Source organism: Oncorhynchus mykiss, chromosome 3 (assembly GCF_057628025.1).
Source record: "Oncorhynchus mykiss isolate SJ-2025 chromosome 3, ASM5762802v1, whole genome shotgun sequence".
Classification (NCBI taxonomy): Eukaryota; Metazoa; Chordata; class Actinopteri; order Salmoniformes; family Salmonidae; genus Oncorhynchus; species Oncorhynchus mykiss.
The window spans coordinates 45,549,953-45,694,131 of NC_143024.1; the positions used below are offsets into that span (position 1 = coordinate 45,549,953).

General features: G+C 45.3%; 4 protein-coding genes across 4 annotated transcripts in view; all 4 read right to left on the reverse strand.

Annotated features, from left to right (window-relative positions):
- Positions 1–15,447: 15,447 nt before the first annotated feature.
- On the reverse strand, positions 15,448–19,775 carry pou3f2b (POU class 3 homeobox 2b). The gene has a single exon (XM_021596405.3). It carries the CDS (start codon positions 19,048–19,050, stop codon positions 17,728–17,730), a length of 1,323 nt encoding a protein of 440 aa, XP_021452080.3. The 5' UTR covers positions 19,051–19,775; the 3' UTR covers positions 15,448–17,727.
- Positions 19,776–26,382: 6,607 nt separating this feature from the next.
- Positions 26,383–91,458, reverse strand: LOC110504035 (neuroendocrine convertase 1). The gene is made up of 10 exons (XM_036964818.2): positions 91,251–91,458; positions 88,575–88,678; positions 75,149–75,262; positions 47,899–48,009; positions 47,541–47,634; positions 46,902–47,087; positions 35,709–35,832; positions 32,598–32,767; positions 27,157–27,327; positions 26,383–26,990 (listed from the first exon to the last, which is right to left on the reverse strand). Exons 1-10 carry the CDS (start codon positions 91,338–91,340, stop codon positions 26,727–26,729), a joined length of 1,428 nt encoding a protein of 475 aa, XP_036820713.2. The 5' UTR covers positions 91,341–91,458; the 3' UTR covers positions 26,383–26,726.
- LOC149984559 (PC3-like endoprotease variant B) lies at positions 91,409–93,401 on the reverse strand. The gene is made up of 3 exons (XM_090230581.1): positions 92,981–93,401; positions 91,688–91,860; positions 91,409–91,450 (listed from the first exon to the last, which is right to left on the reverse strand). Exons 1-3 carry the CDS (start codon positions 93,036–93,038, stop codon positions 91,409–91,411), a joined length of 273 nt encoding a protein of 90 aa, XP_090086707.1. The 5' UTR covers positions 93,039–93,401.
- A 42,468-nt stretch (positions 93,402–135,869) lies between these two features.
- Positions 135,870–144,179, reverse strand: part of LOC149984560 (neuroendocrine convertase 1-like) — a 44,396-nt gene continuing 36,086 nt past the window's right edge. Inside the window, exon 7 of the mRNA XM_090230582.1 lies at positions 135,870–136,012. Coding sequence (XP_090086708.1) covers positions 135,870–136,012 — 143 coding nt within the window. The remainder of the gene's footprint in view (positions 136,013–144,179) is intronic.

Here is a 144,179-nt window from a genome sequence, read left to right on the forward strand (position 1 = left end):
TTGGCCTTAATGAGTCGATGATAAGACGTTGGAAACAGCAGCGTGAGGAACTGACTCAGTGCAAAAAGACAACAAAAGCTTTCAGAGGGAAGAAAAGCAGATGGCCCAAAGTATTTGCAGCAACTCGACATCAGTGTAAATCGTGCATTTAAGGTGGCGCTCCTTGTTCAGTGGGAGGCTTGGATGACAAGTGGGGAGAAATCCTTCAATAAAACATGCGAAGAGCAACTTATGGTCAAGTCTGCCAGTGGGTCCTGACAGCGTGGAGCATTGTCAAAAAATCCACTATCATCAACGGGTTTCGAAAGGCTGGACTGCTGCGTGTTGAAGGGGCAGCATGAGCTCAGCGGGGTATTTGCCTCCGGATGAAAGTGACGAGAGCGACAATGAAAACGATCCAACATCTGATGAAGCAATTCTGAGGCTATTCAACTCCGACACCGAAGTAGATGACTTCAGTGGTTTCAGTGCACAGGAGGAGGAAGATAGTGACCAAGTTCATTTGTTTCAATGTACCGGTAGGCACCTGCGGCTTATATGTGCGGCTTATTTATGTACAAAATACATATTTTTTAATAATTCAGTGGGTGCGGTTTATATTCAGGTGCGCTTAATAGTCCAGCAATTACGGTACATCTGATCAAATTATGAAAGACAAGGTTTGTACTTTTGAATTCCGTAAAGTCAGTGTGGGAGAGGTGAAAAAATTGTCTATTAACATTGACAAGCTACCGGGGTCTGACAATCTGAGGATAATAGGAGACGATATTGCCGCTCCTTTTTGCCACATCTTCAATTTAAGCCTACTAGAGAGCGTGTGACCTCAAGCCTGGAGGGAAGCTAAAGTCATTCCGTTATCCAAGAATAGTAAAGTCCCCTTTGCTGGCTCAAATAGCCGACCAATCAGCCTGTTACCAACCCTTAGTAAACTTCTGGGAAAAATCGTGTTTGACCAGAAACAATGCTTTTTCACAGTATACAAATTGACAACAGAATTTCAGCATGCTTATAAGGAAGGACATTCAACAAGCACAGCATTTACACAAATGATTGATAATTGGCTGAGAGAAATTGATGATAAAATGATTGTGGGGGCTGTCTTGTTAGACGTCAGTGCAGCTTTTGACATTATTGATCATAGTCTGCTGCTGGAAAAACTTGTGTTATAGCTTTACACCCCCTGCTATATTGTGGATAAAGAGTTACTTGTCTAACATAACACAGAGGGTGTTCTTCAATGGAAGCCTATCAAATATAATCCAGTCAGAATCAGGAATTCCCCAGGGTAGCTGTTTAGGCCCCCTGCTTTTAAAATGTTTTTTTTACTAATGACATGACACTGACTGAGTAAAGCCACAGTTTCTATGTATGTGGATGACTCAACACTCTACATGTCAGTTGCTACAGCGACTGAAATGACTGCAACACTCAACAAAGAGCTGCAGTTAGTTTCAGAGTGGGTGGCAAGGAATAAGTTAGCCCTAAATATTTCTAAAACTAAAAGCATTGTATTTGGAACAAAACACTCACTAAACCCTAAACCTCAACTAAATCTTGAAATAAATAATGTGGAAATTGAGCAATTTGAGATGACTAAACTGCTTGGAGTAACACTAGATTGTAAACTGTCATGGTCAAAACATATTGACGCAGTAGTAGCTAAGATGGCGAGAAGTCTGTCCATAATAAAGCAATGCTCTGTCTTCTTAATACTGTTAACAAGGGAGGTCCTACAGGCCCTAGTTTTGTCGCACCTTGACTACTGTTCAGTCGTGTGGTCAGGTACCAGAAAAAAGGACTCCGGAAAGTTGCAATTGGCTCAGAACAAGGCAGCACGGCTGGCCCTTGGATGTACACAGGCTCAAAGTGGAGGAGAGATTGACTTCATCACTGCTTGTATTTATGAGAGGCATTGACATGTTGAATGCACCGAGCTGTCTGTCTAAACTACTGGCACACAGCTCGGACACCCATGCATACCCACAAGACATGCCACAAGAGGTCTCTTCACAGTCCCCAAGTCCAGAACAGACTATGGGAGGCACACAGTATAACATAGAGCCATGACTACATGGAACTCTATTTCACATCAAGTAACTGACGCAAGCAACAAAATTTGATTTAAAAAACAGATAAAAACACCTTATGGAACAGCGGGGACTGTGAAGCAGCACAAACATTGACACACACACACACATGGATTTAGTACTGTAGATATGTGGTAGGGGCCTGGGGACCCACAGTGTTATGTGAAATCTGTGAATGTATTGTAATGTTGAAAAATTGTATAAACTGCCTTAATTTTCCTGGACCCCAGGAAAAGTAGCCGCTGCTCTGGCAGCAGCTAATGTGGATTCATAATAAATACAAATGCTGCGATGGCGGTCCGCTTGCGCCTTCTGGTGGCAGACGGCACATTGGAACCTCACCTGGGCAGGGTTCCCAAACCTCATCTGTTTGTCAGAACTACTTGTCCACCCAGGGGCTTTGATCTGGCTCAGAGTCCATGGAACAAGGGCCGATATCCCAAGATGCACTGGAAAGGGGCGACGACGTGAGTTCTGGGTATACTCTGCCCAGGGAAGGAACCTCCCCAGCTCCTGGTTGGTCCTCTCCACCTGCCCGTGGGACTGAGGCCAGATCATATCACTTATACCTTACCTGCCACCCTAGACCCACTTCAGTTTGCATACCTCCCCAACAGGGCCACAGACGATGCAATTGCTATCACACTGCACACTTCCCTATCCCATCTGGACAATATGAATACCTATGTAAGAATGCTGATCATTGACTACAGCTCAGCCTTCAACACCATAGTACCCTCCAAGCTCATCATTAAGCTTATGGCCCTGGGTCTCAACACCACCGTGTGCAATTGGGTGCTGGACTTTCTGACCGGCCGCCCCCTAGGTGGTGAAGGTAGGAAACACATCTCCACTTCGCTGATCCTCAACACTGGGGCCCCACAAGGGTGCATGCTCAGCCCCCTCCTGTACTCCCTGTTCACCCATGACTGCGTGGTCATGCACACCTCCAACTCAAATCATCAAGTTTGTGGACGACACAACAGTATTGGGCTTGATTATCAACAACAACGAGACAGCCTACAGGGAGGAGGTTAGGTCACTCGGAGTGTGGTGTCAGGAAAATAACCTTTCACTCAACGTCAACAAAACAAAGGAGATGATCATGGACTTCAGAAAACAGCAGAGGGAGCACATTGATGTGACAGTGGAGAAGGTGAAGTTCCTCGGCATACACATCACGGACAAACTGAAATGGTCCACCCCCGCAACAGCACCTCTTTAAGCACCTCTCACTCAAATCATTGGCCTCTTTAATAAATGGATCACTAGTCACTTTAAGTAATGCCACTTTAATAATGTTTACATATCTAACATTACTCATCTCATATGTATATAGTGTATTTTATACCATCTATTGCATCTTGCCTATGCCGCTCGGCCATCGCTCATCCATATATTTATATGTACATATTCCTATTCCATCCCTTTACATTTGTGTGTATAAGGTATTTGTTGTGGAACTGTTAGATTACTTATTAGATATTACTGCACTGTTGGAACTAGAAGAACAAGCATTTCGCTACACTCGCATTAACATCTGCTAACCATATGTATCTGACCAATAAAATTGATTTGATACCTGTATGTGAGGCTGGCCGTGGCCCCAAACTTCTTCACGAAGGCTCTCCATACCCGCGATGTGAATTGGGGGCCACGGTCGGAGACGATGTCCTCCAGAAGGTCATAGTACCCGGAAGACCTGCTGGAACAGTGCATTAATGACCTGGAGAGCGGTAGGGAGACCAAAGAGAGGAATAAAATGGCAGGATTTGGTGAAACTTTCAGATGGAGGAAGTATCGAAATCTATGGACACATGGGACCAAGGCCGCTGAGGCACGGGAAGGGGAAGGAGTTTCCCTGCTGGAGTGTGCTGGGGAGATTTGGTTTGGGCACACACGGAGCAGGAGTTGACATAATGGGCGATGTCCTGCGCAAAAGTGGGCCACCAGTATTTCGCAGAAATGGATTGAATGGTGCAGGTGATAACTGGGTGTCTAGTGGCAAGGGATGTGGGCTTCCAGGTCAACAGCTGATCCCTTACCTCTGTGGGGACGCAGGTGCGCTCTGGAGGGCTGGTAGTAGGCACAGGTTCCCTCTCCAGAGCCTGGTGGATGTCCACGTCTGTGTCCCAAAGCACGGGGGCAACGTTTCGGGAGGGCGGAATGATGGGCGCACTCAGGACAGGAACCTCTCCCGAATCGTAGAGACGGGACAGGGAATCGGCTTTGATGGCCTTTGAACATAGGATATATGACAGGGTGAATTGGAATCTAGTGAAGAAAAGGGCTCACCTTGCTTGGCATGGGTTCAGCCGCCTAGCTATCCGTATGTACTCCAGGTTCCGATGGTCGGTGAGGATAAGAAATGGGTCTTTGGTCACCTCCAGCTAGTGTTTCCACTCCTCTAATGCCAACTTTACTGCCTGGAGCTCGGAGACGGCGATCTGATGGAACTGGCACTTCTCCGCTTTGACTTACAGGCAGGCGGTTCTCCAGGAGGCATCCTAGGACTATCCGGACGTGGACGATGCTATGCTCCAAGGTGGCCGAGTAGACCACGATGTCGTCAATATACATGACCACCTAGCGCCCGAGCATGTCCCGGAACACTTCATTCACGAATGACTGGAACACAGACGGCGCTGGAACACAGATTAGCTAATCCACAAGGCATCACCAAGTTCTTGTAGTGCCCAGATATCGTACTGAAGGCCGTTTTCTATTCATTCCCCTCCTGCATGCGGATCAGATTGATCAGTTTAGTAAAGAAAACTGGCCCCGCAGAGCTCCTCTATGGCCTTGGTTTCAAACCACCAACAAATGGTAGATGCGGCTGTGTGGAAGCGCAGAGTCTGCAAGCAGGTCGATGGTACTGTCCCAGGGGTGATGAAGAGGGAGACAGGGGGCTCGGGTCTTGTAGAAAAACCCCTGGAGATCCTGGTAAGCCTCTGGGAGGTCGGGTAAGGGAAAGCAGGTCTTCCGACATCCTCAACCAGGAGATGGAAGGATCATGACATTGGGGCCACGGGAGGCCCAGGATGACTTTGTGTACTGGTGTGTTGATGATGAGGAAGGGAAGGCTTTCTTGGTGCTGGGGTCCCACGGTGAGGGTGAGTGGTGCTGTGATGTGCATGATTGTGCCGGATCCCAACAGTCAATTATCCAAGGCTTGGACAGGAAAAGGAGAGGAGCGCGGGTGCGAGGTGGTGTTCAGGGAGGAGGTGAGGGCCTCCTGGAGCTATAGCGACAACACATGAGAAACAGCCAGCCAGTAAAATGGAAACCAGGCAGGATTTGGTGGAAAGCAATGATGATGAAATATTCACGCCTACCCCAGGAGACGGATGATCACGGGACCGCCCATCTCTCCCTGTGGACCGCGGGTTGGGAGGTACCGGACACCGCTGAAGCTGGTGCCCATTCTGGCCGCAATAGGAACATAGCCCCAGCTGTCTCCTGCGACGCCACTCTGCCGCGGAGAGGTGTGTGGCCCCTACCTCCATGGGTTCAGGCTCTGCCTCAGGACGGCCAAAGGAGGAGGGCGAGGGGATGTCCAGACAGATGGCCATCGCAATGAGCACATCCAACAAAAGGTTGTCATCCTGACATGCCAACTCCATCTGGACCTCCTTGCTGAGTCCACTTTGGAATATGGTGCGGAGCGCCAGCTCATTCCATCCGCTGGAGGCTGCCATGGAAGGTGAGAGCATATTCAGTCTGGGCACCCTGCCGGAGTACAATTAGTCGCTCACCTCCCTCTCTGCCCTCCAATGGATGGTCGAAGAACGCCCTGAACAGAGCTATGAACTTCGTGGGAACCCAGCTCTTCCGCTCCTGTCTCCCAGACGGCTGTTAGCCCACTCCAACGCCCACCCGGTCAGCAGGGAAATGACCGCGACAATCTTGGACCTCGGTGGTAGGGGCTCCCATCTGATGGGTGAAATAGAGGGAGCACTGAAGTAGGAAGCCACGGTATTTGGATAGAGTCCCATCATACTAGCATCGCTGACCTGGATGGATTGCTGGGTAGGCTGGGATGACTCGTGGTAGGAGGCCCTCCACTAGTTGGAGGTGAATCCTCTCGGGTGGTGTCGAGGTGGTGGAGGACGAAGAGGACCTCATCAATAGCCGCACCCAGTTGCACCAGCTGATCATGGTGTTGGCGGGGTAGGTGTCCCTGTTCGTCGACCGTCTGGGAGATGTCCTTTTCTTCTGCTGCTACCAGATGGTGTGGCAGTATTCTGTAACGTATACGTTTGGAGTCAGGAAGCAGGTGTAGAAGGTGAGTTTAATGATAAGAAAGGCAGATAAACAAACCAGGGACCTGTCCGTTCCAAATGAAATGTTGATTCCCCATACCTGCTTCTCATCTCCAGCGTTGGTTCTTACACTGCCTGACTACTAAGGGAAAGTAATCAAGGTGATGATGAGGTTCAGGTTTGCGTAATGATGAAGCCAGAACCCGTGGTTAGTAGACCGAGCGCTGGAGAGGGTGTAGGCGTGACAGGATGGCAGCATTTTATTAAATTGACCACACTGGTTGACTGACAGGCAACCCTGTCCCTTCCCTTTGTATCATAAAATGTAACAATTATTTCACCTATCTGCTGGACTAACACAGATTCAACCACAAAGACCAGGAGGTTTTCCAAGGCTGCGCTGAGGGCAGCTATTGTTAAAAGTCACCTTGTCCAAGAGAGATTTACAAGGTTATCAAAACATCACGCCAGGGTAAGCCTACATGAGGCAAAGCCCTTATGTGCGTTTCTAAAATCCCCCATGGGAAAAATGAATGGTGGAAAAATTATAGGAACCATTTCCCTGTTTGACTGCTAGGTCTTATGGATATTATCACTCATACTGTGGTACTCTATAGTGTGTAGGCCAGTGACACAAAATCACAGTTTACTCAATTTAAAATTTAGGCTGTAACACAACAAAATGTGGAAAAAGTTGAGGGGTGTGAATACTTTCTGAAGGCACTGCATGTCTTTTGCCACAATGTAACAAGCTGTATATATTGGAGTGCATGCAGCCTTCCCAAATGTAGGCAACTGGTAACTGTCAAAATAAAGGAAACACTTGACTAAATTAAGGATGTAAATAATATGTCATGGTGTGGGGTGAATTTTCCTGGCATGGTTTAGGTCCACTTGCAGTATTTATGTCAAAGATCATTTAAGCTGTTCTGGCAGCTCGTGGTGGCCAAACACTCTTTAAGACACTATGTTGGTGTTTCCTTTATTTTGGCAGTTACCTATATGTGCTTGTGATAAAATTGAATCCACAGTTATGTTTAAGAACCTATTGATCCTCTGTGGCTAAATTACTCTCTGGTGTATTTTGAACATTGAGAGCGGGCTCCTGTGGTTGGCAAAAATATATACAGTACCAATCAAATGTTTGGACACACCTACTCATTCAAGCGTTTTTCTTTATTTTCACTATTTTCTATATTGTAGAATAATAGTGAAGACATCAAAACTATGAAATAACACATGGAATCATGTAGTAACCAAAAAAGTGTTAAACAGAGGCCACTATAAAATGTGCAGTTTTGTCACACAACACAATGTCTCAGATGTCTCAAGTTTTGAGGGAGCGTGCAATTGGCATGCTGACTGCAGGAATGTCCACCAGAGCTGATCCCAGAGAATCGAATGTTCATGTTCATTTCTCTACCATAAGCTGCCTTCAACGTTGGTTTAGAGAATTTGGCAGTACGTCCAACCGCCCTCACAAACACAGACCACATGTAACCACGCCAGCCCAGGACCTCCACATCTGGGTTCTTCACCTGCGGGATCATCTGAGATCCAGCAGGTGTTGGGGGGAGGGTGGGGGGGGGGTCATTGATTAATTGTTCAGCAGTCTTATGGCTTGGGGGTTGAAGCTGTTAAGGAGCCTTTTGGACCTAGACTTGACAATCAGGTACCGCTTGCCGTGAGGTAGCAAAGAGAACATTCTATGACTTGGGTGACTGGAGTCTTTGAGAATTTTTGGGGCCTTCCTCTGACACCACCTAGTATATACAGTGCCTTGCGAAAGTATTCGGCCCCCTTGAACTTTGCGACCTTTTGCCACATTTCAGGCTTCAAACATAAAGATATAAAACTGTATTTTTTTGTGAAGAATCAACAACAAGTGGGACACAATCATGAAGTGGAACGACATTTATTGGATATTTCAAACTTTTTTAACAAATCAAAAACTGAAAAATTGGGCGTGCAAAATTATTCAGCCCCCTTAAGTTAATACTTTGTAGCGCCACCTTTTGCTGCGATTACAGCTGTAAGTCACTTGGGGTATGTCTCTATCAGTTTTGCACATCGAGAGACTGACATTTTTTCCCATTCCTCCTTGCAAAACAGCTCGAGCTCAGTGAGGTTGGATGGAGAGCATTTGTGAACAGCAGTTTTCAGTTCTTTCCACAGATTCTCGATTGGATTCAGGTCTGGACTTTGACTTCGCCATTCTAACACCTGGATATGTTTATTTTTGAACCATTCCATTGTAGATTTTGCTTTATGTTTTGGATCATTGTCTTGTTGGAAGACAAATCTCCGTCCCAGTCTCAGGTCTTTTGCAGACTCCATCAGGTTTTCTTCTAGAATGGTCCTGTATTTGGCTCCATCCATCTTCCCATCAATTTTAACCATCTTCCCTGTCCCTGCTGAAGAAAAGCAGGCCCAAACCATGATGCTGCCACCACCATGTTTGACAGTGGGGATGGTGTGTTCAGGGTGATGAGCTGTGTTGCTTTTACGCCAAACATAACATTTTGCATTGTTGCCAAAAAGTTCAATTTTGGTTTCATCTGACCAGAGCACCTTCTTCCACATGTTTGGTGTGTCTCCCAGGTGGCTTGTGGCAAACTTTAAACAACACTTTTTATGGATATCTTTAAGAAATGGCTTTCTTCTTGCCACTCTGCCATAAAGGCCAGATTTGTGCAATATACGACTGATTGTTGTCCTATGGACAGAGTCTCCCACCTCAGCTGTAGATCTCTGCAGTTCATCCAGAGTGATCATGGGCCTCTTTGCTGCATCTCTGATCAGTCTTCTCCTTGTATGAGCTGAAAGTTTAGAGGGACGGCCAGGTCTTGGTAGATTTGCAGTGGTCTGATACTCCTTCCATTTCAATATTATCGCTTGCACAGTGCTCCTTGGGATGTTTAAAGCCGGCTTTAAACTTTGCTGCACTGAAAGTAAAGGGGTTGAATAATTTTGCACGCCCAATTTTTCAGTTTTTGATTTGTTAAAAAAGTTTGAAATATCCAATAAATGTCGTTCAACTTCATGATTGTGTCCCACTTGTTGTTGATTCTTCACAAACAAATACAGTTTTATATCTTTATGTTTGAAGCCTGAAATGTGGCAAAAGGTCGCAAAGTTCAAGGGGGCCGAATACTTTCGCAAGGCACTGTAGGTCCTGGATGGCAGGAAGCTGGGCCCCAGTGATGTACTGGGCCGTAGGCACTACCCTCTGTAGCGCCTTACTGTCAGATGCTGAGCAGTTGCCATACCAGGCGGTGATGCAACCAGTCAGGTTCGTGCAGCTGTAGAACTTTTTGAGGATCTGGGGACCTATACCAAATCTTTTCAGTCTCCTGAAGGGGAAAATGGGTTGTTGTGACTTAAAAACTGTCTTGTTGTGTTTGGAACTTGAAACTCGACCCACTCCACTACAGCCCTGTTGATGTTAATGGGGCCTGTTTGGCCCTCCTCTTCCTGTAGTCCACGAACAGCTCCTTTGTCTTGCTCATGTTGAGGGAGAGGTTGATGCCCTGGCACCACACTGCCAGGTCTCTGACCTCCTCCCTATAGGCTGCCTCATCGTTGTTGGTGATCAGGCCTACCTATCACTGTTGTGTCGTCAGCAAACTTAATGATGGTGTTGGAGTCCTGCTTGGCCATGCGGTCGTGGGTGGACAGGGAGTACAGGAGGGGACTAAGCACTCACCCCTGAGGGATTAGCGTGACATATGTGTTGTTGCCTATCCTTACCACCTGAGGGCAGCTAGTCAGGAAGTCCAGGATACAGTTGTAGAAGGAGGTGTTTAGTCCCAGGGTCCTTAGCTTAGTGATGAGCTTTGTGGGCACTACGGTGTTTGTGGGCTTTGTGGGCACTACGATGAACAGCATTCTCACATACAGTTGAAGTCAGAAGTTTACATACACTTAGGTTGGAGTCATTGAAACTCGTTTTTCAACCACACCACAAATTTCTTGTTAACAACCTATAGTTTTGGCAAGTCGGTTAGAACATCTACATTGTGCATGACACAAGTAATTTGTCCAACAATTGTTTACAGACAGATTATTTCACTTATGATTCACTGTATCACAATTCCAGTGGGTCAGAAGTTTACATACACTAAGTTGACTGTCCCTTTAAACAGCTTGGAAAATTCCAGAAAATGATGTCATGGCCTTAGAAGCTTCTGAAAGGCTAACTGACATAATTTGAGTCAATTGGGGGTTTACCTGTGGATGTATTTCAAGGACTACCTTCAAACTCAGTGCCTCTTTGCTTGACATCATGGGAAAAAATATATATTGTAGACCTCCAAGCCTGCTTCATCATTGGGAGCAATTTCCAAACGCCTGAAGGTACCACTGTCATCTGTACAAACCCCATGGGACCACACAGCCATCATACCGCTGAGGAAGGAGATGCGTTCTGTCTCCTAGAGATTAACGTACTTTGGTAGAGGGAGGCTTGCAAGCTGAAAACACCATCCCAACAGTGAAGCACGGGGGTGGCAGCATCATGTTGTGGGGGTGCTTTGCTGCAGGAGGGACTGGTGCACTTCACAAAATAGATGGAATCATGAGGGAGGAGAACTAGGTGGATATATTGAAGCAACATCTCAAGACATCGGTCAGGAAGTTAAAGCTTGGTTGCAAATGAGGCTTCCAAATGGACAATGACCCCAAGCATACTTCCAAAGTTGAGACAAATTGGCTTAAGTTACAACAAAGTCAAGGTATTGGAGTGGCCATCACAAAGACCTGACCTCATTGCTATAGAAACTGTGGGCAGACATGAAAAAAGCGTGAATACTTATTTTCCACCATAATTTGCAAATAAATTTATAAAAAATCCTACAATGTGATTTTCTGGATTTTTTTTCTAATTTTGTCTGTCATAGTTGAAGTGTACCTATGATGAAAATTACAGGCCTCTCTCATCTTTTTAAGTGGGAGAACTTGCACAATTGGTGGCTGACTAAATATTTTTTTGCCCCACTGTATGTATGTATGTATGTATGTATGTATGTATGTATGTATTTATATAATATCCTATTGCTAAATATGAAAATACATCTGCTCAGTGTTACTTTTCATTTGCTATTCTATTTTTGGTGGCAGTGGTAAGTAATCACATACAATTTAAAGTGTGTTTAACTTACGGCCTAGAATCAATCAGATCAAGCACTAACCAGCAATAGCCAACACACACATAGCTGATGTTTTGGAGGTGTCTGAGATACAACTGCGTTGGAGCTGTCAATTTGGTGAGCAGTTGCTCTTGATCATTTTCATGAAGCCACACCTGTCCCACACCGCCAAAACAACCTCTATGCCGATGTCAGCTAAAGCAGGTATGATTAAATAGAGCACTAAGATTGCTTAATTAGATTATTATTATGAGGCCTATAATACATTATAAATCGGCCTAGGCTACATAATGAATGTTAAGTGGCCTACTGAATAGGATCCCACCACGAAAGACCAGCTATGTTAGCCTGATGAGAAGGTGCCTTAAACTGTTGAGTTTGTCAATTGACCAATGATTGGAAATTATGAAAGCATGTCTTAAGAATGAAATGAGCAGTAGGCAAGCTGTAAACCCATGTCCTTATCAATTTAAGAAGTTCTAAGAAAGAATGTGTTCCGTGTGTCGGCCTAGGCTACACTAAGCCCCCTCTTTTATGCTATTATTCAGCCAAGGACTCGCTAGATGGCACCAGAGGATTGACGTTGTGCAACTTGAGCTGCGTGTAGCGGATAAGCACCAAGCAGAACCGTGTACCGCGCGAGCCTAATGGGAAATTTCAAGCAAACTAAATAAAGAGGAAGGTGTAATTAACATGTCGCAGTATTAATTGCATCTGCAAGTGAACGAATGAAGTAAATTTAGTTATATATATATATATATATATATATATATAATTAGGCGTTGCTTCTGTAAGGGTCGAGATAGATCAGAGGCCGGTGCATTTTATGCAAAACATTGAAATGGCATTTTGGGCTCCTGCACACTTTCCTTTGGAATATTTAGTTTTGTTCAAATATAACATGTTACTGGTATATGCAAACAAACCAAGGCTATGTAAACAATTTATAACAATTCAAAAAGAATGACACTCTGCAATAACAGTAAATGTTCATAGGCCTACAAATGTGTCACGTAGGCTAGGACATGCAATTTCCACAAGTTCCCAAAAGAAAGCCCCTATGGAAGAAGGCATGTTAGACCAAGCTCTGCAGTTCTCATATTGATATGCCTTCTTTCGTAGGGAGTCTTTGAGGTAGCCTGCAGCCAAGTCCATGCAAATGTATCAATCAGGTGTTAATGGTAGATTGGCACTAAGGAGTCATCTAACCATAAAGGTATTAGGATATACAGCATCGCCGTACAGGCGAAGGAGGAAAGCTATGCTTCTTCGCCTTAAATAAACGCTCTTTGCTGTTGAACGCATATATTTGCTTTACCATGTCATTACAGTTAGTAGCCTAGGCCTACCTATCGATATCAAGACTAATGAAATTCCATTAGATCCGGTCACATTAACACTTTCAAACCATCGATAATATGCCTTCCACCCTTTCACATCAAAACGTTATTGAACTTTTGAAGCATCGAGTGTTTGTGTAGGTAGAAAGGCTGATAAGTATGATTGGCTCAGATTATCATATCATCGTATGTAAACAAAATGGAAAAAATAAGGGACATCCACGTGTATTCAATGTTTCTAAATTATGCAATACAATATGGCATTTTGCTTTGAATTATTGGGCTCCCGAGTAGTGGTCTAAGACACTGCATCTCAGTGCAAGAGGCGTCACTGCAGTACCTGGTTCGAATCCAGGCTGCATTTACATCCGGCCGTGATTGGGAGTCCCATTGCGGGGCGCATATTTGGCCCAGTGTCGTCCGGGTTTGGCCCGGGGTAGGCCGTCATTGTAAATAAGAATTTGTTCTTAAATGACTTGCCTAGTTAAATAAAGGTTAAAAAATGTTGGGATTATATTATCCCCCAAAATGTTTCAAGATAAACATGATGTTGTGATGTAACTTAAGTACTACGATCATACCAGATGCATTGTTATTTACTTTTTCCCAAACAAGCACGTAGAGTAGTTCGTCGTCAGAACATTTGTGTCGAAAGAGAAGCAACGCCCCACTGGGCATACTGGTTGAATAAACGTTGTTTCCACGTCATGGAACCACGGTGGAATAGACGTTGAATTGACGACTGTGCTCAGTGGGGCTGCTCTCTGATCAACTTTCAAATATTACTATAGCACTATAATGAATCTACAATACTGACGATGGATTAGCTCCTATAGATATTACCAGCTTTGGCTGCAAATATTGAAGCGATTTACTCTAAATGCTTAGGCCTACCCTATAATAATGCACTAAATCAAGATTTGGCGCATCATTCCGCACATGTTGTTCGATATCGTGAAATATATTGAGGCAAGAAGTACAGACAATAGCCTAGAATTAGCCAAATATAATTCAATTGAATGAACATCAAATTGATTTCAATGTGATTTAAATATAGGCCCACGAAGCCTATAATGCAGTTCTATTTTGCAGTCATCTCGGTTTTCATTTGAAGCACGCATCGTTTTATTATTCGTTTGTTTGTAACAAATGCAAAGACACAAGCAACATAGGCTAGCCTATTTGTAGTCGACTGCGTTCTGAACTTATCCGCAGTCCCAGACAGACCGACGAACCTCTTGATTAAGTGTTAAACGGAGATTTTCTGCGTATAAAGTGACTGCAAAAAAGCATCTAACGACTCCCTTAGATGTTCTACGAGTGGTCTGAGGCCGTCAATAAATAACGAGCGTTATTTTGTGCAACTTGAGTAACGATGGTTTTGGGAAAAGCTCGGCTACTATACATCATAAGATTATTCTAAAGAGGATCTTAACGCTACAAAGGCTCGGAGAGCCATGCCCTTGTCTGGGTTGTGACCACAGAGTTAAATAGAGGTCTCTCAAATCTAGATTATATTTTGTTAATTCTAGGCTACTGCCTGTACTTTTTGCCTCAATATATTTCATGATATGCGGAATGATTTGCCAAATATATTTAAGTCCATTATTATAGGGTAGGCCTAAGCATTTAAAATAAGCCGCCCCTATAGGGCCTGATCCATCATCAGTTGTGGAATAAGAGCTTGTTTTAGCACGTAAAGCGCCAATGAGGACTTTCACCATTTTGAAGTAGTCAACGTGATTCTATCCTGGTCATCAGGAGGAATAAGCCAATGAATTATAGTAATGAGCTAACATTGGCAGTAAATCACCAACCTTGGCTTCATACATGTTCAAACAACACACTACAGATGGCAGTATGCCCCCTTCCAGTTTGTTTGCCAGGACATAAAAGTAGTAGAAGAAGAAAATGGACTACTTCAAAATGGAGGAGTCCTCAATGGGCTGCCAATAACGCTGCCCATGCGCTCACGGACGCCATAATAAGGACGGATACAATGATGCCATGTCTATCTAAGTCTATGGTCGTGATCGATAGAGGGCAGTTGTTGGCCCTATTCTTTTGAACCCATGTTCGAATGGATTCATTGACACTAATCGACACGTCCACAGGGCTCAATGGTGTTGTGGTCCATTTGACCTGTGGAATGTAGGCCTACATTTAGCCTACAAAAGACCGCACGCTGTTGAGAGAGCAGAAACGAAATAGGCCTTTTGCCTATATTTTCCCTATAGCCGAGGCTCACCACCCATTTGCTCATATTAAATCGTTTTGTCTAGTCAGTAAATATGAACGAATGCACAGAAATGGCATAGCTGTCGTGAAACGGTAACTTGCATTAATCTGGTTTTAGCATTTGGTTGGCATAATACAATGCGCCATGGCCATGAACTGATAAACATTTCAATCTTGTTATTGTTCTAAATTTCAAAATGGTATTAACCAATTCGATGCCTCTCTTCTTATGCAAAACTCAAAATGAACCAAATTCGTCATCATGACGTGATTACCACGAAAATAACTTTGATGAGAATACAATAAAAAAAAAGATGGTGGGAAATAGCCAGAAAGACCATGTTCCATGCAGCTTTAAATAAAAATACATTAGATCTCGACATTGAAAAAAGCTTTTTAATATCAACCCCATTATTTAAAAATGTGCAAGTCTTTGTTCATGTGATATCAAGTGATGAAATATTACCTACACATCACCATCTGCGTGTATAACCCCCAGGTTTATCCACATCAATTAAAAGTGAATGTGACAAACGCGGGGAGGAAAAAAAACAATAAACAAAACCAAAACAAAACATCGAATTTGTACATCCCACAGTTTGATTATCAGAGAATTGTATGATTGGTCGATTAATTCAAGCTACAGAAGAAATACGATCAATACCATTAACTTTTTTCTTAAAAAAAAACAAAAGTAAATGAGAAGAACACAAGTCCCTGGATATAATTTGCATAAAATGAAACAAAGCTACGGAGAACAAGCCATATGGTTATCATAAAACATGTATATACACGTAGCATTGACGGTATAGGCTATGGCAATCCCCCTGAAATAAAAAATACTATCTCTCCCCCTTTCTGACTAGCCTATATTCCATAAGCCTTTTCGATGCCATTTATATATCTATTGTACTTTGTCATCTATAAAAGTAATTATAGAATAAATTACAATCTCAATAACAAAATTATAAAATTAACGTATTTGATCATTATTCCCATATCGCAATGATACCAAAACAAAAGAAAGGTGGCAAGGATAAAATAAAATCCTCACCCTATGATAAATAATAAAATAATAATAATATATTATTCTTATTATTATTTTCATGATATGTGATGTCAGGTGACTTGTTTTTGACAAAGGGTCCACGTTGTTTTTAAAAGTTGATATAAAATGTAGAACACTTAAATATCTATTTCCTTTTGTAAAGGAATTATACATCTTTTAAATAAAATATATTTCAGCGAGCATATCGCCTTCTTTTGCCAATCTGTGGGCTGATTAATTATTTAGTTGCCAATCAATTAGACCATAATTACTTAAAGCATATATTTGATTCAAAAATATAATGTCAGGTGGACATTATTGAAAGCCAATGTCAGGACAACATGTGAAGTCAATTCTGCCAATCCAATTGAACTCACATCAATGAAATCCCTCTGAATTGAACATAAAATGCTTCTCAAACACATTACACTGCAAACAACAAGCATAATTTCAGCTACAAATAACTTTAAATAAAAATACAAGGTAGGCTATTGAAACCTAAAAATTGTGTCAAAACCATTTGGAATAAAAAAATAAACAGCTAAAACCTGTTTTTGTTTTGAAAACACCGAAAGAAAAAAAGTGCCCCAGTGAGAAGGAACTAAGCCGTGACTGTTTAGTTATACAATATTTACAAAATTGATCACAATGTTCTGTGAAACTTGGTGATATATCTTGCTCTAGAAAAGTGCCAGGTTTCCATCGCCACGTAGCCCTTCCGTGACCTGACTGCTAGCTGCTGGCCGCGTGGCGTGGAGCGGAGCTCAGTGTTGGCAGCCTTTTGTGTTTGATCCACACGTGCTGATATCATTGAGAGAACGAGGAGGATGATGTGCTCCTGTGTGCGTCCAAACGAAATATTAAAACCATACGATTTATGTGGTATCAATTATTCAAGGAGCTCCTTCGAACTGCTCTTGACAACAACAACAACAATAATAATAATAATAGGGATATAACAGGTAACAGGCTAAAATAATAAAGCTTTCCCACATAATCATTTGCCTAAACGCCTCAATGTAATGTTGAATGTCAAAACTAACTGGAAAAAGATGACTGACGGATGATCAACCCTCACACATTGCTCAGCCGATGCTCAACCCCCAGCTGCTTGTCTGGGACAGAGAAATGGCGTTTAGGCTATGTTTTGTCGAATGCAGCTCTCATGACTTTTCTTGTCGGACCCACACGTCCAGAACAAAACCATGATGATTACGCAGCGCCGTTGTGTTGAATACACCACAAAAGGCGAGAATGTAAACCATTTTAGCTATGAATCCCGAGGCTAGTTTTTAACGATAATTTCCTTTACGACAAATATTTTTCACAATAGGGCTACACCTTGAAACTGCGTTGAGTCACAGTGCTAGGCATATCCTCGAACATGTGTTCGCTTAGCTCTTGAAGAAAACAATTTCCACTCCATCGCTAATGATATTCGGGTTTTGAATGGTATTCAATGCAGATATTGTGTAAGTAGCCTACTCATGCCATAGGCTAGGCTATTATACATAAAACACCCACTATCGCTCATAGTCCAGTGAATTATATATAATTTTCAAGACAAACAAAATCAGGAAAAGTCTAATAGTGGTCCGTTATTGTTCATTGAACCGGTGTTTGGACTCCATGATGTGGCGGTGTGTCCCCATACACATCCTCGGTTCCAGGAAGCGGTCCACCGGGAGGAGTCATCCGTTTCTCTTTCTGTCTCCTGTTACAAAACCAAACCCTCACCACCTCTTTCTCCAGCTGTAGACCGTCCGCCAGGGAAGTAATTTCCGCCGCTGCGGGTTTAGGACACTTCAAGAAATGGGTCTCCAACGCCCCTTTTACGCTTACCTCGATAGAGGTCCGTTTTTTCCTTTTCCTCCCTTGTGCGGCGATTTTGTCCAAGCTGGTTGGGCTGCCCGAGGTGGAATCCGCTTCTTCCAACCACTTGTTCAACAAAGGCTTGAGTTTACACATGTTTTTGAAGCTGAGCTGCAGGGCCTCGAACCTGCAAATAGTGGTTTGGGAAAACACATTTCCATACAGCGTTCCCAAGGCGAGTCCGACGTCAGCTTGAGTGAAGCCCAGCTTGATCCTCCGCTGCTTAAACTGCTTGGCGAACTGCTCCAAGTCGTCGGAGGTCGGTGTATCCTCGTCCGAATGGTCGTGGTGACTCTGTTGCTGGTGCTGGGACGCCTGGTGGCCGTGGTCGCTGAGATGCGGGCTGTGGTGGTCTTCGTGTGCATCTCTTAGGTTGTGGTGGTGCATTCCCTGTCCGCTGCCTGGAATCAGGCCGTTGACGCCGAATCCGGGCTGTGAATAAATAAGGCTCTGGCCATTGGATGTTGCCATGCTGGGTATGTGGGCTGCGGTAGTTCTCCACGCTCGGGCGTCGTGGTGGTTCCCATGTGACTGGTGCACCAGGTGGGGCGGTCGCGGCTGGTGCTGGTGCTGCAGGTTATTGGAACTGTGCATCTCGTCTCTGGTGCCCTGCACCGCGGGTTTGATGTCCTGCTCGCCGAGCGGACTGGTTGACCACGGAGCTCCCTCTCCGTGCGACAGTGCCGTTATCCACTGGTGCGCGTGGCTGAGCGGGTGACTGTTGCTCTGCAATGAGTAGTCACTCTGCAACAGGGTCTGCGCGTCCCTGTACGCCGATGCTTGCTGCATGCTCCCGGGCTCCGAGTGCACAATGGATGCGCTGGAGGTGAGGATATTGTAATGATTAGACGCTGTGGTCGCCATGACTCTCGGAGCCGGACTGATCGCTCTTATTAAAGGAACCTTGCATTTGACAGTTACTGTTTTGCCACAGGCGTCTCCCAGGCACTCTGCCAAGTGGACACAGCGGCGCGCACCTGCACTCCGCCTCGTCCCGCTGTTCATTGGACAGAAATGGCTGATGGACGTGGTTGCTACTGGCAACAGCCCACTCATTGGACGTTAGAGAGTCTCAACAAACACTACCTCTTTCTAGAGAACTGCGAGTTCTGCTGCGGTACCTCTGAAACGTGAGAGACCGAGTGCGGCATGGAAAACGGAGAGAGGGGATAGGCACTGGCCGAGATTTCAAATGGAACTGTAAGGAATTTACTCAAATTAATACGATAATGTTTTAAACCAATGTAGGAATATCGTGATTGCAGATCATTCGAGTGATGCATGCTTCAAAAGCTTTTGTGAAATGTCCATTTGAGTACGGTTAAAGATCTTCTCCTATTTATTTGGAGTAAATTGTGTTTGTATTTATTGTATCACTTTTTTTTTCAGACATGAAATGTTATTAATACTTATAATAACTGTGTGGGCATTTTCATATTTTGGTCGTTCAGTGATTGTGGCGAAAACTTTTTTTTCTTCAAGGATAAAGTTTTGTTTGAGGTAGTAGGCGGATAGTTGCAGTTACATGTGTTATGTATTTATTGTGTTACTAGGCTTATACTATGAGATAGGATATGGATTCCTTGATATTGAATAGCCGAATGAGAGTAACTGAGACTTATTGCGAGGATCAGTGCTGGTTGCATGATATAAATTATTGTAGTGCTTAATTCTTTTTGTATGGCCAAAAATGCAGGGAATGAAAACATGTTTTACTGTGAATCTGTATAGATACGTGCTTTGTGCCACTGACAGTACTTTGCGTGTGCATGTGTTACGTGATCTGTTTGTATACAATGTCGGTGATGTAATGACATTTCCCTCTGCATTACACGTGCTCTACAATACTGGGATTTAATTGTATGACAATACAAATATAAGGCTAAGTACAATAAACATTTAGAATCAAACTAGTCTTGAAGCCATATGAAGGTGTAAACCGTAAAATAAAAACGTTCAGTAATAGGTTACTTATGACTCAAATTGTTTACATCAGAAGCTAGACATAGCAGTCTTGTATTAAACGCCATTGGTGATAATAGACTGTTTAATAGTTGGAGTATGCATTTAAAACCGGAGTGCATAATGTACAACTATGGGCACGCTGTTCATTGGCTATGATGTCATTGTTGTTTAGGACGTGTGTGTGTGTGTGTGTGTGTGTGTGTGTGTGTGTGTGTGCGTGTGTGTGTGTGTGTGCGTGTGCGTGCGTGTGTGTGTGTGTGTGTGTGAAACGCTTCCACCTCAGACCTATGAAAATCGGGTCTGAAATGGTACGAGTTTTCAGATATTCGTTTGGGCACTATTTTATTTGGTTTAGGTTTAGTAGAACAACTCGTTGATGTAATTTGTAAATACCAAGTTAAACATGTTTGGATTATGGAGAACTACACGAATATAAAACGTCTACAATAAAACAAAAAAGTTGGACCACCACAACAATGTCAAACAATGACGTTAAGAGATTATAAAAGTTGTGCGTGACAAGGCAGATACATAAAAGGCCTGTGGAACAGAGACACAACATTTCAAATATTTAAATAAGCATGGCATATGCTTAGGTGTTTCCAGCTGTAGGCCTAACTAACTAACTAACTATAGCCAAAGTTTGCATACCATGATTAAATTGCGCCTACTCAACAAACGTCCCACAGTGGCTTAGAAGTGAACGTAACGCGTTAAGCACAGTGCTGAATTCGGTTATGTAGGCAAGACTAGTGTTGTGTTGCCTAAGTATACTTTTCAAATCGAACCCATTAAAAGTATGATCTTTGGACAATTAGCTTTCAATATGCTACTTAATTGATTAAAATATAGGGGAAAATAAGTTATAAATACATTATATAATAGTACAAGGAAATCAATATTTTATGTCTGAAGTAGGCCTATACACATATTGTCTATACAGGGTTGGGGAGTATCTGATTACATGGAGCCTAATCATGTAATCTGATTACAAAAAACTAACTGTAATCAGTTATGTTAACAGCAAAAATATTGTAATCAGATTACAGATACTTTAAAAAAAGCTATTACTTACTGTGTTTTTTTTAAAGTAGAAGGGATGTTTGCGAAAAAATACCTTATGACACATTGCTGTTTTCCAATGACATTCAATTTATCTTCGAAAAAAGGCGCAAGTTTAAGTTTGTTCCACCTGAGCGAGCTCTGACCACAATTCAGAGACTACGATGATGACACACCAAATGCTTTCGATGGGAAAGGGAAAGTAACTGTAAGTAATCCGATTGTTACTGAGTTTGGGTAATCCAAAAGTTATATTACTGGATTACAATTTTGGACAGGTAACTGTAATGGATTACATTTAGAAAGTAACCTACCCAACCCTGTGTCTATAGGCCTAGTCATAGCCTCCATTTATGATTTGAGATTGTAGGCCTATAGGCGTAGCAGGCCTAGTAGTCTACAACAGGGCTCTCCAAACCTGTTCCTGGAGAGGTTTACAATTCAACTCCAGATATACTCCAGATATAAATAACCTGATCCAGTTTATCAACCAGCTAATTACTAGTCAGTAATACAAAAAAATGACTTTTTTTTCTCTCGCTTAGGCCAATATAAGGCTAAAATGTTTCTTAGAGTGGGTGTCGACTGGCTGATGTTTAGTCAGTGAAGCATCAAGGACAGAAGTGCATACAAGCGGCTTAGTGAGATCATGCCTCGATCCGTGGCGTGGTGCGCAGGTGTCAAACCCGCCACAGCTGCCGTCCTCTCTCTCTCCTCCTCTCTGTGCGGCTCAGGGATAGGATAGGACATTGTCCAAAGAGAGACATTCTTGTCGAACCACTGCTGGTTGCCATAGAGAGGAGTAAATGAAACAACAGAGCTCACGTCACTGCTACTTTCGCCCCTCTTCTTGAATATCTAAAGGCCTATTTAAAGGGGCCCTCTGGCGGGACAAAGGCTGGAGGGAGAAAAGGAGGGAGTGGGTGTTAGTGGGAACGTTGAAGGAGAAGGGAGGGAGGGAGGGAGGGAGGAGTGAGAGAGTTTCTGTGTATGCCTGGTAGAGTAGTTATGATAGGCTTACAAACGACATAAGGGGTTAAAACTGGCCCCACTTCTCCATTCTCAAACTTTTGTGCATCATTCAAGCAAATTTTCCGTCACAAATATTAGGCCAAACTACCCGCTTGAGTCTTCTTTAATAGTAGACTAACCTATCAGTCTAGTGTGCAGGCCAAATAGAATAGCCCTCTGAAATATCCCCAGTAAATATGTTCATATTTTGGAGCATGGAATTGACCGCCAGAACAAATAGGCCTACAACGTGTTCAAAAACAGTATGAATATTTTTTTTGCGGGGGGGGAACTAAAATAGATTGAAATCTAATATGAATTCAATCGAATATTTAAAAAAGCTAACGATCAAAAGGTAGCCTATACAAGCTCAACAAACCGTCAATGCACATCATAAAGGCATATAGGCCTATTAAAATAGGTACCATTATTGGATAATCGAAACAATCTTTCATTTAGCGTGGAACAGTTTACTGGTAATCAATTTTCTGATTAGTTCAATACACAAAAAAAGGTTCTGGATAAATCCAAAAAGGGTTATTTATATCGCTTGCTTCATATATGGCACACCTGAAGGTTCTAGATTCTAAGGTTCTTCTTCACTGAACCAAACTTGGTTCCATATAGGGTTCTATATGGAACCAATTTCGGTTATATATAGAACCTTAAGGGATGCCATATATGATGCAAGCATAGAACCCTTTCCGGTTTTATCCAGAACTTTTTTTTCATAAGAGTGTAGATTAACAATCCGGGTTGACTGAATGGCATTATCCACAGATTTGTGCATCCATCCATTATACCAATAGTTTGACCTGAGTATTCTCTTGACATGTCGCAGCAAATAATCCTTATTAATATATGAATATAAACATAATCAAATAGACTGTGCATATCACACAGTGCAAATATGAAAGGATTAAAGTCCAAGCACAAAAGTTTCAAGGCATGGTTCAGTAATTAATTTGTTTTATATCATCATTGTGGCGTAACACTGAAACCATCCAAATCAAAAGAACATTTGTGGTAATTAGGGCTGTAATTCAAGGAATTACCACATCGCCACACAGGCTTAAATAGTCGTGTTGGGAGAAATGCAAAGCACATTATTTTAATGGTGTAATATGCAAACTATGGGTCGTTCAATTACATGGCTTAACAACGCATAAATGATGCGAGTCTTGTTATTTGGACTGCGGGGTCCGTGGTAATTCATTCGGAGGGGGCAGTGTGCTTTCCCATACAGTAGAATATATTCCTGTGCTCCAAGAGCTGCTGCCAAACATTTAAGGGAATAAAAATTAACGATGGAGAATCTGAGCGTTAAATTAACAGTAATTATATGACCCGCATGCTGTAAAGTTTCAATTTTTAACGGTCTAATTAGGTAACTGTCTCCCCATACATCAACTCGTATCCCTCTGCGAATTTTTCACAAGAACTCGTTTGTGTTCAAATGCTGTGGGGGAAAATAATTACATTTCATAAATTGTTCATGTAATGAAAAATCTAATAATGAGTTAGTTAAATATATGATGTTTTTAAAATCTTCAATTGTTCCATACACACTCCATTGATTCACGTTTAGAGAGTAGGCCTATTAACGTACACAACCGCTCTTTAAACCAGGAAGATCCATAATCTCACTTGATCTAGCCTACTATCTCACTCTTTCAGCAAGCAATCTTACAAATGGTCATCCGGGGGGAAAAAAACGTATTGGTAGGTATTCTTTTTTTTGTGTCACTGGAAAACCCTAATTTATAATAATTAGGATGACGACAGACCTGTTGGCCTCATAGACGAATCCCTCACTTTTCATTATGTAGATGTGATGTTACCATATTAACATTCAGGACATGCCTGTGACCACTTCCTGCCCCCTCCTCCAATTGTACTGAACTGGAGGAAATACAATGCTTATAATTCTCATGCCATAGGTTAGAAATGAATAGAAAGGATTTCGACTTAGACACAGTCATAATTTAACATGGAGGTAACAGGTAGTCTGATATGTAAAACCAATGAAACATGTCCTTGAAAACCTTAGCTATATCCAGACCAATATCCCACTGCATTGGACCGTTGCTACCTTTCAGTGGTCAGGTTATGTCACCATACAGAGATGAATTAACTGCATTACTTGCTAGCTTTTTGCAAGGTAATTACATACCGGTACATTATTCAACTAGTAGTACAGGCTACTTGTGTAAGGATTGGTGTGTGTTAAGTTGACCCATTTTTTCCCCCTACAGCTCTTACATATAGTCCATGCTGTAATTGGTGTATGTATCAAAGGAAATTGGATTGACAGGTTGCGTGAGAATTAATAGTGCGTGTGTGTGTGTGCGCATACGAGTGAGAGATCGAGAGGGAGAGAACGAAAGAAAGAAAGGAGTGACGAAAAGAGAAAGAGCGGTAGAGTAGGGAGAGGGAGAGCATGGAGAGTATTAATTGTGTGTATTGTGAAGGGTTTGGCAAAGTATGGCTCTGGAGGTGCTGGGGAGCGAGCCCTCCACATGTCGGTGTGATCAGAGCCAAGCTCTCAGGCTCCTGTATTCCAATGCAATTAGGCCCCTCAAAGGCCTGCTTAAAGCTGCACCCCTCAGCAAGCAGAGCCCCAGTGGTTCAACTCTATTGTGGTGGGAGGTGTATTCTGTCCCTCTTTAAACCTGGATGAGACCACCCCAGTGAAGAGAAAAGGGAGGATTACCCAATGTATACTTCTCTGGAAGTCCACTGATGAGCTGATCTTTAGACTAACCACCCCCGACAATAAGATGGGTTGGTCCTAGAGCTATGGATGTAGTTTTCGGTTAGTGCCATTGGCGATCTTGTTCATTTCAACTTTTAAAACGGAGGTATTTTTAGCATTGGTTGTAAAAAAAAAACATGTTAGTAGGTATTGTTAGTTGGCAAATTGTTAGATCGTAGCCTAGTAGTTCAGAAGTTGTAGTTTCCTCCTACCATAACTGTCAAGTAAGTCAACAAGTGGTGTATATGCCTACATTATCCTCCTCCACATTGGCAGCGGTATTACAACTATCTCAACAGCATGCTGTTTTAAAATAAAGCGTGCCACGCTTCCAGTGAGATCTCTTGGCTCCATTTCATCATGTCTTATTCCCCAGAAAGCATTTAACGCAGATTTACAACCTAACACTTCTCCCGAAAATACACACACAAAAAATCTGGCACATAAACACCTGCATCGCTCCTCAAAAGCATCAACAGATTAGGGAGGTAATCCACACGACCATGTCTTTGATTCTAGGGTTGGCAGACAGTAATGCCAAGCATAATGCCCTGAATTATTTCATACCCTCCCAGCACGCCAACCTGGCACAAAGCATTTCCTTTTCAAATCTTTTTGTCGGATGCGCTTTTGAAGAATTCTCCACACACATCTGGTATGATTCTCTCTTCCCTGTCAATGCATTATTACCCTGTTAGGTGATCCTATCAAAACGAAAAGGGAGAGATGGAATCAGAGGTTGTCCCTATAGGGTGTCTGAACTCGAGGGTGAGGAGCCTCCCTTCGGTTCCCTCCCTTCTTTCTCTGCAAGGACACGTGTGTGTGAGACAGACCGAGTGTGTCTATGTATCCATGTATGTGTGAGAGAGTGATGGTATATCTTTGTACGTGTGTGTGCGTGCATGCGTGTGTGCGAGATCTCGCGGTCCCATCGCTCATGTGCGGCTCGATTAGCCCCACGTGCCTCGTTCGTCAGACGTGGAGTCGGAGCAGATGGTTGGTGATGCTGTGTTACCATGCTGCTGCGCTATGTAACGCTATTCTAATTGAAACATCAATATAGCCGTGTCAATACGGTAGAGGTACTTCACAGCGGTACCATGGTCATCTGGGAGAAAGATCTTATGTTCACAAACCACATCTTGGGAAATAAACTTTTTGATCATGTTGTTTTGTTTTGATAAATGTTTTGAGACTCTTGTTAAAATCAAACGGGCTAGGCCTACCTACCATGTTACTGTTATCAAGTGTGTAGATGGTTGTGTTAGACCTCGCCTTAATAAAACAATGTATCTCACTCCTCTATGCCCAATGTGTGATTGTATTGTCTTATACGAGTACTTATAAAACCGTGTCCCTCCATTACAAGTGGAAATTTGGGTCCTGAAAACATTGAGGACATGAGCCAACCAATTATTTGTTTCTTTGTCAGTGCGCATTTTAAGAAAATGTATTGATAAAAGGCAGAGAGCGTTCAAATTGCTATTATCTGGATTATCATGTGGTTATTTGAGATCAGTGGAGGACAGGGATAAATTAGACAGCTGAAATGTCATTTGTTGTTTGTCCAACCCAATGAGGAATGACACAGTCAGTTAATGAGAATGTAATTCATTTCCTGAGCTGAATTCACACTTCCATGAAGTAAAAACAAAAACACAAATGTAGCTTTCATAAACCTTTACAACTTTGGCAGCACGAGTCAAAACAGAAGGTGGTTATTGAGAATTGTGCAGAATTATTTATTTTCTAAACAAAAACGTTTTTGTGAGAATGTATTTTATTCACAAACCTCATCCTCTTTATTAAGGCTATGTAGAAAATGTCTTTCTCTCGCTCTCACATTTAGGCAAATGTAAACACACAGATCCCATAGTTCTCTTTACAGTCTCTGTTGGACCAGGGCTGAGAGATGCTTTTTCAACTCTACCCCTTGCCCTCACTGGCCGGTGCCCCTGCTCTGCCCCTGCCCACGGTCTGCCCTGCGTGCCGTTGCTCTGCTGGTTCGGAGAAGATCCGTAAGGGGCATCTCTCGGACGTCCACGGCGACATCATGCAATAGCCGTGTCCTTTTTGGAGGTGGTGAGGACCTGGTGACTCCACCCACACTGTCACGGCGTTTATGCATCATCCCAGGAGGCTCCACCCCCACCACTGGTCCTGCCCCCAGGAAGTTCTGCAGGGCAATGTCTGCCCATCTTAACTGGAAGAGACAAACAAACAGCAAACTCAAGCATGATGGCAGAAATAACACACAGAAAACACAATGAGCTGTATTGAGGATCATTAACCCAGCCCATGCAGACAACTAACAAATAGAAGACAGCGCACGCAGAATAAATACTGTATTGTCTCTGGTAGTCAGTCACCTGTGGAGACTGATTCCCTGTAATGGACTTATAGAGAAACCAGTTGGTCTTCACTTTATCCCTGAGAGTGTTCCACATGAGCTTTAGGTGGGAGTGGAGGTCTGCTCCGTCAGTATCATCCAGATCCAGAACATTGAAGGACTGCACCGGATGATGAACCAGTTCGGAATTCTAAAAGAGAAAAAAATAGACACATCCCAAACATGAGACATGGTGGTAAATAAATGAAAGAAATTCAGAATCCAGGGAGATCTTACTGATACGCTTCGATAGAATGAAGTGTTCTTCAAACACTCACATAAACTCTAAGTGCACTGAAGCATTTCAGTTCCTTCTAATGTAATTTGTGAAAATAAAAGCCCAGGGGGGTATGAACAACTGCAAAACTATAAAAATCACAGAGAGCGAATAACCTAGAGAACTACAGTAAATGCCATCATACCTTGTTTTTGGAATAGTAGAAAATAATATACAGTGGTGTAAAGAACTTAAGTAAAAATACTTTAAAGTGCTACTTAAGTAGTTTTTTGGGGGGCATCTGTACTTTACTTTACAGTGTATATTTTTGACAACTTTTACTTCACTACATTCCTAAAGAAAATGATGTACTTATTACTCCATACATTTTTCCTGACACCCAAAAGTACTCGTTACATTTTGAATGCCGGTGCAGGACAGAAAAATGGTCCAATTCACACACTTATCAAGAGAACATCCCTGGTCATCCTTACTGCCTCTGATCTGGTGGACTCACTAAACACATGTTTCGTTTGTAAATGATTTCAGAGTGTTGGAGTGTGCAACTGGCTATCTGTAAATAAATAAATAACTAGAAAATGGTGCTGTCTGCTTTGCTTAATATAAGGAATTTTAAATGATTTATACTTGTACTTTTGATACTCAAGCATATTTGAGCAATTACATTTACTTTGATACTTAAGTATATTTAAAACCAAATACTCTTAGACTTTTACTCAAGTAGCATGTTACTGGGTGACTTTCACTTGAGTCATTTTCTATTACGGAATCTTGTACTTTTACTCAAGTATGACAACTAGGTACTTTTCCACCACTGCCAAAATAGTCTATATAGACTGCGTGAGCACAGGGGGGAAATCGGACTGAACATAAAATCACAGGAACGTTTGAACTTAAGTCAAGCACATCACTCCCATCTGAAATATTTGTTTAAAGATCATCTCTTCTGATTTAAAAATGAATATCTGTCGGCAAAGGTTGGTGAATGTGATATTTGGGTAAAACAAATATGTTGTCGAGGTGGAGGATTTGAACCGGAAAGTTCATAGTGGGTCTGTAGTGGGGAGGCACTGAATCTGCGGATTCCGCTGGTTCACATGTAGCCAAATATGTTCATTCAACTAGAAATGGTTATTTTTTACCTAAACAAAACACAGTGGAGCTAGTTACACACAGTGCTTTAAACATGCAATGTTTTCAACATACATATTTGAAATACATACATTGTGCATTTATACAATAATTATTTATTATTCAACATGTTCTCACCTGGAATTTGAACTCACAACCTCATGGCTCATGGAATGCTGTGAACCAAGAGGTGGGGAGTTCAAATCCCAGGTGAGGACATGTTGAATACTAGTTACTGTATAAATGAACATGCACAATGCAATTGTTGTATGTAAGTTGAAAACATTGTACGTTAAAAGCACTGTGTGTGCCTCCCGAGTGGCGCAGTGGTCTAAGGCACTGACTTGCCACTAGAGGTCCAGGCTCTGTTGCAGTCGGCTGCAACTGGGAGATCCATGTAGCGGCGCACAATTGTCCGGGTTAGGGGAGGGTTTGGCTGGCAGGAATGTCCTTGTTCCATTGCGCTCTAGCGATTCCTGTGTGCAGTGCATGCTGACACGGTCAACAGGTGTACAGTGTTTCCTCCGACACATTGGTGCTTCTGGGTTAAGCGGGCATTGTGTCAAGAAGCAGTGCGGCTTGGCTGGGTTGTGTTTTCGGAGGATGCACGGCTCTCGACCTTCGCCTCTCCTGAGTCTGTGAGGGAATTGCAGTGATGGGACAAGACTGTAACTACCAATATTAATACCATGAAATTGGGGTGAATAAGGGGTAAAAAAGATAGGTAAAAAAGCACTGTGTGTAACTAACTGTACTGAACTAAATTATAAATGCAACATGTAAAGTTGTAAAGTGTTGGTTTCATGAGCTGAAATAGAAGATCCAAATGCACAAAAATCTTATTTCTCTAAAATGTTGTGCACAATTTTGCTTACATCCCTGTTAGTGCAAACAAAATACCACAGAAGTCTCAAGTTTTGAGGAAGCGTGTTGACTACAGGAATGTCCACCAGAGCTGTTGCCAGAGAATGTAATGTCAATTTCTCTACCATAAGCCACTTCCAACATCGTTTTAAAGAATTTGGCAGTATGTCCAGCTGGCCTCACAACCTCAGACCACGCACAACCACGCCAGCTCAGGACTTCCACATCCGGCTTCTTCACCTGCAGGATTGTCTGAGACCAGTCACCCGGACAGCTGATGAAATTGTGGGTTTGCAGAACCGATACATTTCTGGCATGCTGGAGAAGAGTGTTCTTCACAGATGAATCCCAGTTTCAACTGTCCGGGCAGATGGCAGACAGCGTAGCACGTATGGCGTCGTGTCAGCAAGCAGTTTGTTGATGTCAACATTGTGAAGAGAGTGCCCCATGGTGGCAGTGGGGTTATGGTATGGGCAGGCATAAGCTACAGACAACAAACACAATTGCATTTGATCAATGGCAATTTGAATGCACAGAGACACTGTGACGAGATCCTGAGGCCCATTGTCGTGCCATTCATCCGCCGCCATCACCTAATGTCTCAGCATCTGCATCTCAAGGATCTGTACACAATTCCTGGAAGCTGAAAACGTCCCAGTTCTTCCATGGCCTGCATACTCACCAGACATGTCACCCATTGAGCATGTTGGGGATGCTCTGGAACGACCTGTACGACAGCGTGTTCCAGTTCCCACCAATATCCAGCAACTTCACACAGCCATTGAAGAGGAGTGGGACAACATTCCACAGGCCACAATCAACAGCCTGATCAACTTCATGCTAAGGAGATGTGTCGCACTGAATTAGGTAAATGGTGGTAACACCAGATACGGACTTGTTTTCTGATCCATGCCCCTACCTTTTTTTAAAGGTATCTGTGACCAACAGATGCATACAGTATCTGTATTCCCAGTCATGTGAAATCCATAGATTAGGGCCTAATTAATTTATTTCCTTATGTAAACTGTAACTTAGTAAAATCTTTGAAATTGATGCATGTTGCATTGATATTTTTGTTCAGTTTAGTTCCACAGGCATTTTTTGGTAAAATTCCACACAAACAAACATCTAGTTGGATGAACATTAGAGAGAAATTGAGTAAACACATAATTTTATGTTGGCAGACATTTTGCCAAAGTTTTCTCATGTTGAAGCTAAGTTTGGGCCAACCAAAACTTAATGCTCACTTAAATTCATGTAAGTTAATAATATTTAGTTGAAACAACTAGATTTTACCTTTGACTGGGTTTTCAAGATAAGTAAGGCTCCAAAAAAACCTCTACATACTTTCTTTCACTCTCCCTTCAAATCTCCCCCCACCCCCCTTCCATTAGAGGAAGCTGACAGAGATGTTTCTTAGAACCGTCCCTCCCCCACTGTCACCATGGGACAGTAAAGGTCCCCTCCCTAACGGATCAAACAAAGGACATCATTTGTAGGCCAAGTCCTTTTCTGAGCCCCCTCTCCTCAGCTCCGCATACCAATCCAATACAGCCCAAGGAGAAAACGTCAACGCTAGCGTTTGGGCCGGGGGTTAGAAGGTCTGTTTACTCTCCGTCAAGCATCGATTTATCCTTTTCTCCAATTTATTTCTCCTCCACGCCTCTGCGATCCATTCAGTTCTGCCTCTGGGGGGGAATAACCCCAGGAAATACATTGTCTTCCCAAGTGAACAGGCCCACAACGTAGCCGAACACTGACACAGCTCATCTAGAACACAGATAGACAACATGGGCCATCTACACTGACTGACTATCTACGACGTACACTACCATTCAAAAGTTTGGGGTCACTTAGAAATGTCCTTGTTTCTGAAAGAAAAGCACATTATTTGTCCACTAAAATAACATCAAATTAATCAGAAATACAGTGTAGACATTGTTAATGTTGTAAATGACGATTGTAGCTGGAAACTCCACATTTTTTAAAATGGAATATCTACATAGGAGTACAGAGGCCCATTATCAGCAACCATCACTCCTGTGTTCCAATGGCACATTGTGTTAGCTAATCCAAGTTTATAATTTTAAAAAGGCTAATTGATCATTAGAAAACCCTTTTGCAATCATGTTGGCACAGCTGAAAACTGTTGTTCTGATTAAAGAAGCAATGAAACTGGCCTTCTTTAGACTAGTTGAGTATCTGGAGCATCAAGTTCGATTACAGGCTCAAAATAGCTTTCTTCTGAAACTCGTCAGTCTATACTTGTTCTGAGAAATGAAGGCTATTCCACGCGAGAAATTGCCTAGAAACCAAAGATCTCGTACAACACTGTGTACTACTCCCATCACAGAACAGCGCAAACTGACTTTAACCAGAAAAGAAAGAGGAGTGGGAGGCCCCGGTGCAAGAGGACAAGTACATTCGATTGTCTAGTTTGAGAAACAGACGCCTCACAAGCCCTCGACTGGCAGCTTCATTAAATAGTAGGTGAAAAACACTAATCTCAACATCAACGGTGAAGAGTTGACTTAAACTTAAGGTTGTCTCCCACTGTGACGACCTCCCTACAGAAAGGCATGAAAGCGGTAAAGACACCTGGTAAAGCGTTGGGCCGGTAACTGAAAAGTTGCTGGTTTTGAATCCCTCAAGGGCCCTCGAGCAAGGCAGTTAACCCCCAACAACAACTGCTCCCTGGGCGCTGATGACGTCGATTAAGGCAATTCCCCGCACCTCTGATTCAGAGGGGTTCAGTTGAATGCATTAAATTGTACAACTGACTAGGTATCCCCTTTCAAGTACATTGCCTTTGAATTTTCATTGAAAAATAAACAGTGCAATCAACTGGCCTAATACTATAATGTATATTTAGTAAATTATGGTAATCATGAACCACCAACACACAAAACAACATTCAAAGTGAGGTCACACACACACACACACACACACACACACACACACCTGAAGTTGATCAATGCAGATTTGTCCAGGGGAAATTGAAATCCATAGGAAATTAGGTGACGCCAGTGATTTATTGTAATAGTAAATCAATATGTGTGATGTGTGTGTGTATAGTTAACACACTTGTAGAACAGGGTGCACAAGTGTATGTGTGTGTGTGCGAGAGGGATTGTGTGTATTTGCCAGTGTGTGCAAATGTGTGTGTGTGTGCCCGTGGTGCAGTATACCTTGCGTTGGCGCGGGACGGGGATGTCATCAGTGCCCACCTTCCTGTCTCTCTCTAGCTCAAAGGCCCTCTGGATCAGGTCCTGAGGTGGGTACCTGTCCCGAACATACAACCCCGCTCGAGGGACATGGTGGTATGCCCCCATGGACAAAAAACTCTGCAGGGGCTCTTCTAAGAGAGCGGGGGGGGAAAGAACATCATTATGTTATATGTGTGCTTATATTTGTGTGTGAGTGTGTGAGTGAGTGAGTGAGTGAGTGAGTGAGTGAGTGAGAGAGATAGTATGTTTGTGTGCGTGCCTATAAAATAAACACACAAACATACATAGGTGCAAGAATGTAAGACTTATAGGGTACAGGGTATGAGACTGATTGTCTGTATGCATATGAACGCGACAGACGCTAGAGATTGTGTGAACTCAGTTAAAGATTCGGCCCTTGCTGTTCTCAGGTGCACCGTTTTATCCTGGCTTGTTTGTCCAGATGTAATTGTTTTTTGTTTTTATTGGGGGGAAAAAAGAAGACAACAAGGCGTTCCGACACAGCGGAGGCAGCGTCTAATGGAGAGAGTGTAACTGTGAATGGAGACATTCATCTGCAGACGTGGCCCATGAATCGCTCTGCACAATGCCCAGCGCCAGGATGCTCAGATCACCATTGCTCACACACACACACACACACATGCACGCATTCACACAAACGCGCACACACAAGCGCGCACGCAGGCAGACAGACGCACGCCTGACGCAGTGCACACATGGATGCTCAGATCACCACTGTTCGGGGGAGGAGGGTAATCACACCTCCACAGAGACAGAGAGAGCAGGGAGAGGAGAGGGGGAGGAGGAGAAGACAGACAGAGACAGGAGGAGGAGGAGAGGAGCTGGAGGGAAGGAGAAGAGGAAGGCAGACTAGAAGAGGAGGAGGAGGGGGAGAAGGAGAGAAAAGGCTTGAGAGACAGGGGAGGATTAGATAAGAAGAGAGGGGAGAGTGGTGAAATTGATGTTTCCTACCATTTGATTTGGGTGAGAGAACCCAGGAGGCACATCAGATAGAGAGCCAGTGCCTATACGAATACACACACACACACACACACACACACACACACACACACACACACACACACACACACACACACACACACACACACACACACACACACACACACACACACACACACACACACACACACACACACACACACACACACACAACCAAGAATAACATAACGGACTGAAGCCTTACAGACACACAAAAAAACCATACAGTAACCTATTTTACAAACAGGCAAAGAAGAACAAACATATTTAAACAGCTTACAAATGCAGTAAACCAACAAAGAGTAAAGCACCCCCCCCCCCCCTCCCCCACACACACACACACACACACTAGCGCAGATCTGCTACTATAGAGGAACATCAGGGACAAACAACTCAATTAAACACACCGTCCCTGTTCAATTACTGCCACATAATCACAGCAATTGACTTTCACTTACAGCACACAACATGCACACGAGTGAAACACACCAGAAACACACAGACAGCACAATCACAAAGACAGCACCTAGCTGGTTTCATCCTACACATTGATGTGCGCAGCAAAATACCTGTTGTCTTGATGCAGCAGCATACTGTGCAGAGGGAAAACACACACACAAAGTATATTGAGTGGCACTGACTAATAGTTAACTATACCTAATGATGGCTGTAATGATGACCTACTGTAGCATCTTCAACACCAGAAATCTCATTGAGATGGAAACCCCACAAATTCACTGCAAAATTGCAATTCTATGATATCGTTGGTGATGGGAATTGACCATATCTCCCTCCCTCCCTCCCTCCCTCCCTCCCTCCCTCCCTCCCTCCCTCCCTCCCTCCCTCCCTCCCTCCCTCCACTGGTTCATCTGAGATTGGATATCTGAGTATCTGTGCCTTTGTGTGTGTGTTCATAAAAGTGTGTTTTCAGTCTGCATGTGTTTTTGAGCAGGCAGATCGCTCAAGAGTCTATTCATGTCCTGGGGACGTCAGAAAATACCTTCAGAATCAGCCACTAGGGGCAACAGTGAGCGCTATTATCATCAAAGAGGCTTGGGTTTTGCTAGGGTATTGTGAATGAGGGTAGCGGATAGGCACAATCCCATGACTGGATTGGAAGGTTGCATGTTTGATCCCATTGCGGGACACTCGTTTTTATTTATTTTTTATTTAACCTTATCCCAAACCTTAACCCTTACCTTAACCATTCGGAATGACTGCCTAAACGTAACATTTTAACCCTATCAAAAACCTTAACCTTCTAAATTTGACGTTGGGAGCAACTTCGAAATTTGACGTTTTGAGAAACGTGGATAAATGTCTAATTCTGCAGTGAGACGGAGAGCTCGTTGTGTTTGCGTTCCCAGTTCAAAGTGTGTCTTCACACGGAGAGCAGATGGACTAACAGCGTGAACTACAACTAGATCCAGGAATGAAGAGCTGGATAGAGAGAGTGAGGAGGGAGGGAGGAAGGGAGAGAGGAGGAACCAAAGAGGAGGTGGGCTATGAAACGGATTACGTGTCTCTGTCACAGCACCAGCTCCTACCTCTTAAACATGGCCCCTGGCCTGCCCGACCTGGTGTGTGTGCCTGTACAGTATGTATGTGTGTGTATGTGTGTGTGTGTGTGTGTGTGTGTGTGTGTGTGTGTGTGTGTGTGTGTGTGAGAGGGCACAGGGGAGCTGACACACACTGAGGAGGGGGGCACCAGGGTTCTGCCGGGGTCACTCAGTAATTACACATCAGACTTCCCCTGGTCACCACCTGCCGCCGCTGCCAAGAGAAATGGCTGCAGTTATCATAGAGGGGAGGAGGGAGGGGAGAGGTTGAAGAGACGAATAAGCGGGACAGAGACATACTGTAGAACTGACTTCACTACAGTTACTGTACAGCAGTGGGGAAATGGGAGTGGACTCACAGTTGGTACGAGGAGAGGGAGACTTTCCTGATGGGTGATATAGAGAGGAGACAGACGGACGGAAGAAAGAACAAACAGAAAAATGGACAGACGGACGGACAGACAGAGTGACGCACACACACACACACACACACACAAACACAGATGCCTCGTACCGTGCAGGCTCCTGTGTGGGTTGTAGGTGCCGTAGAGGAGAAGTGTGACACTGAGGATGGCCCCCGCTGCCTCCTCTGAGCTAACCCTGACACAGCGGCCCACTGTCCCCTTGTTGTCTGTCACCTGGGGGCCCGGGACACAGCACTGTTACACACACACACACCCTGACTGTATACAGTCAAACTAATAGCAACACTTTACACACAGTTAATACAGAATTTATACAGAATGTATACTGAACACAGATATAACATGCAACAATGTCAAAGATTTTACTGAGTTACAGTTCATTGAAGGAAATCAGCTAATTGAAATAAATAAATTAGCCTCTAATCTATGGATTTTACATGATTGGGCACGGGCACAGCCATGGGTGGGCCTGGGAGGACATAGGCCCACCCACTGGGGAGCCAGGCCAAGCCAATTATAATTAGTTTTTCATCACAAATGGGCTTTATTACAGACAGAAATACTCCTCAAAACTTCACATTTTAGAGTTGCCTTTTATTGTCAAGGTGCACCTGTTTAATGATCATGCTGTTTAATCAGCTTCTTGATATGCCACACCTGTCAAGTGGATGGATTATCTTGGCAAAGGAGAAAAACTCACTTACATGGATGTCAACAAATTTGTGCGCAACATTTAAGAGAAAGAAGGTTTGTGTCCAACTGGACAAATGTGGGGATATTTATTCCGGCTCATGAATCATGGGACCAACAATTTACATGTTGTGCTTATATTTTAGTTTACTTTAGTTTAAGTCAGAAGTTTACATACATCTTAGCCAAATACATTTCAACTCAGTTTTTCACAATTCCTGACATTTAATCCTAGTAAAGATTCCCTGTCTAAGGTCAGTTAGGATCACCACTTTATTTTGAGAATGTGAAATGTCAGAATAATAGTAGAGAGAATGCTAATTTCGGCTTTTATTGCTTTCATCACATTTTCAGTGGGTCAGAAGTTTACATGCACTCAATTAGTATTTGGTAGCATTGCCTTAAAATAGTTTAACTTGGGTCTAAAGTTTCAGGTAGCCTTCCACAAGCTTCCCACAATAAGTTGGGTGAATTCTGGTCCATTCCTCCTGACAGAGCTGGTGTAACTGAGTCAGGTTTGTAAGGCCTCATTGCTCGCACACGCTTTTTCAGTTCTGCCCACACATTTTCTATAGGATTGAGGTCAGGGCTTTGTGATGGCCACTCCAATACCTTGACTTTGTTGTCCTTAAGCCATTTTGCCACAACTTTGGAAGTATGCTTGGGGGTCAATGTTCATTTGGAAGACCCATTTGCGACCAAGCTTTAATTTCCTGACTGATGTCTTGAGATGTTGCTTCAATATATAACCACCTAATTTCCCTCCCGCATGATTCCATCTATTTTGTGAAGTGCACCAGTCCCTCCTGCAGCAAAGCATCCCCACAGCATGATGCTGCCACCCTCGTGCTTCACGGTTGGGATGGTGTTCTTCGGCTTGCAAGCCTCCCCCTTTTTCCTCCAAACATAACGATGGTCATTATGGCAAAACAGTTCTATTTTTAAGACCAGAGGACATTTCTCCAAAAAGTACGATCTTTGTCCCCATGTGCAGTTGCAAACTATAGTCTGTTTTTTTTAATGGCGGTTTTGGAGCAGTGGCTTCTTCCTTGCTGAGTGGCCTTTCAGGTCATGTCGATATAGGACTCATTTTACTGTGGATATAGATACTTTTGTACCTGCTTCCTCCAGCATCTTCACAAGGTCCTTTGCTGTTGTTCTGGGACTGATTTGCACTTTTCGCACCAAAGTACGTTCATCTCAGGTAGACAGAACGCACCTCCTTCCTGAGCGGTATGACAGCTGCGTGGTCCCATGGTGTTTATACTTGCATACTGTTGTTTGTAAAGATGAATGTGGTACCTTCAGGCGTTTGGAAATTGCTCCCAAGGATGAACCAGACTTATGGAGGTCTACAATTTATTTCATTTTTTCCTGAGGTCTTGGTTGATTTCTTTTGATTTTCCCATGATGTCAAGCAAAGAGGCACTGATTTTGAAGGTAGACCTTGAAATACATCCACAGGTGCACCTCCAAATTATTAAATTATGTCAATTGGCCTATCAGAAGCTTCTAAAGCCATGACATAATTTTCCGGAATTTTCCAAGCTGTTTAAAAGGCACAGTCAACTTAGTGTATGTAAACTTCTGACCCACTGGAATTGTGATACAGTGAATTATAAGTGAAATAATCTGTCTGTAAACAATTGTTGGAAAAATTACTTGTGTCATGCACAAAGTAGATGTCCTAACCAACTTGCCAAAACGATAGTTTGTTAACAAGACATTTATGGCGTGGTTGAAAAACTAGTTTTAATGACTCCAACTTTAGTGTATATAAACTTCCGACTTCAACTGTAGCATTTCTTTACAGTATTTTGTTTGATCTAAATCTTAATAGACCTTGTTATCTACACCGTAACACTCTGTCAATGTGTGTATAGAATACACGTGTAATGTCAGGTACTACGCTCTAGGGCAACAATAAGTCAAACACTCAAACAGTCCAACACAGTATAGCCCAGTCCATTTGAGTGGCATTGGCCACACTGGCCGTGTGTTTGAATGTTGACACTGTGTGTGTGCTTGTTGAGTGAGTATGTGAGTGGAACAGAGACCATTCCCAGCAGCCCCCAGCTGAGCGCAGCATTGATTTGTTGTTGGTAAACAAACAGTGTGATGCCACAGGTGGGTCGATAGCCGGCCGTCCATGGCTGAGAGGAGAGAGAGGAGGCCATGCTCTAATGTAGAGCTGGATCGCAATCTGACACCAATAGTCTCACAGGTGAAATGGAATCCCGAATTCCAATCAGGTCAATTACATTTCAATTTGAATTACATTAAATTCTATTCAATTCACTTTAATTTCGTTGACGGGGCACTTCATGTGTGACTTTATGCGAAAACATACTGTCACATCACAATCATAGATCGTGCGTATATGGAACTATGATTTGATGATTTATAGGCGATGATCAAGTATATCTGATTGGTTTTATTTGTTTGTCTGTCTGTGTCTAATGAGAGATTCTTTGTTGGATTTACTTTAAATACCAATTGTCATAATCCCCTGTTGTCCGGACAAATGTAATGGGACTAGTATTTCTACTTAATATATATATATATTTTTTAAAGTGAAATTGCACTTTGAGTTGTATATGTAAGAGATTAAAACAACGGAAAGGGAGAGGCAATAGAAGTGACTGATACTTTGAGACAATACAGAGTGAGAAACAGATGGGCTATATTATAAGAAACAAAGGCACCTAGGGCCAGATTTCCGCCTTTCTTACACATGTCTTTCCTACACACTTCTCAGAAGTTGTTATTCAGACTTACCTTCTGAAGGTGCGTAATGGCCTTTGCAGGCGTGGTTCCCTTCTGCGCTGAATAAATGTAATTCAACCGCTGAAAACCCTCCCACCTGCTGAATTTTCTCATGTTGCATAGCTATTTTCACGGCTCTTCAGAGGATGTTTTATCGGGTTCAAGTCCGGGCTCTGGCTGGGCACTCAAGGACATTCAGAGACTTGTCCCGAAGCCACTCTTGCGTTGTCTTGGCTGTGTGCTTTGGGTCGTTGTCCTGTTGGAAGGTGAACCTCCGCCCCAGTCTGAGGTCCTGAGCGCTCTGGAGCAAGTTTTCATCAAGGATCTCTCTGTACTTTGCTCTGTTCATCTTTCCCTCGATCCTGACTAGTCTCCCAGTCCCTGCCGCTGAAAAACATCCCCAAGGCATGATGCTGCCACCACAATGCTTCACCGTAGGGGTGGTGCAAGTTTTCCTCCAGACGTGACGCTTAACATTAAGGCCAAGGAGTTCAATCTTGGTTTCATCAGACCCGAGAATCTTGATTCTCATGGTCTGAGAGTTCTTTAGTTGCCTTTTGGCAAACTCCAAGCTGGTTGTCTTGTGCCTTTTACCGAGGAGTGGCTTCCGTCTGGCCACTCTATCATAAAGTTCTGATTGGTGGAACGCTGCAGAGATGTTTGTCCTTCTGGAAGGTTGTCCCATCTCCACAGAGGAACTCTGGAGCTCTGTAAGCGTGGCCATCGGGTTCTTGGTCATCTTCCTGACCAAGGCCCTTCTCCACCTATTGCTCAGTTTGGCCTGGCAATCAGCTCTAGGAAGAGTTTTGGTGGTTCCAAACTTCTTCCATTTAAGAATGATTGAGGGCTCTGTGTTCTTGGGACCTTCAATGCTGCATAAATGTTTTGGTACCCTTCCCCACATCTGTGCCTCGACACAATCCTGTCTCGGAGCTCTACGGACAACTCCTTCGTCCTCATGGCTTTTTCCCTCATGGTCAGCTGTGGGACCTTATATAGAATTTACCACAGGTGTGGGACCTTCAATTGAATTTACCACAGGAGGACTCCAATCAAGTTGTAGAAACATCTCAAGGATGATCAATGGAAACAGGATGCACCTGAGCTCAATTTCGTGTCTCATAGCAAAGGGTCTGGTTACTTACGTAAATAAGGTATTTCAGATTATTATTTTTAATAAACGGGCAAAAATATCTAAAAAACAGTTTTTGCTTTGTTTATAGCTTGATGAGGAAAACATAAAATTTGATCCATTTTAGAATGAGGCTGTAAAGTAACAAAATGTGGAAAAAGTGAAGGGTTCTGAATCTTAAGCCATCCCTTTAAATACAATGTTTTATCGACAGACTCAAACAAATATATCGAGAGAACGGGGTTCAGAATATTAGGGAAAGAAATCTAAATATATGCATATTTGGTGAGGAAAGTATATGTGAATCATGAAAATCATTAAAAAAAACAGGTTTGACGAGGTTTGACGAGCCTTAATGCACGAAGGAACGAAACAGTGGCTTGATTCATTTTGAATATTGCCACATTCAGTTCTCCCATGGTAACGTTGGAAGATTAGTGTACATAGAATTAAAATAGGGAGAATAGTGTGCAATAGTAGGCAATACCCTCGTCTACTGCCTGCATCAACCATGGAACAGTGTAATAACACAGCCAAGTATTGTGCCATGCGTCGGGTTCCAACTGTTGTGGCTTGATCTGCGCTTCACTCCAAAACTATTAAATTAGCTTACATGTCTTTCTTTATATCATCAACTGCTACTAATGATCCTCAGCAACAAGCACATGGCCGTGAAGGCTTGTGCAGAGGAAACAACTGCAGGTAAACGAAACAATGTAATTAAATGGAACGATAATGTAGGCTATACCAGCTAAAGGGAACTAGCAGTGAATTGGCAGTTGAATATGCGTTCTTATTAGGCCTACTGAAGGTCGATACTGATAGTGGCTAATACTGTGTTTAACATGATAACAGCAGGATGGCACAGCATTTCAGAAACGTTACCGTGGGAAAGTTGATATGTTGATATGTTGATATGCTTCAGTTTGATGCATATGACTTCCTGATTTCAGATTTCAGTTCTTCCTTGCTGAGCGGCCTTTCAGGATAACTCATCCTTGAGATGTTTCTACAACTTGATTGGAGTCCACCTGTGGTAAATTCAATTGAAGGTCCCACACCTGGACTCGTTTTACAGTGGATATAGATCCTTTTTTTTATTTTTTATTTATTAAATTTTTTATCCCTTTTTCTCCCCAATTTCGTGGTATCCAATTGTTGTAGTAGCTACTATCTTGTCTCATCGCTACAACTCCCGTACGGGCTCGGGAGAGACGAAGGTTGAAAGTCATGCGTCCTCCGATACACAACCCAACCAGCCGCACTGCTTCTTAACACAGTGCGCATCCAACCCGGAAGCCAGCCGCACCAATGTGTCGGAGGCTACACCGTGCACCTGGCAACCTTGGTTAGCGCGCACTGCGCCCGGCCCGCCACAGAAGTCGCTGGTGCGCGATGAGACAAGGACATCCCCACCGACCAAGCCCTCCCTAACCCGGACGACGCTAGGCCAATGTTGCGTCGCCCCACGGACCTCCCGGTCGCGGCCGGTTACGACAGAGCCTGGGCGCGAACCCAGGGACTCTGATGGCACAGCTGGCGCTGCAGTACAGCGCCCTTAACCACTGCGCCACCCGGGAGGCGGATATAGATACTTTTGTTTTCCTCCAGCATCTTCACAACGTCCTTTGCTGTTGTTCTGGGATTGATTTGCACTTTTGCACCAAAGTACATTCATCTCTAGGAGACAGAACGCGTCTCCTTCCTGAGCTGTATGGCGGCTGCGTGGTCCCATGGTGTTTATATTTGCATACTGTTGTTTGTACAGATGAACGTGGTACCTTCAGGCGTTTGGAAATTGCTCCCAAGGATGAACCAGACTTGTGGAGGGCTACAATTATTTTTCTGAGGTCTTGACTGATTTCTTTTGATTTTCCCATGATGTCAAGCAAAGAGGCACTGAGTTTGAAGGTAGGCCTTGAAATAGATCCACAGGTACATCTCCAATTGACTCAAATTATGTCAATTAGCCTATCAGAAGCTTCTAAAGCCATGACATCATTTTTTGGAATTTTCCAAGCTGTTTAAAGGGACAGTCAACTTAGTATATGTAAACTTCTGACCCACTGGAATTCTGATATAATGAATTATAAGTGAAATAATCTGTCTGTAAACAATTGTTGGAAAAATGTATTGTGTCATGCACAAAGTAGATGTCCTAACCAACTTGCCAAAACTATAGTTTGTTAACAAGAAATTTGTGGAGTGGTTGAGAAACAAGTTTTAAATGACTCCAACCTAAGTGTATGTAAACTTCCAACTTCCAACTGCATATACAGAGAAAGTGTGTGATTGAGTAAAAGAGAGAGAGGGAGAGAGGGGGAGGAGAGAGAGAGAGTGCTGTGGAAGATGCCAGCAGAAGTCTTGCTGGGCTTACATATGTAAATCAACGGGGGCCCAGCAGTGTGTGAGACTGGAGGTTCTGGCTGAACCTGAGCTTCTCTTTGCTCCCTCTACTGCATCAATCATCCAAAACAGGGCCACGGTGGCCGCTCAGCAAGCTGGGAGCACCACGCACGCATGCATGAACGCACGCACACACAAACACACACACACACACACATGCATGTACGCACGCACGCACGCACACACACACACACAAACACACACACACACATGCATGTACGCACACACACACACACACACACACACAAACACACACACAAACACACACACACACACATGCATGTACGCAGGCACGCACGCAGACACGCACAAACACACACGCATGTATGCACGCACGCACGCACACACACACACACACACAAACACACAAACACATGCATGTACGCACGCACGCACACACAAACACACACACACACACAAACACACACACACACACACACACAACATAACAACAACACACATAGACATGCCACAAATGCATACACACAAATACACACGCAAGTGCGAGCACATATACACAAACACTCAGCGGTACCCTATGCCCACAGGGTGCCCTCGGCCCCAACCATCTGCGATGCGGTGCCAACACACACAGTGGGCGATATTCACATGGAGGGCCGCTCCCCCCTAAAAATAAATAGAAATGCCCACAAAGGGGCGGTTGGATCGCTTGATCTCCCCAAACTCATTATACATGCAAATGCATGCACCTTTAGAAATCCACCTTGGGCCAGAGTGAGTGTTTATGTGCTTGTGAAAATGAATGTGTATTTGAATGTATTTTGCAGTACATGTATCTACTTTCTAACTGTTTGTATGCCATGTGTGTTTACGTGGGAGTTCTCTGGGTTCTTTTGGGGGCATAGAAGGAGGGAATTCAGATGTGCCACCTGGGATTGTATTAGTATATTCAGTGCCTTAGGAAAGTATTCAGACCCCTTGACTTTTTCCACATTTTGTTATGTTACAGCCTTATTATAAAAATGTATACAATTGATTGTTTTCGTCATCAATCCACACACAATACCCCATAATGACAAAGCAATAACTGTTTTAGACAGTTTTGCACAATTATAAAAATCAAAACAGAAATACCTTATTTATTTAGCATTCAGACCCTTTGCTATGAGACTCGAAACTGAGCTCAGATGCATCCTGTTTCCATTCATCATCCTTGAGATGTTTCTACAACTTGATTGGAGTCCACCTGTGGTAAATTAAATTGATTGGACATGATTTTAAAAGGCACACACCTGTCTATACAAGGTCCCACTGTTGACAGAGCATGTCAGAGCAAAAACCAAGCCATGAGGTCAAAGGAATTGTCCGTAGAGCTCTGAGACAGGATTGTCTCGAGGCACAAATCTGGGGAAGGGTACCAAAAAATGTCTGCAGCATTGAAGGTCCTAAGAACACAGTGGCCTCCATCATTCTTAAATGCAAGAAGTTTGGAACCACCAAAACTCTTCCTACAGCTGGCTGAACCGGCCAAACTGAACAATCGGGGGAGAAGGGCCTTGGTCAGGGAGGTGACCAAGAACCCGATGGTCACGCTGACAGAGCTCTAAAGTTCCTCTGTGGTGATGGGAGAACCTTCCAGAAGGACAACCATCTCTGCAGCACTCCGCCAATCAGAACACTATTTTCTGGTCTGATGAAACCAAGATGGAACTCTTTGGCCTGAATACCAAGAGTCACATCTGGAGTAAATTTGGCACCATCCCTACGGTGGAACATGGTGGTGGCAGCATCATGCTGTGGGGATGTTTTTCAGTGGCAGGGACTGGGAGATGAAAACCTGCTCCAGAGCGCACAGGACCTCAGACTGGGGCCAAGGTTCACCTTCCAACAGGACAACGACCCTAAGCACACAGCCAAGACAATGCAGGAGTGACTTCGGGACAAGTCTCTGAATGTCTTTGAGTGGCCAGCCAGAGCCCGGACATGAACCCGATAAAACATCTCTGGAGAGACCTGAAAATAGCTGTGCAGTGACGCTTCCCATCCAACCTGACAGAGCTTGAGAGAATCTGCATAGAAGAATGGCAGAAACTCCCCAAATACAGGTGTACCAGGCTTGTAGCGTTATACCCAACAAGACTCGATGCTGTAATCGCTGCAAAGGTGCTTCAACAAAGTGCTGAGTAAAGTGTCTGAAAACGTCTGTAAATGTGATATTTCAGTTTGGCGTTTTTTATAAACGAGCAAAAATGTCTAAAAACCTGTTTTTGCTTTGTCATTACGGGGTATTGTGTGTAGATTGATGAGGGAAATCATCAATCTCCAAAAAAACAAGGCTGTAACGTAACAAAATGTGGAAAAAGTCCAGGGGTCTGAACACTTTCCGAAGGCACAGTACATCATCCGTCAGTCATGCCCGCCACACTGCTCTAGGCTAAACACACTATTTCTCCTGCAGTTAGTTCTCTATCCAGCTCTATCCAGTCTACTGGGAATAGGGATCTCTCCTCTAAAACCTCTAAAGCCGAGCCATAGTGCAATGATGCCATGCTACCATGCCATCCGTGTGGGCACCAGGGGCTGTGGTGTGCTGAGTGGGCAGAGAGGGGGCAGTTGTGAGCCAGAGGAGGTTGAGCAGTGGTGTGTGTGTGTGTGTGTACACACGTGTCTCTGTGCCTGTCTCCATGGGTACTACTCTTTATTGTCGTAGAAACCAACAATAAACAAAGCAATTGGGTCTAAATTGTCATACTGTACTTTTCATTTCCTATGTGATGTTACCTCAGTTTCACACTGCAGAAGGGCAACAGTGTTCTATTGAGCAGGGATATATTCATGTACACTAATATTCCCACTCCAGTGTAAACAAACCAGCCAGCTTCCTCTGCTTCCTCTGGGCTATTACAGAGGCGGGTTAGAGACTGGGCGGGTTGAGAGAGAGAGAGAGAGAGAGAGAGAGAGAGAGCGAGAGTGAGAGAGAGAGAGAGCGAGAGAGAGAGAGAGAGAGCAGAAAACGAGAGATACATTATAGAGTATATAGAGAGTGGAGACAGAAAAAGCGAGAGCTCAAAGAGAGAGTGAGGAGAGAGAGCGTGAGCTCAGAGAGAAAGAGAGCGAGAGTCTACCTTGTCTTACAGCGTTTACTGCCCTGCGGTGATATCCTTCAGCGTGCTGGAAGGTCACGGCGCAGAGCCTTCCTTTTTCTCTTTCAATTCCATCTGGCTCTTTCACCACCTTTGACAATTGTCATCATGACAAATCAATAAAGACTATCTCCAGTCCTGCCAGAAACACCCCTCCAGCCTCCTCCACCCCCTCCACTGTCCTTGAATAAAACACTGATACAGGAGATAGCTGTGTTAAGTCCTCTCTAAGTCTGTGTGGTAAGGCATCCCTCTCTCTGTGGCCAAGTGTGTAGTGCAAGGTTTGCATTGCATTCATATTTGTGTTCATGTTTACTGTAAATGTGTGTGCGTTGTTTGTGTGCTGAGTTAAGGTAAGTTGTTGCGTGTTGTGTGTGTGTGTATGCATACAAATAGTATGTGTTGTCTGTCGGCTGATTTACAGTAAGCTGCTGTACGTTAAGGGTTGTGTTGTGTGTGCTGATTAGCAGTGTGTTAAGCTGTGCCGAGCTGTGCCGAGCATCGACAGCTCCCAGTGTTAATGCGTGTTGAGCACACTCTAGCCCGTGTGTCACTCTGCTGTATTCTCTGTGTCTCCACAGCGTTCGGCCTGAGTAATTGGTCACAAAGGGGACAGTAAATCTGCAGGAGGACGTGTGTGTGTGCGTGTCTGTCTCTCTGTGTGTGTGTAGGGAGGGGGGAGGTCCCCTTCCTCTTGCCAGCTTTTTAGAAATCTATAAACCTCCAACTGTTTACAAGACCTGATTCCCATTTGACCTACACATGCACACACACACACACACACACACACAAACATGAACGCACGCACGCAAACACACACTTAATGACCTCACCCACTTTGTCTCATCGTTGTCTGCATCGCACGACAGTCCGTCTGAAGTCTAATGGGTCATTCAGTGGAATGGACCAGGGATTCTTAATTTCCTTTCCATTTAGTCCCTTCCTCAATATCAAACATCACTCAGTAAATCCATCAACGTATCGCAGAGAGAAAAAGAGAGAAGGCTATTGTCGGATGAGACTGGGATGAACTGAGTCTAGTCTCCAAAAGTGTTCATTTAGCTAGATTCAAATTTCTATGAGCTCTGTCGAAGTGATGAATGTAACCCACTGGTGAATTTGCTGTGTGAGGTGAATTTAAAGTTATTTTGTGGGTGTAAACATGGTAAAGGACCGTGGCTGACCTTGAGTGTCCAGACGCCGTGAGGGTGTTCCCCCCAGGACTGGACGCTCATCAGGGTCCAGTTCCTCAGGCCGGCGGCCGAGTCATCGTTGCTCCGCGTGGCCAGGAGCAGAGACACTGTGCCCGCCGGGGACGCTAGGGCTATGGAGAGGTCACCACGACACACACTGCTGAGACTCACCTTCACCTGGGGTTGTGTGTGTGTGTGAGTATGAGAGAGAAGGATACAGACAGAGAGAGAGGTGGGGGAGTATTAGTTTTAATATTAGATGAATGTCTTAAACAGATGAAGTGCACACCCACCCGCCCCCCCCCCCCCCCCCATTCATCTCACACAGCACATCTGGTGTGACAATGTCACATCTGAGAGTGAGATGCTGCCGAGCTTTAAAAGACTGACAGCCTGCTCCTGTTTACAGCACATTCCCATGGCAACACATCCATCAATCACACTTGCAGCGATGCCCTGACCAACGCTTTCTGCCAGGAGAAAGCAGCCAGAAACAAACCCCTTTTCAATTTGCATACTGACAGACACGCACGCACGCACACACATTCACATACACACACACTTCACTATTTCACACCCGGTTAGAGGGCGTGGTGTCTTGGTAATGACATTTGGACCTGTCTCTCTGACCTGCACATGCTCCAGTGTGTTGACCTCAGTGTCCGTCCCCAAGCAGCCTGCTGATTGGATGTTCACACTGACCTCTCCTCCAGAGGGCAGGATCCTTCAGAGAAACAAACACCATCACAACCATCCACACAGCTGTCAATCAAATGTCGACAACACACAAACCTGCTGCCAGAGACATCACCCGGCTGTTTTTAAATCATTTTGTTTTCTTTATTATTAAATTATTTTTAAATTTGTGTTGTCCCAAAGTACAGAAAACATCATCAAGTATATGTCCCATATATCAATTCTTAGCCTTCCTGCCCCTCCTCTGCACCAATATGTTTTTTAAATGGATGCTGGAGCATTGTGACAGCACCTGATGGGGTCAAGAGTGACTTCCTGTGTGCACTTCCTGTGAGGGGCGACAGCCTGGAACTGTAAGGCCTGCTGCACCATCAGCCCTGCATCCAGAACCCCAAACCCATACCTGAGACCAGGGAAAATACATTGTTAGACAAGGACCATCTGTATCATCTGGTATATCACTTATATATTGCTTTTGTGTGTCCATGTGTACAGACACCAGTCAGTCTTTGTCTGAGTAGATTTGATTCCAATGTGCTTTAATTGATGCAGCGTTATGTGGTGTATGTGGTGTGTGAATGTGCATGTTAAGGTGACTGTGAAAGCTTTTGCAGACGTGTGTGTCCTAAGTGCATTAGGAAATGCTCGTGGGTGTGGGTGCACCTGCTCTAATGGTTCCATACGAGGAGGCAACAAGTCATTTCCAGGAGGATGATGTTGTCCTCTGACACAATCACTTCCTATTCTGTCCGGGGAGAGAGAGGGCTGCTGTTGGCGCTCCTGGGATTGTGCTCGACGATTGATTCGGAACGATGTGCCGTTCATGGACTGTAATCAAGCCCCATTATTCAGTCTTTACCGTCACGATCAGACGGTCGCTACACAATGGCTTTCCCTTACACAGCGCTGCCTTATTCCCACCCACCTCTATCCCTCTGCCGCTCTCTCTCTCCTCCATTCCTCTTTACCTCTGTCCTCCGCCCATCTATCACTCTCTCCTACGCCCCTCTATCCTTCTCTCCCAGACTGCCTTCACACCAAACCCTCTCCCTCTGTCTCTCCTCCGTCTGTCTCTCCCCTGCTCGCTTCTCCATTCCTCTATCCTCCAACTCTCCATCCCTCTCTCCCAGAGACGAAGGCTATAATAATCATGGTTGTTAGGCCGAATGCTGCCCATAACGCTCCCACAACATTCCCAGTGGTAACCTCAGAGGGTGACAAAGAGCTCGTAGTGTAATTAACATCGCTCCATCATTAATCTGCAATAAGTGAAAGTCATTAGTCTGGATGACGGGCCTCTCTCTACCTCTCTCTCTACCTCTCTCTCTCTCTCTACCTCTCTCTCTCTTCCTCTCTCTCTACCTCTACCCCTCTCTCTCTCTACCTCTCTCTCTCTCTTTCTTTCTCCATGTTTCTCCCTTCTCTCCTGCTCGGTGAAGTCAGGGAGAAGGAGCTGATTTATAAGTCAATCCGCTCTCTCTCACCCTCTCTCTCCACCACCATTTCCGTCACTGCAAGAGACAACAGAGAATGAGGACTGGCAAGGGGGTCCGGAGGACTTACTGACTTGCGTAGCTGGTGGGCAAGGCGCTGTACACCCTCAGTTTCAACGTTAGACACATCAGGAGCTTAGTGGAAGTGAAGGGGCATCAGTGGCAGGGGGAAGTAGGGTCTGAGAGCATGGCAGGGCACAGGTGGAGGGTGCTCTATAAGCTCCCAGTGCCAAAAATGTCAGGGGACCTCTCCCTCTCTCTATGAGGAGGTCTCATTAGTGAGACAAAAAGTCAAAGTCTCTGAAAGTCACCTTCTATTGATCATTTACATTTTCCTAGATATTTCTCCTCGTATAAAGGGATGTGCGCTCTATCAGTTCATTGAGTGATTGGCCCAGTGACGGACGGTCATTTTGCTGCCCAATCTCCCCCTTCTCGCACTCTCTCAATTCAATAAATGCTTTATTGGCATGAATGGATGGGTTGCCACTGTTGCCAAAGCAATCGATATGAAGTATTTAATAAATTAACAATCTTTCTCTCTCTCTTTACCCCCACATCTCTCTCAGCTCTGTCTATCTATCAGAGGGGGGGGGGGGGGGGGGACCAGAGTTCCCCTTCTGTGTCTCCAAACAGCAACAACAGGATTTAATGGACAGAATCTAATCCCACACTATCACCAGCACTGAGTCACCAGCCACAACTCACCATTAGCCACGTAGAGATGCTACTGTTATAACGTGTGCGCTAAGAATCGGGAAGCAAGTACAGGGAGTGAATTGAATAAATCACGGGAACATAGAACAAAACAAGAAACACGAGCAGCGTACAGACATGAAACAGAGTCAGTAACGCAAAAAAAAAAAAGGGAGCGACAGATATAGGGGAAGTAATCATGAAGGGGATGGAGTCCAGGTGAGTCTCATGAAGCGCAGGTGCGCGTAACGATGGTGGCAGGTGTGAGTAATAATGAATAAACTGGCGATGTTGAGCTCCGGAGAGGGGGAGCGGGTAGAGACGTGACATCTGTAGTCGTCTGGGACAAGATCATTTGGGTTCACTTGAATACTGTGGGCAATATTTAGAAGATAGTTTAAGTTGAACTGTTTAAAAGTACTATCAGGTTTAATCTTTGATGTATGGCAAGTCAAATTCAAGATAAAAAAACCCCATTGATATCAAAGACCAATTGTGCTATTGTAGGCCTGTCTTCCATCCATCGTGTCCTAACACCACAGTGTATGACTGTGTGAGCCGTGCTCTGCTCCTCCTCATAAAACGGAAAGTGTTAGAGACTGGGGCTTGTCACCTCTCTCCTGTTTAGTGATTAAATATACCTTCCTCTCCCTTGCCCTGAACCGGGCGCTGTGCAGCTATTAAATCCCAAGCTTCAATAGATCGATCAGGGTTGGCCCCAACTCCACAACCATAAAACTGAGCAGACATATATCTGATAGAAAAAAGGCAGTAGGAAACAGGTTTACCCACTATAGAACATGATGAAAACGACATAGTTTATGTCCTGCCATGCCAATAAAATGCTACAGCTTGAACTGAGCTGAGTCTATTTCCAGAGAAACTCCCCACTCTGCCATCAGATGAGATCCCTCGACTAACAGGTGGGACATAGTACACGGCATCGGAAGAATCACCTGACTATAACATAAAACCTGAGTAAAATGTGTTTTTCTTACCCTACATTTTCACTTATGCCAAACTTTATATACAGTACATATATTTTCACCTTTCTGGAAATAACTGATTAATCAGCAACAACAGCGAAAAACATGTTCCTATTGTGTAACCGTTTGCAATTATTTCACAAGTCTGTTATGAAAGTGTATGAATGCAAAACAAAGATCCCAAGAGCTAACAATTCAACTAAACTTACAAAGTACAAAATGTATTTCAAAATCAACAGATATACCATATGCAGGCAAACTAGATATCCCTAGCCTCCAATAACAAAACAGGCATGTGACCCTGTGATTCTAATTGCGCTGTGTTCTAATCAACCATCTGGTTCCCCAGTCTGAGCCAAGATGACGAATGAGTGACAGGCCATCTTCTGTTTACCCAGCACGGGGAATGTAAAATCCGGACCCCCTCCAGAACCTCTCCAGACCATTCTGCAGCCTCAGATTCTCTGCATCTCCTTTCACTCACCAGTGGAAACTTCTGCCCTCTCACAACTCTTCTGTTCTTTTATCTATTAGGACTCAGGCTCCTCCCCTCACAGTCTCTCCATGGCCCCTCTTTGCAACTGTCGAGGGAACCCTTTCATTTTTTTGTTTGTTCCCCAGACAGTCCTACCCAGGACAGAACCAGTCTCTGTTGACATTCACACCATCTGGTTGGGCCGGGGGGAGGTAAGTCCACATGCAGAACGCGAACTCGTCGCGCACTTTGAGGTCTGACCCTCACTTTCCTCCTGCAGTCCGTGTCTAAGAAACATCGATACGGAAGCCTAACATAACTCCATCTATCATAACATGTAAAAATACAGAACTAATGACTGGTCGGGGACACAGTCCTCTTGGTCTCTTCCCCCTCTCTCTACAGCGGTACACGCCACTAAATCCCCAATAGAAGTGTCTCTAAAGAATCACTCAAGCTGGACTAAGCAGCTGCCTTTGAGTTAGGTCATTTTCCCAGGAGCGCGGGAGAGTGGGGCATTGGCAGGGCCTCAGAAAAAGGACACCCATCTGTTCTCCCAGTGAAAAGGTTGGTGACACCTTCTGTGGTACCAACAACCTCTAATTAAGTGGCCAGGAACGCGCCAGCGGCAGACTATGTGATTGGGTGGGTTCGCCCCCCTGCTTATCGCCGCGGTGACACGGCGAGCCCCCACTCCTCACCCCACCTCCTCACCCTCCTCTCGCCCCCTCTCCTCCACACATCTGTCTATGTATGGCAGGTAACAATGACAAAACACCGGCAGTATTATAGGCTTGAACCGACTGCCTGCACAGACTCTTTCAGATGTGGTTTACAAGATTATTTAAAAATATTTTTCAATATATTTTTCTATCCGTATGTATCATGATTAACAGCAGTGTGTTTTTAATGCAGGATTGGAGGTCCGGACAAATCCCACTGGAATCAAACATCTCCCCGAGCCGTGCTACACACACATACGTTGATTTGATTAACATTGGACTTAAATGAAATAACAAATGGACTTACTCAAATTCCACCGATTTCCATCTCACTTACAGCCAACTACCCCTCTCCAGAAATGTTCCTAATTAGGCTTATTAAGTAATTAAGACAAGAGGTCTTAATTAAATCGGTGCCACTGGGACCTACACAGCGCAAGGCCTTGCCATAAAACACTTTCCTCCTTTTGTTGGTTTAAAATGTTAATTGTAAGACACACAATGCTATTTATTGGGATGAAATATTGATGGTTTTCACAGGCTTTGTTCACATAGGTCCATAGCAGTATTTGAGACAAGAAAAGCTTTAAAAACACTAATCAAGCCAGCATTTGACACTCCCTTTGGGTTTCCTTTAAATGGCTTTTGGAGATTTATTAGACAAGTGTCCATCTGACAGTCAATTGCAGAGGCAACAATAAGTAGTGCTAAAACCCTCCTCCTGAAATGTCAAGTCAATTACCTTGCAAAGAGTTAAACGTTTAATGAAATATCTGTCAGGAGAAAATGAGGCGTTTGTCACAGGCACGGTACGGTCACTTCAAAGAGAGGGAGAGAGGGAGAGAGAGAGAGAGAAAGAGAGAGAGAGAGAAAGAGAGAGAGAGAGAGAGAGAGAGAGAGAGAGAGAGAGAGAGAGCGGCGGTCCATCACTGGGCCTATCACTCAAAGAAGCGAGCGTGTAAACATCCCTTTATACAAGGAGACTTCTCTAGGAACATTTTAAGGATCAATAGCAGGTGACCTCATTCTTAGCATCCAACATATTTTGATTTGTCGCCTGAGTGCTATTCAAACACAAATTCAAAGTGGGTTTGAAGATGAAATTCTGGGGGACGCTGTTGTTGGCCCCCGGTCCCTCTGAAGGATAGTGCCCTTGTGAGTGAGCATAGTGCTAAAAGCTTGGCGGAAGATTCTATTCAAAGTCCCAAGTGTTTTTCTTCTTCTTCTTCTTCTTTTTTTTGCTGAGCAAAGTAACAAGTTTTTGATACCATAGATTAGAACCCATCTGCCATCTATAGTGTAGTACATGAGCATCAAACATAGTTGAATCTCTCTTTAGTTTGTTAAAGCATCTGATACCCACAGTCATTGGTCTGATATGGAGTTGTGTGGGTTTTGTTTTTACCATGGGGCATTTGGGGTTCATTAGTCCATATAGAGATTCATATACTCTTGTTAGCAACTCTCTCCATCAGGCACTTTTTGGGAATTGAAACACTCGGGACAAAGTTATTGGGTGAATTTTTCTCCCTTGGTTATTACTGGTGCAACTCTAGGGCAGCCATATATCCTCAGATTCCTTTCGACTAATTGTGTGGTATCGCAAATGAACTCTGGATTGGGGAAAAAAACAGGCAACCTTATTTGGAAATTTCTTGTATTTTTCTCTCCCCCTAGCAAAACATCAAAATTGCTACTTAGCATGAATTATACATTAGTGGGGGTGGAGGGCACGGGGACCCTCTCGCCCGCGGCGCTGTGGGAGTGGGGTAGGGGTGCAGACGGCCATCCGCACGCCCGCTGCACACCCCCGCCGAGAGAGAGCTCCCCCCCCCCCCCCCCCCCCCACAGGAAGTACAGCGCTCCACTTCCCCTGTCCCTCTGGGCACAGCTGTGTGTCACACACAAATCAAAACCAAATCAAAGTCTATTGGTCGAGTACACAGTTTAGCAGATGTTATAGCAGGTGCAGCAAAATGCTTATGTTGCTAGCTTTTAACAATGCACTAAAATGTCAAACAAGTACACAAATAATAAAACAATTGAACATTTTAAATAATAATGTATGTAAAATAATAATGTAAGAATGCATCCAATCAACAACCCAAATAGCACTGTAACAGTAATCCAAATGCAATCTTCAGTATATGTATATACTTTACACCGGATGAATTTACACAAGATATACTAAGAATGATATGTACAGCTGTCACGATCGTTATAAGGAGTGGACCAAGATGCAGTGTGGTATGTTTCCATCCTTTATTTTGGAATAGAAAACTTTAAACAACAAAACGAACAAACGAAACGTGACGCTAATATAATGCTCACAGGCATACATAGACAAGATCCCACAAAGCACAACGGGAAAATGGCTACCTAAATATGATCCCCAATCAGAGACAACGATAAACAGCTGCCTCTGATTGGGAACCATACTAGGCCAACATAGAAATATAATTCACCAAGATAACCCACCCTTAAATCACACCCGGACCTAACCAACATAGAGAATAAAAGCTCTCTATGGTCAGGGTGTGACAGTACACTCCCCCAAAAGTGTGGAAACCTGGCCGCAAAACCTGACTCAAAAGGGGAGGGTGAGGGTGGGCATCTACCATCGGGGGCGGCTCCGGTGTGGGGCGAAGTACCCACTCCGCTCGTGGACACGTCATCGGAGGAACCGGAACCGTGGCTCGTTGCCGGAAGAACCGGACCGTGTGTCAACACGAGAGGAACCGGACCGTGGATCGTCGCCGGGCCGTCGATTGTCGATGGAGGAACTGGACCGTAGATCATCGCCGGGGACTCCGGAATGTAGATCGTCGCCGGAGGCTCCGGACTGGGAACCCTCGCAGGAGGCCCCGGACTGAGAACCCTCACAGGAGGCTCCGGACTAAGAACCCCCGCTGGACTGTGGAGGCGCACTGGAGGCCTGATGCGTGGGACCGGTACAGGTGGCACCAGGCTGATGACACACACCTCAGGGCGAGTGCGGGGAGGAGGCACAGGACGTACTGAACTGTGGAGGCGCACTGGAGACACAGGACGTATGGCAGGCGCAGGATACACTGGGCCGTGGAGGCTCACTGGAGGTCTGGAGTGTAGAGCTGGCACAACGCGTCCTTTGCGTATCTCCGCAAAACATGGTCCCATGCTCCTCAAATTGACTGTCTTGCTCCAGACACCAAAACATCCACTCTACCTCATCACTCCCCTCAACTATCTCACAATACTCCTCGCTCAGTTTATCCCAATATTCCTCTATGCTCTCAGACTCGCCCCTCGGCCTCGCCAACCAATCCGTGTGCCTACCCCCCAAAAACTTTGGGGGCTGCCTCTCGGGCTTCCGTCGTGGTCGTGAACTTCGGAGTCGTCGTTCATCCTCCTGCGTCTGCTTCCATGGAAGGCTTTCGTCTCCTGCCATTATCTCCTCCCAAGTCCAGGATGTCTACTCCTCCTGGCCATGCTGCTTGGTCCGTTTGTGGTGGGATCTTCTGTCACGATCGTTATAAGGAGTGGACCAAGATGTAGCGTGTTATCTTTCCATCCTTTATTTTGGAATAGAAAACTTTAAAGAGCAAAACAACAAAATGAACAAATGAAACGTGAAGCTGCTGTAATGCTCACAGGCAACTATACAAATAGACAAGATCCCACAAAGCACAATGGGGAAATGGCTACCTAAATATGATCCCCAATGAGAGACAACGATAAACAGCTGCCTCTGATTGGGAACCATACTCGGCCAACATAGAAATATAATTCACCTAGATAACTCACCCTTAAATCACACCCCGACCTAACCAACATAGAGAATAAAAGCTCAGGGCGTGACAACAACAGTAGATATATTAGTGAGCTATGTCTATAGTGAGCTATAGTATATAAATGAATATGCAATGTGTATAAACAGTGTAACTAAAATGCTATGTACAGTAGTAGAAAGAGAACGAGTTAAATCAAGATTAAAGTATTTAAATACACACAGTATGTACAGCAGAAGTTATATTCGATGAGTAAACATTATTAAAGTGACCAGTGTTCAATGCCTCTATGTACATAGGGCAGCAGACTCTAAGGTGCAGGGTTGTGTACCGGGTGGTAGCCGGCTAGTGACAGTGTCTAACGTGCAGGGCAGGGTACTGGGTGGGGCCGGCTAGTGACAGTGTCTAACGTGCAGGGCAGGGTACTGGGTGGGGCCGGCTAGTGACAGTGTCTAACGTGCAGGGCAGGGTACTGGGTGAGGCCGGCTAGTGACAGTGTCTAACGTGCAGGGCAGGGTACTGGGTGGGGTCGGCTAGTGACAGTGTCTAACGTGCAGGGCAGGGTACTGGGTGGGGCCGGCTAGTGACAGTGTCTAACGTGCAGGGCAGGGTACTGGGTGGGGCCGGCTAGTGACAGTGTCTAACGTGCAGGGCAGGGTACTGGGTGGGGCCGGCTAGTGACAGTGTCTAACGTGCAGGGCAAGGTACTGGGTGGGGCCGGCTAGTGACAGTGTCTAACGTGCAGGGCAGGGTACTGGGTGGTAGCCGGCTAGTGACAGTGTCTAACGTGCAGGGCAGGGTACTGGGTGGGGCCGGCTAGTGACAGTGTCTAACGTGCAGGGCAGGGTACTGGGTGGGGCCGGCTAGTGACAGTGTCTAACGTGCAGGGCAGGGTACTGGGTGGGGCCGGCTAGTGACAGTGTCTAACGTGCAGGGCAGGGTACTGGGTGGTAGCCGGCTAGTGACAGTGTCTAACGTGCAGGGCAGGGTACTGGGTGGGGCCGGCTAGTGACAGTGTCTAACGTGCAGGGCAGGGTACTGGGTGGGGCCGGCTAGTGACAGTGTCTAACGTGCAGGGCAGGGTACTGGGTGGTAGCCGGCTAGTGACAGTGTCTAACGTGCAGGGCAGGGTACTGGGTGGGGCCGGCTAGTGACAGTGTCTAACGTGCAGGGCAGGGTACTGGGTGGGGCCGGCTAGTGACAGTGTCTAACGTGCAGGGCAGGGTACTGGGTGGGGCCGGCTAGTGACAGTGTCTAACGTGCAGGGCAGGGTACTGGGTGGGGCCGGCTAGTGACAGTGTCTAACGTGCAGGGCAGGGTACTGGGTGGGGCCGGCTAGTGACAGTGTCTAACGTGCAGGGCAGGGTACTGGGTGGGGCCGGCTAGTGACAGTGTCTAACGTGCAGGGCAGGGTACTGGGTGGGGCCGGCTAGTGACAGTGTCTAACGTGCAGGGCAGGGTACTGGGTGGTAGCCGGCTAGTGACAGTGTCTAACGTGCAGGGCAGGGTACTGGGTGGGGCCGGCTAGTGACAGTGTCTAACGTGCAGGGCAGGGTACTGGGTGGGGCCGGCTAGTGACAGTGTCTAACGTGCAGGGCAGTGTACTGGGTGGGGCCGGCTAGTGATGGCTGTTAAATCATTTTGGTCCCAGCTTTGATGCAACTGTACTGTCTCCACCTGCTAGATGGTAGCGGGGTGAGCAGGCTGTGAATCGGGTGGCTGAGATCCTTGATTATCTTCTTGGCCTTCCTGTGACACCGGGTGGGCAGGGCAGATAGTGTGCCCCCGATGATGCGTCGTGCTGACCGCAACCCCCCTCTGGAGAGGGTGCAGTCGGTGGGTGATACAGCCCGACAGAATGCTCTCGATGGTGCATCTGTAGATGTTTGTGAGGGTCTTAGGGGCCACGCCACATTCCTTGCACCTTCTTCACCAGGGTGTCGGTGTGGAGGGACAATTTCAGATCCTCATTTTTACCCTCTCCACTGTGGCCCTGTCAATGTGACACACGCACGCACTCACACACACACACACACACACACTCACTCACTCACTCACTCACTCACTCACTCACTCACTCACTCACTCACTCACTCACTCACTCACTCACTCACTCACTCACTCACTCACTCACTCACTCACTCACTCACTCACTCACTCACTCACTCACTCACTCACTCACTCACTCACTCACTCACTCACTCACTCACTCACTCACTCACTCACTCACTCACTCACTCACTCACTCACTCACTCACTCACTCACTCACTCACTCACTCACTCACTCACTCACTCACTCACTCACTCACTCACTCACTCACTCACTCACTCACTCACTCACTCACTCACTCACTCACTCTCTCTCACTCACTCACACACACACACACACACACATACAAATACACACACACTGATTCAGAGGGGCTAAGTGCTGAAGACACATTTTGGTTGAGTGCAACTGACTAGGTATCCCCTTTCCCTCTCCCTTTCACATTCTCTCACACACACCATGTATATTGAATATGATCAAACATATTGAATATATTTACACACATACACCCTGAGGTTTTATCTCACACACTCACACAATCCATCGCATCGACACAGCTACCGCTACCCACCGACACAAAACGGACATATTCTTTACTCTCTATGTCCAACTTTGGGTACACAAGCAAGAACATATATTTTCTCAGGTGCGAAGCTATATTTAGTCAGAGCCAATGTGAAGAAAGAAGACTAACTGATGAAGTTGACTGTAATAAGGATAGAAATTGGATCGTCTCTGTGTTTATCCAACACCGTCTAATTCAATATAAACAACCAATCAGGAATCAGGGTCAGAGGTCAATGTCACATCACCACACTGGCCCCCATTCTCATCCTCCTGCTGCTCATTAAGCCTCCTAATCAACAGGAAAGCCAGTATATCACACATATACATGCACACCCATGCATGCGCGCGCACACACACACACACACACACTCACACACACACACACACACACACACACACACACACACACACACACACACACACACACACACACACACACACACACACACACACACACACACGACTTCCTGTCTCCCTCACAAATATAATTTTTAATTCATAGGACATTCTATTATTTTGGATTCACTCATTTATTATCACATGAAACAAATGTTCTATTAAAAGTGGGATTGTTGCTCTGTGAATAAACCATATCTTTAATTACCTTGCCTCTCCGTCGTAAAACACATACAGTTCAGAGGCTCAGAGAACTTGGCTTAGAGAAGGTGTACAGAACGAAAGAAGAAAAAGGTCTCCATAATGAATACATCTATCCGGCTGGCCGTGAGAGTTAGCAGGGCACAGCCACCTCTGCCCTGAGACCATGGATTCTCCATATTCATCTGGATTTTATAGACCATACGGAGTTGTGGCGGTATCTATAAATCCTAGAGACTGTAGAGAGTGTAGCAGTGTTCGTGACCTTGTCTGTGTGGAGTCCTATAGGTGGGCTGCTTGCCTGTGTGTGTGTGTGTGTGTGTGTGTGTGTGTGTGTGTGTGTGTGTGTGTGTGTGTGTGTGTGTGTGTGTGTGTGTGTGTGTGTGTGTGTGTGTGTGTGTGTGTGTGTGTGTGTGTGTGTGTGTGTGTGTGTGTGTGTGTGTGAGTGACGCGATGACCAGTGGCCCTGATAATCTTTATGATAAATCATCCCAGTGCAGCCTGCCTCTACAGCCATGATGACTGACAGCTCTAAATACCTGGGAGGGTAGCAGGGTGGTTTAAAGGCCTCACGGTTAAAGCATTCACGGCTTCGGCTCGGGACCCCAGTTTCCCTGTGTAAAAGAGCAGCAACATCCAAAGCCCGCAGTCTCAAATTGTCATTCTAGCTCAGTCTCAAGGCACCATTCTGGCTCGATCACACGTCACCGTTCTGGCAGTGGTTCAAACCTCACATTGGCTCCCATTCAGGCTTCATACTGGCTGGGTTTCAAGGCCCACACTGGGCTGTGCTTCAGCCTCCATTGTGGTTCTATGTGGCTCTGTTTCAGGCAGGGCCCCTTCAGTTTCAGCACCCTGGGTTGCTGGCCTCATGCCCATGCGTATCAGTGGGAGATCTCAGCAGAGCCCTTTGTTTGGGGAGGCATTTTGCCTTTTTTCTCCCACTCGGCCTGTAACCTAAACACCTAAAGCATCTCACGCTCAACAAATCGGCCCAGCAGACGATGGAGTGGCACAAGACAAATGGCTGGAGGCGGTTCAAACCTCTGGGACTGATGGCATCTGACCGGGCCTGACCTCCCAAAGGTTAAAGACACGTTCACTTACAAAGCAATCAATTATCGGGGCTGCGTGGTCCCTTTTAACAAATGCTCCCCTCCCTCGCAATGACAGCCACACTTTTAAAACAGCAAGGCTTATTAATGAGTATCACTACTGTGGAGACACCCCCCTCCCCCCCCACCCCCAATCTACAGTAGACTGTGTGTTACAGTTTCACAATTACAACACAACTCTTAAACAAGCTACTTTTTTGCCTTCCCTCTCCTGTGTATCTGTATCTGCCTTTCGCTTGTTCTACACTCTTTGTTTTCCTCCCTGGGCTCTGTCTCTCCATCGGTATCTTTCTCTTTCTCTGTTTCTCTCTCTCCTCCGCATTTCTGTCTGTGCCTGTGTTTTTTTCTTTCCCTCTGTTTTCATCACGGGCTCTCTCTCTCTCCATGTCTCTCGTATCTTTCTCTTTCCCTCTGTTTTCATCACGGGCTCTCTCTCTCCATGTCTCTCGTATCTTTCTCTTTCCCTCTGTTTTCATCACGGGCTCTCTCTCTCCATGTCTCTCGTATCTTTCTCTTTCCCTCTCTGTTCTCTCTCCCTGATCTTCCTCTCTCTCTCTCTGTCTGTAGTCTCTCCTGGTTTGTGTCGCAGGTTTGTCCTGCTAGCTGAGCTTGGCGGGCCCCTCAGCTGTTCGGCTGTGTTAGTAATTACCATTTCATTAAGAATGACAGTTTCGGGGGTTGAGGCACCATTTCATCGGGGTCTCGTGGGAAAGGCGCCTGCCAAATTTTGTGCGTGAACGGCAATTATCTCTCTATGTCTGCAATTCACTATTTTGTACTCGGTTGCTTGACGACAGCGATGAAATTCGAAGCAAAAATGTGTCTAGGATGGATAGGCATACAGCAGAGGCCATTCCTGGTTAGCGCAATAGATTCGAGGTATTAGACTAGAGATGGAAGAGCTGACTGAAGAATGGCAGAGGGTGCATCATATTGAGCAAACAGAAAGGGCGTGCACCCACAGCAGTAGGTATGTATAATCTCTGGTCACACAGCTAGAACTGCATTATGCTTGAATGCAGTAGCGCAGTAAGGGATGCTTGTCTTTGTATGTGTGTGTTTTTAGCATGCGAATAAGGGTGATAAGTTTCCGTTTACGTCATCTGTGTGTGTCAGTGTGTGTGTGTGTGTGTGTGTGTGTGTTTTGTGCGTATGTGCGTGTTTGTTTGCGTACCCACGTACACGTGTGTGTGTGTGTGTGTGTGCGTGTGCCACTCGCTGAGAACCAGGGAGGAAAGAGCTGGGTGTGAGTTATAGCGACAGGACTCAGAGCTTGTCTGCTGGAAACCGGTTGAGCTCTTCTACTTCTACTCTGAATGATGGCACACTTCCTTCTTACACATTCCACACAATTGCGCTCCACTAACACGGGACCAGGAAGGAGAGGCAGGTTCCGGGGCCATATGGAGAGGGACGCGGGGCCCAGTGAATAAATGGGATATCCCCAGCTCATCCCTAGATCCAGTCAGGGCGATGAAACAGCAGCACTAACGAAACACCAACTGCATGTACCATAAGATGGATAGCTATATGTGTGTATATCTGCCGGTAAGCCAGAGGAGCTGTAGGGAGCCTGCTTATTGACGTGACCCAGGAACCTCCAACCCTACCCTCAGCTCCATCCTCCATCCCCAGCCCCACCGGTAAGCAGCAGGGAAGGCAGACAAGTGCAGCCCTGCTCTGCTAATGCATTCACCAGCCAGCCCTCATCCAAGCAGGCAAAGCACTTAATTACTTAAATTGATCATTATTAGCTTCAATTAGAGAGGGACACTGGGGGGAAAACAAGGTCCTGATTCCTGCAGACAGATCACAAGCAGAGGTGAAGGCAGAGGTGGCTCAACTAGCCTCTAACACACACACCCTAAGCCCTAAGCCCTAAGCAGGGGTGGAAGATTGGCAGGATACTAGATATGCATCCTCAGTGGAGCTGCAGTAGGGAGTAGGGATAGGAGAAGGACCCCCCTCTCCCGTCCCTCTACGGTGCCTGTGTTTGTGTTTCTAGGGCGCTGGGTGACCTTTGACCTCGGGCTAATGAGAGCGATAACGAGGATTAAAAGGGGGCGACTGGAAGGTGTCTGCGAGGGGGTTTTAAACAATTACACTCGGCTGCCAACATGTCTTTTCCTCATGACTCAGGAAATGACAGTCTCTCTCTCCTTTTTCTGGCCAACACAAAAGAAAAAGGCTTATGGAAAATACTACATTATCCTGGGCCACATTAACTTGGATGTAAATCGCTGGGCAATTATGTTTTAATAGGCCTTTAAGAGAATGAGTAATTGGGGGTGACGCTGGTGAGGTTGATCATGGTTACCCATCTCTCTCCCTCTGTGCCCAGCAGAACAGGCCCTGGGCATTGTGTATCGGTCGATTGGAAGTGTGCGTATGTGTGTGCGTCCATGCAGGTGTCTATTAATATGGGGTTGGAACCCAAATTATTTTCCAATAGTTCCGTTCTGAATAGAACCCCTATTTTTTCCCCCCGTTCCGTTACAGTGTTCCCACCAGCATTATAAAGTTCTGAATAGAACCCCTATTTTCCCCTGTTCTGTTACAGTGTTCCCACCAGCATTATAAAGTTCTGAATAGAACCACCCCTATTTTTCCCCCGTTCCGTTACAGTGTTCCCACCAGCATTATAAAGTTCTGAATAGAACCCCTATTTTTCCCCCGTTCCGTTACAGTGTTCCCACCAGCATTATAAAGTTCTGAATAGAACCCCTATTTTCCCCCGTTCCGTTACAGTGTTCCCACCAGCATTATAAAGTTCTGAATAGAACCACCCCTATTTTTCCCCCGTTCCGTTACAGTGTTCCCACCAGCATTATAAAGTTCTGAATAGAACCCCTATTTTTCCCCCGTTCCGTTACAGTGTTCCCACCAGCATTTTAAAGTTCTGAATAGAACCCCTATTTTTCCCCCGTTCAGTTACAGTGTTCCCACCAGCATTATAAAGTTCTGAATAGAACCCCTATTTCCCCCCGTTCAGTTACAGTGTTCCCACCAGCATTATAAAGTTCTGAATAGAACCCCTATTTTTCCCCCGTTCCGTTACAGTGTTCCCACCAGCATTATAAAGTTCTGAATTGAACCCCTATTTTTCCCCCGTTCCGTTATAGTGTTCCCACCAGCATTATAAAGTTCTGAATAGAACCCCTATTTTCCCCCGTTCAGTTACAGTGTTCCCACCAGCATTATAAAGTTCTGAATAGAACCCCTATTTTCCCCCGTTCAGTTACAGTGTTCCCACCAGCATTATAAAGTTCTGAATAGAACCCCTATTTTCCCCCGTTCAGTTACAGTGTTCCCACCAGCATTATAAAGTTCTGAATAGAACCCCTATTTTCCCCCGTTCAGTTACAGTGTTCCCACCAGCATTATAAAGTTCTGAACCAGTTTGAACCATAAGAAAAGAAACGGTTCATGCAGTTCCTCTTCAGATTATTATTTTTTAACAAGCGGAATCAACATCGTTTTTACATTTAGCTCATTCATCTACTCCACCAATTAGCACGGATAGAGCAGCTTGATATGGAACGGGTAAGCTATTGTTTATATGTTTGATTGGTCAAATAGGTGCTGGAGCAGGCCTCCCGGTTGGCGCAGTGGTCAAGGGCGCCGTACTGCAGCGCCAGCTGTGCCACCAGAGACTATGGGTTCGCGCCCAGGCTTTGCCGTAACCGGCCGCGAACGGGAGGTCTGTGGGGCGACGCACAATTGGCCTAGCGTCGTCCGGGTTAGGGAGGGTTTGGCCGGTAGGGATATCCTTGTCTCATTGTGCACCAGCAGCAGGCTGGGCAGGAGTCGCTGGTTGCCAGGTGCACTGTGTTTCCTCCGACACATTGGTGCGGCTGGCTTCCGGGTTGGATGCGCGCTGTGTTAAGAAGCAGTACGGCTTGGTTGGGTTGTGTATCGGAGGACGCATGACTTTCAACCTTCGTCTCTCCCGAGCCCGTACGGGAGTTGTAGCGATGAGACAAGATAGTAGCTACTAACAATTGGACACCACAAAATTGGGGAGAAAAAGGGGTAAAAATGCAATTTTTTTAAAAATAAAAATAGAGCGAGATACAACTGAAATTTCAGTGGGGTGGGGAGAGAGCGAGAGAGAGGGGTGGACATGTAGAGGGATTGGCCTGAAGCGTTGAACATTATGACATGACCTGAACTGGAATGTGTTTAAGAACTTCAATGAATTACATAATTATACACTAGATATTAGGAATATATACAAATACGGTTCCGGGAAACACTATTTCTGTTTCCATTCCTCTAAAAATGTTGCTATTTTCCGGCTTTCAGTTCTATTCCCTAAATCGGTTCCAACCCCTGGTATGTACAGTACGTGTGTTTTTGTTAGTATGTGTGTGTGATTCAATTGTCCCCCCTCCCCTCTCTTGCTACAAAATATTGATGAGCCTGGAAAGCTGAACGTGAGTCTACACAGTGCCCTCTGACCTCTAACCCCTATCCCTAAACAGTGACCTGTGAAATATCAATGTGTGTGTTGGCCATGCAGGGCTGCTGCTGGGTGTAGAGCAATCAGGATCAATGTGAGGAGAGATCACTACAGACAGACCCACCTAGTGGAACACTAACTAATGAGACTGGCCAAGAACACTCACACAGCAGGCCCGGACAGCAGGGAGGACAGAGAGCAGAATAGAGAACAGAGAGCGGGGAGGGAGGGAGGGAGGGAGGGAGAGGAGGGAGGGAGGTGAGAGGGAATTTAATTGTTTCCTTCAAAGAACAAGCTAGTCTGGTACAGAGGAGTCCCCGAAAATCTCATATGCAGTCTGCATCTATAGTAAACTGTACTAGCAAAGTGATGCAGTGGCACACATTTATATTAAGCCAATACACACAAGGCATATCAAATACCATCAAACCTGATCATCTGAAATTGTTCCAAATTGTGGATGTAATTGTATAAATGTTTGCATGATTTCACATTAAAGCTTCACATTTCCTAATTGTCATTATTTTAGATACTCCCCTTCAAAGGAATGTTTTCAGAATCACTTTTATCTCCCACTCACAATTATATCAATGCCGCATGTTTTTCTTTACACTACAGGAAACGGTCAAGCAAACCCAAATGTTTCAGGATGTACTGTCTCTGTCTAATCACCTCAACATAATTCACAACAAAACAAGACCATATGCACATCCGTTCCACTCGGGGACCCACCAGTCACAGAGATGTGAATTCTGATGAGTCATTTATCAATCTGCTCACTTTCATCCATTACTGTCAACACTGTGAAGGCACTTAAAGGACTACTTTACTACAACGCCTGTGAGTATGCAAATTTAGTAGAGTATATTTCAGTACTTAAAGACCTCTCCGTGTTTAGTTTTCAACCAAGCTTCTCATATAATTCTCTTAGGTTTTCTGAGGCAGGCAATTTGCGCAAACATCAGGAGTTTCGTTTTAAAATAACCAAGCTAGCAAGAAGGCAACCTCCCAGCCCGTAACCCCCCTAAAAGTGTGTCCAAATGACTTGAGTGTCAGTTGTACACAAGCCCCTTGCAATACAGGCCCAGACCAACCCACACAAACAATTTAACATTATTCTCAGATTTAATTTGAAGAGACTTGATGTTCAAAGTACCGTTTCAATAAATCAACACACAGTATAAGACACAGCTTGAACGTTTTATTCTCATGTTCAAACTGTTAATGGGAGAAAAGTATTGGATGCCATATACTCTACTTACTATTGACATAGCTTATCAGTTTTGTCGGCAGCATCCTCTTCACATTGTGTGTTCTACTCTTTGAGATCCCTAACAGTGTTTCTGTGGTCTGCATCCTGTCCTCTATCCTAGATATTCCTGATCTGGTGTCTCCATGGTTCTTCTGTCTGTGTGAGGGTCTTTTATAGCTTTCCCCGCTTTCCCTCCCCTGTCCCCCTCCAGCTGCTCTGTCACCCATGTCGCCAAGGGGACAAGGAGAACGTGGCGTTTCCCTGGATAAAAAATTTACGAGCAATTAAAAGACGGGCGATGTGGAGCATCCATCAGCCGGTGCCTCTGCCAGTGTGGGTGAAGGGGCCGCAGTAAACCACACGCTATATACTTTTATATCTGTTTTCTCTCCAAAGAGGGAAGGTTATGGCAAAATGATGTTTTACGGTCCACAGTTCGGCAGGGATGTAGACATCTTTCATGAGACGCTGGCTTGGAGGTCACAGCCCGAGGGAGGAAAGACAGAGAGGAGTGTGCGCGCTGTGCTGTGTTGTGCTGTGTGTGTCTTGTATTGATGTGCATGTTTAGTTGCAAGATACAAAACGAGGAGGCTCTTAGTGTGTGTGTGTAAGGGATATGTACCATCCTATGGTCCATTAGTTACTACTGTAAGAGTGACCTGATTACTTTGATGTTGTTTAAGAGGACACAATTCAATCGTGCTCCTCTTCACTCAAAGACACACACGCACACACACACACGCACGCACACGCAGACGCACACACACACACACACACACACACACACACACACACACACACACACACACACACACACACACGCATTAGTATACAGAGACAAATGCACACACACACACACAAATGCACGCACACATGTAAAAGCACACATAAAAATGCACAAACAAACAAATGCACACACACATTGACACGCAAAGGTACATTACCACTAATACACAAAAAATGCACACCGACTCTTATGCATCACCACGTTCTCTCTCTATTTCTTTCTCTCACTTTTTCTGGCTCTATGCGACAGGCCTAGACTCATTTGCATCCTTAATTGCATTGTAATGTACTTTTAATTTGAAAACGGAGGCAATTAATTATTTTGATATGGAACAAAATGCCGCAAATGTAAACATTCTAATAGTTCTCCATTTTTCAAAAAGGGGGATTGGAATCTTATCTCATTTGTATACCATTTCGCTGTTCATTCTCCTTGATATTCACTTTGTCTTTACAGGGACGGCACCATTTCTTTGATATGTTCTCTCAATTATTTTCCATCCAATCTTCCACGGTATAATTACAATAGTTTCACCTATTCTATCCAAAGAGATGAAACGAAATGAAGCCTGTTTGGACGTGCCGTGCTCTGGACTGTATCCTCCCCCAGTGCTGACACACCCAACTTGCTATTTCTGGGTCAGACACTTCAAGTGAAGATACTAACCAGAGATACATTTTTCCACTGTCAACCACGTGATCAATAGGTGTCAGTGTTCAAAGGAATACAAAGCTGTATGAGGGGGTGCCAGAGCAGCTTCATTTGTGTGGAACTGAGATTGCACTGGCACTGTTCCTCTGTCAACCTGATACCAATGAAATAGGATGGACGCATGTTATTTTTTTGCTCTTTTTCTCCAGCTCCATCACTCTCTCTATTTCTCCCCCCTCCCTTCTTTCAATCTCTGCCCCCTTCTCTCTCTGCGCCTCCTTCCGCCTCTTTCACTCTGCGCCTCCTTTTCCGCTTCCTCTCTCTCTCCCTCTCTCTCTTTCGCTCTCTTGCTCCAGAAAGGGCAGGCAACTCACTGACATCCCAGCAGGCCTAGCAACAGCCAATAAATTATGAGTGACAAGCCTTTAGACCAATAAAAACTCTGCCATATTTCATGCACAGTAAATCTGATTGCAGATTGCGCTGGCGTGTGGCGGCTGACATGTTTATTGTCGCCATGGCGATGGGAGCTGGGGGTCGGTCTACGACATCAGTGTTTCTAAAGCCCCATAGTCTGTATGGAGGTCACACAGATCGAATTCTGGGTATACACTCGCCCCCCTTTCTCCTCTACATCAACCTCCTGTGAAAGAACTATTCTATCGCACCCCTAGAGGCCTTGCAGTTGCTCCTATAACAACAGCCATCTGTCCTCAATACAGTACACACATGTCCCCAATGAAACCTTTAGCCTACCATGTTAAACGAAACCACAAACTACACAAACACCACACGTACACAACACATACACATCATTCATGCACAGAAATACTTCTCCCAACACAGCTATAACTCAGTTATAACCCCACTATAACTCTGTCCAGGCCCAAAGACAATCGTTCCTGAAAAGTGAGCCGATCCTCAGAGAACCAGAGGAAAAAACCCATCCCAGATCCCACTCCCTACCCAACGGACTTCTTTAAACGCTTTGTGAAGACTCATAAATTTCCCCTCTTTAATGTGTCGTTTCTGTTAACCATGTTTTTCAATCATCTTTCATACACTTTACCATCGTAGAACAGAACTGTTCTTGACCCGAAGAATAGCTAGCATCATCACACTCTCCCGTAATTTCTACTGCACACAATATCTCCTCTTAGCCTAATCTTAACCTAAGATATGTTGCATTTAATCACCATCTCCTAACAACTGTACCCATTTTAAGTGACCCTAAACCCATGCACTGCTCTGACGGTCTTTATCCACACAATGAACCATTAGTTGTAATTACTGAGGGCAGTGCAACAGTATGATCAGGGCATTACCCGTCCTCAGTCACATCACCTACATTGATGTATTTCAACAACAACTGCATTGTGATGAATCATTATAATCTAATTAATCTATTCTTCTCAGAGAAACAGACGGGTTATAATCTGTTTTATTACATATCGCCGAGAGAGAGAGAGAGAGAGAGAGAGAGAGAGAGAGAGAGAGAGAGAGAGAGAGAGAGAGAGAGAGAGAGAGAGAGAGAGAGAGAGAGAGAGAGACAGAGAGAGAGAGAGAGAGAGAAGGATTCAACCAAAAGAAAGAGAGACGAGGAAGGAGAGAGAGAAATAAATACGGTATAAAGATGGAGACAACAAAAGACAGATTTTTTAAAAAAAGAAGAGGAGGAAGTGACTGATAAAGATGCAGCGAGAGTAGGGAGAGAGATAAAGAAGACAGGGGAGAAGGAGGAGAGAGTAGGGAGAGAGATAAAGAAGACAGGGGAGAAGGGGGAGAGAGAGAGAGAGAGAGAGAGAGAAAACACATTACAACTCTGAGACTGATCACTGCGATGCCGTTGCTCGACTGACATTGTAAAGGCGTTGTAAACGCGATGTAGAAGCATTTATACGACGTGTGGAGGAGCCTGGCGCTTAAAGCATCTCTCACTCTGATTCTCGCCTCGCACATTAGGAGAGAGTGCTTTCATTTTCCTGAGCCCTGCTCGGTGCAGTAAATCAGAGCATCGATCCACGCTCAGACACACTCGTCAGGCACATGCATGGTGACACTAACAATGCTACTTCTCCCCTGCCAAAATCATTTATTCCCAAGTCATAAAAGAGTGTATTTTTTACAATGTGGGTGTGATATCAGTAGTATGGTGTAGTATCTGTCTGAATATGCTGTCTGAAGTGTAAATCAAATCAAATCAAATGTTATTAGTCACATACGCCGAATACAACAGGTGAAACGCTGACTTACGAGCCCCTAACCAACAATGCGTTTAAAAAAGAAATATGGATAAGAATAAGAAATAAAAGTAATAAGTAATTAAAGAGCAGCAGTAAAATAACAATAGCGAGGCCATATACAGGGGGGTACCGGTACAGAGTCAATGTGCAGGGGCACCGGTTAGTTGAGGTAATATGTACATGTAGGTAGAGTTATTAAAGTGACTATGCATAACAACAGAGAGTAGCAGCGATTTATAAAGGGAGGGGGGGCAATGCAAATAGTCTAGGTAGCCATTTGATTAGATGTTCAGGAGTCTTATGGCTCGGGGGCAGAAGCTGTTTAGAAGCCTCTTGGACCTAGACTTGGCACTCCGGTACCACTTGCCGTGCGGTAGCAAAGAGAACAGTCTATGACTTGGGTGGCTGGAGTCTGTCACAATTTTTAGGGCCTTCCTCTGACACCACCTGGTATAGAGGTCCTGGATGACAGGAAGCTGGGCCCAAGTGATGTACTGGGCCGTACGCACTACTCTCTGTAGTGCCTTGCAGTCAGAGGTCAAGCAGTTGCCGTACCAGGCAGTGATGCAACCATGCTCTCAATGGTGGAGCTGTAGAACCTTTTGGGGATCTGAGGACCCATGTCAAATATTTTCAGTCTTCTGAGGGGGAATAGGTTTTTTCGTGCCCTCTTCACGACTGTCTTGGTGTGTTTGGACCATGTTAGTTTGTTGGTGATGTGGACACCAAGGAACTTGAAGCTCTCAACCTGCTCCACTGCAGCCCCGTCAATGAAGATGGGGGCGTGCTCGGTCCTCTTTTTCCTGTAGTCCACATTCATCTCCTTTGTCTTGATCACATTGAGGGAGTGGTTGTTGTCCTGCCACCACATGACAAGGTCTCTGACCTCCTCCCTATAGGCTGTCTCATTGTTGTCGGTCACTGTTGTGTCATCGACAAACTTAATGATGGTTTTGGAGTCGTGCTTGGCCATGCAGTCATGAGTGAACAGGGAGTACAGGAGGAGACTGAGCACGCACCCCTGAGGGGCTCCTGTATTGAGGATCAGCATGGCGGATGTGTTGTTCCCTACCCTTACCACCTGGGGTGGCCTGTCAAGAAGTCCAGGATCCAGTTGCAGATGGAGGTGTTTAGTTCCAGGATTCTTAGCTTATTGATGAGCTTTGAGGGCGCTATGGTGTTGAACGATAAGCTGTAGTCAATGAATATAATTCTCACATAGGTGTTCCTTTTGTCCAGATGGGAAAGGGCAGGGTGGAGTGCAATAAAGATTGCATCATCTGTGTATCTGTTGGGACGGTATGCAAATTGGAGTGGGTCTAGGGTTTCTGGGATAATGGTGTTGATGTGAGACATGACCAGCATTTCAAAGCACTTCATGGCTACAGACGTGAGTGCTACGGGTTGGTAGTTGTTTAGGCAGGTTTTCTTAGTGTTGGTACATGTTGGTATTACAGACTCGGACAGGGAGAGGTTGAAAATGTCAGTGAAGGGGCCTCCCGGGTGGCGCAGTGATCTAGGGCACTGCAGTGCTAGCTGTGCCACCAGAGACTCTGGGTTCGCGCCCAGGCTCTGTCGCAGCAGGCCGTGACCGGGAGGTCTGAGGGGCGACGCACAATTGGCCTAGCGTTGTCCGGGTTAGGGAGGGTTTGGCCGGTAGGGATATCATTGTCTCATCGCGCACTAGCGACTTCTGTGGCGGGCCGGGCGCAGTGCACGCTAGCCAGGTCGCCAGGAGTACACACCCTGGTAAACCGTCTGGCCCCGCGGCCTTGTGAATATTGACCTGTTTAAAGGTCTTACTCACATCGGCTGCGGAGAGCGTGATCACATAGTTTTCCAGAACAGCTGGTGTGTTGTGTAGGATACACATGTTGTCTGTGGGACTGTTTGGCTGTAGTATGTGTTTTTCATAGGTGTGTGGTGTCCGTATCATGTTCCTAGTTTGTATGTGTGTGTGTTTCTGTATGTCAGTGCATGAGTCTATGTGTCCTGTTCATGATATGTCAATGGCTGTTGTATGTGTGTTGTTTGTAGGCTACGTGTTACAATAGTAACATGTTACATAATCAGATTACTTTTATGAGTAAACGAGTAAAGTAGCATTCTTTTTCAAATTGGGTAATATTATTACAGTTACTTTGTCTACTAATGCTAACTTTACTTTCAGAACCATATCTCTGCCTGGCGCGTTTCCATGATCTGATCTCGACTTAATTTAGATCTCGAGCGAGCGGAAAAAAGCTGTTCGGAGAAATGTCATGACCGCTACCCCCATAAAACATGTATAGAGGGTAAACCTCTGATCTTCGCCATTAATTGCTTCTGTGGTAGTGTCAAGTGTGTCATCTATATGTCTCTATAGGTCCGTGTACGTGTGGTCTATAACCAGAACTGGCGGCTCGAGAGAAAGATTTTGAATGAAAGTATAATAAATCTGTACAGATCTTTGGCTTACAGTATATATGGCTAATTAAGCAGCACTTGAGAAGCACAGGAAAGCAGTGCCACAAATGAAAGGAGACACTAGTGATCAAACCTGAGTTAGTAAGTAGCTCGCCTTACTCCCCCCGGTAGTTGAACAAACCCCAGGGGTACGCGCAATGCCACTGGGGGTACGCCAAATAAAAATGTTATTCACATTTAATTATTTATTTTTTTAACGTTTTTTTTTTTCTTCACATTTTCAAACAGTCCATTTGTATTTTCCAAAGGGGCTATATACAGTGGGGCAAAAAAGTCTTTAGTCAGCCACCAATTGTGCAAGTTCTCCCAATTTAAAAGATGAGAGAGGCCTGTCATTTTCATCATAGGTACACTTCAAGTATGACAGACAAAATGAGAAAAGGATTTTTAATGAATTTATTTGCAAATTATGGTGGAAAATAAGTATTTGGTCACCTACAAACAAGCAAGATTTCTGGCTCTCACAGACCTGTAACTTCTTCTTTAAGAGGCTCCTCTGTCCTCCACTCATTACCTGTATTAATGGCACCTGTTTGAACTTGTTATCAGTATAAAAGACCCCTGTCCACAACCTCAAACAGTCACACTCCAAACTCCACTATGGCCAAGACCAAAGAGCTGTCAAAGGACACCATAAACAAAATTGTAGACCTGCACCAGGCTGGGAAGACTGAATCTGCAATAGGTAAGCAGCTTGGTTTGAAGAAATCAACTGTGGGAGCAATTATTAGGAAATGGAAGACATACAAGACCACTGATAATCTCCCTCGATCTGGGGCTCCACGCAAGATCTCACCCCGTGGGGTCAAAATGATAACAAGAACGGTGAGCAAAAATCCCAGAACCACACGGGGGGACCTAGTGAATGACCTGCAGAGAGCTGGGGCCAAAGTAACAAAGCCTGCCATCAGTAACACACTACGTCGCCAGGGACTCAAATCCCCCTGCTTAAGTCAGTACATGTCCAGGCCCGTCTGAAGTTTGCTAGAGAGCATTTGGATGATCCAGAAGAAGATTGGGAGAATGGCATATGGTCAGATGAAACCAAAATATAACTTTTTGGTAAAAACTCAACTCGTCGTGTTTGGAGGACAAAGAATGCTGAGTTGCAGCCAAAGAACACCATACCTACTGTGAAGCATGGGGGTGGACACATCATGCTTTGGGGCTGTTTTTCTGCAAAGGGACCAGGACGACTGATCCGTGTACAGGAAAGAATGAATGGAGCCATGTATCGTGAGATTTTGAGTGAAAACCTCCATCAACCTTCCATCAGCAAAGGCATTGAAGATGAAACGTGGCTGGGTATTTCAGCATGACAATGATCCCAAACACACCACCACGGGCAACGAAGGAGTGGCTTCGTAAGAAGCATTTCAAGGTCCCGGAGTGGCCTAGCCAGTTTCCAGATCTCAACCCCATAGACTTACAGAAAACGTTTGACCTCTGTCATTGCCAACAAAGGGTATATAACAAAGTATTGAGATAAACTTTTGTTATTGACCAAATACTTATTTTCCACCATAATTTGCAAATAAATTCATAAAAAATCCCACAATGTGATTTTCTGGATTTGTTTTTCTCATTCTGTCTGTCATAGTTGAAGTGTACCTATGATGACAATTACAGGCCTCTCTCATCTTTTTAAGTCGGAGAACTTGCACAATATTGGTGGCTGACTAAATACTTTTTTGCCCCACTGTATTTGAGTGATTTTTTTCTCTCTTGCCTGAGTAGCCTTGTTTCACTGCCAAAAATAAAATTAAACCATCTAGTGTTCAGTGAAATAACAACACAATGTCAAATGCAGGTAGTCATGGCAAGGAGTCATGACAGGGAGACATAGTGGAGTGGTAACACGTGTGCAAGCACTTGCTCCCGACGCCACTTAGGTACACTGCAGCCTCCACCGCGAGGCTCTTGCTGCAAAGGAAAGGCCTGACAGCTTGAAAGACGTTTTGGACACTACAGTGAAAATGGTTAACTTTGTTAAAGCAAGGCCCCTGAACTCTCACGTATTTTCTGCACTATGCAATGATATGGGCAGCGACCATGTAACACTTTTACAACATAGGGAAAGAAGTGTGCTGGTTATCAAGGGGCAAAGTATTGACAGGTTTTTTTAAAAATAGAGAGACAAGCTGAAAGTTTTCTTACTGACCATAATTTTCACTTGCTTGACCGCTTCAATGATGATGAGTTTCTCACACGACTGGTCTATCTGGGTGATGTTTTTCTCACCTGAATGAATCTAGGATTAACAGGGACCTTCCGCAACTATATTCAATGTGCGGGACAAAATTGAGGCTATGATTAAGAAGTTGGAGCTCTTCTCTGTCTGCATTAACAAGGACAACACACAGGTCTTTCCACCATTGTATGATTTTTTTGTGTGTAAATTAACTCAAGCTTACGGACAATTGTCAAATGTGATTTAGCGAAGCCCCTGAGTGAGTTGGGTGCACAATTACGCAGGCACTTTCCCGAAACGGATGACACAAACAACTGGATTCGTTATCCCTTTCATGCCCTGCCTCCAGTCTACTTACCAATATATGAACAAGAGAGCCTTATCAAAATTGCAACAAGCGGTTCTGTGAAAATTGAATTGAATCAAAAGCCACTGACAGATTTCTGGATTGGGCTGCGCTCGAGTTTCTTGATTTGGCAAATCGCTCTGTTAAGACACTGATGCCCTTTGCAACCATCGTACCTATGTGAGAGTGGATTCTCGGCCCTCACTGACATGAAAGCTAAATACAGGCACAGACTGTGTGTGGAAAATAATTTAAGACTAAGACTCTCCAATACAACCCAACATTGCAGCACACCCTTCTCATTAACCTGTGGTAAGTTATTCACCATGTTCAATGAACACATACGGTTTCATGTGTAAGATGGATAAAGAAAGAGCAAAATTATGGATTATGATTATATTATTATTTGTGCCCTGTTCCTATAAGAGCTTCCCACGAGCCGGGTTGTGACAAAAACTCACACGCATTCTTATGTTTAACAAATGTATCGTATAGTGTGTGTGTGTGGCAGGCTTACAATGATGGCAAAAAACAACATTTGAGAGTGCGCTGACCCTGGTGCTAGAGGGGGTACTCAGCTGGAGGTTGAATGTTTGAAGGGATACGGGACTATAAAAGGTTTGGGAACCACACATGATGTGTGTGGTGTGTTTACACTGTGTGTGGAACTAGTACCTATCGTGGACGTGGTACCCTGCTCCGTTGACACTCCATCCTGGCTCTTTGGGGTTGGGGACCTTGGCCGTCATGGCGATCAGATGCTGCACATCCCTCCATGTCAAGTCAGGACTGGGAAGATAAAGACGAATATCATCATGAATGTACAATACATTAATGTACAATATGTGTATTGTACACTCCATCAAACCACAGCAAGAAGCATTCATTCCTTTATGATACTCCTGATACTCCCTTATGACGAAATCTAGAAGGAGTTGAACATGTGAGACATACACAGAAACACATGTAGGCTATACACGATTTGCTATGAAACACGTGTATATTTTGCTGAGCAGAGAAAGTGGACACACGTGAAGATGTGGGCCTGCCATTGTGCCCATTACTGCACCTCTTCTACAAGTGAAATCATCTGTTTAAGTCATTTCAAGCTTAATAACATTGGCGAAAACTACGAATTCAACAAAGTATATTGGAGACGTAACAAAGGGGCTGGCGGAAAGAATGAATGGAGGAGACTTTTAATCTCAAGCAGGGTATTCTAATACAGCAGACTCAAGTGTCATGTCAAGCAATATACTAATGGAATCCAATTAAGACCTTTAAACTGCACAGAGAGCTAGAGGATATTAGCTCCGTTTTCTCGAACAAAAGACCAAAGGGTCGTCAAGGAGAGCCTTCCCAGGATATAAAAAAGCATAAAGGAAATTGGGTTTTCTCCCTTTATCCACTCATTATTGCTGGCTAAGAAAATAGACTTGAATGGAACTTAAAAACGGCGTTGACCACCCATTTCTAACATTAAGTTCCCGGACTAAGTAGCACCGGTGTCGGCGTCGACAGCCGCAGAGAAGCTGTCATGTCTGCTCACGCAAAGGCACAACAAAGTTGATTAAAGGCGGTTGATCTGGTTGTGGCGACGCCGTGTCAAGCTCACGTACTGTACACGTTGGTTGTCCTTTACACCACACAATCTGCTTGTAGCCAAACTGCACTGTGCCCATCTACAATGTCCCGGTGTTTCGGTTTCAAAATAGTGGCTTTTCAACAAATCCCATTGAGACAATAAAGCATGTGTTTAAATTGTGGAGTGGGGGATCTACATGCTCAATACAACTGTCATTTTACATCTACATTTATGTTAGCAAACACTCTTATCCAGAGCAACATACGCACAGCACAGTCATATGACAATCCCAAGGCCATGGTTAATGCAGGAACATCCGTAATGCCACAACCCATTGGTTGTGCTGGAAGACGTAATCTACGGGTAGGAAATATCAGACAGTCCAACCGAGCCATTCCAGTCACATATAGGGGGGAAATGCGTTCAAAAAGCTTTACAATGGAAAACAAAACAAACAACAAAAACTGGCAACCAGCAAGTTCAACCGGCGACTGCTAAACAGAACACCACAGGAGGAATACCACTAATAATAGAAAAGATCAAAAATAAAACAAAAGGAGAGCACGGCACACTCAATTATTTTAAGCTTTGATTTCAAAGGGCTCCAGAGTGGGGAGCTGGGCTTTCTACTTCTGAACTGTTGCTCACAGTGTGTGTGTGTGCCGTATTAAATATAGGCAGTGCTGTGGCGTGATTCGGGTTGGCGTGCACTCCCCCCCCCCCCCCCCCCCTCCTACGCCCCCTCCACCTCCCCTCCTCCATCCCCCACCCCTCCGGTGAAATCAGAGAAGTCCCCCCCCCCCCCCCCCCGGCCCCGGCTGGTTTGCATAAAGCAAACGAAATTAAATTTGCTTTGCTAAATCAAAGCTTGTATGGTATTCCAAGCTGCTCTCTCTGGGACAAATTACTTCAAACGGCCTCCTTTGTATCATAACAGAATAAAAAAAATCAGCCCAATCAGCGCCTCTCCAAAACCCTCGACTCAGGAATTAATTATTGAACCCTGGCGCGGATTTCTCTGTCTCTTAGCACACAGTGACACAGATCTATTTATTTGGAAAAGAGCATTTTGCCCTTAAAAACACACTATTGGCTGGGAACCTGATGTAATTTATCTGTATATTTGTAGGTGGGTGTTCTTCCTCTTGTTCCCTCTTTCTTTTCTCTCTCTCTCTCTCTCTCTCTCTCTCTCTCTCTCTCTCTCTCTCTCTCATTCTCTCTTTCTCTCTGTCTCTCTCTCTCTCTCATTCTCTCTTTCTCTCTGTCTTGGCACCACATCTCTGTTTCCCCCCCTACAGGCATGAGCAGGGTTTGGGCCACAGCAGAAAGCAGGGTTTGGGCCTCAGAAAGCCCAGAATATCTCCTGGCATTTTACCCAGGACAGCCAGAGACAGAACTACTAAATATGCCCCAAAACCCCCCATAGCAGCCACCCTCTGTCCACTTGCCAAGCCCCACAAACCCTCCCAAACCCTGGGCAGACGTCTGAGTGAGTGAACACACAACTGTTTACAAATCCCCAGTTAATAGGATCACTCCTCATTGACTGCTCTGATGCGTTTGATGTAATCTATTAGCTGTATGATAGTCAGTGTGCTGGGCAGATCAATAACCCTGGCCTTCTTATTACTCCACTGTTTACTGTTACTCCTCTTTACTGCTGCTGGTTAGGAATAGCATGCATGTTTAACGGTGTAGGGTGTGTGTGTGTGTGTGTGTGTGTGTGTGTGTGTGTGTGTGTGTGTGTGTGTATGCCCGCGGATGCTCGTGTGTTTTATGTGTGTGTGCATCTGTGCATGCTGGCGAGTACAGGAGCTGTGAGTGTCTGATATCTGTAAGAGTTATTTCCAAGTGAATGCTCTGTGTTTATTTTTTGCCCCCTAATAAGGGAAAATGTTTCGTGTGAATCTGTGTGTGCATGCTGGAGTATATTGCTGGTGCTGTGTATAGCTGTGCGTATGCATATGTGCGTGTGTGTGTGTATATGTTTTCGAGTGTGTCTCTAGCTTGATGGTATAACTGTGTTTCCAATTAAGTTGAACCACAGGCCGGATCAATGCGGCCCCTCTGTGTGTAGGAATGAGCAGCCCTGGGCCCTCGGAGCATGCCCACAAATAATTTATCACACACACAGGGTCTGGGCAGGGGGAAGAGGATGGGGTGAGGAGGGGGAGAGCCACAAGGACAGAGTGTCCAGCCCACAGGAGGTATATATGGTGCAGAGAGAGAGAGAGAGAGAGAGAGAGAGATAGAGAGAGAGAGAGAGACAGAGAGAGACACACAGAGAGATAGATAAAGAGAGAGAGAGACAGATAGAGAGACACAGGGAGAGAGAGAGAAAGAGAGAGAAACACACAGATAGAGAGAGAGAGAGAGAGAGAGAGAGAGAGAGAGAGGGTCAGAACCTACAGGAATAACACTGTCCCTGTTTAATCATTTACATGAAGACAGAGCAAATCAACAATAAACAATTTATTTCTGCACTGGGGAGGCTACAGGGAGGAAAAGAGGAGAAGGGAAAAATAAAAACTAGGGTAAGTAAAAAGGTTGAGGAAAAGAAAGTGATAAAAGTGCTGATCTATATATATATATATTGTATATATATACAGTGCCTTGTGAAAGTATTCGGCCCCCTTGAACTTTGCGACCTTTTGCCACATTTCAGGCTTCAAACATAAAGATATAAAACTGTATTTTTTTGTGAAGAATCAACAACAAGTGGGACACAATCATGAAGTGGAACGACATTTATTGGATATTTCAAACTTTTTTAACAAATCAAAAACTGAAAAATTGGGCGTGCAAAATTATTCAGCCCCCTTAAGTTAATACTTTGTAGCGCCACCTTTTGCTGCGATTACAGCTGTAAGTCGCTTGGGGTATGTCTCTATCAGTTTTGCACATCGAGAGACTGACATTTTTTTCCCATTCCTCCTTGCAAAACAGCTCGAGCTCAGTGAGGTTGGATGGAGAGCATTTGTGAACAGCAGTTTTCAGTTCTTTCCACAGATTCTCGATTGGATTCAGGTCTGGACTTTGACTTGGCCATTCTAACACCTGGATATGTTTATTTTTGAACCATTCCATTGTAGATTTTGCTTTATGTTTTGGATCATTGTCTTGTTGGAAGACAAATCTCCGTCCCAGTCTCAGGTCTTTTGCAGACTCCATCAGGTTTTCTTCCAGAATGGTCCTGTATTTGGCTCCATCCATCTTCCCATCAATTTTAACCATCTTCCCTGTCCCTGCTGAAGAAAAGCAGGCCCAAACCATGATGCTGCCACCACCATGTTTGACAGTGGGGATGGTGTGTTCAGCTGTGTTGCTTTTACGCCAAACATAACATTTTGCATTGTTGCCATCTGACCAGAGCACCTTCTTCCACATGTTTGGTGTGTCTCCCAGGTGGCTTGTGGCAAACTTTAAACGACACTTTTTATGGATATCTTTAAGAAATGGCTTTCTTCTTGCCACTCTTCCATAAAGGCCAGATTTGTGCAATATACGACTGATTGTTGTCCTATGGACAGAGTCTCCCACCTCAGCTGTAGATCTCTGCAGTTCATCCAGAGTGATCATGGGCCTCTTGGCTGCATCTCTGATCAGTCTTCTCCTTGTATGAGCTGAAAGTTTAGAGGGACGGCCAGGTCTTGGTAGATTTGCAGATTTGCAGATTTGCACAGTGCTCCTTGGGATGTTTAAAGCTTGGGAAATCTTTTTGTATCCAAATCCGGCTTTAAACTTCTTCACAACAGTATCTCGGACCTGCCTGGTGTGTTCCTTGTTCTTCATGATGCTCTCTGCGCTTTTAACGGACCTCTGAGACTATCACAGTGCAGGTGCATTTATACAGAGACTTGATTACACACAGGTGGATTGTATTTATCATCATTAGTCATTTAGGTCAACATTGGATCATTCAGAGATCCTCACTGAACTTCTGGAGAGAGTTTGCTGCACTGAAAGTAAAGGGGCTGAATAATTTTGCACGCCCAATTTTTCAGTTTTTGATTTGTTAAAAAGTTTGAACTATCCAATAAATGTCGTTCCACTTCATGATTGTGTCCCACTTGTTGATTCTTCACAAAAAAAATACAGTTTTATATCTTTATGTTTGAAGCCTGAAATGTGGCAAAAGGTCGCAAAGTTCAAGGGGGCCGAATACTTTCGCAAGGCACTGTATATATATATATATATATATATATATATATATATATATATATATATATATATATATATACAGTTGAAGTCGGAAGTTTACATACACTCAGATTGGAGTCATTAAAACTAGTTTTTCAACCACTCCACAAACTTTAGTTTTGGCAAGTCAGTTAGGACATCTACTTTGTGCATGACACAAGTTATTTTTCCAACAATTTTTAACAGGCAGATTATTTCACTTATAACTCACTGTACCACAATTCCAGTGGGGCAGAATTTTACATACACTAAGTTGACTGTGCCTTTAAACAGCTTGGAAAATTCCAGAAAATGTCACGGCTTTAGAAGCTTCTGTTGGGATAATTGACATCATTTGAGTCAATTGGAGGTGTACCTGTGGATGTATTTCAAGGCCTACCTTCAAACTCAGTGCTTCTTTGCTTGACATCATGGGAAAATCAAAAGAAATTAGCCAAGACCTCAGAAATAGAATTGTAGAGCAAATTGGGAGCAATTTCCAAACGCCTGAAGGTACCACGTTCATCTGTAAAAACAACAGTATGCAAGTATAAACACCATGGGACCACGCAGCCGTCATACCACTCAGGAAGGAGACGCATTCTGTCTCCTAGAGATTAATGGACTTTGGTGCGAAAAGTGCAAATCAATCCCAGAACAACAGCAAAGGACCTTGTGAAGCATCTGGAGGAAACAGGTACAGAAGTATCTATATCCACAGGAAAACAAGTCCTATATCGACATAACCTGAAAGGTCTGCTCAGCAAGGAAGAAGCCACTGCTCCAAAACCGCCATAAAAAAGCCAGATTACGGTTTGCAACTGCACATGGGGACAAAGATGGTACTTTTTGGAGAAATGTCCTCTGGTCTGATGAAACAAAAATAGAACTGTTTGGCCATAATGACCATCGTTATGTTTGGAGGAAAAAGGGAGAGGCTTGCAAGCAGACGAACACCATCCCATCCATGAAGCACAGGGGTGGCAACATCATGTTGTGGGGGTGCTTTGCTGCAAGAGGGACTGGTGCACTTCACAAAATAGATAGCATCATGAGGTAGGAAAATTTCGTGGACATATTGAAGCAACATCTCAAGACATCAGTCAGGGAGTTAAAGCTTGGTCACAAATGGGCCTTCCAAATGGACAATGACCCCAAGCATTCTTCCAAAGTTGTGGCAAAATGGCTTAAGGACAACAAAGTCAAGGTATTGGAGTGGCCATCACAAAGCACCTAGGATTAAATGTCAGGAATTGTGAAAAACTGAGTGTAAATGTATTTGGCTAATGTGTATGTAAACTTCCAACTTCAACTGTGTATATATATATATTTGCAAAGCATGCATACAGTACAGTGATCAATATTTCCAGTTTTTCATATTTGGAGCAATGACTGAGGGTATATCTGTGTGATAAGTGTGATGCTTGTTATTCAGGAGGGTATGATCTGTTAGAACATGGCACTCTAGCCTGGGCTTGACTATCTCATCTTAGGAAGCAAACATATCTTCAGCTAGGGTACACATCGCATTAGGATCTTCTGAAGAAGCACATCCAACCTTATTGGAAAGTGAGTGAGAGAGAGAGTGAGAGAGAGAGAGAGAGAGAGAGAGAGAGAGAGAGAGAGAGAGAACATACAGAGTCGCTTACACACACCAACACACAGTCTGACACACACCCGCACACTCATTAACTACACAAATCAGCACTGCGCTGGTTGTATTTAAAGGAGATCACATGCATGTAGTTAGTTATTGGACGAGGCCTAATTGATAAAACCATTAGTAACACTTGTGCAGATAACAGATAGGGAGAATCCTAGTCTGCGCACAGTCACTCCAAATGGGCTCACTTAGGCTTAAAGTACACCACACTAAAAGATTATGGCCAAGTGTGGAGAGTTCCTATGACTCTGGCTCATTTCTGGGAGGATTAATAGGGACATAATGGAGACAGAGCAGGGAGAGCGGAGCAGAGATTACGAAGATCCTGTCTTTTAGTGTGTTTCTGAGGTTGTGGGTGAGGTCCAGGGATCGTTGCATTTAAGGCCCTGATAATACTCACACCACACAAAATACCCCAATCATCAGTTTGTGTCTCAGGGAGTGTTTGAGTTGAGACCAATTAGAGGGGTGGATCCTCTTTCACATGTGCTGTCCCCACTGAGAACCCGAGCTGATTACACCAACCCCTATAGAGCACCCTGCTATCCTGCTCTCAGTGGCTCAGACAGAGAGACAGACAGATGAAGACGAACAACGCAGAGCGGGAGACAGGCGACAGAAGGGGAGAGAGAAAGAAGAAACAGGGTTGGAACAGACAGAGGCAGGGAGAGAGAGAAAGAGAGGGTGAAAAGGGGTGTGGAGTTGGAGAGAGCCAGAAAGAGAGAGAGAGAGAGAGAGAGAAAGAGAGAAAGAACTGTCAGTCCACTGCGATTGGAGCAAATTAAAAGATAATTTGTTTGCGTTCATGTGTTTGAATACGGGGCCTTTCCCAGAGCGGGACTGGCTGACCCCTAGCTGAGCACTGGCCACTGGGGTTAATGAGGAATCATCTCTCACACACATCCTCCATTAATAACCTGACCACAGAGTCACACCACATACTCACACACAAACAGAGTGACAGGACATGCTTTCGTCTCGCCACTGGCCAGGCCATCACTGTACATAGGAACTGGTTCTCAGCTGACTTGTCTGGTTAAATACAGTTGTAATATAATACAGTAAATGTAAGGGTAGAGCGTGGGGTTGTTATTGGTGCTGGGAGACTGGAGCGGTACAGACAGACTCTATGAGTGTCGGGGATCGGGTAAAAGAGAGGGACGATTAAAGGTGGACTGAAGATGGAGGGAATGAACAGAGGTTGAGAGAACTAGTGAAGAGGCAAAGTAGCCAAAAATGGTGTTGGGAATTTTGAGAATGTAAAAGATTGAAATAGACGTACAGAATATTAAAAAGCTGTAAAGCTGATGAAAGGATGGAATGAAATATGTGATATTTACATAGAGGGACTAAAGTAAAACTGGAAAAGAGATTTGGAGTCAACACATTGAACCAGGAGGAAAGAGTTGGGAGAGTAGACAGAGATAATTATTTTAATTGCACAGTGTGTGTGTTTTTTTGTACTCTGCTGGTGAGGTTGTGGGTGTTATGACAGTATGTGTGTGTGTGTGTGTGTGTGTGTGTGTGTGTGTGTGTGTGTGTGTGTGCATGTGCTCTGCTCAGCTCCATTAAGACGTGAGGGGAATATCAGCCCTGAGATGTGATATATAGGTGCAGGTCATACAAGCCCTTAACCAGTAATGTCCTGGGAGCACAACTCGCCCAGGGGACCTCCGGACCATTTTACAGCCAAGCGGGCGAGACTGGGCCAGCGTGGCGTGACAGGTGGAGCGGTAAAGCCCTGCCCTGGGCTCATCAATAACACTGAGGAACGGCAGCAGGCAGACGCCACGGACAGCTACAAAGTTACAGAGCTACAATCACGACAAGGGCCCAAGTCCACATACCAGCGCAGTGCAGAAAGAGAGCGAGAGCGAGAGAGAGAGAGAGAGAGAGAGAGAGATTAGGAAATTAGGAAATACATTACATATACAAAAGTATATGGACACCCCTTCAAATCGATGGATTCGGCTATTTCAGTCACACCCGTTGCTGACAGGTGTATAAAATCAAGTACACAGCCATGCAATCTCCATAGACAAACATGACATTACTGAAGAGCTCAGTGACTTTCAAGCTGGCACCATCATAGGATGCCACCTTTCCAACAAGTCATTCAGTTCATCAAATGTCTGCCTTGCTAGAGCTGCCCCGGGCAACTGTGAGTGATGTTATTGTGGAAGTGGAAACATCTAGGGGCAGCAAAGGCTCAGCTGTGAAGTGGTAGGCCACACAAGCTCACAGAATTGGACTGCTGAGTGCTGAAGCGCCTAGAGCGTAAAAATCGTCTGTCCGCTGTTGCAACACTTGCAACAGTTCCAAACTGCCTCTGGAAGCAACGTCAGCACAATAACTGTTTTTCGGGAGCTTCATGAAATGGGTTTCCATGGCCGATCATCCTAAGCCCAAGATCACCATGTGCATGTGATGAATCAAGCTTCACAACCTGGCAGTCCAACGGAAAAATCTGGGTTTGGCGGATGCCAGGAGAACGCTACCTGCCCGAATGCATAGTGCTAACTATAAAGTTTGGTGGAGGAGGAATAATGGTCTGGGGCTGTTTTTCATGGTTCGGGCTAGCCCTCTTAGTGCCAGTAAAGGGAAATCTTAACACTACAGCATACAATAACATTCTAGATGATTATGTGCTTCCAACTTTGTGGCAATATTTTGGGGAAGGCCCTTTCCTGTTTCAGTATGACAGTGCACAAAGCGAGGTCATACAGAAATGTGGAAGAACTTGACTGGCCTGCCCTGAGCCCTGACCTCAACCCCATCAAACACCTTTGGGATGAATTGGAACGCCGACTGCGAGCCAGACCTAATTGCCCAACATCGTTGCTCGACCTCACCAATGCTCTTGTAGATGAATGGAAGCAAGTCCCTGCAGCGATGTTCCAACATTTAGTGGAAAGCCTTTGCAGAAGAATAGAGGCTGTTATAACAGCAAAGGGGGAACCAACTCCATATTATTGCCCATGATTTTGGAATGAGATATTTGACGTGCCCAATGGTACAACTACCTGAGACAAAAGAATCTGTGCCTCTTGGTGGATTTGATCTGGGAGTGAACGCTCTAAAATAAAAAGCTGCAAAGCTTCTATTCCATAAAAAGAAAATTCTCCAAAATAAATATTCCTAAGATCTGGAGCAAAATATTCAGTAGTGTAATTTTACCAATTGCAATATATGGAAGCGAAATTTGGGGTCCAGCCTGATTATAATCATTGGGAGAGAAACCCAATAGAATATCCACGTAAAGATTTCTGCAGAATTGTCCTAAAAAATCCAATAGAAAGTACCAAATAATGCACGCAGAGCAGAACTTGGAAGATTCCCTTGAATTGTAAATATTAAGGAAAGTACACAAACAATTTAGCACCATTTGAAATGAAGCCCCAAAACACCCATTCAATTCAAAGCGCTGGAAACCCAAGGGCTGTAATGTCACGGTCGTCCTCTTCGTCTGAAGAGGAGAGGCGAGATGGAGCAGAGGACCAATATGCGGCGTGGTAAGTGTCCATGGTAAAATCTTTAATAAAGAAAGACTGAACACTATACAAACGAGTAACAAAAACAATAAACCAAATTCGACCGTGAAGCTACAAAATGGGACCTGTGCTGACACAAGCCACTAACATAGACAATCACCCACAAACAAACAGTGCAACCCAGGCTACCTAAGTATGATTCTCAATCAGAGACAACTAATGACACCTGCCTCTGATTGAGAACCATACTAGGCCGAAAACATAGAAATGCCCCAAAACATAGAAAAACAAACATAGACTGCCCACCCAACTCACGCCCTGACCATACTAAATAAATACAATACAAAGGAAATAAAGGTCAGAACGTGACATGTAACCTGATGAGTCCCCTATGTCAGCTGTTATTCTGGGTGACGGAGAAATCGCAAATTGTACTGCCAGATATTTTTTATTTTATTTATTTTACCTTTATTTAACTAGGCAAGTCAGTTAAGAACAACTGTACATATCATATCATAAGAATTTGAAGTCGGAAGATTACATACACCTTGGCCAAATACATTTAAACTCAGTTTTTCATAATTCCTGACATTTAATCCTAGTAAAAATTCCCTGTTTTAGGTCAGTTAGGATCACCACTTTAGTTTTAAGAATGTGAAATGTCAGAAGAATAGTAGAGAGAATGATTTATTTCAGTTTTGATTTCTTTCATCACATTCCCAGTGGGTTAGAAGTTTACATACACTCAATTAATATTTGGTAGCATTGCCTTTAAATTGTTTAACTTGGCTCAAACGTTTAGGGTAGCCTTCCACAAGCTTCCCACAATAAGTTGGGTGAATTTTGGCCCATTCCTCCTGACAGAGCTGGTGTAACTGAGTTGGGTTTGTAGGCCTCCTTGCTCACACATGCTTTTTCAGTTCTGCCCACAAATGTTCTATAGGACTGAGGTCAGGGCTTTGTGGCGGCCACTCCAATACCTTGACTTTGTTGTCCTTTAAGCCATTTTGCCACAACTTTGGAAGTGTGCTTGAGGTCATTGTCCATTTGGAAGACCCATTTGCGACCAAGCTTTAACTTCCTGACTGATGTCTTGAGATGTTGCTTCAATATATCCACATAATTTTCCTTCCTCATAATTCCATCTATTTTGTTAAGTGCACCAGTCCCTCTTGCAGCAAAGCACCCCCACAACATGATGCTGCCACCCCCGTGCTTCACGATTGGGATGGTGTTCTTTGGCTTGCACCAGTCCCTCTCCCTTTTTCCTCCATATAACGACATAACCAACATAACCAACATAACCAACATAACGATGGTCTTTATGGCCAAACAATTCTATTTTTTTTTCATCTGACCAGTGGTCATTTCTCCAAAAAAGTACGATCTTCGTCCCCATGTGCAGTTGTCTGGCTTTTTTATGATGGTTTTGGAGCAGTGGCCTTTTCCTTGCTGAGTGGCCTTTCAGGTTATGTCGATATAGGACTCGTTTTACTGTGGATATAGATACTTTTGTACTTGTTTCCTCCAGTATCTCACAAGGTCCTTTGCTGTTGTTCTGGGATTGATTTGCACTTTTCACACCAGAGTACATTCATCTCTAGGAGACAGAACGCGTCTCCTTCCTGAGCAGTATCAAGGCTGCGTGGACCCATGGTGTTTATACTTGTGTACTATTGTTTGTACAGATGAACGTGAAACCTTCAGGCGTTTGGAAATTGCTCCCAAGGATGAACCAGACTTTCTGAGGTCTTGGCTGATTTCTTTTCTTTTCATCGGAAAATGAAGAGGCGCTGAGTTTGAAGGTAGGCCTTGAAATACATCCACAGATACACCTCCAATTGACTCAAACTATGTCAATTAGCCTAACAGAAGCTTCTAAAGCCATGACATCATTTTCTGACATTTTCCAAGCTGTTTAAAGGCACAGTGTAGTGTATGTAAACTTCTGACCCACTGGAATTGTGATACAGTAAGTGAAATAATCTGTCTGTAAACAATTGTTAGAAAAATGACTTGTGTCTTTCATAAAGTAGATGTCCTAACTGACTTGCCAAAGCTGTAGTGTGTTAACAAGAAATTTGTGGATCGGTTGAAAAACAAGTTTTTAGGTAAACTTCAACTGTATATGATTGCCATAGCCTGAGGGACATCCCATGAACATTCATTCCCTGGAGTTTTTACATTGCATATAACTTACAAGCAATACATAGTGTAACCATCATCCTCTTACATTTTGTTATTAATTTATTAGCCATTGTTTATCTTATTAAATTAAATGAATTGACCAAATATGACACAATACAACAGCAGTAGTGTTGTGCCTGTATACTTTATCTAGTGTTATTACTACTACTACTGAAATTAACTATTGTTATTACATTTTAGTAAACGCTCTTATCCAGAGGGACTTACCGGAGCAATTAGGGTTAAGTGCCTTGCTGAAGGGCACATCGACAGACTTTTCACCTAGTCATCTCGAGGACTTGAACCAGCGACCTTTTGGTTACTGGTCCAGCGCTCTTAACTGCAAGGCTAACTGTATTTCATTATCCTCATTGCATTGTACTGTATTTACTGAAATACTGTACTACAATATTGCTTTGGCAATAAAGCAATCAGAATGAGAGAGAGAGAGAGAGAGAGAGAGGGAGAGAGAGAGAGAGAGAGAGAGAAGAGAGAGAGAGAGAGAGAGAGAGAGAGAGAGAGTGGCACAGAGAGAGCGAGAGAGAGAGAGAGAGAGAGCGAGAGAGAGAGAGAGAGAGAGAGAGAGAGAGAGAGCGAGAGAGAGAAGGATTGACCAAAAGTCAATTGACCAAAGTTCCCTCGCTAACTCCTCAAAATTGCTTTGTAGGATACCCGTCGAGTATAGAGGAGAGAGAGAGAGAGAGAGAGAGAGAGAGAGAGAGAGAGAGAGAGAGAGAGAGAGAGAGAGAGAGAGAGAGACAGAGAGAGAGAGAGAGAGAGAGAGAGAGAGAGAGAGAGAACACTTGCACAAATAGACAGGGAGAGAGAAAGGGAGCTACTTGAACTTAGACATAAAGATGGGAAACTAAGACCACTAATAGATGCAAAGCAAACTACCTACAGTAAGCCATGGAATGTAGATGAAAAACAGATAGTGGAGAAAATGATGTGACAGTTGAGTAAGGGTCAGGAGGGGAGAGGATGACCAAGGCTTACTTGGCCTCCAGGACAAGAGCCAGAATCCCGGCCGCGATGGGTGCAGCACTGGATGTCCCCGCAAAGTGGGTGACACAACCGTCCCCTAGATTGGACACTGTCACCTGCAGAGCACACAACAGAACACTGTACATTTCAGTTGCAACTTAACAAATATAATGGTGTACACACACACGACAACACATTTTTTTTACGTGCAGGGTACACTCTTAGCACAAAAGGTGCTATCAAAAACCTAAAAGGGTTACCCTTTGGAGAACCCTTTTGGTTCCAGGTCGAACCCTTTTGGGTTCTATGTAAAAAAAACACAAATGTGTTTACATCCCTTGTTAGTCAGTATTTCTCCTTTTCCAAGATAATACATTACATCCACCTGACAGTTGTGTCATATCGAGAAGCTGATTAAACAGCATGATCATTATGCAGGTGCCCCTTGTGCTGGGGACAATAAAAGGTCACTCTAAAATATGCAGTTTTTTCACGCAACACAATGCTACAGATGTCTCAAGTTTTGAGGGAGCCCGCAATTGGCATGCTGACTTCAGGAATGTCCAACAGAGCTGTTGCCAGAGAATTTAATGTTAATTTCTCTACCATAAGCCACCTCCAACGTCGTTGTAGAGAATTTGGCAGTACGTCCAACCGGCCTCACATCCGTAGAACATGTGTATAGCGTCGTGTGGGCGAGCGGTTTGCTGATATCAACGTCATGAACAGAGTGCCCCATAGTGGTGGTGGGGTTATGGTTTCGGCGGGCATAAGCGACGGACGACGAACACAAGTGCATTTTATCGATGGCAATCTGAATGCACAGAAATACTGTGACAAGATTGTGAGGCCCATTGTGAGGCCTATTTCTTTTTAAGGTATCTGTGGCTAACAGATCCATACCTGTATTCCCACATGTGAAATCCATAGATTAGGGCCTAATGACTTAATGACTGATTTCATCACATGAACGTTAACTCAGTAAAATCCTTGAAAATGTTGATGCGTTTGATATTTTTGTTCGGTATAGTTTTTTAGACCATGCACCTGGGACAATTGTTGAATGTGTGTACACTCTTTTTTTACCAAAGAAACACATTCATACATAGTTAGCTATTATGCTCTCGGGTGAAGATTTCAGTGAAGCCACACGTGGGGGAACTGATTTTGTGACAGCGACCGGGAGAAATGTATCTCTCTCTCTCTCTCTCTCTCTCTCTCTCTCTCTCTCTCTCTCTCTCTCTCTCTCTCTCTCTCTCTCTCTCTCTCTCTCTCTCTCTCTCTCTCTCTCTCTCTCTCTCCTCTACTCGACGGGTATCCTACAAAGCAATTTTGAGGAGTTAGCGAGGGAACTTTCAACTCGGGATAACCAGTCATATGAAAGCGAATCCTTCAGAACTAACCTGCTCCTCTACCTGCTCGGGTGCAGGTTAACCCAGGGCTACTCCACTTACCCTGAATGAAATGACTGAGCCACAAGTTGAGGACCGACGAAACCATATTCCCTCCCTCTTGCAAAGACTGTGTCATCATCCCATTCATTTGAGGAAGACGACTGAAAACATATTTCATCAATCAAATGTTTCTGTCGTTGTGTTAAAATATAATCGCATTATACTGTACGTCGAGCAATGACAGAATGCATTTGAAACTTCACACAGTAAAACTTTTGTCTGAAAGCTTGTGGTTGTGCATTGATGAGCACACCGAAGTAGATCAGTGATAAAATAAAGACAGCACTTCTAAAAGCCTATTTCACAACATAAACCCGCTGAATTTGCAACGATAACTAACGATTTTTGGCACAACTGTAAATGTGGCACTGACTCGCACATGGAAGAGTTCAGTATATTCGACTAACCGTGCGCAACATGCACGCGCCGATACAAGCTCGCTACAGTTAGTGGCAGGCGGGCAAGCAACATCCACCGTCGTTGTACGGATGACGCCTGAGCTGAAATGTGACGCTAACTGAAGCTGGTTAGCTTTAGAAAACCTTGAGTAAATCTAGCTGGCTTTCGCAGGAAACACTTCTGACCATGAATGTGGAGACTGACTGAATGCCTCAGGGGAGTAAGCCTGGAAGTAGCAGTAGTCACAGTCAGTGGTAGGTGTTACTGGGTAATATTAGACTGTTAGTCTGTATCCATGGAGCTGAGCATACAGACATGTTTCTTTCCTGGCCTTCGACTTTGTCACACTCCTGAACTGAGTGCACATCAACACCTCTCTTCCTTCTCTCCTTCCCTCTTCTTCTCCGCCACTTCAGCCGCGGTGCCACGCTTCACCTCCAATTAACACTTGCGACTGTGTGTGTGTGTGTGCATCCACACATATCCGCCAGCCACATCCTGCCCAGCAGCCTCCCAGGTCAACCGTGAGGCCGCTATAAATATCACAGCAGTTAACAGGCTGCTAACAGGAGCTAAAGAGCAGTGCTGCACTCGCTCTCACACAGTGTCGAATAGATACACACACACACACACACACGCACACACACACACACACACACACACACACACACACACACACACACACACACACACACACACACACACACACACACACACACACACACACACACACACACACACACACACACATACACACACACACACACACACACACACACACACACACACATCATCAAATAGGTATACACGCACGCACGCAGACACAGAGACTTACTAGGGGTAGTGTGTTTTCCAAACTGGCTCCAGTTAGAGTGACAGCCATGACAGCAGGGCAGGGCTCACCGAAAAAGGCGGGCTTGCCCATGTGAGTGACCGCACCGATGGCAATGCTGTAGACACTGTTGACATAGCCGTCTGCTCCACAGTGGTCGTTCACCAACCCACCATTACCAGACGCCCACACAAATATACTTCCTTTTCCACCTCGCCCCTGTATGAAGGTGAAAGAGAGCGGAGAGGGGAGTTGGTGGAAGGATAAAATTGAATAGAATAGAATTACATGGAATAGAGAAAAGCGAGCGCGCACGCGTGCATGAGTTTGTGTGTGTGGACGTGCATGTGTGCATGCATGTACAGTATGAGTGTGTGTATACTTGCGTGCCTGCATGTACTTTTCCTGTGTGTGTGTGTGTGTGTGTGTGTTATCCTTGCCTTCTGCGTGCCCAGCCTCAGTGCTTTCTGTGTGAGTGTCCCCGGCCCGGCCATCTCCTGTCCGTCGTCCCGCGGGCCCCAGCAGCACACGTACACATCGATGAAGTCGTTGTTGAAGGTCAGAGACGTGGCCTCCATGGAGTCCGTCACCGTGCCGTCCAGCAGACGGATACCTGGCCGGGTCAAAGGCCAGAGGTCAAGGGGCAGAGGGAAGAGGTCAGGGGGGACAGTTCACTCCAAGGATGATTTTTTTACTGCACATTTATTATGATACCGATCTAGCCCTGTGAATTGGTTTGAACAGCTGTTGGCTTTTAGAGTTATAGTATGACACTAGAATAAAAACAGTGATTTTCAGAGGATATTTTTATTTAAATGTCCCAATACATTTTCTTGTTGATGCATACTTCTGCTATGGTCTGTATGGCTGTATTATATTAGTGATCCTCACTAAAAAAACGAATTACAACAACTCAAACCCAAAATGAGGTGTTCAATTAGGTCTGTATGGCTCAATAATAGTGTGTCCCTGTCAAATACAAATACAAACACTGATTAGATATATTTCTCTCGTCATTCACAAATACAGCTGAATATCAACACCTAAACTGGCTGCAATTGACGTATTGATTGCTGGGCTTCATCGAAGGAATGCGCTGCAAATGCATTGTTCTGTTGTGGATCCGCCTGTGGTCTCTTTGTCCTCGTTATCAAGCCTCGGCGCTATGATTCACTTTAACTAGGTCTGCCTCCCAAAAACCCACCCTATTCCCTATTTTTTTTTGTGCACTGCTTTTGACCACGGCCCATCAAACGTAGTACGCTATATGGGAAATAGGGTGCCATTTGGGACTCATGCATTATCTCGCCAGCTGATGTCATAACCAATCACTGGCATTGCATTACCCTGTTGTCATTTGCCTTTTATTGAGCCATTTCATTACATTTGATGGGTGATTGTCCTCATAGCATGTTACCACCGCACTGCTACATATCACATCATTTCTCTGGTAATATAAACACGGCTCTTCTCGTCTTCACGAACGCACTGTCACTCTACTGTTCATTGTCACCTCACCTAGCGTCTCCTACTCAGTCCGACTGAGTCATGGAATGATTGAATCATAATGGTATACTGCATTAGACAATATCATGTCTCGTAGACAATGTACGTTTGTCAGAGTACAGCGCAATCCTATTATATGTACATATTATGGTACAATCATTCAACTTCTACCGGTATTTCCTTTTGATAGATTACATTGGCATGGACGCGGGCAGTGTTGTACTCACCACCGATCCTGGCGTTGAAAGCTATGCCCACGCCACAGTGAGAGTTGTTGGCCTCCATGGCCACTTCCCCTGCACACCGGGTGCCATGACTGGGACAGGTCAGAACGTTATGTCGTACACATGCACACACAAACACGTACGCACATAAACACGCAGGCACTCTTCTCACGCACACACACAAAACAAAAACCGACTGGATCTCTGCGCAAGTTTTGACAAAGGACAACCCATTCCAAAAATGAGGAAACAAAACTTCAAAGGGAAAGACGACTGCAAATAGTGAGAGATGACAGGGGAACACGAAGAATGAGAGAGGGGGTGAAAATAGAGAGATGACAGGGGAACAAGAAGAATGAGAGAGGGGGGTGAAAAGAGAGAGATGACAGGGGAACACGAAGAATGAGAGAGGGGGGTGAAAAGAGAGAGATGACAGGGGAACACGAAGAATGAGAGAGGGGGGTGAAAAGAGTGAGATGACAGGGGAACACGAAGAATGAGAGAGGGGGGTGAAAAGAGTGAGATGACAGGGGAACACGAAGAATGAGAGAGGGGGGTGAAAAGAGTGAGATGACAGGGGAACACGAAGAATGAGAGAGGGGGTGAAAAGAGTGAGACGACAGGGGAACACGAAGAATGAGAGAGGGGGGTGAAAAGAGAGAGACGACAGGGGAACACGAAGAATGAGAGAGGGGGTGAAAAGAGTGAGACGACAGGGGAACACGAAGAATGAGAGAGTGGGGTGAAAAGAGTGAGACGACAGGGGAACACGAAGAATGAGAGAGGAGGGTGAAAAGAGTGAGACGACAGGGGAACACGAAGAATGAGAGAGGGGGGTGAAAAGAGTGAGACGACAGGGGAACACAAAGAATGAGAGAGGGGGTGAAAAGAGTGAGACGACAGGGGAACACGAAGAATGAGAGAGGGGGGTGAAAAGAGTGAGACGACAGGGGAACACGAAGAATGAGAGAGGGGGGTGAAAAGAGTGAGACGACAGGGGAACACGAAGAATGAGAGAGGGGGGTGAAAAGAGTGAGACGACAGGGGAACACGAAGAATGAGAGAGGGGGGTGAAAAGAGTGAGATGACAAGGGAACACGAATAATGAGAGAGGGGGGTGAAAAGAGTGAGATGACAGGGGAACACGAAGAATGAGAGAGGGGGGTGAAAAGAGTGAGATGACAGGGGAACACGAAGAATGAGAGAGGGGGGTGAAAAGAGTGAGATAACAGGGGAACACGAAGAATGAGAGAGGGGGGTGAAAAGAGAGAGATGACAGGGGAACACGAAGAATGAGAGAGGGGGGTGAAAAGAGTGAGATGACAGGGGAACACGAAGAATGAGAGAGGGGGGTGAAAAGAGTGAGATGACAGGGGAACACGAAGAATGAGAGAGGGGGGGCGAAAAGAGTGAGATAACAGGGGAACACGAAGAATGAGAGAGGGGGGTGAAAAGAGAGAGATGACAGGGGAACACGAAGAATGAGAGAGGGGGGTGAAAAGAGTGAGATGACAGGGGAACACGAAGAATGAGAGAGGGGGGTGAAAAGAGTGAGATGACAGGGGAACACGAAGAATGAGAGAGGGGGGTGAAAAGAGAGAGATGACAGGGGAACACGAAGAATGAGAGAGGGGGGTGAAAAGAGTGAGACGACAGGGGAACCCGATGAATGAGAGAGGGGGGTGAAAAGAGTGCGATGACAGGGGAACACGAAGAATGAGAGAGGGGGGTGAAAAGAGTGAGATGACAGGGGAACACGAAGAATGAGAGAGGGGGGTGAAAAGAGTGAGATGACAGGGGAACACGAAGAATGAGAGAGGGGGGTGAAAAGAGTGAGACGACAGGGGAACACGAAGAATGAGAGAGGGGGGTGAAAAGAGTGAGATGACAGGGGAACACGAAGAATGAGAGAGGGGGGTGAAAAGAGTGAGACGACAGGGGAACACGAAGAATGAGAGAGGGGGATGAAAAGAGAGAGATGACAGGGGAACACGAAGAATGAGAGAGGGGGGTGAAAAGAGTGAGACGACAGGGGAACCCGAAGAATGAGAGAGGGGGGTGAAAAGAGTGAGATGACAGGGGAACACGAAGAATGAGAGAGGGGGGTGAAAAGAGTGAGATGACAGGGGAACACGAAGAATGAGAGAGGGGGTGAAAAGAGAGAGATGACAGGGGAACACGAAGAATGAGAGAGGGGGGTGAAAAGAGTGAGACGACAGGGGAACACGAAGAATGAGAGAGGGGGTGAAAAGAGTGAGATGACAGGGGAACACGAAGAATGAGAGAGGGGGGTGAAAAGAGTGAGATGACAGGGGAACACGAAGAATGAAAGAGGGGGGTGAAAAGAGTGAGACGAATGTACCCGTTCTCCTCGTCTCTGAGTGGCATGGGGTCATGGGAAAGTCCGTGGGAGCCGCGCAGGTCAAAACTGGCCAAGGCCTCCTGAGAGACACACCATCGTGTAATGTCAGGGAACAACATGGAGAGCATGTAGCCTGATCTGTTATTAGCTGTTATTAGCTGTACAACTCTTATGGTTGTTAGGGGTTGGCTATACAGCACGATCGGGTCTGGCATCAGAATTGGGAGGACGTGGAAATGACACAGGAGGTAATAAAACGGCATTTCTAGAAGCATATTGATGTGTCATGATGGTCGTCTATGTGTTGTCCTGCTCTCTCATTCTATACGGGGGACAAGCTGTTCACTGCGAGGGGAGGAGAGGACAGGCTACACAGCAGATGAGTGATGTGTGTCTATCGAGTCAAATGTGATCAAGGAGGTGCACTCGAGGAGACAGGAGTCAGAGTACAACCTCATGTAGCCCTGCTTCAATCTCTCTCTCAGACTGTACCTGAGTGCCAAACTACATGTTGGCCTGTTGGCTTTGATCTGAATAGTGGCTCTCAGATTATAAATGATAGAAAGCAGTAGTAGCCAGTCAATTGTCTGGCAGTCAGTCCAGCACCTCTACTCTGGGTGAGTTGGAGTAGAGTGCAGTCGCCCCTAGATGCTTATCTTGGGTCAGTTTACCATTTCCCCCACTAATGGTTAGGGTTGGGATTCGAGGAGGAGAAGCTGATCCTAGATCTGTATCTAGGTTGAAACTTCACCCGAAGCAGTTAGCATCGCTCCACTATAGCTTCATCAATTTGACATGGGTGTTAATCTATCTGCTTTATAGCATTATCTACTGTACATACAGTAAATGCTTCATGAATGAATTGTGTAATGGCCCATTAGGACAGATGACATAGATGGTCACTTCAAAATAAACTGATCAAGTTTACTCACAAAGTTTCTCTTCAGATCCGTGTTTGTATGATCCACACCTAAAGGGGAGGCAGGAAAGTAAATATCAGTGTTTGTACATAAAAGCTACAAATGAGGGATACAGGAGCTAAAAGGGTGCATGATTTAACACGCAATGAGTCTGGATGTTCCTCCATACTCTCTTCTTTGAACCTGAAGGGATTTCTAAAAAATGTAAGCGGTTCGGCTGGGAGAGAGAAGACGAGGAGAGGAGAGGAAAAAGAGAAAGAAAATGCAGAGGACAGAGAGGATGCAGAGGACAGAGAGGATGAAGAGGACAGCGAGGATGCAGAGGAGAGAGAGGATGCAGAGGACAGCGAGGATGCAGAGGACAGAGAGGATGCAGAGGACAGAGAGGATGCAGAGGACAGAGAGGATGCAGAGGACAGCGAGGATGCAGAGGACAGAGAGGATGCAGAGGACAGAGAGGATGCAGAGGACAGAGATGATGCAGAGGACAGAGAGGATGCAGAGGACAGAGAGGATGCAGAGGACAGCGAGGATGCAGAGGACAGAGAGGATGCAGAGGACAGAGAGGATGCAGAGGACAGAGAGGATGCAGAGCACCTTGCATTCTGTTTCTCACTCATTGTATCCCTTCTATCTGCATCCCTCCTTCCACCCTATTCTCCCTTTCAACTTTAGCTCTGAACCAGCTCCCATGGAAATACAAATATGGGTTCTCTCCCTAGCCACTCTCTCAGTCTCTCTCTCTCTCTCTCTCTCTCTCTCTCTCTCTCTCTCCCTCTCTCTCTCTCTCTCCCTCTCTCTCTCTACTTCAATCTCTCTATCTCTCCTGCCCCCTCTCTCTCTCCCCTTTTCTTTCTCCTGTGGAATGGACTCTCTGCTAGGTCCTTTTTCTGCTCTCTCACTCCATCTCTCCCTCTTTTCCTCCTCCCTCCATCTCCCCTCCCTCTCTCTCCTCCTGTGGCTGAGCCCCTGTGGACTCTAGCTATACTTTCTCAATCTGTCTCTCTATCTCTCCCTCCCTCCCTCCTCCCTCTCATCCCCATCTCTCCATCTCTCTTCCCCTCTTTCTCTTCTCTCCTCCTGTTGCAGGGCCCCTGTGGACTCTCTCACAGACAGGCGAATGGAGGCCCCAGGAGGGCCCGGCCCGCTCTGCCACACACACACACGCACAAACACGCTCACACACACAGGACGCGCCAGCCCTTTGTCCCACGCAGGCTGTGCCACCAGGTTGCCATGACAACCCGCCGTTGACCGAGGCGGCCTGATTGTGTTCATCTGTGAAGGGTTAGAGCCCGGGTGAGTACAAGCACACCACGCCTGGCCACAACCTCCGTCTCTCTCTCTCTCTCTCTCTCTCTCCCCCCACTCTCTCTCTCTCTCTGTGTGTATGTGTGTGTGTGAATCTTAGCCTCCCAGTAAACATGTCCCTCTCCATATCTCTATCCTCTCTTTCCTCTCGCCACATTCTCTTTTTCTTGCAGTCTCCCTTCTGTCCTTCTTTCGTTTCCTCTCCGAGCCCAACAGCCAGCTTAATAGATCATGTAGGCCAAAAATAAATCAACCCATTATCATTGACATACAGTGCCTTGCGAAAGTATTCGGCCCCCTTGAACTTTGCGACCTTTTGCCACATTTCAGGCTTCAAACATAAAGATATAAAACTGTATTTTTTTGTGAAGAATCAACAACAAGTGGGACACAATCATGAAGTGGAACGACATTTATTGGATATTTCAAACTTTTAACAAATCAAAAACTGAAAAATTGGGCGTGCAAAATTATTCAGACCCTTTACTTTCAGTGCAGCAAACTCTCTCCAGAAGTTCAGTGAGGATCTCTGAATGATCCAATGTTGACCTAAATGACTAATGATGATAAATACAATCCACCTTTGTGTAATCAAGTCTCCGTATAAATGCACCTGCATTGTGATAGTCTCAGAGGTCCGTTAAAAGCGCAGAGAGCATCATGAAGAACAAGGAACACACCAGGCAGGTCCGAGATACTGTTGTGAAGAAGTTTAAAGCCGGATTTGGATACAAAAATATTTCGCAAGCTTTAAACATCCCAAGGAGCACTGTGCAAGCGATAATATTGAAATGGAAGGAGTATCAGACCACTGAAAATCTACCAAGACCTGGCCGTCCCTCTAAACTTTCAGCTCATACAAGGAGAAGACTGATCAGAGATGCAGCCAAGAGGCCCATGATCACTCTGGATGAACTGCAGAGATCTACAGCTGAGGTGGGAGACTCTGTCCATAGGACAACAATCAGTCGTATATTGCACAAATCTGGCCTTTATGGAAGAGTGGCAAGAAGAAAGCCATTTCTTAAAGATATCCATAAAAAGTGTCGGTTAAAGTTTGCCACAAGCCACCTGGGAGACACACCAAACATGTGGAAGAAGGTGCTCTGGTCAGATGAAACCAAAATTGAACTTTTTGGCAACAATGCAAAACGTTATGTTTGGCGTAAAAGCAACACAGCTGAACACACCATCCCCACTGTCAAACATGGTGGTGGCAGCATCATGGTTTGGGCCTGCTTTTCTTCAGCAGGGACAGGGAAGATGGTTAAAATTGATGGGAAGATGGATGGAGCCAAATACAGGACCATTCTGGAAGAAAACCTGATGGAGTCTGCAAAAGACCTGAGACTGGGACGGAGATTTGTCTTCCAACAAGACAATGATCCAAAACATAAAGCAAAATCTACAATGGAATGGTTCAAAAATAAACATATCCAGGTGTTAGAATGGCCAAGTCAAAGTCCAGACCTGAATCCAATCGAGAATCTGTGGAAAGAACTGAAAACTGCTGTTCACAAATGCTCTCCATCCAACCTCACTGAGCTCGAGCTGTTTTGCAAGGAGGAATGGGAAAAAATGTCAGTCTCTCGATGTGCAAAACTGATAGAGACATACCCCAAGCGACTTACAGCTGTAATCGCAGCAAAAGGTGGCGCTACAAAGTATTAACTTAAGGGGGCTGAATAATTTTGCACGCCCAATTTTTCAGTTTTTGATTTGTTAAAAAAGTTTGAAATATCCAATAAATGTCGTTCCACTTAATGATTGTGTCCCACTTGTTGTTGATTCTTCACAAAAAAATACAGTTTTATATCTTTATGTTTGAAGCCTGAAATGTGGCAAAAGGTCGCAAAGTTCAAGGGGGCCGAATACTTTCGCAAGGCACTGTATACTAACAGTGAACTCAAAATCTACATCTACCTGTAGTAGAGAGAATCCCCTCCTGTGAGCATCACCTGTATAAAGCCTGGGCCTGTCTGGGTCTGTTCTCTGAGGTGTAGTGAATTACCACCAGGCTGCCGCTGGTGAAGGAGCTCGCCTTGTTAACAAAGTTCAGTGAACAGCGTTTCTGTGTGCGTGAGTGCATGAATGTGCGTCCGCATTCGTGAGTGCTTGTGTGTGAGCTGGGATTCTGTGTGCGCGTGTGTGTGTGACTGTGCGTGTGTGTGTGTGTGTGAGTACGGGCGTGAGTGTGCGTGTGTGAACAGCGTTTCTCTGTGTGTATGTGTGTGTTCATGCGTCCAAGTGTGTGTCTGAGCCGTCTTCACACTACTCAAGTCACCGCTAAGAGGTGACACACACCGCTCACCGCTGCAGGGATGTCATCAGGCATTATCGTCAAGCCACCGAGGGAGGGGACACGGAGGGGCACAGAGGACAAACCCACAGCCTTGTCCCCCCTGACTGAGGAGGCTCCCGTGGGCGGCCGGTGACAACAGTAACGATGATGGGATGTGGTGTGGTGGTAATCATCCTGATAATAGCCATGTCTAACAGGGCAGCCCTCTGCCAGCCTAATGAAGATCTCAGCAGCCACAGTGGAAATTAGCCGTCCAACATTGGCTGTAAAGGAGTGATGTGGTTTGTGTGTGTCTGTGTGTTGAGGATGTTGGGTTTGTGGCGGGAGGGAGCGGCGGCTGTGTGTGTGTTTGTGTGTGTCTGTGTGTTGAGGATGTTGGGTTTGTGGGGGGGAGTGGCGGCTGTGTGTGTGTTTGTGTGTGTCTGTGTCTGTGTGTTGAGGATGTTGGGTTTGTGGGGGGGGAGTGGCGGCTCTGTGTGTGTTTGTGTGGGCGCGCGCGCGTGTGTGTTTCTCTGTGTGTGTGTGTGTGTGTGTGTGTAGTATCTAATGCTCCCCGTCATGAAGAGACATTGTAACATAAAACGGGGTTCTAGGAAAGGCTGGTGAAAGTACAAACACACCGTGCTTGTCTTCTGCACACACCACACACTCAAACACCCACATATTTCGTGCACATTCAAGTGCATCAAGGTATACAGAGTCAGAGAGCAGACAGGCATGTCTCAGCTAGACGGAACACTGTAGGTGGTGGAGCAAATGTAAAACATGCGATGAATACAAATGCCTTGAACCTGAGTGACCCGGTCTGAAGTGTGTGCATGTGTGTGTGCGTGCATCTGCGCGCCTGCGTACGTGTGTTTGTGTAGGTTTACGTGTGTGTGTGTGTGTGTGTGTGTGTGTGTGTGTGTGTGTGTGTGTGTGTGTGTGTGTGTGTGTGTGTATGTGTATGTGTGCGTGTGTGTGTGTGTGTGTGTGTGTGTGTGTGTGTGCGTGCAGCGGCAGTACTCTGTCTCTTTGTGCCCTGTATTCATTGTGGACCTCAGGGTCGGACACACACAAATCACACATATAGACGCGCAGGGGCCATTTTGTGGCAACAGCGAGCCGGGAGCAGCAGTGGCAATGAATACACATCACTTCAGAGGAGACCAAACACACCTGGGTCTCACTTCCTGCTCTCACATTTGCCTGATTTTCTAAAAGATTCACAGTAAATAGGGCTAGCTAACCTCTTCCTTTTCTTACAAACGTAACGTGGCCATATTGCATTGGCGGAGCGTGGGGTTTGTATGTGTATTATGTGGAGGATGTAGATATCTGTAGACCGACGACTACACCACTGAGAAGATCAATGAAATTGTATTGAGTTGAAAATGATCTGTGTCCAACACCCTGAGCTATTCATGTCTGTGAGTCTATCTACCCACTTACCTGAATTTAACCAGGTAGGTTACTATGGATCTTTTACAATACAGACCTGGCAACAAAAGAGTGTCAACTTCGTCTGTGTCTAGTTCACGCAGTTTATCATTCTCAGTGTCTAAAACTGGCTGTGTGTCTCACGTTGTCATATAATCCCACACTAATCCTGCTCTCGCCACACACCTCTGGGAGAGTGTGTGTGTTCACGTAAGTGCGTGTGTGTGCGGGCGAGGTGGGACGCTGTGGCGCTGGGTGAAGCTGGTGTTATCGTGGCGATAGCGGTGGCGAGGGTGAGACTTCCTGCCCCCACACCTCCCTCCAATTAATCAGCGACGTCGTTAAGAGCGCCCGGGTGGACATGGAGACCTGCCCATAATTAGGGAGCTTTGTTCAGAGCTGGCTGTGAGGGGCTGTGGAGGGGCTGCAAAGGGGGCGGGAGAGCAGAGTGTGGCACAGTGTGTGTGTGTGTGTGTGTGTGTGTGTGTGTGTGTGTGTGTGTGTGTGTGTGTAGCGAGGGAGGGAGGGAGGGAGGGAGGGAGGGAGGGAGGGAGGGAGGGAGGGAGGGAGGGAGGGAGGGAGGGAGAGAGGAAGAGCGTGGTGTGTGTGAGGGTGAGCTGTAAAGTGGGACATTAGTATTCAGGCGGCTCAGAGCGCCCCTACCGTTTCCCTGCCTGCCTCCCCACAGACCCTCTCTCTCCCTGGACACTGGAGGAGGCTGAGTAGGTTGGGCTGAAGTGGCGGTGGGTAGCTGGTTACAGTACCAGAGTCCTAATGTGGAGGACAGGTAGGGTGGGGGTCATTTAGGAATAGACCAACTGTAACCCATGTCAATTGTAAGAGAACCTGAAGCCTCATCCACACCTCACTCAAAACCTTTACATCCACCCTAATATCAACTATCTGCTCTCCACAGCTTTGGGTTTTCAACTAAGTGTCTGTCTTGGCAGCATCAATTGTCCTTCAACAATCCATATTTCAATGGCTTATAGTCATATAATGACTTAACTTGCATAGCTGACCCTTTGTTTTTGTCTCTGGCCAACGGTGACAGAGACACACCCATAGAAGTCGATGTCATCTGTGTGTGTTTTCATCTCAGCCAATCAGAGAGAGAGAGAGAGAGAGAGAGAGAGAGAGAGCGGGTTACAGGTCTGCGTTGCACACCAATCTCAGCCAATCAGAGAGAGAGAGAGAGAGAGAGAGAGAGAGCGGGTTACAGGACTGCGTTGCACACCAATCTCAGCCAATACAGCACACTGACATCATGTTCATCTATGTGTGTTTTCATCTCAGCCAATTCAGCACCTGACATCATGTTCATCTGTGTGTGTTTTCATCTCAGCCTATTCAGCACACTGACATCATGTTCATCTGTGTGTGTTTTCATCTCAGCCAATTCAGCACACTGACATCATGTTCATCTATGTGTGTTTTCATCTCAGCCTATTCAGCACACGGACATCATGTTCATCTGTGTGTGTTTTCATCTCAGCCAATTCAGCACCTGACATCATGTTCATCTGTGTGTGTTTTCATCTCAGCCTGTTCAGCACACTGACATCATGTTCATCTGTGTGTGTTTTCATCTCAGCCAATTCAGCACACTGACATCATGTTCATCTGTGTGTGTTTTCATCTCAGCCAATTCAGCACACTGACATCATGTTCATCTGTGTGTGTTTTCATCTCAGCCAATTCAGCACCTGACATCATGTTCATCTGTGTGTGTTTTCATCTCAGCCAATTCAGCACACTGACATCATGTTCATCTGTGGATGGATATAGGTGGATGAGAAGACATGCTAATAATCTCCCACTCTGCCTGTCCTCCATGACTGTATTCTGTATATGACTGTGTTCCTCTCCCTACCTATCTCTTTCCTTACTTTTTCTCCCCCCCCCCCCCCACTCCCTCTCATCCCTGGTTCCGTGTCTCTCCTCCCCGGTTGTGTGTCTCTCTCCTCCATGTATCTTTCCATTTCTCTTCCTCTCCTGCCTCTCCCTGTATTTCTGCTCTGCTCTATTGGTGTCTGATCACAGTGGATGAGTGATTATGTTATTAAGGTTATTGTCATGTTCTGGGACATTACAGTAATAACAACAACAGTGGTGAGTTGCAACAAAGCGCACTCTGCATCACACACATCACGCCACCTTCCCATCTTGGCTGGGTGTCTCTTACAAAACAACCCATTACTAAAGCAGCAATGTGACATCCTCACCCAATCCACTGACCACCAGAGCAGTTAAAGAACTGGGCACACACATCAGTTCCAAATCTACTTTTGATTGATATTTGATTACGTTTAATGTCTAATGTGGATTCAGTGTGAAATCAACAACACTTGGAGCCATGTCAACGGATTGTGGTTAAAAGTTGGCTGTAAAATAAGACTTAACTCACAAAATGTGAGTATGTTGATTACGTTTTGCAAATCTAATAATTTTTCCAATTGAATACAACATTGTCACATGGAACTCTTTTGATAGCTTGTGCTGAAATGAAATGAATACAATGACATGAAAACAATCATTAATTGATACAGACAGTTTATACCCAGAAGGATACCACTTCAAAACTCAGCACCTCTACAATCAACAGATCCACTCATAATCTCATTACACTCCCATCAACACTCCAAGCATTTCCACCCAGCAGCAATATGGACAGCTGTCTACAGTGCATGTATATCCCCCCACTGTATAGCCTACAGATCATCCCTGACTTCCATACTAAACACAGCAGCTCCCCGCTACTCAGGTCGCCGCTGCCTCGACCGCCGCAGCTTCACTCTCATTCGGCTAATTGTATTCATGGCGAACCGTGTTGACAAATTCATTTTGAAATCCATTAGTCTCGTGACGTTGTTTAAACGATGCGCCCATTACTGTCCGTTGCTGTAACACCCCTGATTCACATTCTAATACCCTTCTGATAAATCCGTTTATCTGCGACACATTCCGCTTGCCGTTAAGAGCGGAAATTAGGGAACTATTAACTATGTGGTGTTCTGTCTCGTGTGCGTGTGTGTGTGTGTGTGTGTGTGTGTGTGTGTGTGTGTGTGTGTGTGTGTGTGTGTGTGTGTGTGTGAGAGAGAGAGAGAGAGAGAGAGAGAGAGAGGTAGTGGGAGGGTGAATACAGAGGAGGCAGACTAAGTGACTATAGAGCAGGTAGCAGGTAGGATAAAAAAAATAAGGAAGGGAGAGAGGGTTGGATTAGTGAGAGCAGAGGAGGAGAGAAGGACTGAGAGTGAGGAGGGAGGGAAGAGGAGCAGAACAGATGAAGTGGCCTAAAATAAACCTATTCTCCAAACGGCTCCTTCTTCTCATTACCTCCTACTCCTCTTCCCCTTCCACCTTCTGCTCATCCTTCCTCTCCTCTTCCTCAACCTACCTCTTCTCTTCCTCATCCTTCCACTTCTCTTCCTCCTCTCCCATCCTCCCCCTCCTAATGTACCCTTTCCTCTGCCTCCACCTCCTCCTCTCCGTGCTCCAAGTACAGTACACTGCCTGCTGGTGTGAATGGGGGTTGTGTGGTGTCAGAGTGTAGCCACATAGCCATGATTAGCTGCTTGTTTATGTTTCCCATCACAACTACAGTGCTTCAAGGGCACCAACACTGGACACCCTGCTCCCAGAGAACATCTAATGGACACGTCCTGGTGTGCGCCGCTGGTGCGCGTGTTTGTGTGCGCGTGTGCGTGTGTAGTGCGGCGTAATCATGCCTCGCTATGGCGCGGGCTCTTAATTAAGAGCGGGAGGAGGGGTGGAGCAGCTGGCAGGAGGTGTGGGGGCCAGGGAACATCTGCAGGAGGCCAGTACACCACACACACGTACCACACACACACACACACACACACACACACACACACACACACACACACACACACACACACACACACACACACACACACACACAAACACATACACAGCCACTTGGCAACTCACACCCAAGGGAACAGACACGTACACCGCACATCCACCGCTACCATTCCAGGGCACTGTCACCATGGCAACCCAGGACCAGCCATGTCACCCATCACTGAGAGAGGGGTGACAGAGAGAGGAGGGGGGGGGGGAGAAGGACAGGACAAGGGGAGGGGGAGGCACTAAATGCTCTCCATATCCCTAAACATCCGTCTGCTTCTTTCAAAGCAAAAGACAGAAAGACAGGGTGCAGAAGGTAGAAAAGAAGGAGGCTGGAATGGCTGAGACATGAAGTACTGGATCTAAGGAGGTTATGGGTTCAAAGGCCTTCAGATACATACAGCACAGCTCCCTCTGAAGTCAGGGTCTTACGTCTTAAATAAGTCAAGAGGTACTGGAGCTCCATCCACATCCATTGATTCCCTTAATACAGTCCAAAATAATATGACAAGGGTAAAGTCTCAGTACACAGACACAAACCCGGCTGAAAAAGGACATGGATAATACACATCTAGGTGTCTTTTCAATGCATCGCCAAGACTGAACGGAAGCTTTGGGTAAGGTTGAGGGGGAGGCATGAGTCTCTTTGTTAACCACAGCTGGTGCGTGATCTCTAATGTTCTCTAATTTTAATCTCTAATCTCTAATCTCTAATTTTTAAAGGCATCTCTGACCAACAGATGCATATCTGTATTCCCAGTCATGTGAAATCCATATATTAGGGCCTAATGAATTAATTTCAATTGACTGATTTCATTACGTGAACTTTAACTCAGTAAAATCTTTGAAATTGTTGCATGTTGCGATTCTATATTTGTTCAGTGTAGTTAGCTGAGGATTCAGGGCCTACAGTTAAACACTGCTGCACCCCTAAAGTGCTCGCCTGTATCAACCCGGTGACAGGACTGGCTAATCTTGTCACGTTCTGACCATCGTTCGTGTGTGTTTTCCTTGTTTTAGTGTTGGTCAGGACGTGAACTGGGTGGGCATTCTATGTTGGATGTCTTGTTTGTCTATTTCTATGTCTGGCCTGATATGGTTCTCAATCAGAGGCAGGTGTTAGTCATTGTCTCTGATTGGGAACCATATTTAGGTAGTCTGGGTTTCACTGTGTGTTTGTGGGTGATTGTCCTTAGTGTCCTGATGTCATTGTTCTGTGTTAGGTTACACAAGTATAGGCTGTTTCGGTTTTCGTTAAGTTTATTGTTTTGGTAGTGTTTGTTTAGTGTGTTACTTCATTAAACATGGATTGCAATAGACACGCCGCATTTTGGTCCGACTCGCCTTCTCATCAAGAAAACCGTTACAGAATCACCCACCACAAAAGGACCAAGCAGCGTGTCAACAGGCAGGAGCAGCGCGAGGAGATGCGCAATAAGGATTTCTGGACATGGGAGGAAATCCTCGACGGGAGAGGACCCTGGGCTAAACCAGGGGAGTGTAGCCGCCCAAAGGTGCAGCGGGAGAAGAAACAACAGGAGCAGCCCAAAGAGGAGTACAGTATGGAGTATACGACTTGGGAGGAGATCGACAGGTGGGCGGCCGACCCAGGGAGAGTGCCGGGGCCCGCCTGGGATTCGATGGAGCAGTGCGCGGAAGGTTATCAGAGAATGGAGTTGGCGAAGCAGGCACGGCGGCGCAGAAGGAAGCCCGAGAGGCAGCCCCAAAAATGTATTGGGGGGGGGCTAACAGGGAGTATGGCTACGCCAGGTAGGGGACCTGGGCAGACTCCCTGTGCTTACCGGGGGGCTAGAGAGACCGGACAGGCACCGTGTTATGCAGTGGTGCGCACGGTGTCTCCAGTGCGGGTGCATAGCCCGGTGCGGTATATTCCAGCTCCGCGTGTCGGCCGGGCTAGATTGAGCGTCGAGCCTAATGCCATGAAGCCGGCTCTACGCATCTGGTCCCCAGTGCGTCTCCTTGGGCCGGCTTACATGGCACCAGCCTTGCGCTCGGTGTCTCCGGTTCGCCTGCATAGCCCAGTGCGGGCTATTCCACCTCGCCGCACTGGCAGGGCGACCGTGAGCATTCAACCAGGTAAGGTTGGGCAGGCTCGGTGCTCAAGAGCTCCAGTGCGCCTGCACGGTCCGGTCTTTCCAGTACCACCTCCACACCCCAGCCCTCCGGTAGCAGCTCCCCGCACCAGGCTTCCTGTGCGTGTCCTCGGCCCAGTACCACCAGTGCCAGCACCACGCATCAGGCCTACAGTGCGCCTCGCCTGTCCAGCGCTGTCGGAGCCCTCCTCCTCTCCAGCGCTGTCAGAGTCTCCCGCCTGTTTAGCGCTGTTAGAGCCTTCCTTCTCTACAGCGCTGCCGGAGTCTCCCGCCTGTCCAGATCTGCCAGTCGACCAGACTCTTCCAGAACTGCCAGTCTGCATAGAGCTGCCAGTTTGCAAGGAGCTGCCAGTCTGCATAGAGCTGCCAGTCTGCAAGGAGCTGCCAGTCTGCAAGGAGCTGCCAGTCTGCAAGGAGCTGCCAGTCTGCAAGGAGCTGCCAGTCTGCATAGAGCTGCCAGTCTGCAAGGAGCTGCCAGTCTGCAAGGAGCCGCCAGAGCTGCCTGTCTGCAGGATGCCGCCAAAGCTGCCAGTCTGCAAGGAGCCGCCAGAGCTGCCAGTCTGCAAGGAGCCGCCAGAGCTGCCAGTTAGCATGGAGCAGCCAGGGCCGCCAGTCAGTATGGAGCAGCCAGGGCCGCCAGTCAGCATGGAGCAGCCAGGGCCGCCAGTCAGCATGGAGCAGCCAGGGCCGCCAGTCAGCATGGAGCAGCCAGGGCCGCCAGTCAGCATGGAGCAGCCAGGGCCACCAGTCAGCATGGAGCAGCCAGGGCCACCAGTCAGCATGGAGCAGCCAGTCAGCATGGAGCAGCCAGAGCTGCCAGTCATCATGGAGCAGCCAGTCAGCATGGAGCAGCCAGAGCTGCCAGTCGACCGGACTCTTCCAGATCTGCCAGTCGACCGGACTCTTCCAGATCTGCCAGTCGACCGGACTCTTCCAGATCTGCCAGTCGACCAGACTCTTCCAGATCTGCCAGTCGACCGGACTCTTCCAGATCTGCCAGTCGACCAGACTCTTCCAGATCTGCCAGTCGACCAGACTCTTCCAGATCTGCCAGTCGACCAGACTCTTCCAGATCCGCCAGTCGACCAGACTCTTCCAGATCCGCCAGTCGACCAGACTCTTCCGGATCCGCCAGTCGACCAGACTCTTCCGGATCCGCCAGTCGACCAGACTCTTCCGGATCCGCCAGTCGACCAGACTCTTCCGGATCCGCCAGTCAGCCAGGATCTTCCAGAACCGCCAGCCAGCCAGGATCTGCCGGATCCAACCACCTGCCTGAGCTTCCTCTCAGTGCTGAGCTTCCTCTCAGTGCTGAGCTACCCATCAGTCCCGAGCTACCTCTGTCCCGAGCTGTCCTTCTGTTCCGAGCTTCCCCTCTGTCCCGAGCTGTCTCTTAGGAGGGTCACCTATCTAGGGACGCTAAGGAGGTGGACAAAGACTATTATGGAGTGGGGTCCACGTCCAGCGCCAGAGCCGCCACCGCGGACAGATGCCCACCCACACCCTCCCCTATAGGTTTAAGTTGTGCGTCCGGAGTCCGCACCTTGGAGGGGGGGTACTGTCACGTTCTGACCATCGTTCGTGTGTGTTTTCCTTGTTTTAGTGTTGGTCAGGACGTGAACTGGGTGGGCATTCTATGTTGGATGTCTTGTTTGTCTATTTCTATGTCTGGCCTGATATGGTTCTCAATCAGAGGCAGGTGTTAGTCATTGTCTCTGATTGGGAACCATATTTAGGTAGCCTGGGTTTCACTGTGTGTTTGTGGGTGATTGTCCTTAGTGTCCTGATGTCATTGTTCTGTGTTAGGTTACACAAGTATAGGCTGTTTCGGTTTTCGTTAAGTTTATTGTTTTGGTAGTGTTTGTGTTTAGTGTGTTACTTCATTAAACATGGATTGCAATAGACACGCCGCATTTTGGTCCGACTTGCCTTCTCATCAAGAAAACCGTTACAAATCTGATAGCTACAGTGCCTTGCAAAAGTATTCATCCTCTCTGGAGTGCTCCCTGTTTTGTTGCATTACAACCTGTAATTTAAATGGATTTATATTTTTATTTCATGTAATGGACATACACAAAATAGTCCAAATTGGTGAAGTGAAATGAACAAAAATCATGTAAAAATGGAAAAGTGGTGCGTGCAAATGTATTCACCCCTTTTGCTATGAAGCCCCGAAATAAGATCTGCTACAACCAATTACCTTCAGAAGTCACATCATTAGTTAAATAAAGTCCACCTGTGTGCAATCTAAGTGTCACATGATCTGTCACATGATCTCAGTATATATACACCTGTTCTGAAAAGCCCCAGGGTCTGCAACACCACTAATCAAGTGGTACCACCAAGCAAGCAACACCATGAAGACCAAGAACCTCTCCGAACAAGTCAGGGACAAAGTTGTGGAAATGTACAGATCAGGGTTGGGTTATAAAAAAAATATCCGAAACTTTGAAAAGCCCACGGAGCACCGTTAAATCCATTATTAAAACATGGAAAGAATATGGCACCACAACAAACCTGCCAAAAGAGGGCCAAAATAATGTAGTTATTTCAGAAGAAATGAATAGCATACTCTGAGTTCTCCTTATGTTAGGTCCTGATCTGGCTATGCCATATGGATATGGGCGACATTATTTAATTTAACAGACTAGACTTGCTTCTGTGGCATTATTTTATACAACGCTGAATAAAATATAACTATTTTCTCCAAACAATTTGTGCACATGCGGCTATTCGGCGTTGAGTGGTTAACAAAGAAATAGGTACTCATATATGCTTAATTTAGAGTTATTAATGTAACTTTAGTTGTTCTACAAACGTTGGGCTATATGTTTAGATTTTAAATACATTGTAAGGCGGCGTGAGGACACTAATGATTTCGAAAAAAGTAGCTTGAAAGGCATAAGTTGTGCTTTGTTTTTTGGGCAGACTGTGCACTCTTCAATAGTCTCTCATTGAAAATTGGACAACATTTCAAGTGTTGTTTGCCTGCATTAAAGTCCCTTAGTGCCAGCATCAGTCTGTGGTGGTAAATAGACGGCTACAAATAATATAGATGAAAACTCTCTTGGTAGATAGTGTGGTCTACAGCTTATCATGAGGTATTCTACCTCAGGCGAACAATGCCTCGACTTCTTTAATATTAGACATTGTGCACCAGCTGTTATTGACAAAAATACACTTACCCCCACCCCTCGTCTTACCAGACGTAGCATCTCATTTCTGCTGGTGCATGGAAAATCCCACCAACTCTAAATTATCCATGTCGTCGTTGAGCCACAACTCAGTGAAACATAAGATATTACAGTTCTTAATGCCCCGTTGGTAGGATAATCGTAATCGTAGGTCATCCATTTTATTTTCCAATGATTGCATGTTAGCAAGTAGAATGGAAGGCAGTGGGAGTTTACTCGCTTGTCTACGGATTCTAAGAAGGCAGCCCGATCTCCGTCCTCTTTTCCTACGTCTTTTCTGTAAAAAATAAGCTAAAGAAATTAAGTTACAAACAATGCAAAAAAAAAACGAACAAAACAGCACAATTGGTCAGGAGAATGTAAAACGTCAGCCCTCCTCTTCGGCGCCATCACATGAACGGGTCTTACAGGCTAGTGAAGACAGACACATCGGGGACACAACTGCGCGCATCCTTATCCAATTCCGAGATGCGTAACATAAGAACGATCCAAATGTACTTTTCGTCAGCCAGCAGGATGAGTAGGCCTAACGAACAGCAAAAAGCACTAGCCTATGTCAATCTACTATCCCCCATAGTGCCTCTTCTGTGCAATACATACATATTCCAAACATAGTCTGGGACAGTTGTGGGGTGCAATAGATCCCAAATTGGTACGACCACGAGCTTTAAAAAAAATGGTTTACGTAATGTGGCTGATACAAGAGATCAGAATGTTTAGCTAAAAATGTTGATAAACTACTAGGAATTAGCGGGAAAACACCATTATCAAAAGTGACCTCAAATGCGATTATGCATGTAATGCTTTCATTATAAGGGTGCGTTTTTATGGTGAAAATGATCTTCCCCAAACTTGAAACGAATGCGCTGCTTATGTATGCCAGTTAGCCTCTAAACCCTTTGTTAAGCGAATCAATGTGCTTCATTTTAAGAAGTTATTTGGCCACTTTAGTTGTGTTTACAAACCTTAACCAAATATACAGGCCTCAAGTGTAATCGCAAAAAAGCGCTATGATGAAACTGGTTCTCACAAGGAGCGCCACAAGAATGGAAGGCCCAGAGTTACCTCTGCTGCAGAGGATACGTTCATTAGAGTTAACTGCACCTCAGATTGCCCACATAAACGCTTCACAGCTTCACAGAGTTCCAGGATCAGACACATTTCAACATCAACTGTTCAGAGGAGACTGCGTGAATCAGACCTTCATGGCCAAATTGCTGCAAAGAAACCACTACTAAAGGACACCAATAAGAAGAAGAGACTTGCTTGGGCCAAGAAGCACGAACAATGGACATTAGACTGGTGGAAATTAAATGTGTCCTTTGGTCTGGAGTCCAAATTGGAGATTTTTGGTTTCTTTTGACTCATCACATATGCTGCTGCTACTGTTTATTTTCTATCCTGTTGCCTAGTCACTTTATCCCTACCTATATGAGCATACAGTACCTACCTCAATTACCTTGTTCCCCTGCACATCGACTCAGTACTGGTACCCCATGTATGTAATCAAGTTATCATTCATTACTCATTGTGTATTTATTTCTCGTGTTATTATTTCTATATTATTTATGCTTTCTCTCAGCATTTTTGGGAAGAGGCCCGTAAGTAAGCATTTCACTATTAGTCCACACCTGTTGTTTACGAAGCATGTGACAAATAAAATTGTATTTGATTTTGATTTGACACACACACACACTGAAGGTTAGGTGAACTTATAGGGTCTCAAGAAACATCATCAGGGTGCATGTGCAAGTGTGTGCATACGAATGCTTATTGACGGTATGTACACAGAAATGCTGTAGGACATAAAATGTATATTCATTAATCAATATCAGGGCTACATATGAAATGCAGAGTATTGATCCCCAACTCCAGGCTAGAGTACGCAGGTTGAACTCTGACCCCATAAAAACACAACATCCTTCCCTAAAAACAAATGTCCCACAGCGCACTGGGGCAGCAACTCTGGTCCTGGCACATATGTCACTATACTGATAGCTGGTCAAATACATTACCTTAAATGACTGTCGGGCGTGGAGGCTAAGAGTGAGAATGTGTGTGTTTGTAATGTTCCAAGATGATCAAACTAGTTTCAAACGAAGATTTGGTACATAATAATATTTAATATTTCTCCAAAAATCTTCTGTTGTCTGTGCATTTACAAACAATCCTAAACATCTCAGCATGATATTCTTTAGGGAGCTACCATACTTTGCATGGCACTTTCTATATGTGGGTTCACTCTATCCCTCATTATAATCACTCTGTAATCTCGATAGATGATAATTTAATGGTTTTTTTTCTCGCCTTTAATTTGTTGCTCTATTTATCCAAGCCCCTTATTAGGGATATACAGAGTCAGTAAGTTTGAGAAACACAAATAAGAAGCAGATGATTATTAATTTAGGGCACTTACTGCTGATAATAATAACTGTGTGTGTGTGTGTGTGTGTGTGTGTGTGTGTGTGTGTGTGTGTGTGTGTGTGTGTGTGTGTGTGTGTGTGTGTGTGTATGGTGTGTGTGTGTAATAAACATGCTCTGGTTCCAACCAGATTCAGCATTAATGATTGACTCAGAACAACCCCAGCAATGGGATCAAATACTCTGTCTGCTAAATAATGTATCGGGCGGGGACCTGTGACAGTCCCGCCCAGACCAGAGAGAAAGAAAAAGAGAGAGAGAGAGAGATGGAAACCTTGTGTATTGGCACTGTGGCAAGTACTGTATGTTAGCAAGTAGCAAGCAACACATTTCACTCATGGGGCCTAAGGGGCTCTGTGTGTGCGTGTGTGCGTGCATGCAACTTTGTATGTGTGTGTGTGTGTCTACCAATGTGTGTCAGTCATCAATAATGCAGTCCCCTGGTTATACCCTCATCAAAGGCCATGTTCCTAGACGTTCTAGTGTTCCACATAATTAACGCACAGCTAAAGGAAGAAACAGTAAACACGCTAATTCAGAAGTTACTCCGGCAAAAAGAAAAAAGGAGATATCATAAACTCAGAGCTCCTGCAGCAATGTTCTGGTCAACATGACGTATGTCGCTCTTCAAGCAAATAAAAAAAGAAATGTAGCAACAAAACCCATTCCAATTCCAGCACCATACACTGGAGAACTGAGGTCCAGAGAGAGCTTTTGGTCATGGTATTCTTTCCCCAATTTAGATGGAAAGTCTATTTGTATGAACACCTCTTGATGCACTTTAAAAGCACTTAACAATCAAAAGGTTACTCACCAACATGACAATACTGAGAGTGATCATGCGTTGACTTGGATTTTTGCGGATCATATTGAACTGCGTTGAATAAGGGCCTACTCATAAATGGACGGACACACACACACACACACACACACACACACACACACACACACACACACCACACCACACCACACCACACCACACCACACCACACCACACCACACCACACACAGTGGAACGGCTTTCCTGCCAGGCGGGAATGATAGCGGTATCCACGTCTCTTTTTTTGGGGTCTGGAGGAGCTGCTAATGAATAGCGTGAATGGGAAGAAAGGCTCTGGCTCAATCCACTAATTGCCTTAAAAGCTCTTCATACAATTTCCCCCGTCAACAGAGATTGTGTGTGTGCGTGAGAGCGAGAGAGAATGCTAAATCTGAGAAAGGATAGCTGCTGAGACATGACTGAGCATGGGAAAACGATTACTGTGGTGGTACTGACACACACACACAAACACATACGGACACATAAACATACTGTACAGTCATGTGCACAGATAGGAGTCTACATGTGCTTAGCACATGTCCCTGTGCCCTCCACTCACCAAGTGCCCTTTTGGGTGGTGGTATAATTTTGGTAATACAGTTATTGTCGTTGTTCTAAACCCTCGACGTCAAGTTCACCACCCGCTTACCCTCTACCCTGTCCGTTGGTTGTGCCTGTTGGGAGCCCGGGTTGAGCTTGTTTCCCAGTCTGCCCTGTACAGAGATTGCAAACGCCCAGTATACAAACATGTATGGCTGGAGATGCAGTCAACAGTTGAGTGTATGTAGCTAGATACCTAGTTTGAATAGCAACAACACTGCCACAGTAGCGTAACGTGATTTAACACTTGATAACGCTTGATTTACATCCTCATTAATGTTCGGTCTGGTTGGCTGATACACGCAGCAGAGAGAGGCAGAAAGACATGAGGAATGGATTCATCTGAGTCAACTCCATCCCTTCCTCAGTCGGGAGTTGCACGTGTGTGTGTGTGTGTGTGTGTGTGTGTGTGTGTGTGTGTGTGTGTGTGTGTGTGTGTGTGTGTGTGTGTGTGTGTGTGTAAGGGCAGCAGCAACACAGGTAGTCTAGACCAGCCAGCAAGCGTTAGAATGTTATGTTGTGAAGTTATTTTAGAATTGAGCATTAAAGAGCATTAAAATCTAGCCACCTAATAGATTGTACACAATCAGCATCATCCTTTTCCCGATGTCAATAATGTATTTGACTAGCTTGCTTACAATTTGTTGCAGTGTTTGGTTGCAGAAATAAATAGGCCTATGCTCACAATTTTTTTTTTTTTTTTTTTTTTTTTTTTAATAAAAAAATTTCACTACAGAGGCAGTTGGAATTTCGAGATATACATTAGGAAAGGGTGAGCCCTTTTTTTTAACATTTCGAGCTCCTGCCCCCTGAAAGGTCTATACAGACGATTAATGTACACACACACACACACACACACACACACACACACACACACACGAGAAAAGGGAAACACACAAGCACACAGATGTAAAACGAGACACGAGAGAGCTATAAACACACATAAAAGAACACACATACACTAGTACAGTAGGGTGCTTTACCATGGCACAGCTCTCATTAAAATAAAAAGCCTGTTGAACGCTTTAAACACCATTAGGAAATGCCATAAATACACAGAGTACTTCTCAGTGCACTTAAGAACTGCTCCCAGACCCATTGTTCAGCATAGAGCTGAATGACTGTGGTCCACTCACTTAAGACCCTGACACTACACACTTACACAATACACATGCACGGCCTGTCAGCTGGACGCATGTTTGCCTGCCTGGCTCCAGATATATGTTAACAAATGGAAAGGTTTTATACACTGGGGTGTTATACACTGTGTTACCATACTGAGACGTCACAGAATGCTGCATTCATCAGAAAGGTGGCATACACGCCTATAAACTGTATGTAAACTTAATCTACAAAGATGCTGACGTGGGATTCCTATGAAGGGTGAGGAGGAGGGGGCTGAGCGGGATCCCAATCCTTGTGATCAGGAGCCCGGACCAACCTCCCCTCATTTCTGTCACACATGATTGCCCCGGAGATATCCGACACATGCCCCACGTCAGCAGGCGTGTAGTGCATACCTAACAACCATGCGTGATTTAAGAGACCCAGGCTCTGTCATTACAGCAGGGTCACTGTCAGGGCCTCGGGAGTGTCAAGGGGCCAGGACAGGGCCAGGGGGGAGCTGGGGGTCCCAGGACAATCCATCACTGTCAATAGACTGATACCCGGGGGGCTGGGGAGGGAGGATAGGGAGGATGTGTGTGTGTGCGCATGAATGTGTGTGTGCGTGTGTGTGTGTCTGGTGCCCACCAGTGTAAATATAGGAGTGTAAATAGGACAGATTCAGTGTCAGGATCAGAGCCAGGAGTTGACAGTCTGTCTCTAGGGTCTTAAAGTCTGTCAATAGAGCAAGGAGTGATAGGGGGTTGCTCCTGGGTCAAACCATTGGCAATATCTGCTGTCATGCATACACACCCACACACACACACACACACACACACACCCACACACACACACACACACACACACACACACACACACACACACGGAGCCAATAGCTGCAGTCATCATTGAGCTGGCCAGGTCCAAGTTCTGTAAAGATCCACAATTAACCCCTTCAGGCCCCAGTGGTGTGAGGATGCTCTTTAGGAACAGTTGACGTGGCTAACGTGGAAGCAGTGGTTGCAGTAATGAGGCTGGCCAACCTGGCCGTGTTACTGTGTGGACAGGTCAGCTCACAGAGGTATGTGTGTGTGCGTCTGTGAATACATTTGTGCCTGTGTGCGTCCATGTGTCAATTCTTCTTTTAGTCCCCTATCATACTATTGTATCGCAACAACATCCCAGTCTACGATGCAACTTCCTGTTGGCAGAATGGACAAGATGGAAAAGCGCAGAAAACTGTAGAACGTGAAAGTGATGGATAAACACAGCAACCATATGGTCAGAATGAACCTGTATTTCCCCCCTCTTTTTCCCATCAGAGCCGTTGTCGGACGCAAGTGTGCGTGAGTGCGGAGGCGAACGGCGAGAAAATAATTACCCTCTGCCTCCTCCAGCTGGTTTGTTCATAAACACGCAATTATGATTTCACGGCAGTCCATTATACACAAGCGACTCGGGGGCAGAAAAGCAGCGCCGCTGCACGATCATTGAAAACATCTTAAACACTCTCGGCTCGGCTAATACCTTCGCGGGGAATGCAATTTCCTCATTTGCTTGGCAGCTCCTCAATAAGAAATCAATTATGCCTTAAAAATGACCAGCAAGAGTCTGCATCGTGTGTCGTATAAAGTCACTGGCGAGGTTGTAGGGTTTGGCCTGTGTCGTGTGTCACCACAATTGACTGAGGCCATTGGCACTAATAAAAAAAGACAACAGACACAAGTGCGATACAACACTAGCTTGGGAACAGTAACATGGATTCATAGATATTCAGTATAATTATATCAGGTTATGATTGAGTGTACGCCCGCACGCATGCTCCCAGCCACACACACACACACACACACACACACACACACACACACACACACACACACACACACACACACACACACACACACACTTGGCTAAAGCCTCTGTACTCTGCAATCACTGTCATTTCTATGTCCTCCTTTTAATCTCTCTCACTCTCTCTCTCTCGCTCCCTCTAGCTCTCACACTCCCTCTATCCCAGCAAAGAAACAAAATGGAGCTGTTTCTCCACCTACCTTCCCATCCCCCTGTCCATCTGTGCCCATAGAGCTTCACACCGCACTGGAAGTCCCCTCTTCATCTCACCACCCGATGACAGTCACGCAAAAATGACATCGTAATCGAGTGACTCCACTTAGCCAGGCTGAATGGGGTGATGGCCAGTGTCCTGGAGTGTGGAAGGCCAGCGTGGTGAGCACCACACTGCAAGAGGTAGGATTGAAGCCACTGGGGTGTGGGGGGTCAAAGGGTGACTGGAGGCGGGGGACATACCAGGAAGAAGGAAGAGGCTTGGGGAGAGGACATGGTAGATTCTGGCACCATTCTTTCCAAACTGGTCTCTCTGTTCACACTCCTATTGCCTACGACTTAGTCCTGCCAACAAACTGCAACTGGCCAGGGGTCGGTTTTTATCTGACCCAGACTCATGACTCTGGTAGAACAGCAAAACGCTACATTTGGTGAATAACGTGCAGGCACAGAAGACTGACCGTCAAACAGCAATTTTGTCATTCTTACTGGTGAGAAATAACATAGTGTTTTAGCCACAAAGGTTTGTGGAAACCCACTTCAGATCATCTGGAGGTATAGTAGTTGTACTTATCAGAATGAGATGGGGTTTCTTACATCCACATTCCCCACACAAATACATTCACTTAGGCATGCATATAGTTACAGTTTAAGCGAGACTTTGACGGCTGACGTATTTATACCACAAACGCCAGTGACTTTGGGAGTGAGAGCGTTCCGTCTCAGCGTGAGGGAGCATTGTTACCAGTCTGCCAGATGCAGTGGTGTAAAGTACTTAAGTAAAAATACTTTAAGTGTTTTTTTTTTTTTTTAGGTATCTGTACTTTACTTTACTATTTATATTTTTGCCAACTTTTACTTTTACTTCACTACATTCCTAAAGAAAATGATGTACTTTTTACTCCATACATTTTCCCTGACACCCAAAAGTACTCTTTACATTTTCAATGCTTAGCAGGACAGGAAAATGGTCCATTTCACTCACTTATCAAGAGAGCATCCTTGGTCATCCCTACTGCCTCTGGTCTGGAGGACTTACTAAACACAAATGCTTAATCTGTAAATTATGTCTGCGTGTTGTAGTGTCAGTAACAAAAAAAAGTAGAAAATTGTGCTTTTCGATTTGCTTATTACACCTAATTTTTTAAATACTTTTGATACTTAAGTATATTTTTGCAATTACATTTACTTTTGATAATTAAGTACATTTAAAACCAAATACTTTTAGACTTTTTCTCAAGTAGTATTTTTCTGGGTGACTTTCACTTTTACATGAGTCATTTTCTATGAAGGTATCTTTACTTTTACCCTCCTGTCTCAGCCTCCAGTATTTATGCTGCAGTAGTTTATGTGTCGGGGGGCACCGGTCAGTTTGTTATATCTGGAGTACTTCTCCTGTCTTATCCGGTGTCCTGTGTGAATTTAAGTATGCTCTCTCTAATTCTCTCTTTCTCTCTTTCTTTCTCTCTCTCGGAGGACCTGAGCCGTAGGACCATGCCTCAGGACTACCTGGCATGATGACTCCTTGCTGTTCCCAGTCCACCTGGCCGTGCTGCTGCTCCAGTTTCAACTGTTCTGCCTGCGGCTATGGAATCCTGACCTGTTCACCGGACGTGCTACCTCTCCCAGACCTATTATTTGACCATGTTGGTCATTTATGAACATTTGAACATCTTGGCCATGTTCTGTTATAATCTCCACCCGGCACAGCCAGAAGAGGACTGGCCATCCCTCATAGCCTGGTTCCTCTCTAGGTTTCTTCCTAGGTTTTGGCCTTTCATGGGAGTTTTTCCTAGCCAACGTACTTCAACACCTGCATTGCTTGCTGTTGGGGGTTTTAGGCTGGGTTTCTGTACAGCACTTTAAGATATCAGCTGATGTACGAAGGGCTATATAAATGCATTTGATTTGAACAGACACACCATAGTGCACACCAGAAGATTAGCTTAAATTGACTCCAAGAACAAAGTTTCAATAGAGCTTTTATTCTTCCAAGGGCTCCAAAATCCCAGTATCTCCTATCGTCTAATTAACATTTAACTTTGCATGGCTCAAAACATTCAAACAAAAAGCATAAAACTTCACAAGGCAATCTAATCACCTCACATCCAAACTGTATGATAGGAGCACATCCCTGCATCGCTCCTCTTAGTACTGACCGACGTACAGAATAACACTGTTTCCTTGTAACAATGAATCCATAGTACTTACAGTACAATAAAACATGTACAAATGCATAGTTCTTTATGAACTCTTGAAACAATACAAAAAAGGACAATTTCATTCATTTGGTCAATTTCACGTTTTTGTCTGTCTTCACACCAACGATGTCCGTGCTCCCAAGGTTCTGTGGGATTGTCCCGCCTCAGGGAAAGCCACAGTTAAGTTGGGTTTGAACCCCTTGTGATAGCCCACAGATGGTCGGCCATCCAAACAATGTGAAAAATTGTGATTGAGTTATCACGCTAGGCCTCAGCGCCAACAAGTCGCTAGATGCATCTTCATCACTGGCCTTCATCATCATTCCCATTTGTTCACGCTCTCTATTTTTTCGACTACAAACGCTCTCTGTTTGAGCAGTTCCTCCTGGAATTACGTGGCTTTGAGATAGCCCGTGGTTTAAAGTACTTAAGTAAAAATACTTTAAAGTACTACTTAAGTCGTTTTTTTTTAGGTAGCTGTACTTTCCTTGACTATTAATATTTTGGGCAACTTTTACTTTTAATTCACTACATTGCTAAAGAAAACATACATTTTACTCCATACGTTTTCCATGACACCCCAAAGTACTTGTTACATTTTGAATGCTTAGCAGGACAGGAAAATGGTCAAATTCCCACACTTATCAAGAGAACATCCCTGGTCATCTCTACTGACTCTGATCTGGCAGACTTACTAAACACGAACGCATCTTTTAGAAATGTCTGAGTGTTGGAGTGTTCCCCTTGCTATTCGGCAAAAAAATTTAACATGAAAATGGTGCTTTGCTTAATATAAGGAATTTAAAATTATTTATACTTTTACTTTTGATACTTAAGTATATTTAGAACCAAAGACTTTTACTCAAGTAGTATTTTACTGGGTGACTTCCACTTTTACCTGAGTAACTTTCTATTAAGATCTCTATACTTTTACTCAAATATGACAAGTGGGTACTTTTTACACGACTGGAGATAGCAATGCATTGTGGGGAAGGAATAAGTGGTGTATTGTGGGAGTTGTTCCTTGTAGAGGTCTTCACTGTGTTGATCGCACACAGTACATAATATATATAAATATATGCCATTTAGCAGACGCTTTTATCCAAAGCGAATTACAGTCATGCGCTCTTACATTTTATGTATGGGTGGCCCCAGAAATCGAACCCACAACGATCTCTATCCCTCTCTATAAACCCAGCACGGACATTCACAGAATCGCGCACGCACACGCACACACACGCACACAACTCTACATTTGCCAAATCATTTGAAAGAGTTTGGAGTAACTGCTGGATGCTACCCCAACAAAAAATACATCAGAAATATGAAAGACTCCTGAACTTTTCCAAACCAAAATGTACACATGCACAGTTAACACATTTCCCACCTTATCCGCATGGAGGATGAAACCCTACATCCTGGGCTATGGATCTCCACGCTCCTCTCTGAGAACTGGAAGTATGGCGTGGGTGAGATGTGGCCCCCAGCTGATCCATACACCCCCCCCCCCCCTTCCCCCAGCGATCGATGCACTCCTTCAGCCTGGACTCGCATCAAAGCACCCTTCCACCCCCCTCGCTGGAGGTTTTGGCGGATCCACAGGTAACCTTTTCTCTTTCATTCCACATCGTCTCTCCCAGCACTTCGGCTGCCTTCCCTGAGTCAGTAGAAGCATCAAAGAGCGCCTGGGCCCGTGCCAGGCCCCCCTGCTATGCATCCTACCCCAGCCCCCCTGCCAGCACAACCCCCATACACCCTCATCCCACCCCCTGCGAGGCCCCATCCGCGCCGCCCCACGCTGGCTACACATACTGTAAACAACAAGCTGTCAAAAGGGCTCAAGTGTGCGTGCCTCCTAGCGTGACCTATGAAGCAGCGATCTGACTGTACCACAGGGATAGCAGGGCTCTGACTGCGCTCTGCCCTATGGGAAAACATGTACATAACTGTGCTCTAATGTGAAACCCATACATAACTTTGCTCAATGAGGAAACATGTAGCTGTGCTCTATGGGGAGGCATACGTTTGACTGTGCTCCATGGAAAGCATGTAGCTATGCTCTAAGGAGAAACATTTGCAGTAACTGTGCTGTCTGGGGAAACATGTAGCTATGCTCTAAGTAACTGTGCTCTATGGGAAAACATGTAACTGCAATCTATGAGAAAACGTGTACTTTAATCTGTGAAAATCGGGTCTGACTGTCCTCTATTGGAAAACACATTCTCGGCTTTGCTCAACATAGAGAAACATCAGTAGAATATGCAATGGAATGATTGAGTAGTGAGTGACATCCTATCGAGCACTTTGCAACCTGAAGAAATATAACAAAAAAAAAGTCTGTGACTGAAGCCCAGGTTGAGTCTTAAATAGCACCCTATTACCTCTATAGTGCACTACTTTTGAGCAGGCCCTATCGCGCACTATCGGGACTAGGGTGCCATTTGGGTAGCAGCCTCAGATTCCTCAGACTGGCAGTAACCTAAAACTGTCTGTCTTGTACTTCAGACGGCAGACAGACAGACAAACAGAATACGGCACTACCACAGAGACTCTATTTCTCCAGACAAACCAACCACAGGTTAATGTCTCGTGTTGTATGTCTCAGACAAGGACTGGAGCAGGGGAAGTGACATGTTTGTGCCGGGGGCGAACATCAAACACCCACACCGGAGACTCAGCCAGCTTCACAATGTAATGAGAGAGAGAGAGAGAGAGCGAGGGAGAGCACTTACTACTGATGGCAGCCCCACTACAATGTGACCCAGTGTGTCACGTTGACATTGACTGAGAGTTAGTCTGTAAAAATAGTGACAGACAACAACATCTTGGATGTGTTTATGCTGTGGATATTCAACTAATTTGCTCTGAAATAAAATAAAATAAAACCTTCAAGGTATCTGGACTGTGTATACTATATAAGGAAGTGGGTAAACTATACGAGAATGCTGTTCATTGACTACAGCTCAGCGTTCAACACCATAGTCCCTTCCAAGCTCATCACCAAGCTAGGAACCCTGGTACTGAACACCTCCCTCTGCAACTGGATCCTGGACTTTCTGATGGGCCGCCCCAAGGTGGTGAAGGTAGGTAACAACACATCTGCCACGCTGACCCCTCAGGGGTGTGCTCTTAGTCCACTCCTGTACTCCCTGTTCACCCACGACTGTGTGGCCACGTACAACTCCAACATCATCATCATGTTTGCTTTTCCTCCCCAGGAGGTTGTAATGATTTGGCATGGGCCCTTCAGATCCTCAAAACGTTACAAAGATGCACCATTGAGAGCATCTAGAGGTGCTGCATTACCGCTTGGTGTGGGAACTTCACCGCCCTTGATCGCAAGGCACAACAGAGGGGTCACTCTGCTACAGCACGCAGGGCAAGCATACACGTCTGGGACCAAAAGACTCCTGAACAGCTTCTACCCCCAGGCCACAGGACGGCTGAACAGTTAATCACATGGCTAACCAAACTATTTGCATTGACCCTTCTTTGCACTGACTCTCTTGCACAGACTCTATGCACAGTCACTGGACTCTACCCACACACAGACAAACTTTACAGTGACACTCCAACACACAAATACACAAACACATGCATATGGACGCAAACACACATAAATACACACTCTCTCACTCATACGCTGCTGTTATGTCCTGTTTGCCTAGTCACTTTTACTTTTACCTACATGTACATAATATTACCTCAACTAACTCGTACCCCTGCACATTGACTCAGTACCACTACACCTTGTACTGTATTGTTAAATGTTTTTTTTTTTTTTTTAACTCTGCATTGTTGGGAAACGGCTCGTAAGTAAGTCTCCATCTGTTGTATTCGGCGCATGTGACAAATAACATTTGATTGGTTTGAATCATAATAAACCCCTCTATATGGAAACAACACCATCCTACACAGAGGTTTAAAATTGAGATTTACTTTAGTCATTCTTTTCCCTTCTCCCCTGTACCTACTGTAAATTCTGTGTGGATTGTGTGTGTGTGTGTGTGTGTGTGTGTGTGCGTGTGTGCGTGCGTGCATGCGTGCGTGTGTGTGTGTGTGTGTGTGTGGTGGATCTCTGCTGGGGCACAGGGGAGGAGGTGGCCATTTTGATGAATGACAAATAATGAGGAGACCCAGGAGTTCTCCACTTAACTAGACTGTAGGATTGCCTCAGATACAGATACAGAATACAATGGCGACACACACGCACACACACTCCTGCATATACACACATAACACACACACACACATGCACGCACGCACACAAACACACGCATACACTTTAAGCACAAACAGATTTGAGTCCATGTATGTAGACCTACACACAATCATACGAACGATACAAAAGTATAGGGAAGCAGACAAGCAGTCCTAATGACCCAGGGAGCCAGAGGGAGTAGCAGCAGCAGCGGTAGGGGTGAGACACCAGTACACAGAGTAACAACACTCTGGCTGCCGCATGAATATCAAAACCCTCTATGCCTTTGACCTTGAGATTAATATTTAAAAACGGTCTGTCTCTAAACACACAAACACGCACGCACACACACACAAACACGCACGCACACACACAGATACGCACGCACACACACACAGATACGCATGCACCAAAGCACACACAAACGCTCACGCAGACTGTAAACCCGCTGGCCATTGATGTAGCCGTCCTTATTCGAAGTCTTTCCTTATTATACTTTTTTTTGTGTGAGTGTGTGAGTGTGTGAGTGTGTGAGTGCCTGTGAGAGAAGATGGAGGAGGAACGTTGTTGTCGGGAAGATTGAATGGGAAAGCGCACAGCCTCTCTCATATGCCATCTTTCTCTTCTCCCTGCCCCCCCCCCCCCCCCCCTTCTCTCCCTGTCCATCTCCTTTTCACGTTCTGTCCTCATTCGCCCTCTCTATCAATCTCCGACTCCCCATTCTCTCTCTCTTTCTCTCTCCTTCTCCATATCTCTCTCTCTGGGTGGGAAAGCGTACTGTATCTAAAGCCGTTTAGGGGCTGAGAAAATGGAAGTAACGTCTGATTCCACATTTTCTAATCAGGACAGAATCCTCTCATCTCACTTCCTCTCCCGCATTTAGTCAGGCAGGGGCCGGGGGAGACGCGGTACACAAACACAACCATCAGAGAGCGAGCCAGACGAGGTCTTTACGCTCAAAAAAACCCACACCCCGCCACTCTCAAACACACACCTGTCCCCCTCTATGAGGCGTACAAAACCAAACAAACACACACCTGTCCCCCTCTATGAGGTGTACAAAACCAAACAAACATACAAATGAAAAAGCATGACAGCTGAACCTTTGGTTTCGTTTCTTCTTCCTCTCTGTTCAACACTGTGTGAAGCCCCCAACATGAGAGGCAAATACTGTGTCTCAAATGGCACCCTATTCCCTATATAGTGCACTACTTTTGACCAGAGCCATATCGGCCCTGGTTAAAAGTAGCCCACTGAAAAGAGAATAGGGTGCCATTTGGGACTCACACAGAGACTCCTTTTGGAAAGTCAATGGGGAGGTAACCCTCCCTGACAGAACGGGTTTACACTCCGGAGTGCGTGATGAAAGAGTGTGTGTCGACGGGTTGATCTGGAGGCCTGCATCTGGGAAAGGGGAGGAGAATGACATACTCAAATCGAGTCTGGACCAAATCAGAGGAACTCAGGTGGGGAGTGGGGAGTGGGATAGGGCTGGGGTGGTAGAATGGATTTACCTAGGTCACTGTGAGGAGAGGTAGAATTGAATGACACAGTGCTCTCTGAGGTGATGCCTTGGCTGTAGAAATCTAAAGGCCATGTGCTACTATAGGACTTCCATTCCCCCTCAACCACCACAACCTTCATTTTCCTCCCTTTCTATCTACAGTACTGTATATCGGCCCTCCTTCCCTCCCCTCTCAACCTTAAGTCTTTCCCTTTTCACCCTCCTCCTTCCTCCTTCCCTGCATGTATCATTATCTCCCTGTATCTCTCTCCTCTTCTCTTCCCGTACCTCTCCCTGTATCTCGCGCTTCCTCCCTCCCCATTTCTCTCTTTCCCTGTATGTCTCTCTTACTCCCTGCCCATGTTTTTCCCTCTCTCGCTCTGTCCATGTATCTCCAGCTCTCCCCATATCTCCTTCTTCCTCCCTCCCCATATCCTTACCCCTCTGTCTCTCTCCCTGTGACTCACAGTCCCCAGTGGGCCCAGCAGGCTCTCCTCGGAGAAAAGGAGCAGCACAGAGAGAGTTAGAGGGGCTGTCCCTGATTCCCCGGCTCAGCGGCTGCATTAAGCACAACCTGCTCCCGCTAAAAACCCGCTAAAAAAACAACAACAAGTCATATTCATCACCGTAATTGTGCGGGTGCTTTGGGTAGCAGCGGCGGGCGGCAGTGAGGGATGGCACTGCTCGCGGGCGCCGTGATGCCCATGAATCACAGGCAGCCACTCGCCGGCCCTCCACCGCCATAAAACAAAAGATGGAGATGAAAAATGCTGCAATTAAGTGATTTGATTTCTGCTCTACCATGCTGTCCCTTTCTCCCAGCCCTGCTCGCCACACACACACACACACACACACACACACACACACACACACACACACACACACACACACACACACACAGACACAGACACAGACACAGACACAGACACAGACACACACAGACACAGACACAGACACACACACACGCACACACACCTATGAGCATGCACATGCAAACACACACAAACGCACACACACAGAGACGTACGGTCACATAAAGACATATAAACACACAGAGGTGGTAATACCGTATGTACTGCCTATTAGTACTCCCACTACACATCCCACCCAAACATTAGCATCATCAGACCCCTGCAACACTTCAATAATTGACGGAAGCACCTTGAGGAGATTGACGAGGAAGAAAGGTTAGTAAGTGATCTTTGCCAATATGGGAAACACAACTTCTAGAATTGTCACCGTGAAGCACCAATAACCGACTGTCAAAAGGGCTACAAAATATCTGCCTGTTCCACTCAGAATCCCCCACCAAGACAGTCATATTCCTCATCAATCATATTGATTCTATGGTGAGTTAATTGGTAGAATGACTTGTGGTCTACTTTCTCAACAGAATGTCATGTTACGGAAATTATGTCATAACATGTGGTTGGAAGTCAAAAAGTGTTACGCAATCATTTCATGACCACAACCCGCCCCTCTCCTATACAGAAAATACATAGACCTAAGGGCAGCGTTTTATACACAGTACAGAAATATTGCAAGAGTTAAGTCAACTCCTATGTAGTCAAATGACTATTTTGGGGTTTACATGGTCCCACCCCCATTTTGTGTTGACACTACTCTGGTGATGGTGTTATTTCTGGAGTTAAAATGACACCACCATCACCATCATACAATGACAATAAACATTCAACTCTCAGAGTTGCTTAAATGTTACTCCAACTGCCATTTTACTGTTTTTAGAGTTGTATTTTTATTTCTTTTTTTTTTTACAATCAACTCCAGTAGAGTACACTTCTCTTTCGGGTTTACTTCCTTTGAGTTACAAGGGTATAAGGCTTTATTTGAATATTTCTTAATGTGTCACATTATGGTGCTAACCCCCAGCACTCGTAAAAGTCGAAAACGGCGATAAAGAGGCCCGCGCGCCGACACCCCGGTGAGACTACGGCGGCTAACGAATAAATCTACAGTCTCGAGTTAGAATACCTTATGACAAGCTGTAGACCATACTATTTTTATCAATAGAGTTTTCATCTGTATTTTTCATAGCAGTCTATTTACCACCACAGACCGATGCTGGCACTGCTGGCCATAAGCAAACAAGGATATGCTCATCCACTCCAGTTCGCATACTGACCCAACATAGCCGCAGATGATGCAATCTCTATTGCACTCCACACTGCCTTTTCCCACCTGGACAAAAGGAACACCTATGTGAGAATGCTGTGCATTCATACAGCACCTACACCTCCCTCTGCAACTAGATCCTGGACTTCCTGGACCCAGGTGGTAAGGGTAGGAAACAACAAGTCTGCGGCCTCCCGGGTTAAGGGTGCAGCGCCAGCTGTGCCATCAGAGTCCCTGGGTTCGCGCCCAGGCTCTGTCGTAACCGGCCGCGCCCAGGCTCTGTCGTAACCGGCCGCGACCGGGAGGTCCGTGGGGCGACGCACAATTGGCCTAGCGTCGTCCGGGTTAGGGAGGGATTGGTCGGAAGGGATCTCCCTGTCTCATCGTGCACCAGCGACTCCTGTGGCGGGTTGGGTTGTGTATCGGAGGACGCATGACATTCATTCGTCTCTCCCGAGCCCGTACGGGAGTTGTAGCAATGAGACAAGATAGTAGCTACTACAACAATTGGATACCACGAAATTGGGGAGAAAAAGGGGTAAAAATAAAAATAAAAAAATAAAATAAAATAAAAAGTCTGCCACACTGATCCTCAACATGGGGCCTCTCAGGGTGCGTGCTTAGTTCCCTCCTGTACTCCCTGTTCACCCACAATTGCGTGGCCACGCATGACTCCAACACCATCATTAAGTTTGCCCGACGACACAACGGTGGTAGGCCTGATCACCGACAACAATGAGACAAATCAAATCAAATCAAATTTTATTTGTCACATACACATGGTTAGCAGATGTTAATGCGAGTGTAGCGAAATGCTTGTGCTTCTAGTTCCGACAATGCAGTAATAACCAACAAGTAATCTAACTAACAATTCCAAAACTACTGTCTTATACACAGTGTAAGGGGATAAAGAATATGTACATAAGGATATATGAATGAGTGATGGTACAGAGCAGCATAGGCAGGATACAGTAGATGGTATCGAGTACAGTATATACATGAGGTGAGTATGTAAACAAAGTGGCATAGTTAAAGTGGCTAGTGATACATGTATTACATAAGGATGCAGTCGATGATATAGAGTACAGTATATACGTATGCATATGAGATGAATAATGTAGGGTAAGTAACATTATATAAGGTAGCATTGTTTAAAGTGGCTAGTGATATATTTACATCATTTCCCATCAATTCCCATTATTAAAGTGGCTGGAGTTGAGTCAGTGTCAGTGTCAGTGTCAGTGTCAGTGTGTTGGCAGCAGCCACTCAATGTTAGTGGTGGCTGTTTAACAGTCTGATGGCCTTGAGATAGAAGCTGTTTTTCAGTCTCTCGGTCCCAGCTTTGATGCACCTGTACTGACCTCGCCTTCTGGATGATAGCGGGGTGAACAGGCAGTGGCTCGGGTGGTTGATGTCCTTGATGATCTTTATGGCCTTCCTGTAACATCGGGTGGTGTAGGTGTCCTGGAGGGCAGGTAGTTTGCCCCCGGTGATGCGTTGTGCAGACCTCACTACCCTCTGGAGAGCCTTACGATTGTGGGCGGAGCAGTTGCCGTACCAGGCGGTGATACAGCCCGCCAGGATGCTCTCGATTGTGCATCTGTAGAAGTTTGTGAGTGCTTTTGGTGACAAACCAAATTTCTTCAGCCTCCTGAGGTTGAAGAGGCGCTGCTGCGCCTTCTTCACGATGCTGTCTGTGTGAGTGGACCAATTCAGTTTGTCTGTGATGTGTATGCCGAGGAACTTAAAACTTGCTACCCTCTCCACTACTGTTCCATCGATGTGGATAGGGGGGTGTTCCCTCTGCTGTTTCCTGAAGTCCACAATCATCTTCTTAGTTTTGTTGACGTTGAGTGTGAGGTTATTTTCCTGACACCACACTCCGAGGGCCCTCACCTCCTCCCTGTAGGCCGTCTCGTCGTTGTTGGTAATCAAGCCTACCACTGTTGTGTCGTCCGCAAACTTGATGATTGAGTTGGAGGCGTGCGTGGCCACGCAGTCGTGGGTGAACAGGGAGTACAGGAGAGGGCTCAGAACGCACCCTTGTGGGGCCGCAGTGTTGAGGATCAGTGGGGTGGAGATGTTGTTGCCTACCCTCACCACCTGGGGGCGGCCCGTCAGGAAGTCCAGTACCCAGTTGCACAGGGCGGGGTCGAGACCCAGGGTCTCGAGCTTGATGACGAGCTTGGAGGGTACTATGGTGTTGAATGCCGAGCTGTAGTCGATGAACAGCATTCTCACATAGGTATTCCTCTTGTCCAGATGGGTTAGGGCAGTGTGCAGTGTGGTTGAGATTGCATCGTCTGTGGACCTATTTGGGCGGTAAGCAAATTGGAGTGGGTCTAGGGTGTCGGGTAGGGTGGAGGTTATATGGCCCTTGACTAGTCTCTCAAAGCACTTCATGATGACGGAAGTGAGTGCTACGGGGCGGTAGTCGTTTAGCTCAGTTACCTTAGCTTTCTTGGGAACAGGAACAATGGTGGCCCTCTTGAAGCATGTGGGAACAGCAGACTGGTATAGGGATTGATTGAATATGTCCGTAAACACACCGGCCAGCTGGTCTGCGCATGCTCTGAGGGCGCGGCTGGGGATGCCGTCTGGGCCTGCAGCCTTGCGAGGGTTAACACGTTTAAATGTCTTACTCACCTCGGCTGCAGTGAAGGAGAGTCCGCATGTTTTCGTTGCAGGCCGTGTCAGTGGCACTGTATTGTCCTCAAAGCGGGCAAAAAAGTTATTTAGTCTGCCTGGGAGCAGGACATCCTGGTCCGTGACTGGGCTGGATTTCTTCTTGTAGTCCGTGATTGACTGTAGACCCTGCCACATGCCTCTTGTGTCTGAGCTGTTGAATTGAGATTCTACTTTGTCTCTATACTGACGCTTAGCTTGTTTGATAGCCTTGCGGAGGGAATAGCTGCACTGTTTGTATTCAGTCATGTTACCAGTCACCTTGCCCTGATTAAAAGCAGTGGTTCGCGCTTTCAGTTTCACGCGAATGCTGCCATCAATCCACGGTTTCTGGTTAGGGAATGTTTTAATCGTTGCTATGGGAACGACATCTTCAACGCACGTTCTAATGAACTCGCACACCGAATCAGCGTATTCGTCAATATTGTTATCTGACGCAATACGAAACATGTCCCAGTCCACGTGATGGAAGCAGTCTTGGAGTGTGGAGTCAGCTTGGTCGGACCAGCGTTGGACAGACCTCAGCGTGGGAGCCTCTTGTTTTAGTTTCTGTCTGTAGGCAGGGATCAACAAAATGGAGTCGTGGTCAGCTTTTCCGAAAGGAGGGCGGGGCAGGGCCTTATATGCGTCGCGGAAGTTAGAGTAACAATGATCCAAGGTTTTTCCACCCCTGGTTGCGCAATCGATATGCTGATAAAATTTAGGGAGTCTTGTTTTCAGATTAGCCTTGTTAAAATCCCCAGCTACAATGAATGCAGCCTCCGGATAAATGGATTCCAGTTTGCAAAGAGTCAAATAAAGTTTGTTCAGAGCCATCGATGTGTCTGCTTGGGGGGGGATATATACGGCTGTGATTATGATCGAAGAGAATTCTCTTGGTAGATAATGCGGTCTACATTTGATTGTGAGGAATTCTAAATCAGGTGAACAGAAGGATTTGAGTTCCTGTATGTTTCTTTCATCACACCATGTCTCGTTAGCCATAAGGCATACGCCCCCGCCCCTCTTCTTACCAGAAAGATGTTTGTTTCTGTCGGCGCAATGCGTGGAGAAACCAGCTGGCTGCACCGATTCCGATAGCGTCTCTCCAGTGAGCCATGTTTCCGTGAAGCAAAGAACGTTACAGTCTCTGATGTCCCTCTGGAATGCTACCCTTGTTCGGATTTCATCAACCTTGTTGTAAAGAGACTGGACATTGGCGAGAAGAATGCTAGGGAGTGGTGCACGATGTGCCCGTCTCCGGAGTCTGACCAGAATACCGCCTCGTTTCCCTCTTTTTCGGAGTCGTTTTTTTGGGTCGCTGCATGGGATCCATTCCGTTGTCCTGGGTGAAAGGCAGAACACAGGATCCGCGTCGCGAAAAACATATTCTTGGTCGTACTGATGGTGAGTTTTTGCTAATCTTATATTCAGTAGTTCTTCTCGACTGTATGTAATGAAACCTAAGATGACCTGGGGTACTAATGTAAGAAATAACACGTAAAAAAACAAAATACTATAGGCCTATAGGAAGGAGTTCAGATACCTGGCATTGTGGTGCCAGGACAACAACCTCTTCCTCAACGTGATCAAGACAAAGAAGATGATTGTGGACTACAGGAAAGGGAGGGCTGATTACGCCCACATTCACATCGAAGGGGCTATAGTGGAACTGGTCGAAAGATTCAAGTTTTTTGGTGCCACTAAGGACGTATCATGGTCCAAATACACGCCAATGCCTCTTCCGACCTCAGGAGGCTGAAAAGATTGGGCATGGTCCCTCAAATCCTCAAAAAGTTCTACAGCTGCACCATTGAGAGCATCTTGACAGGCTGCATCACCACTTGGTATGGCAACTGCTCGGTGTCCGATCACAAGGCGCTACAGAGGGTAGTGCGTACGGCCCAGTACATCACCGAACTCTCAGCCATCCAGAACATCTATACTAGGCGGTGTCAGAGGGAAGCCCTAAAAAATGTCAAAGACTCCAGCCACCCAAGTCATATACTCTTCTCTCTGCTACCGCACAGCAAGCGGTACCGGAGCACCAAGTCTGTGACCACAAGGCAACTGAACAGCTTTTGCCCGTAAGACTGCTGAACAGATAACCAAATGGCTATCTGGACAATTTACTTTGATCCCCTTCATTCTTTATTTCTTTATCTTAATAGTTTTGCACAGACTCCCTTGCTCTATGCCCACTCACCCCAACACACACACACACACACACACACACACACACACACACACACACACACACACACACACACACACACACACACACACACACACACACACACACACACACACACACACACACACACACGTAGACACAATTTACATGTGCTGCTGCTACTCTATTTATTAAATATCCTGACTGCCTAGTCACTTTTACCCCTACTCACATGTACAGTTGAAGTCGGAAGTTTCCATACTTTAGCCAAATACTATAAAAATGCAGCAGGTAGGTTCACCTGCCTTCAACCAAAATGGAAGGAGTCAGAAGAAGAGTGAGGATGAGAGGAGGAGTACACAGAGGAGGAGAAGGAGGTAGAGGAGGAGGAAGGAGGCAGAGGCAGAGGAAGAGGCAGAGGAAGAGGCAGAGGAAGAGGCAGAGGAAGAGGCAGAGGCCGTGGCAGAGCCAGAGGTCGAGGAAGACCTGAACCAGGAGGAGAACGTGCACAAAGAAGAAGAGGACCAAACTTATCAAATGACATTGGTGCAACACTAGTGGACCATGTTGCGAACCACGGATTGACGCTGAGGGAGGCTGGACTGAGAGTTCAGCCAAATTTGAGCAGATATACAGTGGCATCTGTCATAAGGACTTTTCGAAAGGAAAACAGGTAGAAGATCTGTCTACAGTTACAGTAATCAGCTGCTTATTGTATGCACCACATCAGCACTTGTCATACCCCTTCCTGTGACATTGTACAGTAAGTTACATGTATTATCCTCTACATAGGTTTGGGGGTCGGGAACGACAAGGAGAAAGGGGGCCCATATTCACGCAAGAACAAGAGAGAGAGATAATAAACATGGTTTTGGCCAATAATGCTATCAGGCTCAGAACTACAAGCCAACATTATTGGTGACCATCCCATTTTCGAAAATGTCCATCAGGTCTCTCAGTCAACACTGGCAACCACCCTGAAAAGACATCAGGTTCAAATGAAACAACTTTATCGAGTGCCTTTTGAGCGGCATTCAGAGCGGGTCAAACGGCTGCGACATGAGTATGTGGAGGTTTGACAATTAGACTTGCTAAAAGTGTTAGGTTAGCAACAGCAGTGTGTAACTGGTTCAAAAAGATTGATGGCATATGAAATGTGTTTCGTATGGTAACAATATTATTTTTATGAAGTCGTGTATAGTTTTGACAAGTGTTCCATTTTGCAAATGATCTGAAGTGTTGTGCTACTTTGGTGTAGGGTTGTGCTAATTGTGTGTAGTGTTTTGACAAACCGGGCCCTGTTTTCAAAATTGTGCTTAAACAATTGAGAAACTGTAATCCTAGTAAAAACTCCCTGTGTTAGGTCAGTTAGGATCACCACTTTAGTTTAAGAATGTGAAATGTCAGAATAATAGTGAGAATTTATTTCAGCTTTTATTTCTTTCATCAAATTCCCAGTGGGTCAGAAGTTTACATACACTCAATAAGTATTTGGTAGCATTGCCTTTAAATTTAACTTGGGTCAAATGTTTTGGCTAGCCATTCACAAGCTTCCCACAATAAGTTGAGTGAATGTTGGCCCATTCCTCCTGACAGAGCTGGTGCAACGGAGTCAGGTTTGTAGGCATCCTTGCACACGCACTCTTTTTCAGTTCTGCCCACAAATTTTCTATAGGATTGAGGTCAGGGCTTTGTGATGGCCACTCCAATACCTTGCCTTTGTTGTCCTTAAGCCATTTTGCCACAACTTTGGAAGTATGCTTGGGGTCATTGTCCATTTGGAAGACCCATTTGTGACCAAGCTTTAACTTCCTGACTGATGTCTTGAGATGTTGCTTCAATATATCCACCTAATTTTCCTCCCTCATGCCATCTATTTTGTGAAGTGCACCAGTCCCTCTTGCAGCAAAGCACCCCCACAACATGATGCTGCCACCCCCGTGCTTCATGGTTGGGATGGTATTCTTTGACTTGCAAGCCTCCCCCTTTTTCTTCCGAACATAACAATGGTCATTATGGCCAAACAGTTCTATTTCGGTTTCATCAGACCAGAGAACATTTCTCCAAAAAGTACCATCATTGTCCCCATGTGTTGTTGCAAACCGTAGTCTGGCTTTTTTAATGGCAGTTTTGGAGCAGTGGCTTCTTCCTTGCTGAGCGGCCTTTCAGGTTATGTTGATATAGGACTCTTTTTACTGTGGATATAGATAATTTTGTACCTGTTTCCTCTATCTTCACAAGGTCCTTTGCTGTTGTTCTGGGATTGATTTGCACTTTTCGCACCAAAGTACGTTCATCTCTAGGAGTCAGAACGCGTCTCCTTCCTGAGCGGTATGACAGCTGCGTGGTCCCATGGTGTTTATACTGGCGTGCTATTTTTTGTACAGATGAAAGTGGTGCCTTCAGGCGTTTGGAAATTGTTCCCAATGATGAGCCAAACTTGTGGAGGTCTACAATTTTTTTTCTGAGGTCTTGGCTGATTTCTTTTGACTTTCCCATGATGTCAAGCAAAGGGGCACTGAGTTTGAAGGTCGGCCTTGAAATACAGCCACAGGTACACCTCCAATTGACTCAAATTATGTCAATTAGCCTATCAGAACATTCTAAAGCCATGGCATAATTGTTTAAAGACACAGTCAACTTAGTGAATGTAAACATCTGACCCACTGGAATTGTGATACAGTGAATTATAAGTGAAATAATCTGTCTGTAAACAATTGTTGGACAAATTACTTGTGTCATGCACAAAGTAGATGTCCTAACCGACCAAAACTATAGTTTGTCAACAAGAAATTTGTGGAGTGGTTGAAAAACGAGTTTTAATGACTCCAACCTAAGTGTATGTAAACTTCTGACTTCAACTGTACTACCTCAAACCCAAGTATATTGACTTGGTACTGGTACTCCTTGTATATAGCCTTGTTTTCATTTTATTGTGTTACTATTTCCTCTTTAATTTAGCAAATATTTGTCTTACTTTTTAAGCCTTCACTGTTGGGAATGGGCTCGTATGTTAGCATTTCACTTTAAAGTCTGCACCTGTCGTATTCGGCGCATGTGACCAATAACATTTGACTTGACTAATGGTTGCTATGAAACCAACCACTGATTGAACTATTTGACAAAATGCATGTTTCTTATCTTTGTGACGCATAAGATCAAAAACAATCAATATACATGCGAAAACAGAGATATTGAATCAAACAATAAAATAAAATCTACCTGCAGCAGAGCAGGCTGGGAAATATGACAATGAGGCCCCTCCCACATCTGTGGATGACGCCATGAATGTCATTCCCTGTCTCTGCTTATTCTTAATGGAGTTAAAAGCATTCCGTCATAACGAATTCCAGTTATCAACACTAACTCTAGGGTTCGTATCACTCTCTTGAGGGTTAAGATAACTCTCAGTAAGTAAAGGATGTGAATGCTTTGCCTTTGTTTAGCGCTGCTGCTTGTTTAATGGGACTTTGCTAAGCATGCATAATCAAGAGCAGGCTGAGCGGTAGCTAGCGTTAGCAGTTGTGACGGCTGGTGGTGGTGGAGGGGCTAAGGCTAAGCTCTGGGGGGCTCTGGGCTGCTAGGCCCGTGATGGAGCACCACACAGCCACAAACATCCATTCAGCACCCACACGCTCATTAATCCTGCCAAACTCCACTTGTTACCCGCACGCACAGGAAATCATGGGATAGGTAAACACGGAGCGGGCACCATCCATCACACACCCACCCACGCACACACAAACACACACGCTGATAAACACAAATTCACACACACACACGCTGATAAACACTTATTGTATATAATCACATACACACAAATACTGAAACTCATTCAAACATGCACACAACTGCACACGCGTGCATGGTCGCTCACAAACACAACAATTATAGAGCCTCTCTAACTCAGAAGGACCACATTAGGTCTATTGGTTTGGGTAATTCACATCACAAACAGGGATCGTTTGTTTTTAAATGGGGTGTTGCCAAAGTAATGTTGACCTTGTATGATGGACATACTGTAGAGTGTCGATTAACATATAGATAGAGTTAAGTATTATAATATTATATTGAAAATAGTATTCTCATAATGTACGTTGCTCAGAAATACTTCCAATGTTAATACTGGAAAGGTCTACTTGGTTCAGTAGAAAGATATATTGCCACAAGCCCTGGAAGAATCAATAGAATTTGACCTCAGTTTGCCCTCTGCTTGAATGGAGAAGTTATGGGACGGCGCAGGCCTTGACATTAGCTTATTTGATCTGTATTTTCCAAGACACAACAGCTGTCTCTGGCTACCCACTCTCTCTCTTTATCTCTCTCTCTCTCTCTCTCTCTCTCTCTCTCTTCCTTTCCTTGTCTCTCTCTCTCTCTCTCTCTCTCTCTCTCTCTCTCGCTCTCTCACAAAAACATAAACACACACACACACACAGATGATGACAAATGTTGTGCGGTGCTGCGGTGAGCCTCCTCTCTCTCTCTCTCTCTCTCTCTCTCTCTCTCACACACACAAAAATACAAACACACACAGATGATGACAAATGCTGTGCGAGAACAGTTACACAGCTCAATGGGTAGGTACATTCGTAGAACAGATCTGTTATTTCTATAGACCTATCTGACAATATAATTTACACTAGCCATCAGTACATAACATAAAATTTATATTTGACAAGGGGAATAATACCATTCACATGTATTCACTCAGCTAGGAAGGATTTTCACATAATGGACTCGAGCTTGTTTTGCTTTTGTTTTACCATCCTGTGTTCAAAATGGCCACCCTTGCACAGGACAGATGACATATGCTCCCCTACCGCTACTCACATGCTAATAAACTCCATTACAAGGCCTGTAAAAAGGCAGCATGTCCACAAATCAGTCTCAGTCTCTCTCTCTCTCTCCCACAGCCCGTCTCTATTTCACTCAATCCCTATATCACAGCACACACACCCAGGGGGCTCCCCCACCCCCTGCACAGCATTAAATAAGATGCTAAACCTCTCTGAAACACACACACACCTCCCCCTCTCCCTCTGTCCTTTGTCTCGGCTCCCGTGCAGCTGCATGCAGTTGAGAAACTCATAATATTTACCCAGGGAAGCCATGGTCCAGTGACGGCACCTAGCCAGGGCATAGGTCAGAGGTCACAGAGTGGTCCGAGGGCGGTCAGTGGGGAGCAGGTTCAGGTGAACTGAGGTCAGGGTTGACTGGTCTGGGATCAGGTCAGACTGAGGCTACTGGCTGGCCAACAGGGTCACTCTAGAGGGGGTATGTTAGTGTGATAAACTGGTCTAAGACCAGATTTCCTCTTTGGTTATAACCTTAGTAATTGTGGGATTTAGAATAGAATCTGACACAGGATCATTTCTAACTACACCGCGCTGCACAGCCCAGCAGACAGATGGAGAGTACTACTGTGGCTATACCTGCCTCTCACCTCAACTCACAGCTCACAAACTATTATACAGCGGGGCCGCGTACACTGTCAATCACGGGTAACCTCTCCGTCACTGAAAATCGCAGAAAATACGCACACGCACACACACCTACTTACACATCCACACAGCCCATCACATGCACACACATGCAACCACTTTCCCACCCGCACAGCCCTTCTCCTCAGTCTACTAGTACACACACACACACACACACACACACACACACACACATACACACACACACACACACACACACACGCACAGAGCCTTATAAACACACACACACACACACACACACACACACAAACACACACACTCACACACAGAGCCCTGGCACACGGAGTGGCGATGCCATCATGGAGTAGTAAAGCATTACCCTCTGTGTGGCTGGAGCCTCTCCAGAAATAGCCTCTGTAATGTATTCTCAGTGCGACCGTCGCTTTTGCACAATGGTGCCCTTAATAACACTCCATTTCTGTTGGCATAAATAAGGGCTGCATTTCCATCTTATTTCATGCAAATGAGCGCGGGGGCAGCCTAAACAAGTAGTGGGTATATACTGTTGTGTGCAGTAGTGGTGGTGTGACTGGGGGGAGGTTATGTAAGGTTACGTTCAGGCATTAACGCCACATTTTTAAGGTTAGGGTTAAGTTCAGGCATTAACTCCAAATGGTTAAGGTAACAGTTAAGGTTTGGGATAGGCTTAAAACTAAAATATCAAAAACAACTTTCTATCACTGGATTCAAACTTTGGAATCAGAGGCAGATGCTTACGCCAATCCGCCATCCCTGTCCACAGCACCCTAGCAAAACCCAAACCTACTTGAAGGTAACAGCGCTCAAGGTTGCCCCTAGTGGCCGGGTTTCCACGTCGTCTCCCGATGTCCTGAGACATGGATGGACGTTGAATACTGACCTTTATCATAGGTGACCTGGCTGTGGAGAGACGCCACAATGTGCCAACGACAGACAGCGCTGCGGTGAGAGACATCGTCACATAACCCATACCTGCGCCACTACAGGGAGCAGCCACCAAACCCACATAGATCCTGGCTAATGTTTCTCTAGATACACACAAATACATACACAAGTCCCCGTGAGAGAGAGAGAAGCAAGTAGGCCTCTCAGCCACCATCTTACTCAATCCCAATGGCCCAATCCTTACGTTGTGGTTGGAAGTCTATTATATATGTTGTGGTTGGAAGTTCATTCATTCAGTGCAATGATAATGGAGGCTTGACCTTGAGACCAAAGCCGTGAGGCTGGCCACATGTTGTTCTGAAAATGCATTAATTTACTGTAGGGTGTTGTGAAAGACTGCCACACACACAACTACTACAGGCATATGGAGGTTGAGGTTCTATGTTGGGTGAGGTGGTTGTGGAGGTGGAGAAAAGGATGAGGGTGGATGAGGAGGAATAGTGGGAGAGGATAGGAGAGGAAAGGAAAAGAGCGGAAAGCCAAGGTTTACAAGGGGTGGATGGTACACTCTGGTTCCAAAAAAGTTATTCAGCTGTTCCAGTAGGAGAACCCTTTTTGATTCCAGGGAGAACCCTTTTTGGTTCAACGTAAAAACCCTCTGAGGAAAGGGTCCAAAAGGCTTCTACCTGGAACCAAAAGGCTTCTAGCTGGAACCAAAAAGGGTTCTTCAAAGGGTTCTCTCCTATGAGGACAGCCAAAGAACATTTTTTTTCTAAGAGTGTAGTCAGATAAAACAGCTCGACTCTCTCTGAGGAAAGGTTCATGTCTCTCACTATCCCTTTCAATAACCCCCCCCCCCCCCCCCCCCCCCCTTTATATCCCTCCCGCTCTCTCTCTTTCTGCAGTGGTTAAATCATAAATTGCCCATTCTATATCTGCATTTCCCTGTCTCTCCCTCGATCCCTTTTATTCTCCCCCCTTTCCATCACCCAGCATTTGCTTTTGCCCCCACTCCCTCTATCTTACTTTTATAATCATTCTCTCTCTGTCCCCTCCTCTCTCCTATCCTCCCACTTTGTCCCCTCCCTGCATTCTCTTCTGTTATAATACTAGTAATCTCGCAAGCCATATTCAAAGTCTCGAGGGAACCAGGGATGTTACGGCAGATGAGTGTGGGTGGGTGGTGATGGAGAGCCTGTACAGTACGTAGAGAAGAGTGGTCACAGTGACCTTCTGACCTCCATGAGATGAGAAGTGTAGAGGGTTGAGCAGTAGGTGTGGAGGAGGCCGCTAATAGCAAAATCCTCCGATCGCTGGGGGCACCACAGAACCAACAATGCTCGGCAGAGCTAGAGGAGCCAGGGAGGGTCCCAGTAAACCAATACACACCACCGCCACCCACGTCATTTAGCTTTAGCACGTTCCCACATCCCAGCTATAGAGAACAAAAAACATAAAGTGACCCTGCCACTGCCAGCGCTTTCTTTCTCCCCTCTCCACTCTCTCTCTCTCTCCCCCCATCACTCTCCGCCTCACTGTGTGAAATCAAATTTCCATGTGGCTCCAGTATCTGTTGCACAGCGAGGCGATTTATCAGGGATGCAAAGAGCATGCAAAAACAATCTTTATTACATCCATTTCCTGCTTGTCAGCTGGGATCATGTTGGCTGTTCATTAAAGGCGCGGTGCAGGTGAGGAGAATGCCTCCCGATGCCTTGATAGATTGTCTGCTCCCCCGCCGTGACAGCGGCTGGATGGATTGAACAGCGGGGGGTGATGTGGGGGTGGGGAGTGGGGGGCGGGGCGGGGGGGGGGGGGATGAAGGGGGGAGGAAAAGCGCTGACTCCAGTCACTCCCCCTGTCAGAAAGATTTTTACAGTGTCATTTTATACCAAACAACTAGGCTACCCACATACACAAATCTCACACCTACAACACGAGCAATCATGCACTCACACACATGGAAGCAAGCGTGGATATACTATCTGTGCACACGTGCACACACACACACACACACACACACACACACACACAGACACACGCGTATACACACACACACACACACACACACACATTTACAGGATGGGTTAAACTGATGTCAAAAGCCAACTGACTGCACATACAAACACACACACATAGAAATGACCACAAACACAAAGTGTTAAGATTTGTACCCTGTAACCATTTCCACTCGTGTCATTATCGGATATTGTTATGGAATCTCGGGTACTCAATAACTATTAAACAAAATGCTTGTATGTGGATATACTGTTTGTAAAAGGCTCATAGATAAAACACATTAAACAAATATCCCCTTGACATTAAATAATACAAACTAGGGTGCGATAAAATAAATCAAATGTGGAAAAATGGCTGTCTTTATTATTGCATCGCTGACAATTAACCAGCAGCACTACAGATGCATCATACTACTAATTCTTTAAGTCGACTAAATACTTTTATTTGGCCACCAAGGTGACAACATAAATGCTTGTCATGTAAGTAATGTATACCTACTGTATATCACCTCAATTAGATAAGGTGGTATGGCAATACAATATACAGTGCTTCTACTTAAGCCTCTGTAAATGGTTTTATACCGTATCATGCCATGATGTTAGAAGGCGTTAATTGCTCCATGATACTTCGTAAGAGTCTGTGAATGCTAATAATGGTGTTATGTCTACTAGATCACTTTGGAATATTGGTCTCAAATACTGTACCTATGAAATACAAACAAACACCCACCTATACACAGGACCCTGGGACTAAACACCTCCCTCTGCAACTGGATCCTTGACTTCATGACGGAACGCCCCCAGGTGGTAAGGGTAGGTAGCAACACAGGGGCCCCTCAGGGGTGCGTGCTTAGTCCCCTCCTATACTCCCTGTTGACTCATGACTGCACAGCCCGGCACGACTCCAACACCATCATTAAGTTTGCCGATGACACAACAGTGGTAGGCCTGATCACCGACAACGATGAGACAGCCTATAGGGAGGAGGTCAGAGACCTGGCCATGTGGTGCCCGGACTACAACCTCTCCCTCAACGTGATCAAGACAAAGGAGATGATTGTGAACTACAGGAAAAGGAGAACCGAGCACGCCCCCATTCTCATCGACGGGGCTGTAGTGGAGCAAGTTGAGAGCTTCAAGTTCCTTGGTGTCCACATCACCATCAAACTAACATGGTCCAAGCACACCAAGACAGTCGTGAAGAGGGCACGACAAAACCTATTCCCACTCAGGTGACTGAAAAGATTTGACATGGGTACTCAGATCCTCAAAAGGTTCTACAGCTGCACCATCGAGAGCATCCTGACTGGTTGCATCATTGCCTGGTATGGCAACTGCTCGGCCTCCGACCGCAAGGCACTACAGAGGGTCTTCCTCTGCCAAGCTTCCTGTCATCCAGGACCTCTAAACTAGGCGGTGTCAGAGGAAGGGTCTAAAAATTGTGAAAGACTCCAGCCACCCAAGTCATAGACTGTTCTCTCTGCTACAGCACGGCAAGTGGTACCGGAGGGCCAAGTCTAGTTCCAAGATGCTTCTAAACAGCTTCTACCCCCTAGCCATAAGACTACTGAACATCTAATCAAATGACTACCCAGACTATTTGCACCCCCCCCCCCCCCCGTTACACTGCTGCTACTCTCTGTTATTATCTATGCATACGTCACTTTAATAACTCTACCTACATGTATACATTACCTCAATCATCTTGACTAACCGGTGCCCCCGCACATTGACTCTGTACTGGTACCCCCTGTATATAGCCTATTGTTATTTTTGCTGCTGCTCTTTAATTATTTGTTACTTTTATTTCTTATTTTTGTAGGTATTTTTCTTAAAACTGCATTGTTGGTTAAGGGCTTGTAAGGAAGCATTTCACTGTAAGGTCTACACCTATTGTATTCGGCGCATGTGACAAATACAATTTGATTTGATTTGAGATAGCATGTCACCTTTGTAGCCTTTCCCCATCCAACTGAGTTCCTATTGTCTCGGTTCCAATGACATGCAATGGCAGTGGTGTATGGTTTATATGGTAGGTAGGGAATGGATGTTTGAGTGCATCAGGAGAGAGATGAACAGTGGCCAATCAGTGTTGATGGTGTGGTGACAGGGACACTCTGGGATGGTGGGGCATCGCCATTAGCTGATTAATCTGCCCAGCACTCCGGATCACATCTCATGATCATCATAATATTACTAAATGACTTCAGTAGATGTTGAAGTGCAATGCATTGGACGTGAAGAATTGTGTTTTTTGCATTTCATGAAGTTCGCTCTCCTTTCACGTGATTGACTAAGGACTTTTAGTTCCGTAGATCGTCAATATGATAATACTGTGTATTATAATAACAATATATAGGTAACATTGTGGGGAACTGGTATAGTACATCTTCTTTAGCCAAAGCTCAGAGTTCTATGACACTGAGTCGGTTGCTCAGCAACAACACAGCTGCAGGCACCATGCTGCCAGTCATAGGCCAGTCAATTCCTCCTTTGGTCGTCTTTCCTTCCAGTTCTCTGCTGCCAATGACTGGAACGCACTGCAAAAATCTCTGAAGCTGGAGACTCATATCTCCCTCACTAGCTTTAAGCACCAGCTGTCAGAGCAGCTCACAGATCACTGCATCTGTACATAGCCCATCTGTAAACAGCCCATCTATCTACCTACCTCATCCCCATACAGTATTTATTTATTTATCTTGCTCCTTTGCACCCCAGTATCTCTACTTGCACATTCATCTTCTGCACATCTACCATTCCAGTGTTTAATTGCTATATTGTAATTACTTCGCCACCATGACCTATAGAACTGGTAAGGCAATACGCCTTAACTCCCTTATCTTACCTCATTTGCACTCACTGTATATAGACTTTTGTTTTCTTTTGTTCTACTGTCTTATTGACTATGTTTTGTTTTTTCCATGTGTAACTCTGTGTTGTATGTGTTGAATTGCTATTCTTTATCTTGGCCAGGTCGCAGTTGCAAATGAGAACTTGTTCTCAACTGGCCTACCTGGTTAAATAAAGGTGAAATAATTTTTTTTTTAAATAATAAAAAATAAAAAATGACAAGGTAGCCAGACTACATACAGGATAAACACTGCAGTTAGCTACGCTAGCCTCGACACATGACATTTTTAACAACGCTTTTTTTCTGATAATTAGTTCATTGCATCCGCTGTGGAGCCCAGTTTCATAATATGAGCATATTTCCCAGCTGCTTTCCATCGTTTTAAAGTAATCATGAAAAAAACAGGCCTTATGTTAGGGCATTTTTCACCCTGCCAGCTCCTATTAGTTCTATTGAGCACCATGGCACCAACTCACCTTCCGAATGTTCTATTCCCAGTTTATTGTTCTACGTCACAATGCTATTGTTGGCAATGAGACCTGCCCACGTTGTTTATAGTTTGAACGTAAACAACAGCAAAAAATTACTCAT

Excerpts from the sequence above, each read along its gene's own strand:
- pou3f2b (XM_021596405.3), bottom strand. The coding sequence starts at position 19,050 with ATGAGTGGGCTGTTGCCAGTAGCAACCACGTCCATCAGCCATTTCTGT.
- LOC110504035 (XM_036964818.2), bottom strand. The coding sequence starts at position 91,340 with ATGGGCAAGCCCGCCTTTTTCGGTGAGCCCTGCCCTGCTGTCATGGCT. Across the intron at positions 75,263-88,574 it reads GCTCTTGTCCTGGAGGCCAA|TCCTGACTTGACATGGAGGG; the intron begins GTAAGCCTTGGT and ends TTATCTTCCCAG. Across the intron at positions 48,010-75,148 it reads GGGTACCACGTCCACGATAG|GTATGGGTTTGGGGTTCTGG; the intron begins GTACTAGTTCCA and ends CCCTGGTCTCAG.
- LOC149984559 (XM_090230581.1), bottom strand. The coding sequence starts at position 93,038 with ATGGAGGCCAACAACTCTCACTGTGGCGTGGGCATAGCTTTCAACGCC. Across the intron at positions 91,861-92,980 it reads TTTCAACGCCAGGATCGGTG|GTATCCGTCTGCTGGACGGC; the intron begins GTGAGTACAACA and ends TGACCCGGCCAG. Across the intron at positions 91,451-91,687 it reads TGAGGCTGGGCACGCAGAAG|GAAGTATATTTGTGTGGGCG; the intron begins GCAAGGATAACA and ends GAGGTGGAAAAG.